This window comes from Diorhabda sublineata, chromosome 6 (assembly GCF_026230105.1).
Source record: "Diorhabda sublineata isolate icDioSubl1.1 chromosome 6, icDioSubl1.1, whole genome shotgun sequence".
In the NCBI taxonomy this organism is placed as follows: domain Eukaryota; kingdom Metazoa; phylum Arthropoda; class Insecta; order Coleoptera; family Chrysomelidae; genus Diorhabda; species Diorhabda sublineata.
This window is the reverse complement of record NC_079479.1, coordinates 502,051-623,946: the sequence shown is the minus strand read 5'-3', so window position 1 is coordinate 623,946 and position 121,896 is coordinate 502,051. Positions and strand designations below refer to the sequence as shown.

Genomic DNA, 121,896 nt, shown 5'->3' with positions numbered 1-121,896 from the left:
TTGTCCAAATTGAAATTTGGAAAGTCGTATTTCGATCAAATTCAATTGGACAAGTTCTGGACATTTTTCTAACTAAATCGAAACCATTTCGAACGAAATTTCATTCGTAGAATCCTCATTTTGTCCAAAATCAAACTAGAAATGTCGTTTTGGACAAATTTCGAGTATAAAAAGGCTTTTTGAGTCCAATTTCAAAACTTCAGAACTGTTTCTATACAAAAATTGATTTGGAAACGTGATTTTTTGTCCAAATTGAAATTTGGAAAGTCGTATTTCGATCAAATTCAATTGGACAAGTTCTGGACATTTTTCTAACTAAATCGAAACCATTTCGAACGAAATTTCATTCGTAGAATCCTCATTTTGTCCAAAATCAAACTAGAAATGTCGTTTTGGACAAATTTCGAGTATAAAAATGCTTTTTGAGTCCAATTTCAAAACTTCAAAATGTTTTCATACAAAATTTCAATTTGAATAGACAATTTCCTCGTACATTTTTTTTGAAAATTCCTTGCATATACGCACAGGAAGGTCGCGTTCGCTGTAACCATGACAACACCCTAGTGCCGCGGCATCCAGACGGTTATGCACCGGCCGTCGACTCCGGTGGGCGGTAGCCCGACCACCCCGACTGAAAAACAGGGGTTGAGAAATTGGAAGAGAACCGGCCGGGATTACCGAAAGCCGTCCTCACAAAAAAGGGCCAAGACGATAAAATTTTTGCATCTCCCAAATGATAATTAACTTCATAGTTTACTGGTAGAATTAGTTACAGCGTTGTCAAGTTTCGAATTTTATTCAAAACGTCTTATCCTTTTGGGAATCATATAAACGCACGTCACTGATTGAAGGACATCGACCCAGACAGGTGAGGGTGGATAATTCGACGCAATTGCGATGTTGAAATGCAAATTTTCATTATCATCTCGTTTTTTTTTGTAAATTTTGGCGGATTATCTACGGTGTTAAAATTTTGGTGAACGCGCTTATTTCCAACAACTACAATTCAATAGTTCGCACTAATTTTTTTTTCCGGCAAATCACACGAACTACAAAATTATAATTAGCAGTTTTTATAGACGCTAATACACATCAAAATCCTTCCAGTTTTCATTTTATTTTCTCCTCGAATTCATTCGTAGTTTCGATTTCAAATTTTGGTGGACGCACTTCACTTGTATTGTATAGTTTAAATTTTGGTGGACACGTAAATATTATATATAATCGATTTAAATCGCGATTATCCACATGCTTCGCCTTACAAACCTATGGAATACAAGAAAAATGTAAAGAAACTACAAATAACATACTAATAAATTGATTATTTCGATTATTTCATTACAATAATCGAGAAATCGTTTGATTTATACGATATAAAAAGTGACGTTTGATTGAAAACAAAATGGCTGACTTAGTTAAGTTTATAGAAAATAAATATATACATTATTATTAATTGATTGAATAATCGATATATTAAAAAACGAATGTTTATTATCCATAATTCTTCTCTAATTAGTTGGTTAAATCGACCTTGAACTAAGTTCATTTACCGAATATATTCTATACGCCATCTAGTAGACAATCTACGAACCGTATATATCGAACGATATCGTGACACATTACGGGCCCATTCCAAAAAAATTAATATTTATCTTAATGATTTTAAATTTAATTCGTACTAATAGTTATATATCAAATGAGTTTGTTATAGAATTTTTCTAGATAAAAAAAATAATTCTATTTTTTTCAATTTTTATTCTGCTAACAATTTGATTTTATTTGAATAAATTTGAATATCTTGATAGAATATTATAATATGAGTAAATTTACGTCTAATTATTCAAATTATTTCGTTTATAACAATTCTTAAATTATATTCTTGTGGCCCGTAACTTTTCCCGATAGCTTCTTTATGCGCATGTCATAAGGTGTCGACGCAAAATCGATGAAGCCTGCACTTGGCCTTCAAATTTCGCGGGATAGAGACACGTGGTGCTGAGGATTTTCACCCCGAATTTCCCGGGCGAATGACTAATGATAATTTCTAACGCGTTTCCGTGTTTTCCTAATTGTAATAATAGTTCCAGTGACAAGTTTACGGTTGAATTGGAGTGAATCATGAAAAAGTTTTATAAGAATATCCGACAATAGATCGTTAATATGCTATCGACGAATCGAACAGGTATTCAGATTTTCTGTTTAGAACATATAAAATTTGTTATGATGTAATTTATTTATTAATTATAATAAAATATGAATAATAAAGCTGTAAGGTATGCAACCAACATTACTATTTATGTCGTAGACATATAGTAACTTCCTCTTTATGTGTTCTGTGATTTAAATAATTGACAACAAAAATATTTTAGTAGGCTGCTGTCATTATATAATATACAAGGTTATTTATAAATAAGATGATCATTTTATATAAAAAATATAGACAAAAACTGTTATTAGATATTAATTTTATTTAAATACAAATAAAAATTACAGTAACGTGACACAAATACGTAATAATTATTTTTATATTGGAAAATAGTAAAGTAAGGTGTTTTGCACATGCGCACTCTATTAAATGGCTGTAAATTATTGAATAATTATTTATCTATAATGAAATTCTTTTTAATTATGTATTTGGAGGTAAAAAGTGTGGCTAAGTAACAATAAAAGTAGTAACACGGTGTTGAAATATCATTTATTATCTACCCGCCACCGAAACGATGTCGTTAACCTCGTTGACTACATCGTAATTTACACTAAGAAAAATGATATTTTTATTTATTTATATTGGGGTTTATATCTTCTCTTATTACTCACACAACGACCGTAAATTATTTATTCGACGTTGACAAGTCTAGTTAATGCTTTTTTACGCTAACTATTACGAAAACTTTCACTAAAGCGGCTAAATCTAGACATTCACGAACTATTTATATCAAATAAACTAAATTATCTTCCAATTTTATTGAATATTCACTGCATTTTTAATAATATTAACTGTGTAAACGTTATTATTAAAAAAGAAGAATTATTACAAGACAATCAAGTTTCTCAGTGTAAAAAATTTCGTTAATTTCACTATCGCTTTTATGAATATTCTATCTTTTACTTACACTTCGTATCGATATTATCGCTATCTTTTTCTCATAACCAAGTTACTAGGTCGTTATCTGTAGTCCAGTTAATGGCGATATATTAATAGAAATTAATTTCGTCAAAGGTTATTTTTGATGAAAATTTTTTCGTAGAAATCAGTCTGATATTTAATAAAACAGACATTTCGATATATTTGAGGTTATGTGTTAAAAAATTATATATAATTATATACCAAAAATTATTATTTTTGAGAATGGAAACGTTGACGTCATCAATACCTTCTTAACGTTTAGTTAATTAGTTGTTGCTATTTGATATATTTCTTCAACTAAAACATGTTTTTGTACATCGTAACGTGTAAAAACACGTTAAATACAATATTATACAAATTTCGGGTCATACTTTTAATTAAGATTGTATGACAAATATGGTGCATAATCTAATGGTTACTTTGATTGTACTAAAAAGAAGAATAACTACGTCAATGACATATAGGGTGGTTCTTTATTCATGAAGTGTTCTAAAAAATTGTTAACGATATTAATTTTGAATAATCTTTTGTCAAATAAACTTACTTCAATAATTTTGAATGATTTAAAAAATCTTTCATCTTTTTTTGTTAGTCCGTCCACTTTTTTTTTCGAAAATTACCAAGTTCATACACAAAATAAACCTTTGAAATATTATTTGATATTCCAAATGTTCCTAATTAAGTACAAGTTGAAATATCTTCTAGAACTGGCCTACAAATTGACCTAGATTTCCAACAGGGTTCAATAAACTCGAATTGGGGCTGAGGTAAGCGAAATTATGACGTGTTACTTTCTCACGGACACAAAACGAGACTATCGTCTTAACGAAATCGAAATTTGTTTACGATTTTGTTATTAATTAATAAATATATTGAATAAATCCAATTTGTTAAAAAAATATATTTTTTTGATCTTTTAAACTACGATTCTGTTACTATTTACAATTTATGCCCTTATTTTAAGTTCGAAATATCCATAAACGAGCTATACAATGTTATACAGTGTGTTTTTTTCATCTGGTACAAATATAAAATACAATTTGATGCTTTTTAAGTTTACACTGAAAAAAAATTTTTTTTCGACTACATTTAATATTCTACTTATTCAACCAAATATTTTTCATAAAAATATGTATGTATCAATATTATTTACATATATATATACAGGGTGTTCCGGTATGACTCGTTAAGTAAACATTTGAAAGTCAATTTCCATATACAGAGTGGACTATAAATATTCATTAAACTCCAAATTAAATAACAAAGAAATTTTAATGTTAAATTTTAGAAATCGAGATTGATAATTTTCTGTATACCATTCTGTATATATATATATATATATATATATATATATATATATATATATGTAACAGAGACCTTGATATGATAAAAATTATCACTAAAAATGATAACATTCATGCATTAATGATTATATCAGATCGGGTGAACGACCCAATGAGTATTATAACCTCAAAATTGAGGTCGCCACACCATTTTTTTAATAAAAGGTTGCTGAATAAGAACCAGTAGCGCCACTACGTCAAATTTTTTTGATACAATCAATTTTTAACTTATCTACGTAAATCACGTGTTCTTTATAACAGACTTGATAAAAATTATGAAAAAACTACTTATATAAACTACAACTCAAAGTTTATATTCAAATATTTGAATTAAAAAAAAAATATTATGTTGATTCAATTTACAGAAAGATATATCGATCAGAATCACCTCCTCGTATATATTTTTCTCAGTGTACTTTATTATGAAGCTTCATCAATTTGTTTTAGTTTTTGTTTTTTCATATTCGTGGTGAATTTATTTAGTTGGATAAAAATGTTCTCGATAGATCTACTTTCCAAACAACCCTCGTATTGCTAAAATTAAAATATTTAATTTCGAATTATCAAAAAATTATATAATAGTTTTATTAAAATTTTCTACCGCGCGCCACTGTAAAACACAGAACGAACAATCAACTGACATAAATGTAGATCACTGAACCGATTTCAAGAACGCCATTTTTATTATATCTCAATTCGTTTTCACTTTATTAACCAGTGGTTTGAATTTAATATCGTATGAAATAGTATTGTTCACGTCACAAAAACTATATTTATATCTAATTAGTTCACTTTTTTTGCGTCATTCTTATCTCGATATAAATTTCACGAATCTGGAACGCTATGGATCAGTTTCTAGATCAGGTGAACGACCTAAACGATGATTCTGTGCATATATTTCGAATTTGTAGGCTTTCAAATTTCTCGTGACGTATATCCGGCATCGTTCGTCCTAGGGTATATTGCGGCGTTGCCGGTTTTAAATAACCTTTGAAAATTATCATTAATTATTTTACGAAATAATTATTTATCTAATTATAATTACATAGTTTCCGAGATATCGAATCACATTTTAAATGTGTTTTCTTCGATTATGTAAAAAATTTCTTTATGCCAAATGTCAGCTCGATTTAAATCGAATTGTGGTAGGTCATCGACATAAACAAGCAGCTGTTACAACATTTATCTATATACATTCACATTAGAAATCAGTGAAAGTTTTCAAATGATTACAGAATCTTCGCCCCTTTCTCTTTATGGCGAAAAAAAAATTCAAAGCCCTTGGGTCGGTAGTCAAGAATAAATATCTACAATCACCATTAAGAGGACACTGACCGAAGTATATGAGTTAGTAGGTCAACATTGAAATGATAAAGCGGTGTTGCCAATAATAAAACCGTAAAGTCTCAATAAAATGATTTCTATAAATTTATTACCCAGTATTAAATATTTAGAATAATATTTTGTTATGATACAAAAATTATCGTCATTTTTCAACGTTAATTAATTACGTAATAAAATTTTCTTATTTCAATTCCTATTTTATTATATATAAAATAAAAATATAAATTAATAAAAAAATTATTAAGATCGATATACAAAAAGTATCGACTTTTGATATTAAATTATATAAATAATTTATTTTCCATAACTAAGTTTTACAATAAGAATAAAATTAATATTTTAATAAACATCTGTAGTATATTGATTTTAAATGAGAGCGGCAACACCGCAATCGTAGCTACTAACTTGAACTGTGTGTAGAGTCGCGTTCCAATGTTCATAATTTGAACGTTCGTCTTGTATCGTTCTCCGGGCTTTACGATTTAAATCAATTCCTTTATTCCTTTTAAATAGCACGAATCGGTATGTGTTTTATAGAAAATTATATAAATTAATTATAGATTTTATCGTTTGTGTTGAAAAATAATCGTTACAAGACATGACAGTTAACGAATATAAAGAAACTGCTTGTGCCACTGTTGGATCGGTGGACGATATGGAAATCGAAGAAGACGTAATCAATTTTTCTTCGCAACAAAATCAGGAAACAGAAAATGAAAATTTATTAGGACAAATTTTAGCGGGTGAGTATTTTTATTACTAAAAGATTCGGTACAAATAATAGTACCTTAACCTAACTTTTTTTAAATCGCGTTAATCGCCATGAAAATTGTGTTTTATTAGGAAGTATTTCATTTCACTTTTTTCTACAATTAAATCAATTTCTCAATCGGATCGTTCTTTTAGAATCTGTTTTCACTTTTTAGTTAGTACCAGACCGTATCTGGGGCAAGAGAGGCTAGTTCATTCACCTCGGCCTTCAATATAATCATCTATCTCTATATTCTCTCTCTTTCATGCACTCACTTTTGTTCATTTACAAATATAGAGATGGGCGAAGCTGTTATTTCACAAATTGTATTCTAAATAATTTCAAAACTCGTATAATTTTAAAATTATTATAAGAAAATTATCAATTTCCCTATTGGTTAAATAATGGTATAATAATTAATTAATAATAAACAAAAATTTTAGTTGAAAACGTATGTTACAAATATTTATAATGAAAAAAACTAATTTTTCAAGTTTTTTTCATATAACGTAAAAAGTACTCGAGCAATCTCAAGGGTGTAAATAGTTAAATCATAGGTAATTAAAATACGAACAAAATGAGGGGTCTATGGAGTTGATACGATGATTAGTATCCGAGAAAATTTGGCAAAACCGGAAAATTAATCGTTTTTTTATAAAAAAATCATATTTTCGTCAATATGTGCTTAGTAGAATTGATATTTTATACAAAGGAAATTCATCGTATGCCCTTTATATACGCGGAGAACAAACGCCAGGTAACGGTTACTTTTATCGCGGTTGCAAATGTTATTTTTTGATGCAATAATTTGCAATGTATCTGTGATGTGTTGTAGATTTTCCGATTTTAAATTTTAAAGCGGTTTTGAAAAGTGTAAATGTAGACAAACAAAACGTATATTTTCGTTTAGAAATAAAATAAACGCAAATCAGTCAAAAATGCCAAATAATATCGTGGAAAATGAAAAATATTGTCGTATAAAAATTATATTACGTAATATCTTTTATATTATGATAATAATAAAAATCATGTCAAAAATATTTACATATTGTTCGGTATTTTATTGACCTTAACCAAATTTCTGATAACAGTATATAAATCATTGTTATATAAATAACTATAGATAAAATTAGGTCCCAACTCTATTCAGTAGATCCGTGTCACTGTGCATAGCCTCCCACCGAGGTACTTCCAATACGTATCTCTCTCTTATACTCTTACTATCTAAATAGCGAGGACGTCGTTACCTCGTCACGAGATTAGAGCGTTCACCTCAGTTCGGCGGCCGCAGAATCTGGGGCAAGATGAAATTAAAACTGGAGGTTGGATGTTGAATGCAAAAACAGCACATGTATGTTTCGTCCGACCAATAAGGAACGTCGTTTTCCCACTACTTAACCTCGAATTACGAGTTCAACAAACTTTACGTGTTAAATAGGTTACCTGAGAGTATCTTTAGGACGCGGATTCGTTTTATGTGCCTAGTATGTTATCGTAATGGGAGATATGAATATAATGCGAAATTATGAAGTGTCTATTGGTACGTCGAGACGATAACTTAATAAAAATTTAAAACAAAAAAAATGCTTATACGTTAAATACGACTAATTGTCATTTTTGTTGGATATTGGGGAGGTGTTTGTGGAAATTTGTCTCAACTTGTGGAGAAATTGTGGAAAATTTTGTAAAATCATGTACCGACACTGTTTTTAAACATCTTAAATGGTTTCTACTTTCTCTTTCATTATATCAGAAGAAGAAAGTTGTTGCTAACTTGAAAATGAAAGTGATTTATACATGCAGTATGTTCATATATTAACGTAATATTTCGATTTGCCTTAATCTCCAGTTATTATTAGTTACTACTCAAGTTTCTAGATATGGCAACACTGGTTTGAATATGTCAAACTGTATTACGATTTCTGGATGGTTATTGGAAGCTTCCAGTGTACGATGGAAGTCAGTTGACTGTTATATTCTCGTTTCGACGTACTAATAGACACTGGAATTTTTGGTTATATTCATAATGTATACATTAATACTTACAATTATACTGTCTGACGCGCGTTTCCATAACCAAGTTATAGTTTTTCAAGGAGTGAAGGTAAACTGACAGTTGACAGATCAAGTGACAGATAACTTGGTTATAGGAACGCGTTTCAGTGTAATTGTGAGTGTTTTGGTGTAGTTTAAGTATTTCGTTTCATATCTATTAACGTTATTTCAATTTTTTAATTATGATATACCAGGAGACTATAAAGTTTATATGAGGATACATCGAAAATCGTAAAAATTTTTAAACATTTTCTTAAAAGCTCTTACATAATCCTTATTTTTTTAGGTTTATAGGTTTATATGACTGGAATTACTTAATTTGAAAGGCCGCATTAAATAATAGTAAACAAATATTAAATAGTTGTCAATCTACGAGTTTTTAACAACCCACTTACCATGTACTATGTCTATATAAGCTATTTATATAAAAACAGAATGGCATTATGACATTGTTGTAACATTGAGAGCGATTACGATATCCGCGAGAGTGAGATCAACATACCTATACCGGGGCTATATCAAAAATAAAACTAGATATCGATGATTTGTTTTAAAACATTTTGTATGGACTAATTTAGTAAAAAACATTTTCGAATCGTTCATTATTTGGTTATTAGATTGTTTTTTCTCTGTATTGGTCGAAATGTACATCAAATTTTATAGTATTTAATTTTTGATACGTAATTTTAAACTGTCGTATCTCCCTCGTTTTTTTTAACACTAGGAGACCAAAAAAATGTTCGATTTCCATGGATTTTTGTTAAATCATTATTTTTACACAAAAAAACGAAAAATTTTGAACTAAAATCATTTTTTTTTTCAATTTATTTCACTAATTTGTTAAGTGATTATAAACTGTCGTATCCCCCCGTTTTTTTGACATTAGGAAATCAAAAAATCATCCAATTTCAATGAATTTCTGTTAAATCTTTGTTTTTACACAAAAAACCGAAAAATTTTGAACTAAAATCATTTTTTTTTTCAATTTATTTCACTAATTTGTTAGGTGATCATAAACTGTCGTACCCCCTCGTTTTTTTTGACACTAAAAAATCAAAAAATCATCCAATTCCAATGAATTTCTGTTAAATCTTTGTTTTCACACAAAAAAAAAACGAAAAATTTTGAACTAAAATCATTTTTTTTTCAATTTATTTCACTAATTTGTTAGGTGATCATAAACTGTCGTACCCCCTCGTTTTTTTTGACACTAAAAAATCAAAAAATCATCCAATTCCAATGAATTTCTGTTAAATCTTTGTTTTCACACAAAAAAAAAACGAAAAATTTTGAACTAAAATCATTTTTTTTTCAATTTATTTCACTAATTTGTTAGGTGATCATAAACTGTCGTACCCCCTCGTTTTTTTTGACACTAAAAAATCAAAAAATCATCCAATTCCAATGAATTTCTGTTAAATCTTTGTTTTCACACAAAAAAAAAACGAAAAATTTTGAACTAAAATCATTTTTTTTTCAATTTATTTCACTAATTTGTTAGGTGATCATAAACTGTCGTACCCCCTCGTTTTTTTTGACACTAAAAAATCAAAAAATCATCCAATTCCAATGAATTTCTGTTAAATCTTTGTTTTCACACAAAAAAAAAACGAAAAATTTTGAACTAAAATCATTTTTTTTTTCAATTTATTTCACTAATTTGTTAGGTGATCATAAACTGTCGTACCCCCTCGTTTTTTTTGACACTAAAAAATCAAAAAATCATCCAATTCCAATGAATTTCTGTTAAATCTTTGTTTTCACACAAAAAAAAAACGAAAAATTTTGAACTAAAATCATTTTTTTTTTCAATTTATTTCACTAATTTGTTAGGTGATCATAAACTGTCGTACCCCCTCGTTTTTTTTGACACTAAAAAATCAAAAAATCATCCAATTCCAATGAATTTCTGTTAAATCTTTGTTTTCACACAAAAAAAAAACGAAAAATTTTGAACTAAAATCATTTTTTTTTTCAATTTATTTCACTAATTTGTTAGGTGATCATAAACTGTCGTACCCCCTCGTTTTTTTTGACACTAAAAAATCAAAAAATCATCCAATTCCAATGAATTTCTGTTAAATCTTTGTTTTCACACAAAAAAAAACGAAAAATTTTGAACTAAAATCATTTTTTTTTCAATTTATTTCACTAATTTGTTAGGTGATCATAAACTGTCGTACCCCCTCGTTTTTTTTGACACTAAAAAATCAAAAAATCATCCAATTCCAATGAATTTCTGTTAAATCTTTGTTTTCACACAAAAAAAAAACGAAAAATTTTGAACTAAAATCATTTTTTTTTTTCAATTTATTTCACTAATTTGTTAGGTGATCATAAACTGTCGTACCCCCTCGTTTTTTTTGACACTAAAAAATCAAAAAATCATCCAATTCCAATGAATTTCTGTTAAATCTTTGTTTTCACACAAAAAAAAACGAAAAATTTTGAACTAAAATCATTTTTTTTTTCAATTTATTTCACTAATTTGTTAGGTGATCATAAACTGTCGTACCCCCTCGTTTTTTTTGACACTAAAAAATCAAAAAATCATCCAATTTCAATGAATTTCTGTTAAATCTTTGTTTTTACACAAAAAAACGAAAAATTTTGAAAATAAAATCAATTTTTTCAAGTATATTTTTACTAATTTGTTTGGTAATTTCAAATTGTCGTACCCCCTCGTTTTTTTTGACACTAAAAAATCAGAAAATCGTCCAATTTCAATGAATTTTTGTTAAATCTTTGTTTTCACACAAAAAAAACGAAAAATGTTGGAGAAAACATGAATTTATTGAAATATATTTTTGACTTTGACTATAAAGATGTATTTTGAACAAACATTTAAAAAAATCATAAAAAAAATACAGTTTTCCATGGATTTTCGCATAGTTTCACTATAAAGTAGTTTTCTTTTAATTATTATATCGAAAAATCCTAAAATCTAAATCAAAAAAAATTTTACATTAACAAATATCCGCTTCTCGCCTTTTACCTCGCTATATATATTATTTATCGAAATATAAACTTATCGTTTTACCCCGGTACACATGGCCATGGATAAGTGAAATGAATAAGTTGGCGTATACACGACCTCAAAAAAGAAAGGCAATGCCCTAATCTCGCGCGAGGTATCACCCGACCTCGATAACTAAGCTTCGTTACACGATACCTCTGTACAAGGCTAAATTATCTATACGTCAGTGTACAGATAATTCAATGTTGTCAGATTGTCAGTTGTAAGAAAATAAATAAAAAAATACTTTAAAAAAAACGAAATTCAATAAAAAATAGTACGCATTATCACAATTAATTATATATATAAATCAAATCTTGTATTGAAAATATACGAAAATTCGAGTTAATGAATTGTATAAAAATGAAAATTATATTGAAAAATCATACTATCAGCGTAAGTTAAATAAATTGTGTTGAAATATTTTAATTTCAATAAATTTCATTAATAAATAAAATACCTCATCACTACTTTGAAATAATTTATTTTCCTATAAGGATTCGTTAATTATTACAACTTGTCAACGTCGCATTCCAACTGAGCTCGCGAGAAGTCATTGAACTAGCCTCGCTCTGGGTTCCAATTGACCTGGATTTCTCCGTAGCTTTTGCGATTCGTACTTCGTGAAAGACAGTGATAGATATACCGAATAAAAATGTCGTCCCACATAATATATTTTTTGCAGTTTCAAGGTGAATGGCCGATACATACCTCGTAATGAGACTATTCTCCACCCTCTTACGTAGCGAATTTATATCCTACCACGCAATACGGGGGTTGATATTTGATCGTAAAATCAAATATAAACAAATTTTTTTTTAAAACAAAACTACTCGAGAATACTAAGTAGAGTGGATAATTTGATTTAAAAGCAAAAGTCAGTTTACTTTCTTGGATTTTCGTAATATTCGTGCTCGAACATTTCACTTTCTCTTACAATGAAAAAATTTTATTTTAATTAAACGCGATGACTAGATTACACAAGTATACGGGGTATTCGGAAAGTATATATGAAGCTTACGTGTTATAAAAACTAAAAACTTATTTCTCAATTTAAGATTTGAAATATTTCGAATATTTCACGAAAAAAACTTTGATTTTGATTAGAAAATTGACCAAAGACTTTTGATTTATGAAGTTGGTGATTGGTTCGCCTGATTGGGATCAGTAAAATCACTATCGCTTCGCGGAAATGACAGTTTCTATGGGATTTGACATTTGACATAACAACCAACTGGTTTGTCAACGTATCTTTGCGTAATGGGGCACGTCAACGGTCTTGGCGACTACAACTGTTTTTCTCAGTGTATAATACCGTGTAAATATTGCAAAAAAAATGAAAGTATTCATTGGATTTGAGTTCGTTGCCTTTTGGAATTGAAAAGTAGGACATTCATTAGGTTTGCAAGCCTCGGTTGGAAATATTTGTAATGTGAGGTTAGGAATTCAGTTCACTATTTCAATTTGATTATAAATTATATAGTCCGTTCACTAAAAATTAAATAAAAGTGTTTTTTATCGATTAGAAGTGAAAACTACCCCTTCTGATATGGTTTATTATTTATTTAAATGTAAATCAACCCCTTATTTTATATAAATAGTTAAAATCAAAAAAAAAAATTATTTAGGAGCGCGAATTAAATAAATAAACATGTTCTTAATTGTATTGTTATGGTTTTTTTTAATTTATTAAGTTTCTCCCTTCAAAAACCACCCCTATTTTGTAAAAATCATACCAAAAACTTTTATCTAAAGTATTAAAAGCCAATTACGAGATTTATGATTCAGAATTTGTTTATATCTCCAATTTTTGTTATTTTTGACTTGAAAGGGTTGGGGATGGGTGGTTAAAACAAAATATTTTCTACAGGAAAAGAAATTTTTTGCATAAATTTGCTAGTTTTCCGATTATTAATAAAGAATTGTTTATGAAAATTCTAAAAAAATCATATTTTTAAGATAAAAACTTATTTTCAGTGTAACTTTATCAATTTTTATACAAAAAACTTTTCTAATAGCTCGTTTAAAAGGTTTTCGTAAGCTCTTTAAGAAAGTTCCAGTGAGTTTTTTTCGAAAAATTTACTGTTTTCTCGATATTTAACCTTGAATTATGACAAATTTTCAAATTCGAATTTTTCTTCAACCCGGTATAACTCCGTATATATTGCACGTATAAGAATAAAATTAAAATCAAATTCTTCGTCAATTTGTCTACTTCAACTTTGTTCTTAATGATTTTTTTCATAAAATGCGTAGTTTTTCAGATATCAATAAAAATTTGAGGTTTAAGTATTTACTCGAAAAAATCGTGTGCCTATAAACTGTTTCCCAGTGTACTTAAAACAAAATGTGGTACAAAAAGTTTATTATTTCAAACGAAACAATAACTGTAATTATGAAAAATGTTTTAATATTTGAAATAAAAATGGATTGAGAATATTGACCCAAATTTGGGTCACGACCTACCATATCTGGGTGAATAGTTACATCACATGGTAAAATTGCACGGTCGACGACGAATACGCAACATTACGTATATATATATATATATATATATATATATATATATATATATATATATATATATACGGGGTAAATCAAAAAGAACAGTCCCGAAATTTGTATCTACACAATCTACTATTAAAACATCTCAAATATTCATTTTTTTTCAACCTCCTTGTTCTCATAATAAACTACGAGGATTATGCGATTAAATATCGTAAAATTTGTGTTAATAACATTTACGAGGGCGGTTCTAAAAGTACTTTAACAAACAAAGAAAACACGTTACTTCTGGAACCACCCTCGTATATTCAGATTTTAGAAACCTGGTAGATTATCGTTTATATACGACAAACATCACGGTATTTATAAAATAGATTATAAAATCACCAATAATTATACAAATTCAAAAATAATCGAATATAAACACATTTTTTTTAAAATTTTTTACAATTTCCCGCGTAAATATTATTTGTATTAAAAAAAGTCAAATAAAAAAGTTGTAGATAATTAAAAAATCCACAACTTTCGTTTGAAACGTTTTTTCATACGACGTCAAAATTTCGAAAAAAGAAACATATAAATAATTTTTTAGGTATATCGATTATTTTATTAGATAACATTGACTGGACTATTAGTGTTAAACAAAAAAAAAAGCGCATACGTCGTAATTATTAATTTATTACCATAACTCGATCTTAATATCAATTTCTTTGAGGTTATAAATGTTCCTGAAGCCGGTACTGTTCTAAGTGAAAAGAAATTAAGTGCGTCATCAAACGTATATTAATATTTACGCGTTTATTTTGGTAGATAATGCTTATAATCACGTTTAAAAGCACATGGTCTTCGAGAAAGTTTTAGGTTTTGATTTGCAACGTGTTCGATATGCATGTGCTTAAATTATTGCTGGAAATACGTCACGATGAATGAAAACTTTTGTTAAATTCAACATTACCTACTATTAATTACTAATAGTTGTTTTTTTTGCGCCTTAAACAATTTTATATACGAATAATACATTATTATTTCACTATTTCTTAATACAAATCTTCTTCTTTTATATATATTCTTCTACCATAGTTGTAAATGTTTAACAATATGGCCGATAACATGATAGAACTTACATTGTTGTCAGATATTTTTTATTTTCTGGAAATATACTCAACGTTAATTCAAATGTGTAATATTTTTTTTTTGTTTATAGAATCTTGAAGAAATACTGAATATTTTTCGTATAATTAGTTAAAATAATAATGAGTACAACATTAAGGAATTTAATAAACTAGTAATAGTGGTGTTAAATGAAAGTTTGATCTGAAAATGAACTAATATGATAAAAAATTTTTTTCTTCTTTTATTTTTAAAAATAATAAAACTAACCGAATAAACATATTTCATTCTAACGAATTCATTCCACAAACTCTAACCTCAATTCATTAGTTTCTTCAAGAATTTCGTTTGGTAAGATTTGGCAACAGTGTCGTCTGGTATATCGACTATACCATTAATAATTTTAAGAATATTCTAAATAAATGAATATTTACAGTAGTTATCGAGTGCCTTTGACATTATTATAGTTTGTTAACCTTATTTTAGATAACGACCAATCAGATTCTTATCTATTTTCGTAATTGGTAATATGTCATTGAATAAATGATCATTATTGACGACGGTCTTCCTCAATATTATTTTTTGTACTAAGTGATGTGTTTAAATTTTTAAATAATGGAAAATACCGTACCAGGTACGTTCTTTCCTGTTATTTATTTTTTTTTAAATAAATATGTTGTAAGATTGTGTCATGAAATGGAAGAATTTCTCGTGTCTTTCCACGTTTCAATGAAAAAATTTTCTTGTAAACGATCTGGCAAATAAATTGTCATTTTCAAGTACACGGTTAAGGGCTCACGTGTCCAATAAAAAAAGAGATCGTCGGTTTCTTGATCCTACAGGTGATCTGTGCGCGCGCACCGACGCCTACGTGCCATCGCGACGCTAACAACCCCGGTGCGTCCACCCTTAAAGCGCCAGTTACGAATAAGTTACCAAGACGAAACTTACGATTCCGTTAGGGAGGTTTTCGAATTTTTCGTGTAGATTTTACGTTGCTTCACAAGATGCCGATACAAAATTTCAATCACAACTATTCTTCACCAGGTGAGAAATCGTTTTTTTTTCTTCTAAATATTTTTTTTATCATCCATGCACACCCAACTGGATCTTATCTATCTTTGAAATATAAAAACGATACAAAAATAATGTTATATTACTTCGTATTAATTCATATTTGAAATATTTTCATTTAACTTCTCTATATAATCAACTATTTTATTACGTCCGGCAACGCCGCTATTAACACGTGTTTTATATATCTCAACTTGGCCATGAAAATTCTATCTTTGTAGTACGCCCCGCCATCTGTCGTTTTAAATACGTACTTCGCGTAGTGAGAGTCGGTAAAGTTTCGTCGTTTCTTCACTAGATAGCGCGGTATGAAACGTTTCTTTAAATAATTTCTATAATTTCAAGGTCTGAGTGAATGAACGAATAAAGTAAATAATTATTTGAAAATATGCCACGAATTTCTTATTATTGCGTCAAATATTTGTGTTGATAGAAAATATTACCTAACAAAGTATTTATTAATATTAAAAACAATAACAGATAAAAAAATTTTATGTAAATATTCCATTCAATTATGATATTTACCGATAAAAAATTATACAGTAGATATAATCGGATATGCTGAAAAACAACAGTTTGAAATAATTTGTTTATTTGAAAATCGAATAAAATCGGTCACGTTCTATTTGATACAGTTATAAACATCTTCGTCTTAGTATAATCCGAAAAGAAGAAATCTAGTTACGACCATGAATACGAGGTGTTTGAGCTTCGCAATCGAGGTTACTCACACTAGATTGTGACCTTATTTGCGGTTACAAACCTTCGTTGACCCCTTTAATAGACTCCATCACAATAAACAACGCGATTCGACGATCACTTCTTCTCTTTCGCTCTATCTCGTTGGACTCATTCATTTACTTATTCAGTTCGAACGACTTCCTACACGCCGACCGAGTTCAATAACTTATTCTTCTTCTTCTTCTTCTTCCGCGGGTGGAAGCTATATGGAAATGTGCCGATTTTAAACAAAATGGACGATTTATTATTACGAAAGAAATTATATTTTTTCCTGATCATTTTATACAGAGCGTGTTGATAATTAATGAAAGTATATCTATATAGTAATACAAAAATATACGATTTTAATTAATTTAATAATGTTTTTTTCTCTTTTTATTGCAAGTAATTTATTTATTATTACTTCACAATGAAACTTGTGAGTACGTTAACGTGATGATGTAAAAATTACTCCAATTATTTATAAATATTTTATTAGTAATAATATGATTTAGACATTAAAAAATTCACACAAATTGTATGTATGTTCCCACAGAATAATTCATAAGATAAATATAAACACACATTTCGCAGTTACTAACAAATTACGTTATTTTGGAACTGTTATTTACCCAATTATTAAATTTCATCTTTTAAAAATCGTTTATTGGATATCAAGAGATTTTTATAGGTACCAGGGGATCAGAAGGGACACAAAAAATTACGTACGTTATACCAGGAAACTAATTTAAATAGTTTAGTTGATTTTTATCGAATTTTCTTATGGTTTAAGAAAAATATTCCCACTTTCTAAGATACCGGGCGTTTCGTTTTAATACGGATTTATTATTTTTTAAATAACTATTCATATTTTCACTAATTCTACTTCAGAATGGCCATCTCTATGTGTTTAAATATGAAAATTTCAGACAACGCTAGTTACAGAAGATTTGGGATAGTTTTCGAAAAAATTCTTTTCGTATTTTTACCAATTTGAAAATTATTTTTACGACTTTAGAGTTGGAAAGCAGTTATTGACAAATTACGTTATTTTGGAACTGTTATTTACCCAATTATGAAATTCCATCTTTTAAAAATCGTTTATTAGATATCAAGAGATTTTTATAGGTACCAGGGGAACAGAAGGGACACAAAAAATTACGTAGTTTATACCAGGAAATTAATTTATATAGTTTAGTTGATTTATATCGAATTTTCTTATGATTTAAGAAAAATATTCCCACTTTCTAAGATACCGGGCGTTTCGTTTTAATACGGATTTATTATTTTTTAAATAACTATTCATATTTTCACTAATTCTACTTCAGAATGGCCATCTCTATGTGTTTAAATATGAAAATTTCAGACAACGCTAGTTACAGAAGATTTGGGATAGTTTTCGAAAGAATTCTTTTCGAATTTTTACCATTTTGAAAGTTATTTTTACGACTTTGGAGTTGGAATGCAGTTACTAACAAATTACGTTATTTTGGAACTGTTATTTAGCCAATTATGAAATTCCATCTTTTAAAAATCGTTTATTAGATATCAAGAGATTTTTATAGGTACCAGGGGAACAGAAGGGACACAAAAAATTACGTAGGTTATACCAGGAAACTAATTTATATACTTTAGTTGATTTTTATCGAATTTTCTTATGATGTAAGAAAAATATTCCCACTTTCTAAGATACCGGGCGTTTCGTTTTAATACGGATTTATTATTTTTTAAATAACTATTCATATTTTCACAAATTCTACTTCAAAATGGCCACCTCTATGTGTTTAAATATGAAAATTTTAAACAACGTTAGTTACAGAAGATTTGGGATAGTTTTCGAAAGAATTCTTTTCGGATTTTTACCAATTTGAAAGTTATTTTTACGACTTTAGAGTTGGAAAGCAGTTATTGACAAATTACGTTATTTTGGAACTGTTATTTACCCAATTATGAAATTCCATCTTTTAAAAATCGTTTATTAGATATCAAGAGATTTTTATAGGTACCAGGGGAACAGAAGGGACACAAAAAATTACGTAGGTTATACCAGGAAACTAATTTAAATAGTTTAGTTGATTTTTATCGAATTTTCTTATGATTTAAGAAAAATATTCCCACTTTCTAAGATACCGGGCGTTTCGTTTTAATACGGATTTATTATTTTTCAAATAACTATTCATATTTTCACTAATTCTACTTCAGAATGGCCATCTCTATGTGTTTAAATATGAAAATTTCAGACAACGCTAGTTACAGAAGATTTGGGATAGTTTTCGAAAGAATTCTTTTCGAATTTTTACCATTTTGAAAGTTATTTTTACGACTTTGGAGTTGGAATGCAGTTACTAACAAATTACGTTATTTTGGAACTGTTATTTAGCCAATTATGAAATTCCATCTTTTAAAAATCGTTTATTAGATATCAAGAGATTTTTATAGGTACCAGGGGAACAGAAGGGACACAAAAAATTACGTAGGTTATACCAGGAAACTAATTTATATACTTTAGTTGATTTTTATCGAATTTTCTTATGATGTAAGAAAAATATTCCCACTTTCTAAGATACCGGGCGTTTCGTTTTAATACGGATTTATTATTTTTTAAATAACTATTCATATTTTCACAAATTCTACTTCAAAATGGCCACCTCTATGTGTTTAAATATGAAAATTTTAAACAACGTTAGTTACAGAAGATTTGGGATAGTTTTCGAAAGAATTCTTTTCGGATTTTTACCAATTTGAAAGTTATTTTTACGACTTTAGAGTTGGAAAGCAGTTATTGACAAATTACGTTATTTTGGAACTGTTATTTACCCAATTATGAAATTCCATCTTTTAAAAATCGTTTATTAGATATCAAGAGATTTTTATAGGTACCAGGGGAACAGAAGGGACACAAAAAATTACGTAGGTTATACCAGGAAACTAATTTAAATAGTTTAGTTGATTTTTATCGAATTTTCTTATGATTTAAGAAAAATATTCCCACTTTCTAAGATACCGGGCGTTTCGTTTTAATACGGATTTATTATTTTTCAAATAACTATTCATATTTTCGCAAATTCTACTTCAAAATGGCCACCTCTACGTGTTTGAATATGAAAATTTTAGAGAACGCTAGTTACAGAAGATTTGGGATAGTTTTCGAAAGAATTCTTTTCGAATTTTTACCATTTTGAAAGTTGTTTTTACGACTTTGGAGTTGGAATGCAGTTACAAACAAATTACGTTATTTTGGAACTGTTATTTACCCAATTATGAAATTTCATCTTTTAAAAATCGTTTATTAGATATCAAGAGATTTTTATAGGTACCAGGGGATCAGAAGGGATACAAAAAATTACGTAGTTTATACCAGGAAATTAATTTATATGGTTTAGTTAATTTTTATCGAATTTTCTTATGATTTAAGAAAAATATTCCCACTTTCTAAGATACCGGGCGTTTCGGTTTAATACGGATTTATTATTTTTCAAATAACTATTCATATTTTCACAAATTCTACTTCAAAATGGCCACCTCTATGTGTTTAAATATGAAAATTTTAGAGAACAGTACTTTTAGAAGATTTGGGATAGTTTTCGAAAGAATTACGAGTCAAATAATAAAAAATATATTTAAAAAAACGTCAAATTTTATTAAAAAAAAACAATAACATACAAATTTTTCAACTTAAACGTATAAATATTCTAAATAAATCGTTTTGAATCGCCATTCCCATCTCTATTATAAATAACTATAACAAAAGAAAGAGATATCAATATATATATATAGAGAGAGAGTGATGACCTTGTCCATATCATTTATTAATTAAATTAATTACAAAATCTCACATTGATTCAAAAGATATTTTCAAACGTATCGCGTTTATACAAAGTATGGTGCGGAGAATTGAATAATTAGTAAAATATGTTCAGCATTTAAATATTTGTTGTGAGCAGTGCCAGTGCCCTCTTTCCAGGTCAATCACCTGTTTAGTTTCAGTAGTAGGAATAGCGTACGCCGTCATCGTCACTGCATATATGTCGCTTAATATTTTACGAGTTCACTCTTCTACTTTTTTATGCTGAAGTCGTTCCTTTCGCTAATTGCGTCGATAGCACGCGACACCGTATTTGAATTCGAATTATGTAAAACGTTATATATGTCGTTTAACGATCAAATTATTACGGTTAAAAAACAATACGAAATAACGTTATGTTTAATAACAATAGTTTGTTTTTTATTTTTCAAAATATAACCATATAAATTGTCATTCACATACTCCATTTTGTTTTACGTCTTCATTCTATTATAATTAATTTATAATCTATCTAATAATACAACTAATTAATCAAAATATATCTAATGCAATCAGTAAACGGTAATATAAAAAAAATCTTTCAAAATATTTATGTTTTTAGTAGAGTTAAACTTGACAACGTAGCATTTGATTATTGATATATTTAATTCAACCAAACGTTTTGTAATTCCCGCCAATATTATCTTGACTTTTAACAAACTTCGTTGTTCAATTTGGATTGTTAATTAATTAATTACTTATGACGTAAATACTTTTACGTATGCATATTCTACGTCATATGAACTAAACTGAAAGACGAAATACAACGTGGCGTCGCATGTCGTAGCGGATGAAGAACATCTGTCGATACCGAAAAATAAAGAGGTAAATGCACTTGACATTGTTGCCACATCTAATACATATTCAATATTTGTGATATATACAATTTATAAATAATATAAACATATATCATTTACTACATCGATTAAAGCGAAAATAGATTGTTGTTTTTTCATTTACATTCTATTTTCTATTACATTTATATGGTTTTCAACATAATTTTTATATAATATTATACGTTATTATACAGTTAAATGTGGCAACGGTGTAATGAAAACGCATGTCGTATACACCTTCGCGTGCGTCGAACTCTGGCAAAGACGTTCAAAGACCGTTAGTTTCACCTTCAACCAATAATCGTTAAGGTATATTATGATAAATGCAACTGCATTCACCAAATTATAATAGGAGGCGCCTAATCGAACCTCCTAACCTACAACTAACCCTAATTTATTTAAGTATTGACAATTATATAACAAAGTTTTACACAGGACAAAGTCCTATTCAATAAAAAAAAGAAGAAGAAACATATGACAGACAATAAATGTTATTGATAACTTCTTTTTATGTAATAAGCGTGTAATAATTTGTTAATATTAAATTCGTATTAGAAGTTTTAAAAAATTACGGTACCGTAAGTACTAACTATTGATTTAATAGTACTATTAAAGTTAATATTGTATGGTGTTATAATCGGATTTATACATTAAAAGATTGTGTGTATACAACAACGTTATGTATAATTGATACAAATTAGAATCATAACCTCACTTTTTTCTCCATAAATATGTTAGTTTGTTCAAAATTTAAACGTTTATTCATATATAGAGTATTTATTTTACATAAATCTCGATATTTCGATATAAAAATAATCATATCTTTTTAAATACATTATATAATTCGATGAAACTTGTTATAACTAGATATAAAGAATAATATACGAGGTGGATATAAATAACAATATATAAAAATGTGTATATTCATATTCTGCAGACAGTAAAAAAAATTTAGATTTTTCAAAGTACAAAAAGCAACAGTCTTTAGTCGGTTAGCGAACCTTTGCTGTCCGCTTGTCTTCTGCATTTTCAACATCGATATAAGGGTTCATCGTTCTCGAGGTCGTTGCATCGCAATAATGGGAGATCGCCATCGCGTCATAACTATACATCATTGCGGTGTTGCCGCACGTCTCAATTATACGCGTAGCTTAAGAAATATTTATTTACTAATAAATCGTCTGGTAAATAGTAAATATTATAACAAAAAAAAACGCTAATTCAGTAATGTCTTGTATTATTTACAATTTACAATTTTTTTTTGGTGTGTATGCAAAAACAATTTACGTCTATAAAATTCTACAAGTGGCTGACACGTGCAGATTTTTTTTTTGTATTTTTTCTATAGACCCATTAATTTTAATCCTGACGAATTACTTCCTGTCTGATGGTGTTTTTCGTACCCTTTCGCTTATACAAAAGGATTAGATTTCGCCTCGCGTAACGGTAAAATAAAATTGGGGAAGTAAAAGGTCGGCTACAAAAAATTTTCAAAAAAAAAAAAACGTGTCGTAGTTGATTTAGTTTAGTTTCCAAATGTTACAATCGATCAAAAAAATGTATAACTTTGATAATTCAATTTATATTAAAGAGGGAGAAATTTCGTTGGGAAATATACGAGGACCGTACCACAAGTACCTGGTCCAATAAATAAAACACAAAAATTTCGGGTTTGTTTTAAATCTACGGACTAGGTAATGGGTAAGGACTCGGAAATTTACGAATTTTTCGAAGTTTTCGGACCGAGACTAATTTTATTACGACCACAAACGGATTTCACGGTATTTATCTGTATAAGATCGTCGAGAAAAAGTACCAAGACTTTTTTTTTCACTTTAAACGAACCCATTTTTGATCTGGTCAATGAACAACAACAAATAAATCACTCAAATCGCGTTACGTTCACTTTGTAACCTACTCGAATCACTTTTACCGAGCAAATAAATATCCTACGAAAAGACAGGACCGGCTTCAACGTTTACAAGCTGTTTATTTTAAGTTTTTTACACTCGAGGATTGTTTAAAACAGCCGATTTAGCTGATTTTGAGTTTATTATTTCTTGTTTTACGTCTTTATTTATTTACAATTGAAAAAATAAAGGTTTTCGATTAAAAAAATCGGGTGATTAACAACCGGATTGGTTTTTGTCGAAATTTGCCGTGGAGCCGACCGACCCTGTGCTTTTTACGCTTAGAATGCGTTCTTAAGGGTGCGATAATTACGTCGTGACCTTCCCTTACAAATTACTTTATTACTTTTAGTAAATTATCGCCCTAAAAGTCTTTTTTTCTTTGTTAAAACCGACCCACCGCAAAATCCTCGGTAATAAACGAATTTTTTTTCGAAAAACGACAGCGGGCGGTAGACTTGCGTATAATTTCGATGATTGACGCGTACCTAGGAGGTCCATTTCCGCAAAAATCACTTTACGATAACCGAGATTCAATGTACCAACTTCGGTGTAACAATTTTTTTTCCCGAGGCTGGAAAAAAATTCGAACCGACGCCGAATTCGACTATTAGATAAAGTTCGATGTCGTTTTTTTCTTTCCGGGGTCTTCGTTTGACCGTGGCCTCGCCATTTTTCAAGGTCTTCCCAACAAAATAAATATACCCGAGCGCATTAGATTCGATACACCGAGAAAAAGTGAATGTAAATTAACTCGACATTCAGTTATACCGCCGGGGATGCTTTCCAACGCCCTACAGACTTAAAACATCCACCGTACAGACCCGATCTGACCCCGTTCGATTTTTTTTCCGTTGGCGAAGCCGAAAGGAACGTCCAGACTTTTTATTTTGGCGTAAAAGCTCTAATGGGACAGTATATTGAGAAATAATCGTGGTTTTTTTCAATTTACCAACTATGGGTGTTGTAGTCCGGGTATTTGGGGTCTTACGAGTGCAAAATCGTCAGGAATCACGACGATTGTTATCGAAGAATCGATTTTAGCTCAGTTGGTAATCAGTTTAGAATCGGATTGTCCGGGAAGACGCACGAAGGGAGTTTCCGGAGTTTTTTCTCGACCGCACCTCGTATACTATTACGCGTGGGTTTGTATATGTACAGATTTGAAATTTTGTTATAAAAAAAAGTATTTTCTCGACCAATTTGCGGTAAAAACAGTCTCGGAATGGTGGAAATGTATCGTAGTTACATCGACGACAATATAAATAACAATAATTCGTTTTTTAGTTTTTACGAACCCTGTATAATCAAATTTGACTTTGTCGATTGCGTAAATGTAAACGAAAAAAAAAAAAAAATAAAATGAAAGAATAGAGTCATAATTTCCGGTATAAGGTCGTTGACTGGTTATTTGTCCATTCTATGGTACGTACGTGGTTTTAGTCCGGGGGCTTAATCTAAATCCGAAATTTCGAAGTTTTAACCGGATCCGATGATTGAAATCGAGGTGGAAATCAGTTAGAAATACGCGGACTGGACTAAATTGTGAAATAGACACTTGGATTTTCGAAACGAAACGCGTCAACGACCTCGGAGGTATCATAAATCGAATACTCGATTTTGCGTACGAATATTTCGAAATTTGGTTAGATAATAAAAGTGGAATCGGTGTTGGGCGTGTTTTTATTTTTTGTTTCGGCGAAAAATGTTTACCACTAGTGTATAAATCGGTTTATATTTGACCGTGAACCAACCGTTCGAACGAGTTTGCCAAAAATTAAATTGAAGGTCGAAAAGCTTTTATGTAATCTGTGTAATAACGTTTACGTCATTACGGCAAGGACAAGGACAACTCGGCTGTTAATAGAAAATATTTATCACCACCACATATATTTGTACAAAAAAACAGTGCCGGAGATATTTTTTTTTACATTAAAAAATTAATAAACTAAATAATTATTAGAGTGTACGAAAAATTGTTAATTCGTAACGAATTTCGAGTTTTTTTTTAAAGGAAACTAACGTGGAAATAAAAATTGTATACGAGGGCGGTTTCGGAAGTATTTAATCCGACGTATTCGACCGAAAAAACAGTGCCGGGGATTTTTTTTCGTTATTAAACGTTCTAGAAACGAAATAATTATTAAATAGAAACGTTTTTACGAAAAATTGTTAATTCGTAACGAATTTCGAGTTTTTTTTCAAAAGAAACTAACGTGGAAATAAAAATTGTATACGAGGGCGGTTTCGGAAGTATTTAATCCGACGTATTCGACCGAAAAAACAGTGCCGGGGATTTTTTTTCGTTATTAAACGTTCTATAAACGAAATAATTATTAAATAGAAACGTTTTTACGAAAAATTGTTAATTCGTAACGAATTTCGAGTTTTTTTTTAAAGGAAACTAACGTGGAAATAAAAATTGTATACGAGGGCGGTTTCGGAAGTATTTAATCCGACGTATTCGACCGAAAAAACAGTGCCGGGGATTTTTTTTCGTTATTAAACGTTCTATAAACGAAATAATTATTAAATAGAAACGTTTTTACGAAAAATTGTTAATTCGTAACGAATTTCGAGTTTTTTTTTAAAGGAAACTAACGTGGAAATAAAAATTGTATACGAGGGCGGTTTCGGAAGTATTTAATCCGACGTATTCGACCGAAAAAACAGTGCCGGGGATTTTTTTTCGTTATTAAACGTTCTATAAACGAAATAATTATTAAATAGAAACGTTTTTTCGAAAAATTGTTAATTCGTAACGAATTTCGAGTTTTTTTTTTAAAGAAACTAACGTGGAAATAAAAATTGTATACGAGGGCGGTTTCGGAAGTATTTAATCCGACGTATTCGACCGAAAAAACAGTGCCGGGGATTTTTTTTTCGTTATTAAACGTTCTATAAACGAAATAATTATTAAATAGAAACGTTTTTTCGAAAAATTGTTAATTCGTAACGAATTTCGAGTTTTTTTTTTAAAGAAACTAACGTGGAAATAAAAATTGTATACGAGGGCGGTTTCGGAAGTATTTAATCCGACGTATTCGACCGAAAAAACAGTGCCGGGGATTTTTTTTTCGTTATTAAACGTTCTAGAAACGAAATAATTATTAAATAGAAACGTTTTTACGAAAAATTGTTAATTCGTAACGAATTTCTAGTTTTTTTTTAAAGGAAACTAACGTGGAAATAAAAATTGTATACGAGGGCGGTTTCGGAAGTATTTAATCCGACGTATTCGACCGAAAAAACAGTGCCGGGGATTTTTTTTCGTTATTAAACGTTCTATAAACGAAATAAGTATTAAATAGAAACGTTTTTACGAAAAATTGTTAATTCGTAACGAATTTCGAGTTTTTTTTTAAAGGAAACTAACGTGGAAATAAAAATTGTATACGAGGGCGGTTTCGGAAGTTTTTAATCCGACGTATTCGACCGAAAAAACAGTGCCGGGGATTTTTTTTCGTTATTAAACGTTCTATAAACGAAATAATTATTAAATAGAAACGTTTTTACGAAAAATTGTTAATTCGTAACGAATTTCGAGTTTTTTTTTTAAAGGAAACTAACGTGGAAATAAAAATTGTATACGAGGGCGGTTTCGGAAGTTTTTAATCCGACGTATTCGACCGAAAAAACAGTGCCGGGGATTTTTTTTCGTTATTAAACGTTCTATAAACGAAATAAGTATTAAATAGAAACGTTTTTACGAAAAATTGTTAATTCGTAACGAATTTCGAGTTTTTTTTTAAAGGAAACTAACGTGGAAATAAAAATTGTATACGAGGGCGGTTTCGGAAGTTTTTAATCCGACGTATTCGACCGAAAAAACAGTGCCGGGGATTTTTTTTCGTTATTAAACGTTCTATAAACGAAATAAGTATTAAATAGAAACGTTTTTACGAAAAATTGTTAAGTCGTAACGAATTTCGAGTTTTTTTTTTAAAGAAAGTAACGTGGAAATAAAAATTGTATACGAGGGAGGTTTCATAAATACCTTGTCTGACCTAGAGATGACGCTAGTTACTTGAAGACGTCACGTTATTTAGTATTTATTCGACAGCTTATCAATAATGGACGTTTTCATTGAATTTGATCATCGTTATGTGATAAAATACAATTTGGAAGGCTTTAGCTCGATCAAATGGGAACAAAAACATCGTCGTGACGATGTTTCATCACTTCAAAGTCAAAAGGAACAAAAAAAATGGACTGAAAAGGATTAATAGGCTCCAAAGAAGGCAAAGATCATTCCATCTGTTGGTGTCTGTTTTTTTTACGATAATTTTCATTATTCATCTCGAAAAAGTAAAAAACTATCAACGGAAAGTGTTTTAGCGAAGAAATCGAGCAAAAACTGACGCATTTGGTTAAGAAAAAATTGTCATTTCATCAAGACAATCCACCGGTTCAAACATCCAAAATTGCAATAACCAAAATCGATTAATTAAAGTTTGATTTACTACCAATTCGCCAAATTTAACCCCCTCGTATCATTTTATGTCCCTAGACTTGGAACTTATCGAACATCGCTGGTAAAACAATTTGCAATCAAAATTTTCGTATTTTCTTCACTGTCCCGGGTATTTCCGGTACATTCCTCGTATATAAGAGCAAAAATAATCAACGACGTATGTAATTTTGATTTTTCGAAAACCAAAATCGAAATAAATACGCGAATCGCTGTACAAGTTTTGAGATGCGGCAACCGTGTAAGGGATACGTCAAATCTGTCATTTTTCGACATTTCTATCGACGAACGTCATACGAGTGGTATTCGAGAAGTTCGCGCTCGAGTTTTAATCGTAAAAAAATTGAGATTTCGTTGCCGATATGACGGACGGTGAAACGCGGCATCGTCGCCGTGGAATTTTTGAAAGGTTTCTTTGGGACAGTGACCCAATGCACAGAGAGACGTTTAGCGAGCGAGAATCTTCGCCGGCGTCGATTTGCGGTGTTTCCGAGGTCACGATAAGTCACTTACCCCGCATTTATGAAACGCGCGAAGGATAAACTTAGACCGGGCAAACGACATCGACAATATCAATTTTAACGATAATATTAAATAATATTTAATCGTTTTTTTTATCATTATCAATAAAACAATTAACAATTTGGTCATTTTCTTTATTTTTTTTTTTTCTATTTCGTGATTCCGTCCCTGGATATTTTTTAATTATTGAAAATTATTGGACGCGACCGCGTATTCACTAGAACTTGACGCTTGTTTAGAAAATTTTTTTACGATTTTTCGATATTTTTTGGATTGACGAGGTTCTAGGGGCGGTTGCGGCTTCGTATGATCAAACTGATGAACGTTGTACAGTGGTGGATTGAGCAGATTTCGATTTCGTTCAAAAATTTCGAAATAGGCGATTGAAAATTATTGTTGAAACGGTGGGGACGGGGAGAAGCGGCGAATCTGTGAATCCGTCACTGATATCGAATTTGTAGAGTTCCCGAACATGTTCTGTCATCAGATTCGTCTGCAGTTTGAAATTATGTGTTTGTAGGGCAGTGATAACTAGTTCCGAACTTATTTTGAATCTAATTTCATTGGATTTGATTAGAATGCATATAAATTTGACTTGAATTCATTAACAACTTGTGAAGATTCTTCAGAATTGACAAAAATTACGATAAAATGATAGTTAGTTGGAGAAAAAATCGACAAAGACAAGAAATTGACCGGAATTCAAGTTGAATTGACTAGAATTTAACAAAAATATATAAAAATTCGACGTGAATTGCTAAAATTTCAATTGAATTGACAGTATTCTCTAAAATTATAGACATAAACGTGAAATTGACCAGAATTTTAGTGAAATTGACTAGAATTCATATAAATTTGACTCGAATTCATCAACAACTTGTAGAAATTCTTTCAAAATTGACAAAAATTACGATAAAATGATAGTTAGTCTTCGAAAAAATTGACAAAGACAAGAAATTGACCGGAATTCAAGTTGAATTGACTAGAATTTAACAAAAATATATAAAAATTCGACGTGAATTGCTAAAATTTCGATTGAATTGACAGTATTCTCTAAAATTATAGACATAAACGTGAAATTGACCAGAATTTTAGTGAAATTGACTAGAATTCATATAAATTTGACTCGAATTCATCAACAACTTGTAGAAATTCTTTCAAAATTGACAAAAATTACGATAAAATGATAGTTAGTCTTCGAAAAAATTGACAAAGACAAGAAATTGACCGGAATTCAAATTAAATTGACTAGAATTTAACAAAAATATATAAAAATTCGACGTGAATTGCTAAAATTTCGATTGAATTGACAGTATTCTCTAAAATTATAGACATAAACGTGAAATTGACCAGAATTTTAGTGAAATTGACTAGAATTCATATAAATTTGACTCGAATTCATCAACAACTTGTAGAAATTCTTTCAAAATTGACAAAAATTACGATAAAATGATAGTTAGTCTTCGAAAAAATTGACAAAGACAAGAAATTGACCGGAATTCAAGTTGAATTGACTAGAATTTAACAAAAATATATAAAAATTCGACGTGAATTGCTAAAATTTCGATTGAATTGACAGTATTCTCTAAAATTATAGACATAAACGTGAAATTGACCAGAATTTTAGTGAAATTGACTAGAATTCATATAAATTTGACTCGAATTCATCAACAACTTGTAGAAATTCTTTCAAAATTGACAAAAATTACGATAAAATGATAGTTAGTCTTCGAAAAAATTGACAAAGACAAGAAATTGACCGGAATTCAAGTTGAATTGACTAGAATTTAACAAAAATATATAAAAATTCGACGTGAATTGCTAAAATTTCGATTGAATTGACAGTATTCTCTAAAATTATAGACATAAACGTGAAATTGACCAGAATTTTAGTGAAATTGACTAGAATTCATATAAATTTGACTCGAATTCATCAACAACTTGTAGAAATTCTTTCAAAATTGACAAAAATTACGATAAAATGATAGTTGGTCTTCGAAAAAATTGACAAAGACAAGAAATTGACCGGAATTCAAATTAAATTGACTAGAATTTATTAAAAATATATAAAAATTCGACATGAATTGCTAAAATTTCGATTGAATTGACAGTATTCTCTAAAATTATAGACATAAACGTGAATTTGACCAGAATTTTAGTGAAATTGACTAGAATTCATATAAATTTGACTCGAATTCATCAACAACTTGTAGAAATTCTTTCAAAATTGACAAAAATTACGATAAAATGATAGTTAGTCTTCGAAAAAATTGACAAAGACAAGAAATTGACCGGAATTCAAATTAAATTGACTAGAATTTAACAAAAATATATAAAAATTCGACGTGAATTGCTAAAATTCCGATCGAATTGACAGTATTCTCTAAAATTATAGATATAAACGTGAAATTGACTAGAATTTTAGTGAAATTGACTAGAATTCATATAAATTTGACTCGAATTCATCAACAACTTGTAGAGATTCTTTCAGAATTGACAAAAATTATGATAAATTGATTGTTAGTCTTCGAAAAAATTGACAAAGACAAGAAATTGACCGGAATTCAAATTAAATTGACTAGAATTTATTAAAAATATATAAAAATTCGACGTGAATTGCTAAAATTTCGATTGAATTGACAGTATTCTCTAAAATTATAGACATAAACGTGAAATTGACCAGAATTTTAGTGAAATTGACTAGAATTCATATAAATTTGACTCGAATTCATCAACAACTTGTAGAGATTCTTTCAGAATTGACAAAAATTATGATAAATTGATTGTTAGTCTTCGAAAAATTGACAAAAACAAGAAATTGACCGGAATTCAAGTTGAATTGACTAGAATTTATCAAAAATATATAAAAATTCAACGTGAATCGCTGAAATTCCGATTGAATTGACAGTATTCTCTAAAAATATAGACATAAACGTGAAATTGACCAGAATTTTAGTGAAATTGACTAGAATTCAAATAAATTTGACTCGAATTCATCAACAACTTGTAGAGATTCTTTCAGAATTGACAAAAATTATGATAAATTGATTGTTAGTCTTCGAAAAAATTGACAAAGACAAGAAATTGACCGGAATTCAAGTTGAATTGACTAGAATTTATCAAAAATATATAAAAATTCAACGTGAATCGCTGAAATTCCGATTGAATTGACAGTATTCTCTAAAATTATAGACATAAACGTGAAATTGACCAGAATTTTAGTGAAATTGACTAGAATTCATATAAATTTGACTCGAATTCATCAACAACTTGTAGAGATTCTTTCAGAATTGACAAAAATTATGATAAATTGATTGTTAGTCTTCGAAAAATTGACAAAAACAAGAAATTGACCGGAATTCAAGTTGAATTGACTAGAATTTATCAAAAATATATAAAAATTCAACGTGAATCGCTGAAATTCCGATTGAATTGACAGTATTCTCTAAAAATATAGACATAAACGTGAAATTGACCAGAATTTTAGTGAAATTGACTAGAATTCATATAAATTTGACTCGAATTCATCAACAACTTGTAGAGATTCTTTCAGAATTGACAAAAATTATGATAAATTGATTGTTAGTCTTCGAAAAAATTGACAAAGACAAGAAATTGACCGGAATTCAAGTTGAATTGACTAGAATTTAACAAAAATATATAAAAATTCGACGTGAATTGCTAAAATTTCGATTGAATTGACAGTATTCTCTAAAATTATAGACATAAACGTGAAATTGACCAGAATTTTAGTGAAATTGACTAGAATTCATATAAATTTGACTCGAATTCATCAACAACTTGTAGAGATTCTTTCAGAATTGACAAAAATTATGATAAATTGATTGTTAGTCTTCGAAAAAATTGACAAAGACAAGAAATTGACCGGAATTCAAATTAAATTGACTAGAATTTATTAAAAATATATAAAAATTCGACGTGAATTGCTAAAATTTCGATTGAATTGACAGTATTCTCTAAAATTATAGACATAAACGTGAATTTGACCAGAATTTTAGTGAAATTGACTAGAATTCATATAAATTTGACTCGAATTCATCAACAACTTGTAGAAATTCTTTCAAAATTGACAAAAATTACGATAAAATGATAGTTAGTCTTCGAAAAAATTGACAAAGACAAGAAATTGACCGGAATTCAAATTAAATTGACTAGAATTTAACAAAAACGTATAAAAATTCGACGTGAATTGCTAAAATTCCTATTAAATTGATAGTTTTCTCCAATAAAAGAGATATAAACGTGAAATTGACCAGAATTTTGGTGAAATTGACTAGAATTCATATAGTTTTTGTCTCGAATTCATCTCGTAGAAATTCATTCAAAATTGACAAACATTCCGATAAATTGACAGTTAGTCGATTGACAAACACGTGAAATTGGCAGGAATTGAAATTAAATCGCCTAGAATTTATCAAAAACACAAACAATTTCGGTCTGCATTGCTGAAATGTTCGAAACTAGTTCCGAACGTATTCCGAATTCGACGTATCATCGGATTGTCAATCCGGCGCGTGCGTACCACGACCCAACCCCCAAAACAGAGCCGTACTTTATCTCGAGTACTTGTCTAGTTGATATCAACATTTTTTTTTTAAACATCCAGTATACAATTATAATTTTTAGAACGATTTTTCGTTATTTTTATTAAACAATAATCTAACAAAACGTGCGATTCGGTTTCCGAACGCGAATTATATAAAAATGTTATTTAAAAAAAAAATCGAAATTCCAACATCTTAATCATTTCCTCCGTTTTTTATTATGTAAATTTTCGAGTATTAACATAATATAACGAACGATACATCAAAAAGGTTATTGTCCAGTGTCAACCTTGAATAATTGATTAAAAATTTGGTCGTTTTTATATCCGAGGCCATGGAAACTACCGAATCAGTGACGTACAAAATATAATTACTGAACTAATTAACTAAAAAATTACTTAATTAAACAAAATCCTGTTGTCCGGTAACTTTTAAACGACCCTCGTATGTTATAGATAATTTTCGTTGTAGATATACAGGGGTGATTCGATGTGAAAAAGTCGTGACATCATTATATTAATTTTTAACGATTACGTCATTGTTGCTAAGGCCAGGGGCGGCTCTAGCCCATTGGTTAATTCGTAATTTTTAAAATAATTCAAAATAATTCGATGGTTTTCATATTTTATGTTTTTTTTACGATAATATCACGGGTTTTCGAAACCGTACGAATATTTCGAATATGAAAAGGCATAATATGAAACTTTGCAATCTGCGTTACGTGGATTTTAGTAATCGAGACACGTGTCTTTCGAAATAACTGTTACATTGTTCGAAACGTGTGCCGGATTTTTTTTTTTATTATTTTTTTACCTCTTATACTTAATACGAGGGTATTCAATAAGGTCTTACGTCTGACATGTGTCGAGGCGTGCCATCGCCGAAACCGAAGGTTATAATTATTATTATGCAACAAAAAACTCGACATATTGGATTTACACGGAAGAGAAAACGGCTTCGGGGTATTGTGTAAAGACAGACATTTTTTTTTTTTTTTTTTCGAAACGATTCGGGCATCAGTTGGACTACCGGAAGAGGGGATTTATTTTTGAATAATTGGACTTCTTTTGTTGGCGAAAAAATAATTATAGTCGAAATTGCTGCTCAATCTTCGTCGTTTTTATAATTAAAAACGAAGGGTTCATACCTAGTAGTACGGGGACGGTTTAAAAAGTACCCGGTTTCGTATACTTGTTTAAAAATGACAATTTTTTTCGAAAAAACGATTCATTGAACGAATTAAAGTTCGAATTTAATACTTTAAGCGCTTTATTCGCCAGATTTAGCCCCCTCGGATGATTTTTATAATTAAAAACGAAAAGTTTATACTTAGTAATACGGGGACGGTTTAAAAAGTACCCGGTTTTATCTAGTTGTTTAAAAATGACAATTTTTTTCGAAAAAACGATTCATTGAACGAATTAAAGTTCGAATTTAATACTTTAAGCGCTTTATTCGCCAGATTTAGCCCCCTCGGATGATTTTTATAATTAAAAACGAAAAGTTTATACTTAGTAATACGGGGACGGTTTAAAAAGTACCCGGTTTCGTATAGTTGTTTAAAAATGACAATTTTTTTCGAAAAAACGATTCATTGGACGAATTAAAGTTCGAATTTAATACTTTGAGCGCCTTATTCGCCAGATTTAGTCCCCTCGGATGATTTTTATAATTAAAAACGAAAAGTTTATACCTAGTAGTACGGGGACGGTTTAAAAAGTACCCGGTTTCGTATACTTGTTTAAAAATGACAATTTTTTTCGAAAAAACGATTCATTGGACGAATTAAAGTTCGAATTTAATACTTTGAGCGCCTTATTCGCCAGATTTAGTCCCCTCGGATGATTTTTATAATTAAAAACGAAAAGTTTATACTTAGTAATACGGGGACGGTTTAAAAAGTACCCGGTTTTATCTAGTTGTTTAAAAATGACAATTTTTTTCGAAAAAACGATTCATTGGACGAATTAAAGTTCGAATTTAATACTTTGAGCGCCTTATTCGCCAGATTTAGTCCCCTCGGATGATTTTTATAATTAAAAACGAAAAGTTTATACTTAGTAATACGGAGACGGTTTAAGAAGTACCCGGTTTTATCTAGTTGTTTAAAAATGACAATTTTTTTCGAAAAAACGATTCATTGGACGAATTAAAGTTCGAATTTAATACTTTAAGCGCTTTATTCGCCAGATTTAGCCCCCTCGGATGATTTTTATAATTAAAAACGAAAAGTTTATACTTAGTAATACGGGGACGGTTTAAAAAGTACCCGGTTTTATCTAGTTGTTTAAAAATGACAATTTTTTTCGAAAAAACGATTCATTGGACGAATTAAAGTTCGAATTTAATACTTTGAGCGCCTTATTCGCCAGATTTAGTCCCCTCGGATGATTTTTATAATTAAAAACGAAAAGTTTATACCTAGTAGTACGGGGACGGTTTAAAAAGTACCCGGTTTCGTATACTTGTTTAAAAATGACAATTTTTTTCGAAAAAACGATTCATTGGACGAATTAAAGTTCGAATTTAATACTTTAAGCGCTTTATTCGCCAGATTTAGCCCCCTCGGATGATTTTTCGTTGTCGAAATATCGTTCGCTAGACCGTGTACATTATTTATTTAATTTCGAGAAAATATTCAGAGATTTTGAAAGTGGTTGTTTTCAAAAATGATTCCGGTGTCGAGGAGTAGGGAAAATAACCGTAAAAAATATTTGGTACCGGCTATATTTTACCACGGTACCATCAAACGAACCCGAAACTGCAATAAAATAATATTTCAGTTACATTTTGTAAGCGCGCCTCGGAATTTCGAGAAATAATAAAAACCCGATTGTAAACAAATTACGTTTTGGAAAAGTGCCCCAATAATTTTGTTTATGTACATTTTGGGGGTTTACGACGCCGACACGTTCTTCGAATTTTGTTTGAATAGCGGCAATAATAATGGAAGACGTGGACCGAAGCGTGCTCGGGAATTTGGGGTCGAAGATGTTGTAAAAAATATCGTAAAGTGAAAGGGGTTTAGGTAAATGTCGTGAAAGTGGGTAGTAAATGACAAGCTCGATATTTTCGCAAAAATTATATTTTGTAGCCTTGAAAAGGAATTCGAAATGGTCCGAAACTAAATTTGCACGAGAAATGACGAAAATTTGATTAAATTAATAATTGGTCTTGGTCGTGAATTTAATAGAGACGTGAAATTGGCCGGAATTTGAGTAAAATTATTGAAAAATACATAAAAAATGGTCAGAATTGCTGAAATTTAGGTCGAATTGACTTTTTACTTTAATAAAATAGATGGGAACGTGAATTTGACCGGAATTTGAGTAAAATTGACTAGAATTCAAATAAATTTGAATCGAATTCATCAACAGCTTGAAGAGATTCTTTCAGAATTGACAAAAATTACAATAAATGGATAGTTAGTCTTCGAAAAAATTGACAAAGACAAGAAATTGACCGGAATTGAAGTCAAATTGACTAGAATTTAACAAAAATATATAAAAATTCGACGTGAATCGCTGAAATTCCGATTGAATTGACAGTATTCTCTAAAAATATAGACATAAACGTGAAATTGATCAGAATTTGAGTGAAATTGACTAGAATTCAAATAAATTTGACTCGAATTCATCAACAACTTATAGAAATTCTTTCAGAATTGACAAAAATTACGATAAATGGATAGTTAGTCTTCGAAAAATTGACAAAAACAAGAAATTGACCGGAATTCAAGTTGAATTGACTAGAATTTATCAAAAATATATAAAAATTCAACGTGAATCGCTGAAATTCCGATTGAATTGACAGTATTCTCTAAAAATATAGACATAAACGTGAAATTGATCAGAATTTGAGTGAAATTGACTAGAATTCAAATAAATTTGACTCGAATTCATCAACAACTTATAGAAATTCTTTCAGAATTGACAAAAATTACGATAAATGGATAGTTAGTCTTCGAAAAATTGACAAAAACAAGAAATTGACCGGAATTCAAGTTGAATTGACTAGAATTTATCAAAAATATATAAAAATTCAACGTGAATCGCTGAAATTCCGATTGAATTGACAGTATTCTCTAAAAATATAGACATAAACGTGAAATTGATCAGAATTTGAGTGAAATTGACTAGAATTCAAATAAATTTGACTCGAATTCATCAACAACTTATAGAAATTCTTTCAGAATTGACAAAAATTACGATAAATGGATAGTTAGTATTCGAAAAATTGACAAAAACAAGAAATTGACCGGAATTCAAGTTGAATTGACTAGAATTTATCAAAAATATATAAAAATTCAACGTGAATCGCTGAAATTCCGATTGAATTGACAGTATTCTCTAAAAATATAGACATAAACGTGAAATTGATCAGAATTTGAGTGAAATTGACTAGAATTCAAATAAATTTGACTCGAATTCATCAACAACTTATAGAAATTCTTTCAGAATTGACAAAAATTACGATAAATGGATAGTTAGTCTTCGAAAAATTGACAAAAACAAGAAATTGACCGGAATTCAAGTTGAATTGACTAGAATTTATCAAAAATATATAAAAATTCAACGTGAATCGCTGAAATTCCGATTGAATTGACAGTATTCTCTAAAAATATAGACATAAACGTGAAATTGATCAGAATTTGAGTGAAATTGACTAGAATTCAAATAAATTTGACTCGAATTCATCAACAACTTATAGAAATTCTTTCAGAATTGACAAAAATTACGATAAATGGATAGTTAGTATTCGAAAAATTGACAAAAACAAGAAATTGACCGGAATTCAAGTTGAATTGACTAGAATTTATCAAAAATATATAAAAATTCAACGTGAATCGCTGAAATTCCGATTGAATTGACAGTATTCTCTAAAAATATAGACATAAACGTGAAATTGATCAGAATTTGAGTGAAATTGACTAGAATTCAAATAAATTTGACTCGAATTCATCAACAACTTGTAGAAATTCTTTCAGAATTGACAAAAATTACGATAAATGGATAGTTAGTCTTCGAAAAATTGACAAAAACAAGAAATTGACCGGAATTCAAGTTGAATTGACTAGAATTTATCAAAAATATATAAAAATTCAACGTGAATCGCTGAAATTCCGATTGAATTGACAGTATTCTCTAAAAATATAGACATAAACGTGAAATTGATCAGAATTTGAGTGAAATTGACTAGAATTCAAATAAATTTGACTCGAATTCATCAACAACTTGTAGAGATTCTTTCAGAATTGACAAAAATTATGATAAATTGATTGTTAGTCTTCGAAAAATTGACAAAAACAAGAAATTGACCGGAATTCAAGTTGAATTGACTAGAATTTATCAAAAATATATAAAAATTCAACGTGAATCGCTGAAATTCCGATTGAATTGACAGTATTCTCTAAAAATATAGACATAAACGTGAAATTGATCAGAATTTGAGTGAAATTGACTAGAATTCAAATAAATTTGACTCGAATTCATCAACAACTTATAGAAATTCTTTCAGAATTGACAAAAATTACGATAAATGGATAGTTAGTCTTCGAAAAATTGACAAAAACAAGAAATTGACCGGAATTCAAGTTGAATTGACTAGAATTTATCAAAAATATATAAAAATTCAACGTGAATCGCTGAAATTCCGATTGAATTGACAGTATTCTCTAAAAATATAGACATAAACGTGAAATTGATCAGAATTTGAGTGAAATTGACTAGAATTCAAATAAATTTGACTCGAATTCATCAACAACTTATAGAAATTCTTTCAGAATTGACAAAAATTACGATAAATGGATAGTTAGTATTCGAAAAATTGACAAAAACAAGAAATTGACCGGAATTCAAGTTGAATTGACTAGAATTTATCAAAAATATATAAAAATTCAACGTGAATCGCTGAAATTCCGATTGAATTGACAGTATTCTCTAAAAATATAGACATAAACGTGAAATTGATCAGAATTTGAGTGAAATTGACTAGAATTCAAATAAATTTGACTCGAATTCATCAACAACTTATAGAAATTCTTTCAGAATTGACAAAAATTACGATAAATGGATAGTTAGTCTTCGAAAAATTGACAAAAACAAGAAATTGACCGGAATTCAAGTTGAATTGACTAGAATTTATCAAAAATATATAAAAATTCAACGTGAATCGCTGAAATTCCGATTGAATTGACAGTATTCTCTAAAAATATAGACATAAACGTGAAATTGATCAGAATTTGAGTGAAATTGACTAGAATTCAAATAAATTTGACTCGAATTCATCAACAACTTATAGAAATTCTTTCAGAATTGACAAAAATTACGATAAATGGATAGTTAGTATTCGAAAAATTGACAAAAACAAGAAATTGACCGGAATTCAAGTTGAATTGACTAGAATTTATCAAAAATATATAAAAATTCAACGTGAATCGCTGAAATTCCGATTGAATTGACAGTATTCTCTAAAAATATAGACATAAACGTGAAATTGATCAGAATTTGAGTGAAATTGACTAGAATTCAAATAAATTTGACTCGAATTCATCAACAACTTGTAGAAATTCTTTCAGAATTGACAAAAATTACGATAAATGGATAGTTAGTCTTCGAAAAATTGACAAAAACAAGAAATTGACCGGAATTCAAGTTGAATTGACTAGAATTTATCAAAAATATATAAAAATTCAACGTGAATCGCTGAAATTCCGATTGAATTGACAGTATTCTCTAAAAATATAGACATAAACGTGAAATTGATCAGAATTTGAGTGAAATTGACTAGAATTCAAATAAATTTGACTCGAATTCATCAACAACTTATAGAAATTCTTTCAGAATTGACAAAAATTACGATAAATGGATAGTTAGTATTCGAAAAATTGACAAAAACAAGAAATTGACCGGAATTCAAGTTGAATTGACTAGAATTTATCAAAAATATATAAAAATTCAACGTGAATCGCTGAAATTCCGATTGAATTGACAGTATTCTCTAAAAATATAGACATAAACGTGAAATTGATCAGAATTTGAGTGAAATTGACTAGAATTCAAATAAATTTGACTCGAATTCATCAACAACTTGTAGAAATTCTTTCAGAATTGACAAAAATTACGATAAATGGATAGTTAGTCTTCGAAAAATTGACAAAAACAAGAAATTGACCGGAATTCAAGTTGAATTGACTAGAATTTATCAAAAATATATAAAAATTCAACGTGAATCGCTGAAATTCCGATTGAATTGACAGTATTCTCTAAAAATATAGACATAAACGTGAAATTGATCAGAATTTGAGTGAAATTGACTAGAATTCAAATAAATTTGACTCGAATTCATCAACAACTTATAGAAATTCTTTCAAAATTGACAAAAATTATGATAAAATGATAATTAGTCTTAGAAAAATTGACAAAGATAAGAAATTGACCGGAATTCAAGTTGAATTGACTAGAATTTATTAAAAATACATAAAAATTCGACGTGAATTGCTAAAATTTCGATTGAACCTATAGTTTTCTCTAATAAAATAAACATAAACATGAATTTGACCAGAATTTGAGTGAAATTGACTAGAATTCATATAAATTTGACTCGAATTCACCAAAAACTTCTTTCATAATTCACGAAAATTTGGCAAAGACGTTAAAATGGTCAGAATTAAATTTAAATTGTATAGAATTTATCAAAAATACATAGAATTCAGTCTGAACAACTGAAATTTGTGTAGAATTAATAGTATATTACTTTAAAATTAATAGAGACATGAAATTGTAGTAAGATTGTCTAGAATTTTAGTAAAATTGTCTGGAACTTGTGAAAAACACATAAAAATTCAGAAATTTGCGTCGAAATTAAACACATAATATCGAATAATTGATATCCTAACCTCCAAAAACTATCAAAATTTTGTTCCTAACGTTACAACGATGTTTTTTGATAAATCAATAATCGAAAAACATTTTTTTTTTTAAATATATAGTTTTAGTGCGTCGATATAAAACACATTTAAAGTGCATTGACCCAGAAATATTTATCGAATTATACATCAACTCGAAATTACGTTACAACTTTTTCCTATTTAGGGAAATTGTAATTGAAAAATCAATAAAAGTCCAGTTCAACAAACTCTCTATACAGGATGTCCCGCGAACAAACAACAAAGAGCGAAAGAAGTGACATAACCTTAAAATTTGACAGTTATATTTCATGAAAATGACAGTTTTACGGAAAATTATGATTCTTTTGAGGTTAGATCACCATCAATTAGAACCTTTAGAATTGTTCAATCGCCTTGTATTTAACAGTCCCACACTGTATACCAAATTTGGTTTTTTTAAGTTTTTAGGTTAATTTTTATCGAAATTTTGAACCTAAACCTAAATTGTCCCTAATATTTTTATTCGTTACTCGCCACACCCTGTATAATCCATAGTTAATAATACGCAATTAACAATTGTAAATAATAAGAATTGACTAATACATTTTTCTCAGCATATTTACTATTACGTAAACGACACCAACCGCCGAAAATATTTGAATCTGCATTAGTACTACCGTGGTTGGATTACAGAGCTTCTTGACATGGAAAAAAAAAAAAAATTTAGTGAAAGGATTCCGTCCGATTTTAGATTTCGATTAGTTACTGCACGAGAGAGTGAGCTCGCGCAATCGTCGCGACCTTGGCCGAAGTTGCGTTGCTCATTTGTCTGGGTAATTCAGTCAAGGTTCGAGTCGTTGAACTCTCTCACTCCCTACTTCGATAGGGCGGAGCTTCGGCCGTTCTCCGACCAACCCAAGACGTCGTGCCGGACGGCGATTGGCCGCTACGAGCATTGTTGTCAGTGACCTCGAAGTTGAAAATGCGATGAACCCAAGTTCGCGGTTATGCTGCTAAAAACTCTCGCCCGCTCACCCCGCTCGTCTATACTTAGATCGGTTTGTTGCCCTTCAGGTAATATTTACTATACAACCGGGCAGCGGAGGCCCAGTATCAACTGGGACTTTCACTATCGTCAGTTCTTCGCTTGCTCTTGTTCAGTGTCAACGCACATGTGTTAGTTCTCTTTACTAAAATACACACAGTGAAAAAAAAAAAAAAAAATGATCGTTTGAGTGACAGTGCTATTAGTGCTTTTAAAATATTATTTTCAAAATGATTATTACACCAGATAGTAGTGTACATAATTTTCCGCAATTACCCGAATCTACTACGACAGGTTTATCGGATTTTGCTCATAGAGAACCAGCTCTTAATCTCGGTACGATTTTTACGTTATTATTTAACTGTTACATTACACGATGAAACTTTCATATTTTGTTACGTAAACGTTTAAAACGATAGAGAAAGTATTTAAACAGCTTTCTTTTTACACATTCGATTCGTGTTTAAATCTACTTTATAAGCGATAATTATTTTTATTTTAAATTCGTAATTAACCTCAAAAAATTTTTTTGCAGAATTTGATGGTACGACTGTACTATGTCGAGTTTGCGGAGATAAAGCGTCGGGATTTCACTACGGCGTACATTCCTGCGAAGGATGCAAAGTAAGTTCATTAAAAATTAATTTTTTTACAAATAACATTATTACAAGACACTGAGGATTCGTGAATTTTTACAAACGATCTTACGTAAAACAAACTAAAACGAATGATATAATTTTTAGATTTAAACGTATATTATTACGATTAAATTTGATTGATTGATAAATTGAACGCGTGTACGAGACCCCCCGCCGCTGCCCTCTTCTTTTATCTGTACCTGGTATGTTGTGCAAATCGAATGAAGGTTGAAGGTCGGTTATTGTTAATGTCAATGTCCGATGTAAGTACGAGCTTTCCGAACGATGTCGGCTGGTGGGGGGAATTAATATCAACGCCAACTAGATCGCTGGAGCTAAATGACAGTAACGGGGATATAGGTAGGACGACAGGCGCGCGCGCATAAAAATTATAATTATAATATAAAACTTTTTAATATTTAATTTTTTTCACTTTAAGTTTGGAATTGTATTATAAAAGGAATCGTTTAGAATTCAAGGTTATGTTAAATGAAATTTCGAAGTTCAAGTTCGACAATTGGAGGTCGTAGAAAGATGACGTAATTTTATGTTCGTTAGACGTAACCACCGTTGCCACGTTTACTTTTATTGTCTCAAATTACGATATTTCAATTTTCAAAAATATTCTTGATAATTTTGATGTTTTGACGCTTGAAGCAGCTGTGTCGAACGATTTCAGTTGTGCCGAAGCAACTTTCGCATAATTTTGGTCCACTAGGTCGTACCTGGTCTTTTTCAGTTCTGCTTTAACATCTTCTACGTAATTGTCGTGAATTTAGGTCCACCAGGTTGTTTCTGCTTGTATTCGAACGTATTTCATCGACATCTTCAGCTATATCAATCATTTTTAGTTATATTGCAACGTCTTCTACGGAATTGTCGTGGAATTTCGTTCACCAGGTTATTTCTGCTTGTATTCGAACGTATTTCATCGACATCTTCAGCTATATCAATCATTTTTAGTTATATTGCAACGTCTTCTACGGAATTGTCATGAATTTTGGTCCACCAGGTTGTTTCTGTTTGAATTCGAACGTAGTTAATCGTCATCTTCGACTATATCAATCATTTTTAGTTATATTGCAACGTCTTCTACGGAATTGTCGTGAAATTTCGTTCACCAGGTTGTTTCTGCTTGTATTCGAACGTATTTCATCGACATCTTCAGCTATATCAATCATTTTTAGTTATATTGCAACGTCTTCTACGGAATTGTCATGAATTTTGGTCCACCAGGTTGTTTCTGCTTGCATTCGAACGTATTTCATCGTCATCTTCGACTATATCAATCATTTTAAGTAATATTGCAACGTCTTCTACGGAATTGTCATGAATTTTGGTCCACCAGGTTGTTTCTGTTTGAATTTGAACGTAGTTAATCGTCATCTTCGACTATATCAATCATTTTTAGTTATATTGCAACGTCTTCTACGGAATTGTCGTGAATTTTGGTCCACCAGGTTGTTTCTGCTTGCATTCGAACGTATTTCATCGTCATCTTCGACTATATCAATCATTTTTAGTTATATTGCAACGTCTTCTACGGAATTGTCGTGAAATTTCGTTCACCAGGTTATTTCTGCTTGTATTCGAACGTATTTCATCGACATCTTCAGCTATATCAATCATTTTAAGTAATAATTCAACGTCTTCTACGGAATTGTCGTGAATTTAGGTCCACCAGGTTGTTTCTGCTTGTATTCGAACGTATTTCATCGTCATCTTCAGCTATATCAATCATTTTTAGTTATATTGCAACGTCTTCTACGGAATTGTCATGAATTTTGGTCCACCAGGTTGTTTCTGTTTGAATTCGAACGTAGTTAATCGTCATCTTCGACTATATCAATCATTTTTAGTTATATTGCAACGTCTTCTACGGAATTGTCATGAATTTTGGTCCACCAGGTTGTTTCTACTCATATTCTAACGAATTTCATCGTCACCTTCGGCTATATCAATCATTTTAAGTAATAATTCAACGTCTTCTACGGAATTGTCATTAATTTTGGTCCACCAGGTTGTTTCTGCTAATATTCCAACCACTATTTACTTTTTCTTTCTCAGTATTTACCTGCAGCTTTTCTTTGCGTCATATTTTTTAAAAAAAAACGTTTATTTTCGACTTGAATATGATGAAATTATATCGAATATCAAGCATACCATAATGAACCTCGTTTAAAATCTATAAAAATATCGTAAAACCCCCGTATAAAGCGTTACATAACCTTAAATTTACGTGAAACAACCTATCATCAATAACAACCGTATTTTGTTTATCAAAACTATAATTAAATCTTATAAACACTAATGTTCATAATCCCGACCATCAATTTTTGTTTATAAAGTCATACCATGAGTGTAAAAAGTGAAAGTGGTCCAACTAAAACCTCAAAAAATAAAATAAGAAACATCTGCAGCTGGCCTCTACCTATTAAATTACACGTTGCCATTTTTTTCCGAATAAATAAACTTATTAATTACTTCGATATAAATAAACATGAAGCGTTACGAAAATATAAATATTTATTATAAACAATTCAATATTATACTAGTTGACATAAATCCGGTTGGAATTTTACTTTTATAAATAAAAAAATAAAGTCGAGATATTGGACGCGGAAGTTGTGGCAACGCCGCGTTTACACATCTCGACAAGCTGCGCGGATTGATGAACTCGATGTGGCATTTCAAGGTCTCCATTGACTTACCTGATTTTTCGTACCCGCCCGCTTCGACACCTGCATTTTACTTTCCTTTTTCTATATATCGCCCTTTTGATAAAGGTACAAATAAATAGCGAACGGTTGGGATGATGAATTATTTGGACCAGGTCAGGACTGAGGTATAAAATCGTATTATTAAAAATATTACGATATGTGTAAGTATCGTAGGAATATTTCGAAAATTGTATTCAATGTGGTTTACTGAATACCGCCCTGGTTACGATACACCCTTCGGCTTAAGAAGGGTTGATTGGGGGCAGATGGCGGACGCAATTTTTGGCGAAAATACCTGGGTATTAATTTCGATTTTTACCTGTTTCATTCCTTTGGAGATGTGTCCGCCGAAATTCGAAAAGGGTTGCGAGGTAAAAGGGCAACATCCGCCCGATTTTTTTCACAAATAATAAGGGCGGTTCTATTATTATTTTTTTTTTTTTTTTTCGGAAAGATAAATTTATTTAGGGCTAACAGAAAAAAACGTAGTATGAAAAATTTTTTTTCAGTTCTTTTATTTAATGTTTAAACGCAGAAATCAACCATTTTAATAATACGACGTCCAATCGAAAAGTTTTGATTTAATAGAATAAAGAATAAAAGGAAGGATAAAAATAAATAAAAAATAAAGGAGCAACCACATAAAAGAAAGTTATGGACAAGAAAAAAATGAAGATTTTTCATAAAAAATTTATCAAAGATCGATAAAAAACAATTTTTTTGACGCATGTCAAAATATACGTATAATAAACTGTTTATAATAACCCTGTATAATATAATAGTCGTGGATAAATTATAGTATTCAATTTGATGTAATAATTTTACGTTATAAATTTTGACATATGACATTAGAAATATGACGTAGATAAATCGGACCGCACCATTTGTAATTCGTACTAAAAAATGTACCATAAACAAAAAAAAAATCCTTTCTTTGTCTGTTTATACCAGAAAACTAGAACAGAACCTCATTAGCCTCTAAGTTCATTCACTTTAAAATTTTTACAAACGTTCAATTATGAATTCCTCGTAAAGATTGTTTACCGGTTCACGGGCGGACTACTCTATGCAGAGGCGTACATCGCCGAACATAAAATTACATTTTTTTTTTTTTTCAATATTTATTCGATAATTTGTTGAAAAGCGGAAGTAGCCATGTTATTTTTGACAGATATTCGTTAATTAGTTCGGAAACGGAAGTAGCCATCTTATTTTTGACAGATGTTTGTTAATTAGTTGAAAAACGGAAGTAGCCATCTTATTTTTGACAATAATTGGTTCAGAAACGGAAGTAGCCATCTTATTTTCGACAGTAATTCGTTAAATAGTTGAAAAACGGAAGTAGCCATCTTATTTTTGACAGATATTCGTTAATTAGTTCAGAAACGGAAGTAGCCATCTTATTTTTGACAGATGTTTGTTAATTAGTTGAAAAACGGAAGTAGCCATCTTATTTTTGACAGATATTCGTTAATTAGGTGAAAAACGGAAGTAGTCATCTTATTTTTGACAGATATTCGTTAATTAGTTCAGAAACGGAAGTAGCCATCTTATTTTTGACAGATGTTTGTTAATTAGTTGAAAAACGGAAGTAGTCATCTTATTTTTGACAGATATTCGTTAATTAGTTCAGAAACGGAAGTAGCCATCTTATTTTTGACAGATGTTTGTTAATTAGTTGAAAAACGGAAGTAGCCATCTTATTTTTGACAGATATTCGTTAATTAGTTCAGAATAGGAAGTAGCTATCTTATTTTCGACAGTAATTCGTTAAATAGTTGAAAAACGGAAGTAGCCATCTTATTTTTGACAATAATTGGTTCAGAAACGGAAGTAGCCATCTTATTTTTGACAGATGTTTGTTAATTAGTTGAAAAACGGAAGTAGCCATCTTGTAGCCATCTTATTTTTGACAATAATTGGTTCAGAAACGGAAGTAGCCATCTTATTTTCGACAGTAATTCGTTAAATAGTTGAAAAACGGAAGTAACCATCTTTTTTTGACAGTAATTTGTTAATTAGTTGAAAAACGGAAGTAGCCATCTTATTTTTGACAGATATTCGTTAATTAGTTCAGAATAGGAAGTAGCCATCTTATTTTCGACAGTAATTCGTTAATTAGTTGAAAAACGGAAGTAGCCATCTTATTTTTGACAATAATTGGTTTAGAAACGGAAGTAGCCATCTTATTTTCGACAGTAATTCGTTAAATAGTTGAAAAACGGAAGTAGCCATCTTTTTTTTGACAGTAATTCGTTAATTAGTTGAAAAACGGAAGTAGCCATCTTATTTTTGACAATAATTGGTTCAGAAACGGAAGTAGCCATCTTATTTTCGACAGTAATTCGTTAAATAGTTGAAAAACGGAAGTAGCCATCTTATTTTTGACAATAATTGGTTTAGAAACGGAAGTAGCCATCTTATTTTTGACGGTTAAACTCAATTTTTTCATCATTTTACTCAACGTAGCCTTACCTGTCGAAAAATTAGTGAAAATGGATGCAATTTCGCTATTTACACATATCTTAAGATATCTCGAGATAGTAAAAAGATATCAACATGCGGTTTTCGCTATTTCAATTTTAATTCAGTTCACTTTTAATAGATACACTCAATTTTTTTGCTTCTATCTAAATTATTCAAGAAAAATCACAATATCTAAAATATATGAAATGACGCCCTCTAGCATTCAAGATCCTAATTAAATTATTTAGAATTAATATATTTTTTATTGGTGCACAAAAGATCTTTCAAACAACGTCTAGTTTATATAAATCGGACCTACAGGCATTTTTCGAAAAACAAGTTTCCCACTCTCCCCCACATCTTATTTAAAAAAGTTTGTCGTATGAAAAATGCGCATAATTCGATATAGTGGTGGATTTATAATTCAAAAAATAATTTCCTCGTGTTTCTCGGAGACAAATTTCATTTTTTTTTTTTTTTATTGTATATATCATAAAACTTAACTTTTCACCATTTTCTCCCACTTCAATTCCACGGCTTCATTTTTAATGAGACATTTCTTTACCAAAACATCGATCGTAGTTTGTACTTAAATATATGTCGACATAATTCCAAATATTTATTTTATTATCTCAATACATAGTTTTTCAATATTATCTTTTACTTCGTTTCCATTTTGTATTATCAGTTTCTAACATAACCTCATTGTCGAATGATTCATATCGTCGTTATAAAATAGGTACCGCTACTGACCGATCCGATCGCCAGGTGGCGCCCCGCGACGCGGCTCCTCCTAGGTGAACGACCGTAATTTTTTCAAGACGTTCGAATGCTCCAAACGCCCGCTCGCCCGCCGGCCGGGGCCGGTGTGTATGTCTTTAGCACGATTTTCGTAACGGTATTAGGGTAAGATCGTTGCACCTATAGAATGAAAATGTTGTTTTACTAGATATTTTTATTAATGAAATTTTCGGACATCACCGTTCACGAATATTAAACATCCAAAAATTTTAACTTTCTTATTTCACTATCGTTTTATCGATAATGTAACATAAGTTGCATAACTTCCCGGGGTAGTAAGAAGAATTGCATACGCTTCCGGGGGCGAGTGGTGATACGCATACATTCCATTTATATTATTTATTTTACGTTTGACGTTTTATTAGTAATATAACACAAGCGTGGGTAGTTATTCTATTGATGATACAGTTAAAACAATAAGGAAGGTTAAGACAAAAAGTTATATACGTCGAAATGTACCGTTGAACGTGTCTATCTTTAATAGTAAAACATATTTTATTTCGTATCGTAAATCTCGAGGCTAGTAATTGAGTGTTAAAAGTCAAGGAATCGTTTAGAAAATCAATCAATCAATCGAAAACCTTTCGATATTGATCAAGCAAAAATAACAGTCGGTTATATGATTGAGTTATATCACTAGTTGAATATTATCCATTGTCAACTGTCTAATTTTGGTGACAGGAGATCAGGAGATTATATCCAGGTCGAAATATACATAACAACATAATAATTGAAGGTTTTTTTGGTTTTCAAGTGTATATTCAAAATAAATATTAAAAAAAATGATAAATTTGTTTGACATTTTAGACGTTTCAGCTGTCAATTAACTTCCAAAGATGACTGAAAATAATTGACGTTAGAAATAGAAATTTAGTAAAGACAAATGACGTAAATGTCATAAAATGCACAACAGATTTTATCGTGATTAATATTTTTAAGTAACGAAATTGTTGAATCGATAAAATATGTTTGTTATTCCCGGTTAGCCCTAATGACCTAAAAATCAATTACGTTATCGTTTGTTAAACAAACAAAACTGCTGGAGTGGCGTAATCGAAAGAGGGGCGATGCAAATTGGGTCGAGCAGTAAAAAAACGACAGCTTTTGTTTTTTTTTTTTTGTTACAAGAATCTAGCTAGTAGCGATTGTTCGGGTCAACGTTCGGCGATGTAGGTTGACGTACTCCGGCTAAGAGACCATTCGCATTGCATCATTGCGATAACGGTGCGGATGGCGCATGCGTTCATTTCGTCGAGTTCATCGGCCCCGACGAGCAATCCCGCATATTATAATATACACAAAGTTCGTTATTTGGGCCAACTCGACCTGGTTACTTTTTATTTTATCTATTTATTCTAGAAATCGGCAATAGATTTTTGATAACGTTCGAGTTGTTATTATTATAGTCCGGGAATAAAATTATAGTTTTCAATTATTCTTAAAAAATAAATTGTAATCGTTTTTCGTGTGCATTACTAGAATCGACAAAATGGCGGTACGTAAACGGTAAAACTAATTAAAAAAAATCGCCTACTATTTCCGGTTTTTCGAATTAGCATTTGTACGTACGTGAAAACATTCCACGGTCCGATCACATTCACAAACCCGAGCCTATCCCAACGTTTTTACGTACGTTCTATTTGGCATTAAAAATATCAACAGAATCAACGAAAGAAATTACTTTTAAATTTAAATATCTACTTGGACGAAATAACAAAATGGAGGGACAAAACAACGACCTAGTTTATTATTTTTATTAAGATTTACGAGGGAAATCTGATAACTTATTAAAAAATTTTGATTTTCAATACATAAAATTTATGTTTATTTATAAATCCGCGGTCTATACGGCGGCCATATTGCGTTACACCTTGGATCGTTTGTATTTGTTCTTTTTGAACGCCCACACTCTTCTTCTTTTTCATCTAACTTGACTTATCAGCTGTTATTCAAAAAATCGATTGCCAATTACAAAATAACTTTCCCGCAAAGTTTTTTATCACGTGATTCAACTAAGAAATATATTTTTTATAATATTCCACATTTTCTATACCTTTTTGCATTAAAATTAGAATTTTCAATAATAAAATTAACATCTTAATGATGTTTCATGATATCCTGTTACTTCTACGCGTCTTCTGATCTCCTGATTATTGTGATTTATATTATTTACCTTTTTGTTCGAAAAGACATATTAATATTACGATTTATTACCTTATAGATTAATATTTGATAACTCTAAATGTTTTTCATTGTATTACTACCCCTACGAAATTTTAAATATGCTTAAAAAACTTATAACCTCAAAATATCTTACAAGTATACAATATTAAACAAATTTGACGTAGATACTTCAATATTTTATCAACAGGGATGCCCGATTAAACCACAGAAAATTCATTGAACCGATGTGAATGACCTGACGTTACCAGGAAGTAACACCCAATATATAATATAAATTTCATTTGAATCATCCAGGTAGTATTAGTAATTCAAGCGACGTTTTGTTGTTTAAATCCATAACAGTTCTTTTTCCTGCTTAATACAACAAACTCTATATAATAACAATGATAGTCGTAGTCATCAAATAATAACGAACGTCGAGAATAAATATTCCGATCGGTTGTGTTGCAGTCGGTGACGTAATACGTTCAGATAATGTACCATGACGTCAAAGAATATTCGAGAAAACATAATAAATGCCGTTAAGTCACTATATATATATATATATATATATATATATATATATATATATATATATATATATATATATATATATATATATATATATATATATATATATATATATATATATATATATATGTATGACCGTTTAAATAATAGGCCGGTTCGTAACGGTTAAAATTATTATTTATTCTGGCTAAATATGTACAGTTAACGTCATAATTTTATCCATAGAAAAATAATAAAAAGTAGAGTAAATTATTGTCGTATTTTTATGAAATTTTTTGTTAAAAAAATATGCCACAGTAAAATACGAGGGTGGTTTAAAGACTTTTTAACTTAACGAAGAAACAATACATTTTTTTTTGTATAAAAACCTAAACCTTTGTAAACATTTCAAATAACAGTGGCAGTATTTTTCCTAAAAATAGACGTATATTTACGTCTGATGAAAAAATCTCTTTTCTTAAGTAAAATTGAAGGTTATGAAACTGGAAAAAATCGCCGAGGACTAAATCTGGTGATTACAGTGGATAGTTAATGAATTCGAAGAGAAATTCGTAAATTTTAGTTATAACTAACATCAAAATGTGTTATTATGATGAAAAAGACATTTTCTTTATTGCTATAATTGGTATTCAAATATACAAAAATCCACGGTCGTAAATAATGGCGCATTGTATATGAGTGCTGATAGTGTTGAAGTCGTAAACTTTTTAGGTAACCCTCGTACAATAACGTGAAATCCCGAAATTAGCCACTCCTTCGAATATAACCACTCCCTCGAATATAACCACTCCCCCTTTTCTCGCCGATATCGAAATCATTCTAGAATCTCGAATATACCCCCCGTAGAATTTTTGATTTGTAAATTGTTATAAAACAACTGATTTTTACGTTTATTTATAATTTATATTTCGATATTAAGAATAAAAAGTTGGATCTAATTATGAATCATCCCTGTATATATATTGTCGATAGTCGAAATTCTCCGAAACGACGAGATAACCTAATTTGGTGTCAGTCACTTTACTACTTCAAGGTTTGTTAATTATATTGGCCTCAATATGTTATTTCAACTACTTATTACCAAAATATTAACCCAGATACTACGATTTTGTTTGCTGTTTAATCATTTTTTTTTATTTTACTTTTTAAATAAACTACCTTACATTTTATTACGATGCATTTTTATATAATTGGTCTAGTTTCGCGCTCGCAGGTCGATGACCCTAACAAAATTTCCAACCTCGTATTAGTTCATTTATTTATTTATTATACAAATATTCGTTTAAAGGTTTTCAGAAGAATTTTATTACAAGGTAGTAACGAATTTTTTTTGCGAAAAATATTCGCGAAATGTCGAAACTCTATTCGTCTCTGTTTAGCTTACATAAATCGCTGCGGGTGGAAACGAGACTACCACTCTCACTTTCACGCTCCGAACTGGCCTCGCGAGTTTTAGCTTTTACGGGTTAACAACCTGGAACTAGGTCAGATGGTAACACTGGCAAACTCGCTCGTTCGCGATTGAAGGCTCAGTGTTCTCTTGTATTTCTCGGCGTTTGGTCGACCATTTTGTTCTAGAATAATCGTTATGTTCAATTAAATTCGAATCAATTATGATGGCGGTTTTAAATTCTACAGAATCTTTAGTGTCGCAACGTAATAGTGTTGTAGATGATAGTAGTAGTTCGGGTTGCGATAGTGACGATTCTCTACAAAATGTGCGTTATTCGCAGGGTTTCTTCAGACGCAGCATCCAACAGAAAATACAATACAGACCTTGTACCAAAAATCAACAGTGCTCCATATTGAGGATCAACAGGAATCGTTGTCAATATTGCAGGCTTAAAAAATGCATCGCAGTCGGAATGAGCAGAGACGGTAAGTTATTTATTATAATTAAAATAATATTGAGGTAGGACGTGCAAATGTTAGGTTATGTATTTATATATACGTATTTGTATATATAATTAAAAGTATTGTAAGCTTTTCCCCTGTAAACGGTGTAAATATAGGTCATCCAGGTCCAGGGGTGAATGACCTCTCTGCAAGATTTTAACATCGGTGCGCATACGAGAAAGTTCAACGTGGTCTTAAGGTGAATGACCTCGTTGACAATACTGGGTCACTAAACTAAACTTACCCTGCTAATCTATTATTGATTTCGTATTTTTTTTTTAATAATAATAATGGTAAGAAAAGTAACAAAAAGTTCGTTGAACCGAAATATACGAGGTACGATCGATATTTTTAGGTTAGGTTTTTTCGATTTATGTACGATTTTAATAAAAAAATTACGCGATATGGCATTTTTTTTTTTAGATTAAACGATTCGGTAGTGTAGTAATTTTATTTTATAGCTGGCGCTAAATCGTGTTGAGGCCATCAACTTCGCGTGAACTCTACAACGAGATCGTTGTGCTACATAGGAAAGTCGTACTTTTACTTAATTTAACCATTATTGTTTACGTAATCAAGATTCGATTATAATAATTACGATTTACCGCTAAAAAATTAAAACATTTATTTAAAAAAAAAAAAATAAAATCAACGTTTCGATAGGTATCACCGCCCAATATACTTTTTTTAAATCATATTTGGGATATAAACGAAAAATACGTCTGCGACTTCGGGAAAATTATAATATTAACATTTTATAAACAATATTTTCATTAATTTTGTTAAAATAAAGTTTTATAACGTCTAATATTTAATAAAAGTTTATCTAAACGTAAATTTCACATTTTGCGATATTAGTTTCTAATCTAGGCTGATAACCCTTCACTTTTACTTAGATTCATAGTGAAAGTGATAATTAAGTGCAACGAAAGCTGTTTCTAAGTTCCGAACGAGTGAAAGTGTTTCGTAATCATTTTTAAATCATTTTATTGTATTTTTTCCACTCTCTCACAACCAATCTTCACCAAACATTGAACTCTGTCATACTTTCTACATTAAAAATATTATTTCACGCCGATTTATTACAAAATTAAACTATTAATAATTAATAAATTATATTTTTAATCAACCTCGTATATCATTTATTTATCCAGTTACGGTTCTGTATTGAGAATTTTTACGTCTAAATAATTACGTATAAGTTAGAAAACAAAAATGAGTCACGTTTAATTCCGAGATGCAAAGTTCACTGGGATATTTCACAGTTTGCTCTAGTTACATTCGATAGATGCTGCGACCTGGCGGCGAAAACCTGTATTAAAACGTTAAGCTTGCGCTCAATCGCCGATAACGATCCTCCCACGTTGCCGGATCGCTAATAATCTAACTAATAATGGAGAATTTGATATTATGACTCATAATACATCGAAATTATTATATTATTTACGTATAATTGAATGAATATTTGATATATTTTCTAATAAATTTCTAATATAAGAGATAATTACGTAATATAATATTTTTAGTAGTAGAATCGGCAACGTAGGGAATAGTAAAATGGTGGTATTAATCCGCCTACACAATGACCACGAAATTCCTCCCATCTCATTGATTTAAGTAGGCCTTGCAATTGATACGCTTCATTTTGTTAAATAAAAGAAAGTCGCTTTCTTTTCTTCTTCTTTTTTTAATATAAACAAATGGCTTTTAACAAGAATAACGAAAAAAATATTGTTTTGATAATATTCGCGTTGACATTGAGAATTTTTGACATTTGTTTTGAGTTCAAGGTAGTCGTATTTTTCGATTTATTCAAATAAATGATAATTTTTGACATCATAACATGTTCGTATTTACATTTATAAAAGGTCACAATCTAAGTACTCGTCAACAATGACTACAATGATTTTTTTTTTTTTTTTTTCAAACACATTATGCAAATCGGGGAGTTGTTTACACGAGTTGCTAAAAATATTTTCGAAAAAAAGCCCAAGTGATGTTTACTGTTTTGGGGTTATGCCAATTATTGTACAGGAACGGACTTGCTCGAATACACAAGGCAAACAATTTTATAAAAAATTCAATATTAAAGTTGAATTAGTAGCCAGTAGGTAATAGAAAATTTCGATGTAGGTATTTATCTTATTTTAATATGTTTTCACTAAAAAAATTATTATTAAATGATTTTTTTTAAAATAAATTTGAAAATTGAATTTTTTTGTTTTATCAATTAAATCCTTGATGGAAATTTGGATAAATTGGAAAAAGATTAAATGAAAAATATTTGGAAAATTGGGGGAATTTTTGAAAATTCTGTAAAATAATTAGAAAATTGGAAAAATCGTTTGAAATTTGCTATATATGGAATATTGTAAAGAAAATTTAAAAATAAATGAGAAATTTGTAAATTATTTCTTTGAAAAGTAGGGAAAATTTTGAAAATGAAAAACTTCCAACATTTGAAAAGTGGAAAAACATGTAAAACTTGTAAAATTCATGGAAATTTGATGAAAATTCGCATAAATTGGACAAAAATTTAATCATACAATACTTGGAATGGGGGGAAATTTCGAAAATCTCTTAAAATAATTGGAAAAATCGTTTGAAATTTTGAAAAATGGATAAAAATTTGAAATATGAAAATAAATCGAAATTATTTCGTCGAAAAATGGAAAAATTTTTGAAAATGAACTCCAATATTGGATAAATGACAAAAAATTCCCAAAACTTGTAAAATTCATGGAAATTTGATGAAAATTCGCATAAATTGGACAAAAATTTAATCATACAATACTTGGAATGGGGGGAAATTTCGAAAATCTCGTAAAATAATTGGAAAAATCGTTTGAAATTTTGAAAAATGGATAAAAATTTGAAATATGAAAATAAATCGAAATTATTTCGTCGAAAAATGGAAAAATTTTTGAAAATGAACTCCAATATTGGATAAATGACAAAAAATTCCCAAAACTTGTAAAATTCATGGAAATTTGATGAAAATTCGTATAAATTGGACAAAAATTTAATCGTACAATACTTGGAATGGGGGAAATTTCGAAAATCTCGTAAAATAATTGGAAAAATCGTTTGAAATTTTGAAATATGAAAATAAATCGAAATTATTTCGTCGAAAAATGGAAAAATTTTTGAAAATGAACTCCAATATTGGATAAATGACAAAAAATTCCCAAAACTTGTAAAATTCATGGAAATTTGATGAAAATTCGTATAAATTGGACAAAAATTTAATCGTACAATACTTGGAATGGGGGGAAATTTCGAAAATCTCGTAAAATAATTGGAAAAATCGTTTGAAATTTTGAAAAATGGATAAAAATTTGAAATATGAAAATAAATCGAAATTATTTCGTCGAAAAATGGAAAAATTTTTGAAAATGAACTCCAATATTGGATAAATGACAAAAAATTCCCAAAACTTGTAAAATTCATGGGAATTTGATGAAAATTCGCATAAATTGGACAAAAATTTAATCATACAATACTTGGAATGGGGGGAAATTTCGAAAATCTCGTAAAATAATTGGAAAAATCGTTTGAAATTTTGAAAAATGGATAAAAATTTGAAATATGAAAATAAATCGAAATTATTTCGTCGAAAAATGGAAAAATTTTTGAAAATGAACTCCAATATTGGATAAATGACAAAAAATTCCCAAAACTTGTAAAATTCATGGAAATTTGATGAAAATTCGTATAAATTGGACAAAAATTTAATCGTACAATACTTGGAATGGGGGAAATTTCGAAAATCTCGTAAAATAATTGGAAAAATCGTTTGAAATTTTGAAATATGAAAATAAATCGAAATTATTTCGTCGAAAAATGGAAAAATTTTTGAAAATGAACTCCAATATTGGATAAATGACAAAAAATTCCCAAAACTTGTAAAATTCATGGGAATTTGATGAAAATTCGCATAAATTGGACAAAAATTTAATCATACAATACTTGGAACATTAAAGGAAATTTCGAAAATCCGGCAATAATCATTACAAATTGAATATAACAAAAAGAACTCAAAATATAAGAATAAATTAGTAGATTTATACGTCGAAAATTAAAAATTCCAACAAAACTATCAAAAAATTCGAAAAAAAACTATTCGGACAATTAAGTGGAACTCGGAAAATCATTAAATATAAGAACGAATTAATGAATGAGTAAATTTTTCGTCGGAAAAGTTTCAAAAATTGATTTGATATATTTGTTTTGTAAAAACCGCCAAGTCCGTACCTGTGCAAGTCCCGGGATGCCCTCTAGGTGGGTGACGGGGGCACCGAGCGTCCTTGTCATTTTCCTCTTCACCCACCACCGTTCGCCTCCCCTCTTTTTACGAATGTTAACGCGCGACGCAGCAGCTCAAGTTCAAGGGTGATGGAGGGGAATCGATCGCGATCGTAAGAGGGGATCCGACATGTTAGAGGGGAATCGTGACCGTGGGCGATACACGCCTGTCGTCGACTGATTCGCGCCATTATTTGCCAAGAACTCATCGCGTTCGGGAATGCCAGGCCGCGCTGTTAGTCGCGTTTGCAGCCCGATTTTTGTTCGACGACCTTTTCGCGCACATGTTGTCGTTTGTGAAAGTGATTTAAAAAAGTGTAAAATGGGCGGTGAAGAATTACCTATACTTAAAGGAATATTAAACGGCGTAGTTAATTATCACAATGCACGTAGGTGTTTATTATATTTATTATTTTAATTAAATTAAAAGATCACATTCTCTAATCGAACGAAAAATACTTTCTCGTCGACCCAGAATGTTTTCGTCACTTTCTCCTCCTCTTAATTCGTTCAAATTATACGAGGGCGCATCGAAAAATCGAAAAATTATCCCTTCAATATATTTTTTTATTTTTTTTTTTTTTTCAATTGCAGCTGTCAGATTCGGTAGGGTGCCCAAAAGAGAAAAAGCCAGAATTTTGGCGGCCATGCAACAGAGTTCGAATTCTCGTTCGATCGAAAAAGCGATCAGCGCCGAACTCGAAGATGAACATAGATTACTCGAAACTGTCGTTAGGGCTCACATCGATACTTGCGATTTTACTAGAGAAAAAGTCGAACCTATGCTACAAAGGGCCAGGGACAATCCTTCTTATACAGCCTGTCCGCCGACTCTGGTAAGTGGATCGTTATTATAATAAAAGCGACAATCTGTATAATTAATTGACGGTTGAACCTAAACGGGGTGGCGTACACCCTATATACGAAACGCGCACGATACAAAAAAAAATATCGAAATACCCAGACCAGTCGACCTTGCGTACGTAGGGGGACAAGCGGAAAAGTTCAAGGTTCTTTTTTTTTTATATAAGGGGGCCACTACAAGTCGAAATAATATTTAATTTAATATTTAATGCGATAAAAAACAAAAAATCGAAAACCCCTCGTAAATTTAATGAAAAAATATTAAAAAAAAAAAAAAATTCCGCGCGGCGATTTTTGTCGAAATTAATCGTTCCGGCTTACCAAAATCGTAATTCGATGTTATTAGATACGTAGGACAAACATCGCGATATTCGGAAAATAGATTAAACGATCATCGATACCGAAAACTTTGTTTTTAAATAAATTTTGGATCGGAACGCGCATTGTATTGTTAAAAATTCAAACGGGTAGCGATATAATCGATTCGAATATTAATTTTTCCGTATGAATTTCGTTCCAAATTGTTCTTGACAATTCTACCGCGCGGAAATTAACTTGGAAGTGGAAATAAACGTAAAAATGGCCACCGATAACCGACATTTATGTCCGATCAGAGTTGTTTCACGTCAATAAAGAAACACTCAAGGTCGAGGACGATTCAGAAAAAACATTGGGTAAAATATTGTGTACCTTACGTATTTTGGAAGCGAGGCAATTGAGTATAAAATATTTTCTCAAAAATCGTTAAAAAAAATCCGTAAAGTTTGATAAAAGTGACAGTAAATTATATCCCGACGGATGTTCGCGTTGGCTGAACACGTTTTTTATGAATGTTATTCTATGGATTATGACGATTTTTTAAAAATTGAAAATAATTACGAAAAAAAAAAAAACGACTGTTTTTAGAGAAAAAAAAAGGAAAAGGCAACTGATTTTTCACTTTGTTTAATAATTATCACGAATTATAATAACCGTTAATTATTTAGAGAGTTAAATGACAAATATCGAACACAAAATGGCGGGTAACGGGGGATTTAGCCGCGAAAATTTGATTTTTGATTTGAAATAACCACTTTCCTCGCAAAAAATAATTGTTTCCAAAAGAATCGTTCGAGTTACAATAAATTTATTTAAATTATTTCGGCGCAGTAGATCGATTCGTTGGTATTTTTTGAAAAAATTTTTCTTTTTTTCAAGATATTCTGTTCGTTTTTTTCGAAATTGCCCTGTATATAGAGGTAATAATTTTGGCTTAAATAATTTTTTAAAATTTTTGTTCGATTTTTATTATTTTTTGGTATTTTTTTTGTACAAATATTTTTGAAATAATTCAAACTTATTTTTCGTAATTTTTTCAAATTTTTCAAGAATTGAAATTGGGCGAAAATGAAAATGTTGAAATAAATTATTAAAATTAAAAATAAGAAAAAAATTGTTTATTTTTCGTAATTTTTTCAAATTTTTCAATAATTGAAATTGGGCGAAAATGAAAATGTTGAAATAAATTATTAAAATTAAAAATAAGAAAAAAATTATTTAGTTTTCGAAATTTTTTCAAATTTTTCAAGAATTGAAATTGGACGAAAATGAAAATGTTGAAATAAATTATTAAAATTAAAAATAAGAAAAAAATTATTTAGTTTTCGAAATTTTTTCAAATTTTTCAAGAATTGAAATTGGACGAAAATGAAAATGTTGAAATAAATTATTAAAATTAAAAATAAGAAAAAAATTATTTAGTTTTCGAAATTTTTTCAAATTTTTCAAGAATTGAAATTGGACGAAAATGAAAATGTTGAAATAAATTATTAAAATTAAAAATAAGAAAAAAGTTATTTATTTTTCGTAATTTTTTTTAAAAAGAATTTTTCAAATAATTTAAGCATACCATACATTTTACGAAATTTTTTTCTAAATTTCGCCTCAACAAAACAATTTTTTTTTTGGAAAAAATGTTTTTTTTTACGATTATTGATTTATTTTTCCGTATATACGTCCTTATGATCACCCTGTATATAGAGGTAATAACTTTTTGTCTAGATAATTATTGAATTTTTTAAAATTTTTGTTCGATTTTTATTATTTTTTGTTTTTTTTTGTACAAATATTTTTGAAATAATTCAAACATTTTTCGTAATTTTTTCAAATTTTTCAAGAATTGAAATTGGGCGAAAATGAAAATGTTGAAATAAATTATTAAAATTAAAAATAAGAAAAAAGTTATTTATTTTTCGTAATTTCTTTTAAATAATTTGAACATAAAATACGTTTTTCTAAATTTTTTTCTAAATTTCGCCTCAACAAAATAATTTTTTTTTCGAAAAAATGTTTTTTTACCGTTATTGATTTATATTTCCGTATATACGTTCTTAAGATTACCCTGTATATAGAGGTAATAACTTTTTGTCTAGATAATTATTGAATTTTTCTCCATATTTTCATTATTTTCTGGTATTTCTTTATATTAATATTTTCCCAAAAATCCTAAGAAAATCCATAGAGTTTGATAAAAGTGACAGCAAATTATATCCCGACGGATGTTCGTTGGCTGAACTCTTCTTTATGAATGTTATTCTATGGATTATGCCGATTTTTTAAAAACTGAAAATAATTACGAAAAAAAAAACGCCTGTTTTTAGTGAAAAAAAAAAAGGAAAAGGCAACTGATTTTTTACTTTTTTTGTTAGTTTTTTCACTTTGTTTAATAATTATCACTAATTACAATAACCGTTAATTATTGATAAAGTTAAATGACAGCAAACAAATATCGAACACAAAATGGCGGGTAACGGGGGATTTAGCCGCGAAAATTTCATTTTTTATTTGAAATAACCACTTTCCTCGCAAAAAATAATTGTTTCCAAAAGAGTCGTTCGAGTTACAATAAATTTATTTAAACTATTTCGGCGCATTCCTCAAATTTCGGAGTCTTCCGTGATAAAGAGACGGAAAACCGGCTTGACGGTCTATGTCGTGGACGAAATGAAATCTCGTATTTACCGACTTTTTTCGTTGTTAAACAAGAACGTATTTATAGTAGTAAGAAATTTCTCGAATGTTTCTAAAAAGTAAATAAACAAAAAAAGGTTTCCGAATATAAGTAGTAGTCAAATTCGGAAGTTTTCGATGATAAAGAGACGGAAAACCGGCTTGACGGTCTATGTCGTGGACGAAATGAAATCTCGTATTTACCGACTTTTTTCGTTGTTAAACAAGAACGTATTTATAGTAGTAAGAAATTTCTCGAATGTTTCTAAAAAGTAAATAACGAAAAAAAGGTTTCCGAGTAGTATTAGTAGTCAAATTCGGAAGTTTTCGATGATAAAGAGACGGAAAACCGGCTTGACGGTCTATGTCGTGGACGAAATGAAATCTCGTATTTCCCGACTTTTTTCGTTGTTAAACAAGAACGTATTTATAGTAGTAAGAAATTTCTCGAATGTTTCTAAAAAGTAAATAACCAAAAAAAGGTTTCCGAGTAGTATTAGTAGTCAAATTCGGAAGTTTTCGATGATAAAGAGACGGAAAACCGGCTTGACGGTCTATGTCGTGGACGAAATGAAATCTCGTATTTCCCGACTTTTTTCGTTGTTAAACAAGAACGTATTTATAGTAGTAAGAAATTTCTCGAATGTTTCTAAAAAGTAAATAAACAAAAAAAGGTTTCCGAGTAGTATTAGTAGTCAAATTCGGAAGTTTTCGATGATAAAGAGACGGAAAACCGGCTTGACGGTCTATGTCGTGGACGAAATGAAATCTCGTATTTCCCGACTTTTTTCGTTGTTAAACAAGAACGTATTTATAGTAGTAAGAAATTTCTCGAATGTTTCTAAAAAGTAAATAACCAAAAAAAGGTTTCCGAATATAAGTAGTAGTCAAATTCGGAAGTTTTCGATGATAAAGAGACGGAAAACCGGCTTGACGGTCTATGTCGTGGACGAAATGAAATCTCGTATTTCCCGACTTTTTTCGTTGTTAAACAAGAACGTATTTATAGTAGTAAGAAATTTCTCGAATGTTTCTAAAAAGTAAATAACCAAAAAAAGGTTTCCGAATATAAGTAGTAGTCAAATTCGGAAGTTTTCGATGATAAAGAGACGGAAAACCGGCTTGACGGTCTATGTCGTGGACGAAATGAAATCTCGTATTTCCCGACTTTTTTCGTTGTTAAACAAGAACGTATTTATAGTAGTAAGAAATTTCTCGAATGTTTCTAAAAAGTAAATAACCAAAAAAAGGTTTCCGAATATAAGTAGTAGTCAAATTCGGAAGTTTTCGATGATAAAGAGACGGAAAACCGGCTTGACGGTCTATGTCGTGGACGAAATGAAATCTCGTATTTCCCGACTTTTTTCGTTGTTAAACAAGAACGTATTTATAGTAGTAAGAAATTTCTCGAATGTTTCTAAAAAGTAAATAACCAAAAAAAGGTTTCCGAATATAAGTAGTAGTCAAATTCGGAAGTTTTCGATGATAAAGAGACGGAAAACCGGCTTGACGGTCTATGTCGTGGACGAAATGAAATCTCGTATTTACCGACTTTTTTCGTTGTTAAACAAGAACGTATTTATAGTAGTAAGAAATTTCTCGAATGTTTCTAAAAAGTAAATAACCAAAAAAAGGTTTCCGAATATAAGTAGTAGTCAAATTCGGAAGTTTTCGATGATAAAGAGACGGAAAACCGGCTTGACGGTCTATGTCGTGGACGAAATGAAATCTCGTATTTACCGACTTTTTTCGTTGTTAAACAAGAACGTATTTATAGTAGTAAGAAATTTCTCGAATGTTTCTAAAAAGTAAATAACCAAAAAAAGGTTTCCGAATATAAGTAGTAGTCAAATTCGGAAGTTTTCGATGATAAAGAGACGGAAAACCGGCTTGACGGTCTATGTCGTGGACGAAATGAAATCTCGTATTTACCGACTTTTTTCGTTGTTAAACAAGAACGTATTTATAGTAGTAAGAAATTTCTCGAATGTTTCTAAAAAGTAAATAACCAAAAAAAGGTTTCCGAATATAAGTAGTAGTCAAATTCGGAAGTTTTCGATGATAAAGAGACGGAAAACCGGCTTGACGGTCTATGTCGTGGACGAAATGAAATCTCGTATTTCCCGACTTTTTTCGTTGTTAAACAAGAACGTATTTATAGTAGTAAGAAATTTCTCGAATGTTTCTAAAAAGTAAATAAACAAAAAAAGGTTTCCGAGTAGTATTAGTAGTCAAATTCGGAAGTTTTCGATGATAAAGAGACGGAAAACCGGCTTGACGGTCTATGTCGTGGACGAAATGAAATCTCGTATTTCCCGACTTTTTTCGTTGTTAAACAAGAACGTATTTATAGTAGTAAGAAATTTCTCGAATGTTTCTAAAAAGTAAATAAACAAAAAAAGGTTTCCGAATATAAGTAGTAGTCAAATTCGGAAGTTTTCGATGATAAAGAGACGGAAAACCGGCTTGACGGTCTATGTCGTGGACGAGTTGTTAACAATAATTGTTAATTTTTGTTCGCAGGCGTGTCCGTTGAACCCGAATCCGCAACCGTTAACGGGACAACAGGAGATGCTGCAGGATTTCTCGAAAAGATTTTCACCGGCGATAAGAGGCGTTGTGGAATTCGCGAAACGTATACCGGGTTTTACTCTATTAGCTCAAGACGATCAAGTTACTTTATTGAAAGCGGGAGTATTCGAAGTGCTTTTAGTGCGACTCGCGTGTATGTTCGATTCCCAAACGGCCAGTATGATATGTTTGAACGGACAAGTGTTGAAACGCGATTCGATTCACAATAGTTCGAACGCCCGATTCCTCATGGACAGTATGTTCGATTTCGCCGATAGAATGAATTCCCTTCGATTATCCGACGCGGAAATCGGACTGTTTTGTTCGGTGGTGGTTATAGCGGCCGATCGACCCGGTCTCAGAAATACCGAATTAATCGAAAAAATGCACAACAAATTAAAATCCTCGTTGCAAATGGTGGTGGCGCAAAACCACCATTCCCAACAACACGTCATGGAGGAATTGATGAAAAAAATACCGGATCTGCGTACGTTGAATACTTTGCATTCGGAAAAATTGCTCGCCTTCAAAATGACCGAACAACAACAGATGATGCAACAACAACAACAACAACAACAACAAAACGCTTGGAACGTTGGACAAATAGAAGAAGAGAATAATAGTAGTAAAAGTCCGGCGGCGTCTTCGTGGTCTTCTTCATCGGATATAACGATGGACGAAGCTAAATCTCCTCTGGGTTCGGTCAGTAGTACCGAATCGATGTGTTCGTCGGAAATCCACGATTACCATCATCTCCAACATCATCACCATCACCATCAACATCTTCAACATCAACATCAACATCAACATCAGAATATAACCAACACTCCTCTATTAGCGGCTACGTTATCGGGAGGCGTCGTTTGCCCGCACAGACATCGCGCCAATTCCGGTTCGACGTCATCGGGAGAAGACGAATTGGCCGCCACCTCCCATTTGATACACAACGGCATAACGATAACTCCGGTATCCCGACCGTCTTCGCACAATCCTCGATTCAGGAAATTGGATTCGCCCAGCGATTCGGGCATCGAATCCGGCACGGAAAAAATGGAAAAACCGACGTCGGTCTGTTCGAGTCCGAGATCTTCGATGGACGATCATCACATCGTGGAAGATATGCCGGTGTTGAAACGAGTCCTGCAAGCGCCTCCTTTGTACGATACGAATTCCCTGATGGACGAAGCCTACAAACCCCATAAGAAATTTCGAGCTTTGAGGAATAAGGATTCCGCCGAAGCGGAACCGGTCGTCGTCGTCGTCCCAACGACGTCCCCCCAAAAGCAATCGACCGCCGTTTCCAACCCGCCATCCAGTCTGTCCAGTTCGCATTCGATGTTGGCCAAATCTTTGATGGAAGGTCCGAGGATGACGGCCGAACAGATAAAAAGAACCGAAGTTATACACAGTTTTATAATGAGAGGCGGCGAGGGGAATTCGCCGATGGTGACGGCGGCGCCGACGGCCTGTCCTTACAAAACTTCCAACGGTTCCTTGTTGTGGGCGGCCTCCACCAGCGTCATAACGACGACGGCGCGGCAGAATCAGATGCAAACGCCGCCGCCGCCGCCGCCGCCTCCGCAGCCGTCTAATACGCAGGATTATAACAGGTTGTATTTGCAATCGCCGCATTCGACTTCGCCGGCGCCGTCGAGGTCTCCGAAGATGGTGGAGCTGCAGGTGGATATAGCGGATCCTCAACAACCGTTGAATCTGTCGAAGAAATCGCCGTCGCCGCGGGAGGTGGTCACTTTGGAGGTGTAAATTGACATTGTCGAAGCTGCCTGCGCGAGATTTAGTACAAAGTGGAGTGCAAAAAATATAAAAAGGGATTGTTGTTGCGTCGGACTTTTTAGATGCCACTTTTGATCTTATTTGGAGATATAAAAAACAAAAAATACAAACCAAATGATTTGTCTGTATATTCATAACCCTACTATGTAAAAAAAAAAAATGTATGTCGACGTACGGTTGAAAAGAAAAACAGTTTTCGGGAAAATTTTCTCTTTCTTTCTTTTTTTTTTTTTTTTTAATTTTTTCGATTTATACACGGGGAATTGGGGGAACAGTAGATCGATTCGGTGGTATTTTTCGAAAATTTTTCTATATATATAGGAGACGGTTTCTTCAAGATATTCTGTTCGTTTTATTCGAAATCGCCCTGTATATAGAGGTAATAATTTTGGTTTAAATAATTTTTTAAAATTTTTGTTCGATTTTTATTATTTTTTGGTATTTTTTTTGCACAAATATTTTTGAAATAATTCAAACATTCAAAAATAAGAAAAAAATTATTTATTTTTCGTAATTTTTTTTTAAATAATTTTTTTAAATAATTTGAACATAAAATACATTTTTCAAAATTTTTTCTAAATTTCGCCTCAACAAAACAATTTTTTTTTCGAAAAAATGTTTTTTTACCCTTATTGATTTATATTTCCGTATATACGTCCTTAAGATCACCCTGTATATAGAGGTAATAACTTTTTGTCTAGCTAATTATTGAATTTTTTAAAATTTCTGTTACATTTTTATTATTTTTTGGTATTTTTTTGTACAAATATTTTTAAAACAATTCAAACATATTTTTCGTAATTTTTTCAAATTTTTCAAGAATTGATATTGGGCGAAAATGAAAATGTTGAAATAGATTATTAAAATTAAAAATAAGAAAAAAATTATTTATTTTTCGTAATTTTTTTTAAATCATTTTTTCAAATAATTTGAACATAAAATACGTTTTCCTAAATTTTTTTTTTGGAAAAAACGTTTTTTTTACGGTTATTGATTTATATTTCCGTATATACGTCCTTAAGATCACCCTGTATATAGAGGTAATAACTTTTTGTCTAGCTAATTATTGAATTTTTTAAAATTTCTGTTACATTTTTATTATTTTTTGGTATTTTTTTGTACAAATATTTTTAAAATAATTCAAACATATTTTTCGTAATTTTTTCAAATTTTTCAAGAATTGAAATTGGGCGAAAATGAAAATGTTGAAATAAATTATTAAAATTAAAAATAAGAAAAAAATTATTTATTCTTCGTAATTTTTTTTAAATCATTTTTTCAAATAATTTGAACATAAAATACGTTTTCCTAAATTTTTTTTTTGGAAAAAACGTTTTTTTTACGGTTATTGATTTATATTTCCGTATATACGTCCTTAAGATCACCCTGTATATAGAGGTAATAACTTTTTGTCTAGATAATTATTGAATTTTTTAAAATTTTTGTTACATTTTTATTATTTTTTGGTATTTTTTTTGTACAAATATTTTTGAAATAATTCAAACATATTTTTCGTAATTTTTTCATATTTTTCAAGAATTGATATTGGGCGAAAATGAAAATGTTGAAATAAATTATTAAAATTAAAAATAAGAAAAAAATTATTTATTTTTCGTAATTTTTTTTTAAATAATTTTTTCAAATAATTTGAACATAAAATACATTTTTCAAAATTTTTTTCTAAATTTCGCCTCAACAAAACAATTTTTTTTTCGAAAAAATGTTTTTTTACCCTTATTGATTTATATTTCCGTATATACGTCCTTAAGATCACCCTGTATATAGAGGTAATAACTTTTTGTCTAGATAATTATTGAATTTTTTAAAATTTTTGTTACATTTTTATTATTTTTTGGTATTTTTTTTGTACAAATATTTTTGAAATAATTCAAACATATTTTTCGTAATTTTTTCATATTTTTCAAGAATTGATATTGGGCGAAAATGAAAATGTTGAAATAAATTATTAAAATTAAAAATAAGAAAAAAATTATTTATTCTTCGTAATTTTTTTTAAATCATTTTTTCAAATAATTTGAACATAAAATACGTTTTCCTAAATTTTTTTTTTGGAAAAAACGTTTTTTTTACGGTTATTGATTTATATTTCCGTATATACGTCCTTAAGATCACCCTGTATATAGAGGTAATAACTTTTTGTCTAGATAATTATTGAATTTTTTAAAATTTTTGTTACATTTTTATTATTTTTTGGTATTTTTTTTGTACAAATATTTTTGAAATAATTCAAACATATTTTTCGTAATTTTTTCATATTTTTCAAGAATTGATATTGGGCGAAAATGAAAATGTTGAAATAAATTATTAAAATTAAAAATAAGAAAAAAATTATTTATTTTTCGTAATTTTTTTTTAAATAATTTTTTCAAATAATTTGAACATAAAATACATTTTTCAAAATTTTTTTCTAAATTTCGCCTCAACAAAACAATTTTTTTTTCGAAAAAATGTTTTTTTACCCTTATTGATTTATATTTCCGTATATACGTCCTTAAGATCACCCTGTATATAGAGGTAATAACTTTTTGTCTAGATAATTATTGAATTTTTCTCCATATTTTCATTTTTTTCTGGTATTTTTTTTATATTAATATTTTTGAAATAATGTCCTTCCGAAAAAATATATAATTTAGTTAAAAACTATATTAAATTAGATTTTTTTTAAAAATAACTTTATTTTAAAAATAATTTTTATTTTTTAATATTTTTTTATATTAAAATTTTTAAAATAAGTAATTGAAACTATAAATATATTTTCTTTTTGAAATCTCATAACAAAAAAAATAATTTTTTCCAAATAAATAATTTTTAAAATGGAGACAAACATTTTCTATTTATTAAATATTAATAATAAGTTATTTTTTATATAATATTTGTCCAAACACTAGATACTCAATATTTTTTCTATTTTTTTTAGATTAAATATTTTCCAAATAATTTGAACAAATTTTCATCAATTTTTTTTTCAATTTCGCAACAATTGAAAATAAATCACTTTCCAAAAAAAATATAAAAAAATTTCGAAAAATACATAAAACTCGTTAAAAAATATAAAATTAATGAAAAAAAGCATCAAAATTTAATCAAAAATGAGAAAAAATCCATTTACAGTATTTTTTATAATTTTTCAAATTTTTAAATTGAAATATGAAGAAAAAATTTTTCGATGAAATACCAAATAATAAAAGAAATGAATAATAGTCCGGGAGATGTGCAAAATAGTAAAATAATAAATAAAAAATTAAAATTTGTATTTCGAAAAATCATAGTCTAAAATATAATTAAATTTAAAAAAAAATAAAAAAAATCTATCTATTGACACGTAAAAAAAATTTAAAACGACCCCTTAAAGTATATATTGATTCAAATTGAATCACACTGTATTAAAAAAAAATTGGGGGACATGTAATATACAGGGTGTTTCTACAATATAATTAGTGTAATTTCGAAATTTTTCAAAAATAATATAAGTGGAAATTCATCAAACCAATTATTACCTCGTATTTTATAAATAAATACAGAAAAAAAAATTTCTAATACCAAAAAAAAAAAATTAAAACGACGATCTACTTTTCTAATTCTAATTCACCCCGTATAATATTTTATTTTCCGGTTGCTGTTCATATATGTATAATGTATGTTGATGTGTGCCCCTCATGTTGTAGTGTTTTAGTAGGGAAATCCCCCCGTTTCGGCGACTCCCGCCGTCATCATCAGTATAGAACGAATATTTTTCTTTGTGTACATAGCGGACCAAAAAATTTAAAAAAATTACAAAATACGCTCTATACTGATTTCCCTGTAGTTAAGGTCACTAATTTGATTAGTTCCGTGAAAATGAAAAAAAAAAAATAATAAAAATAAAGATTAAATTGGCATCAAGCACCCTAAATAAATCCTATTATTAAATAAGTTATTTGTTTAAATTGTTTATGTGATAAATCCGGGGGCGGGCGATCAATCCGGATTGTATTCCGGTTTTTTCGTATAACCCCCCCCCCCTATATTTATGGATATAAGTTTGTGTTTTTGCGTATCTCAGTTTGTATAGTAAAAAAAAAGAGAGACTCTCATAATCGTTAATCATCTCAACCTCTGTTTGTATCACCATCGTTTCATACCATTTTTAAAATTAATTGATGGCGTTTCGGGGGGAATCGTGAGACTGAGGGGGGTATGCGATGCGTCCCATCGTACTATGGCCGATCATTTATTTTTATTGAGGGGCCAACTCACCTGTATTGCACCTCCCATGTTTGTCCCCCCGATCGCCGATAGGATGTGCAATTCTGTCCCCGCCTGATTTTAACCTGAACCTTTTATTGGATTCATATTTGGGAAAAAAAATTTTTTTTCCGATCCCTTTATTTATTTTTTAATTTTTTTATATATTATGTATGTTTAAAAAAAATATTTGTTATTTAAAATGTTTAAAAAAAATTAAATTATTTATTTAGAAATTCGGAGAGGATTTTGGGGGGTTGAAAATATTTTTTTTTTTACAAATACGATTCCGATAATTGTTATTTTATTGTAATTTTACTGTATCAAAAATTTGTATTTTTTTGTTGTAAATCGGGAGCTTGTTGTGGCCGACAGAATAAACATGTCTTGGTGATATTAATATTTGTTTTAGTTCTACACCCTGTATGATCCTTTCCTCGAAAATTCCCAAACAAAAGTTATCGTTAAACAACTGGAATAACGGAATAATAAAAAAATAGAACGATAATTAATTAGGTGAAAAATCAAAATAATATGAATGGTAGCATAAAAAAATTAAAAATTTATATATAATATAAATAAAAAAATATTAATAAATAGTCAGGGAGTTAATTATGAAAATAAATATTCAGTGGGTACCTTTAAGAATTTAAATATACACTTTAACATCTCGTTTTATAAAAAATTTTTAAATTAGAAGAATCTATACAATTTTTTTATATAGTTTTTTTACAAACAAAAAAATAGTTCGGGTGATTTATGCAAAATAACAAAATGTCAAATATAATCGTACAAGTTTCGTTTCAAAAATCACACAGTGGAAAATATCACATATATAAAGCTCCAATTTTGGATAGGTATTTTTAAAGGATGTATCTATATGGAAAAAAATCGGCAATGACGCATGATGACTAGTAAAGAAAATATTGGAGGGGTAAAAAGGGGTATAGAAAAAAGGATTCCAAAAAATACGTACTAATATTACACCCTGTATTTTCTAAGAAATTAGATATACAAAAACGAATGTTGTAAGTAGCTATAGCTCCATCAATTACTTTTTTATACATGATCTATTTACAAAAAAATAATGAATAGTACGGGTGATATATGCAAAATAGCAAAATGCCAAATATAATCGTACAAGTTTCGTTTCAAAAATCACACAGTGGAAAATATCACATATATAAAGCTCCAATTTTGGATAGGTATTTTTAAAGGATGTATCTATATGGAAAAAAATCGGCAATGACGCATGATGACTAGTAAAGAAAATATTGGAGGGGTAAAAAGGGGTATAGAAAAAAGGATTCCAAAAAATACGTACTAATATTACACCCTGTATTTTCTAAGAAATTAGATATACAAAAACGAATGTTGTAAGTAGCTATAGCTCCATCAATTACTTTTTTATAGATAATCTATTTACAAAAAAATAATGAATAGTACGGGTGATATATGCAAAATAGCAAAATGCCAAATATAATCGTACAAGTTTCATTTCAAAAATCACACAGTGGAAAATATCACATATATAAAGCTCCAATTTTGGATAGGTATTTTTAAAGGATGTATCTATATGGAAAAAAATCGGCAATGACGCATGATGACTAGTAAAGAAAATATTGGAGGGGTAAAAAGGGGTATAGAAAAAAGGATTACAAAAAATACGTACTAATATTACACCCTGTATTTTCTAAGAAATTAGATATACAAAAACGAATGTTGTAAGTAGCTATAGCTCCATCAATTACTTTTTTATAGATAATCTATTTACAAAAAAATAATGAATAGTACGGGTGATATATGCAAAATAGCGAAATGCCAAATATAAACGTAAAGTTTCATTTAAAAAATCACACAGTATAAAATATCACATATATAAAGCTCAAATATTGGATAGGTATTTTTAAAGGATGTATCTATATGGAAAAAAATCGGCAATGACGCATGATGACTAGTAAAGAAAATATTGGAGGGGTAAAAAGGGGTATAGAAAAAAGGATTCCAAAAAATACGTACTAATATTACACCCTGTATTTTCTAAGAAATTAGATATACAAAAACGAATGTTGAAAGTAGCTATAGCTCCATCAATTACTTTTTTATAGATAATCTATTTACAAAAAAATAATGAATAGTACGGGTGATATATGCAAAATAGCAAAATGCCAAATATAATCGTACAAGTTTCGTTTCAAAAATCACACAGTGGAAAATATCACATATATAAAGCTCCAATTTTGGATAGGTATTTTTAAAGGATGTATCTATATGGAAAAAAATCGGCAATGACGCATGATGACTAGTAAAGAAAATATTGGAGGGGTAAAAAGGGGTATAGAAAAAAGGATTCCAAAAAATACGTACTAATATTACACCCTGTATTTTCTAAGAAATTAGATATACAAAAACGAATGTTGTAAGTAGCTATAGCTCCATCAATTACTTTTTTATAGATAATCTATTTACAAAAAAATAATGAATAGTACGGGTGATATATGCAAAATAGCGAAATGCCAAATATAAACGTAAAGTTTCATTTAAAAAATCACACAGTATAAAATATCACATATATAAAGCTCAAATATTGGATAGGTATTTTTAAAGGATGTATCTATATGGAAAAAAATCGGCAATGACGCATGATGACTAGTAAAGAAAATATTGGAGGGGTAAAAAGGGGTATAGAAAAAAGGATTCCAAAAAATACGTACTAATATTACACCCTGTATTTTCTAAGAAATTAGATATACAAAAACGAATGTTGTAAGTAGCTATAGCTCCATCAATTACTTTTTTATAGATAATCTATTTACAAAAAAATAATGAATAGTACGGGTGATATATGCAAAATAGCAAAATGCCAAATATAATCGTACAAGTTTCGTTTCAAAAATCACACAGTGGAAAATATCACATATATAAAGCTCCAATTTTGGATAGGTATTTTTAAAGGATGTATCTATATGGAAAAAAATCGGCAATGACGCATGATGACTAGTAAAGAAAATATTGGAGGGGTAAAAAGGGGTATAGAAAAAAGGATTCCAAAAAATACGTACTAATATTACACCCTGTATTTTCTAAGAAATTAGATATACAAAAACGAATGTTGTAAGTAGCTATAGCTCCATCAATTACTTTTTTATAGATAATCTATTTACAAAAAAATAATGAATAGTACGGGTGATATATGCAAAATAGCAAAATGCCAAATATAATCGTACAAGTTTCGTTTCAAAAATCACACAGTGGAAAATATCACATATATAAAGCTCCAATTTTGGATAGGTATTTTTAAAGGATGTATCTATATGGAAAAAAATCGGCAATGACGCATGATGACTAGTAAAGAAAATATTGGAGGGGTAAAAAGGGGTATAGAAAAAAGGATTCCAAAAAATACGTACTAATATTACACCCTGTATTTTCTAAGAAATTAGATATACAAAAACGAATGTTGTAAGTAGCTATAGCTCCATCAATTACTTTTTTATAGATAATCTATTTACAAAAAAATAATGAATAGTACGGGTGATATATGCAAAATAGCAAAATGCCAAATATAATCGTACAAGTTTCGTTTCAAAAATCACACAGTGGAAAATATCACATATATAAAGCTCCAATTTTGGATAGGTATTTTTAAAGGATGTATCTATATGGAAAAAAATCGGCAATGACGCATGATGACTAGTAAAGAAAATATTGGAGGGGTAAAAAGGGGTATAGAAAAAAGGATTCCAAAAAATACGTACTAATATTACACCCTGTATTTTCTAAGAAATTAGATATACAAAAACGAATGTTGTAAGTAGCTATAGCTCCATCAATTACTTTTTTATACATGATCTATTTACAAAAAAATAATGAATAGTACGGGTGATATATGCAAAATAGCGAAATGCCAAATATAAACGTAAAGTTTCATTTAAAAAATCACACAGTATAAAATATCACATATATAAAGCTCCAATTTTGGATAAGTATTTTTAAAGGATGTATCTATATGGAAAAAAATCGGCAATGACGCATGATGACTAGTAAAGAAAATATTGGAGGGGTAAAAAGGGGTATAGAAAAAAGGATTCCAAAAAATACGTACTAATATTACACCCTGTATTTTCTAAGAAATTAGATATACAAAAACGAATGTTGTAAGTAGCTATAGCTCCATCAATTACTTTTTTATAGATAATCTATTTACAAAAAAATAATGAATAGTACGGGTGATATATGCAAAATAGCGAAATGCCAAATATAAACGTAAAGTTTCATTTAAAAAATCACACAGTATAAAATATCACATATATAAAGCTCAAATTTTGGATAGGTATTTTTAAAGGATGTATCTATATGGAAAAAAATCGGCAATGACGCATGATGACTAGTAAAGAAAATATTGGAGGGGTAAAAAGGGGTATAGAAAAAAGGATTCCAAAAAATACGTACTAATATTACACCCTGTATTTTCTAAGAAATTAGATATACAAAAACGAATGTTGTAAGTAGCTATAGCTCCATCAATTACTTTTTTATAGATAATCTATTTACAAAAAAATAATGAATAGTACGGGTGATATATGCAAAATAGCAAAATGCCAAATATAATCGTACAAGTTTCATTTCAAAAATCACACAGTGGAAAATATCACATATATAAAGCTCAAATTTTGGATATGTATTTTTATAGGATGTATCTATATGGAAAAAAATCGGCAATGACGCATGATGACTAGTAAAGAAAATATTGGAGGGGTAAAAAGGGGTATAGAAAAAAGGATTCCAAAAAATACGTACTAATATTACACCCTGTATTTTCTAAGAAATTAGATATACAAAAACGAATGTTGTAAGTAGCTATAGCTCCATCAATTACTTTTTTATACATGATCTATTTACAAAAAAATAATGAATAGTACGGGTGATAAATGCAAAATAGCAAAATGCCAAATATAAACTTAAAGTTTCATTTAAAAAATCACACAGTATAAAATATCACATATATAAAGCTCAAATTTTGGATAGGCATTTATAAAGGGTGTATCTATATGGAAAAAAATCCAAAATGGTGCATGTTATCTATTAAGGGAAATATTGAAGGGGTAATAGGATGTAACGAAAATAGAAAAACAAAGACGTACAATTTTCACACCCTGTATTATTCAAAATACAATTGAGGGGAGCTACAAATTAATTATTCGACTATAAAAAAACGAGGCGTTCGAAAAACTATGAGAAATAGTACGGGTGATACGAGCGAAATAACTTTTAATATATTTTGGCTCGCATTATCATTATAGAAAATGATTCGTCGGTTTCCCTGATTTTTTTCGAATACATCTGGTAAACAAATCCTGGTGTATCATTCAGAAATTGTTCGTGATTCAATTCCATTTTTTAACCAAGATACCAAATACCCCTCGTATGACAACACGTTCCGAGTACGTCCGCCATTAAAAATGTCAAACTATATGATGACATTTGACATATTCACATCAGCGTTGGACCTTTTTCATTAAAATGACTTTAATTGCACTAATTGTTTCAATGTAAAACAAAAATCTAACAAGGAAGTGATTCATGTGTGTCAAGTAGTCGATGGCGAGACTTGTTTTCATTAAATTTGAGGTTAGTTTATCGTGATTAATATTTATTTACGTCCCTTCGCAACTATAGATAAAAATAAAAATTCGTTTCCATGAAACAATTAATTCATTACTTTTTCGACCTTCGTGTTAATGGTGTTATGATTGTTGAAATGGGGCCCGTAACATAATAATTTCGGACGTGTTTAATGAATTATATGCTTATCGTATAAACATTTTTTTTTTTATTAGTTTTACATATTTTTAGTTCACGTCCTTGTGATAGAAAACAATGTTCCAAGATTAACGTAATTAGTACCAAAACGAGGACAAATATAACTGAAAATTTTTGAAAATAGATCATCATCTACAGACGACATTTTATTATCGATAGTTCGGGTGATAAATGTGAAAAATTGGTATTCCAGCAAGAGATTATATCAGAGGGGAACTCCAAAATTCATACAGACTAAAATATGGTAAATAGAAAGCTGAAATTTTATACGAGGTCTCTTAAATGATGTATCTACATGAAAAAAAATCAACAATGTGCTACGGAACGTATTAAGGGAAATATACGAGGTGGAATATATTTAGGTCGAAAAAAAGTTTGACACTCTGTATTTTCTAAAATAATACTTCTATGGAAATGAAATTTTCAGAGATTATAGTTTTATTGTTTGTTTATCTACGGACAACATTTTCAAAAAGTTTTAACTATTAGTTCGGGTGATATGATCGAAAACGTGACATTTTAACGAACGATGTTATTTGCTTTTAAGAAGTACACTTCAAAATTCATACAGACTAAAATATTGTGAATAGAAAGCTCATATTTTATACGAGGTGTCTTAAATAATGTATCTACCTGAAAAAAAATCAACAACGTGCTACGGAACGTATTAAAGGAAATATACGAGGTGGAATATATTTAGGTCGAAAAAAAGTTTGACACCCTGTAATTTCTAAAATAATACTTCTAAGGAAATAAATTTTTCAGAAACTATTGTTTTATTGTTTGTTTATGTACGGATAACATTTTGGAAAAGTTTTAATTATTAGTTCGGATGATATAATCGAAAAAGTGACATCTTCTAACGAAAGATGTTATTTGCTTTTAAGTACCAGACTTCAAAATTCATACAGACTAAAATATGGTAAATAGAAAGCTCAAATTTTATACGAGGTGTCTCAAATGATGTATCTACCTGAAAAAAAATCAACAATGTGCTACGGAACGTATGGAGGGTAATATACGAGGTGGAATATATTTAGGTCGAAAAAAAATTTGACACTCTGTATTTTCTATAATAATACTTATAAGGCAGTGAAATTTTCAGAAACTATTGTTTCATTGTTTGTTTATCTACAAATAACATTTTGAAAAAGTTTTAATCATTAGTTCGGGTGATATAATCGAAAAAGTGACATATTCTAACGAAAGATGTTATTTGCTTTTAAGTACCAGACTTCAAAATTCATACAGACTAAAATATGGTAAATAGAAAGCTGAAATTTTATACAAGGTGTCTTAAATGATGTACCTACCTGAAAAAAAATCAACAATGTGCTACGGAACGTATGGAGGGTAATATACGAGGTGGAATATATTTAGGTCGAAAAAAAATTTGACACTCTGTATTTTCTATAATAATACTTATAAGGCAGTGAAATTTTCAGAAACTATTGTTTCATTGTTTGTTTATCTACAAATAACATTTTGAAAAAGTTTTAATCATTAGTTCGGGTGATATAATCGAAAAAGTGACATATTCTAACAATCGATGTTATTTGCTTTTAAGTACCAGACTTCAAAATTCATACAGACTAATATATGGTAAATAGAAAGCTGAAATTTTATACGAGGTATCTTAAATGATGTATCTACCTGAAAAAAAATCAACAACGTGCTACGGAACGTATTAAAGGAAATATACGAGGTGGAATATATTTAGGTCGAAAAAAAGTTTGACACTCTGTATTTTCTAAAATAATACTTCTATGGAAATGAAATTTTCAGAGATTATAGTTTTATTGTTTGTTTATCTACGGACAACATTTTCAAAAAGTTTTAACTATTAGTTCGGGTGATATGATCGAAAACGTGACATTTTAACGAACGATGTTATTTGCTTTTAAGAAGTACACTTCAAAATTCATACAGACTAAAATATTGTGAATAGAAAGCTCATATTTTATACGAGGTGTCTTAAATAATGTATCTACCTGAAAAAAAATCAACAACGTGCTACGGAACGTATTAAAGGAAATATACGAGGTGGAATATATTTAGGTCGAAAAAAAGTTTGACACCCTGTAATTTCTAAAATAATACTTCTAAGGAAATAAATTTTTCAGAAACTATTGTTTTATTGTTTGTTTATGTACGGATAACATTTTGGAAAAGTTTTAATTATTAGTTCGGATGATATAATCGAAAAAGTGACATCTTCTAACGAAAGATGTTATTTGCTTTTAAGTACCAGACTTCAAAATTCATACAGACTAAAATATGGTAAATAGAAAGCTCAAATTTTATACGAGGTGTCTCAAATGATGTATCTACCTGAAAAAAAATCAACAATGTGCTACGGAACGTATGGAGGGTAATATACGAGGTGGAATATATTTAGGTCGAAAAAAAATTTGACACTCTGTATTTTCTATAATAATACTTATAAGGCAGTGAAATTTTCAGAAACTATTGTTTCATTGTTTGTTTATCTACAAATAACATTTTGAAAAAGTTTTAATCATTAGTTCGGGTGATATAATCGAAAAAGTGACATATTCTAACGAAAGATGTTATTTGCTTTTAAGTACCAGACTTCAAAATTCATACAGACTAAAATATGGTAAATAGAAAGCTGAAATTTTATACAAGGTGTCTTAAATGATGTACCTACCTGAAAAAAAATCAACAATGTGCTACGGAACGTATGGAGGGTAATATACGAGGTGGAATATATTTAGGTCGAAAAAAAATTTGACACTCTGTATTTTCTATAATAATACTTATAAGGCAGTGAAATTTTCAGAAACTATTGTTTCATTGTTTGTTTATCTACAAATAACATTTTGAAAAAGTTTTAATCATTAGTTCGGGTGATATAATCGAAAAAGTGACATATTCTAACAATCGATGTTATTTGCTTTTAAGTACCAGACTTCAAAATTCATACAGACTAATATATGGTAAATAGAAAGCTGAAATTTTATACGAGGTATCTTAAATGATGTATCTACCTGAAAAAAAATCAACAACGTGCTACGGAACGTATTAAAGGAAATATACGAGGTGGAATATATTTAGGTCGAAAAAAAGTTTGATACTCTGTATTTTCTAAAATAATACTTCTATGGAAATGAAATTTTCGGAGATTATAGTTTTATTGTTTGTTTATCTACGGATAACATTTTGAAAAAGTTTTAATTATTAGTTCGGGTGATATGATCGAAAAAACGACATATTCTAACGTCGATGTTATTTGCTTTTAAGAACTAGACTTCAAAATTCATACAGACTAAAATATGGTAAATAGGAAGCTCAAATTTTATACGAGGTGTCTTAAATGATGTACCTACCTGAAAAAAAATCAACAATGTGCTACGGAACGTATGGAGGGTAATATACGAGGTGGAATATATTTAGGTCGAAAAAAAATTTGACACTCTGTATTTTCTATAATAATACTTCTATGGAAATGAAATTTTCAGAGATTATAGTTTTATTGTTTGTTTATCTACGGATAACATTTTGAAAAAGTTTTAATTATTAGTTCGGGTGATATGATCGAAAAAACGACATATTCTAACGTCGATGTTATTTGCTTTTAAGAACTAGACTTCAAAATTCATACAGACTAAAATATGATAAATAGAAAGCTCAAATTTTATACGAGGTGTCTCAAATGATGTATCTACCTGAAAAAAAATCAACAACGTGCTACGGAACGTATTAAGGGAAATATACGAGGTGGAATATAAACTACCACCATCTCTAAATCAAGTCTAGTACTTTTGGAACAATCCTCGTACACTCTTAGAATCTATAAGGTTTTTAGGTTATTTTCTCTTAGGTTTTCAGATCAAGGTCCTCTCTCTTCCAAATCGCTTCATTAATTTTTAGTTATTGTACCGATTGTATGCAAATCGAGGATATTCAGATATATACACACACACACACACATATATTCATATCGTTACAATAAAAAAGTGAAATCTCATTTAAGGAAATTAATTGTAATTTTATTCAATTTGCAAGTCGTGCCACGCGCCTTCGAGATACAACTTTCACTGGCGCTGTTGTAAATTTAACTCGAATCTTCGCTACAACAAATTCCATCAAAGATTTTTTCATTTAGAATAAACTGAAGTTTGAATACGAGGTTAAATAAAAAGATACGTTCCATTAGGAACTAAATACAGGAATAAATGCGCTTGGAAGTCAAAGTCAAGGCCGACTCCAAGACGACAGCCAAAATATTTAGATTCGTCGCCAAAAAATGCCGGCGATTTGTTTTGTTATTTTCGAATCGATATAATTAATAAATTTTCGAATAATAGAGAAAAAATAGTCGTATAATAAGCAAATATATTTTTATTTCCTTCTGCAATACCAATTAATTCTTTATGATTCATTTTGATGTGCGAATTGTTATTAGCACGTGTTATTTGTTAACACAATTTGCGAATGAGTCACAACCTTAAAAAAACGTCGTAAACTAAAGCTAGTTACACACCGTCAGGTCGATATTCGAATTAAATTAATTGATATTATGAAAAATGTTGAATTTTCTCGCTCTATCATTCAAATTTGCTCTATAATTCGAAGTTGTAATGAAAAAAATTTATTGATTAATTTTCGATGACGTTTTCAACCCTTTTTGCGTGATTCTCATTGATAGAAATATGTTTTCTAAAATAATATTTATAAGGAAGTGACATTTTCAAAAACTATTGTTTTATTGTTTGTTTATCTTTGGAGAACATTTTGAAAAAGTTTTAATTATTAGTTCGGGTGATATGATCGAAAAAACGACATATTCTAACGATCGATGTTATTTGCTTTTAAGAACTAGACTTCAAAATTCATACAGACTAAAATATGATAAATAGAAAGCTCAAATTTTATACGAGGTATCTTAAATAATGTATCTACCTGAAAAAAAATCAACAACGTGCTACGGAACGTATTAAGGGAAATATACGAGGTGGAATATATTTAAGTCGAAAAAAAGTTTGACACTCTGTATTTTCTAAAATAATACTTCTATGGAAATGAAATTTTCAGAGATTATAGTTTTATTGTTTGTTTATCTTTGGAGAACATTTTGAAAAAGTTTTAATCATTAGTTCGGGTGATATGATCGAAAAAACGACATATTCTAACGATCGATATTATTTGCTTTTAAGAACTAGATTTCAAAATTCATACAGACTAAAATATGATAAATAGAAAGCTCAAATTTTATACGAGGTCTCTTAAATGATGTATCTATTTGAAAAAAAATCAACAATGTGCTACTGAACGTATTAAGGGAAATATTTGATCTGGAATATATTTAAGTCGAAAAAAAGTTTGACACTCTGTATTTTCTATAATAATACTTCTAAGGAAGTGAATTTTTCAGAAACTACAGTTTTATTGTTTGTTTATCTACGGATAACATTTTGAAAAAGTTTTAATTATTAGTTCGGGTGATATGATCGAAAAAACGACATATTCTAACGATCGATGTTATTTGCTTTTAAATACTAGACTTCAAAATTCATACAGACTAAAATATGGTAAATAGAAAGCTGAAATTTTATACGAGGTCTCTTAAATGATGTATCTACATGAAAAAAAATCAACAATGTGCTACGGAACGTATTAAGGGAAATATACGAGGTGGAATATATTTAGGTCGAAAAAAAGTTTGACACTCTGTATTTTCTAAAATAATACTTCTATGGAAATGAAATTTTCAGAGATTATAGTTTTATTGTTTGTTTATCTTTGGAGAACATTTTGAAAAAGTTTTAATCATTAGTTCGGGTGATATGATCGAAAAAACGACATATTCTAACATCGATGTTATTTGCTTTTAAAAACTAGACTTCAAAATTCATACGGACTAAAGTATGGTAAATAAAAAGCTGAAATTTTATACGAGGTCTCTTAAATGATGTATCTACATGAAAAAAAATCAACAATGTGCTACGGAACGTATTAAAGGAAATATACGAGGTGGAATATATTCAAGTCGAAAAAAAGTTTGACACTCTGTATTTTCTAAAATAATACTTATAAAGAAGTGAAATTTTCAGAAACCATTGTTTTATTGTTTGTTTATCTACGTATAATATTTTGAAAAAGTTACAATTATTAGTTCGGGTGATATAATCGAAAAAACGACATATTCTAACGAAAGATGTTATTTACTTTCAAGTACCAAACTTCAAACTTCTACCATTCAAAGCTGCTCCATAATTCAAAGTTATAAAGGAAAAAACTCATTTATGAATTTCAAATGATGTTTTCACCCCTTTTTGAACGTCTTCCATCAACGCAACAACGTTTTATGAATCATTACATACACCCTGTATCTATTCATCACAGTTTTTTTTTATCCACACCTCGTATCACCTTAAAAACCAAATTTTATCGTTCTTATTCTTATTTTTTTTCTGTAAAAATTTCTCCACGTGATTCCGCATACGTGTGCGACCGCTATCTGGATGTGTGGTTATTCAATATTTAAAATGTCTATTAAAAGTTTCGTACGAGTTTAACCTTGGAGTGGAATAGATTCAATGTCGTTCGTGGTGGCATAATGTTCGGCTTAAATCGGAATGTAAAATGAATAATCGTTTTTTTTTTTATTTTTCGATCACTTACTGGCCAATGTCGAGTCGTTCGTACAGGAAATTTGAATAGTTTTTACTGGATTTACGTTAGAAGCGCCGGACGGTTTTTCGTTTCAAAATTGTAAATAGAAATTAAAGGAAAGTTTCGAAACGAATGAATTAATATTAAATCTAAGTAGAATGGAATTATGATTATAGTTACGAAAGGTAAAAGTGGAAAGAAAAATGAGAGAAAATGAAAAAAAAAAAAAATAGTAAAAAGTAGGGAGGTGGAATAGGTGAAAATAAAAAGGACGAAAGGGAAAAAAGTGATTATAAAAATAATGAATATAAATGGTGATAAAGAAAAATGGGAAAAAATTTGAAACGAAAGGATGAAAAAAAAAACGAGAACGGAGAGTTTAAAGGAGAATTATGAGTAAAATGAAAATATTAGAAGAAAAAAACGTTCTAAACATAAAATTAGAATTAAGAGAAAATCAGAAAGACATTAGAAGGAACAATAATAAAAGAAAAATGATAAATTGAATGACAGGAAAATAGACGGGGAAATATTGACACTGTAACTTTATTATTTTAAATGGAACACCCTGTATATTAATACAGTTTTGAAATCTACTTGAAATTCTAGTATTATTTTGTATGAAAATTTTTTTCGAAAAATGCATACTTTTCGAGTTATTAATTTTTTTGTAAAAAATTTTACTATTACAGACCGTTATAAATTATTTTTTTACAGAAATACCCTTAAAGATATGAAAAAAAGTTTTATTCGTTTGTCTTAAACAAGGTCAGACGTATTTGAATCTATGTTGAAAAATTTCTCATTTTATACGGGGTGTGTATAAAAAGTGTTCAAAGTTTAACTTCATAAATATCAAATTTTATCATTTTTTTAAATAGAACCACCCTGTTTTTTGTATTTTATCGCGTCACGTTAAGAAAAATAAGAAAAAATTGACAAAAAAAGAAAATACAAGAAAGTGAAAAGAAAAATGATACAAAATGGAAATGTAAAAAGTTAAAATGTACGAAAGAATGTTACGACTGTAACTTTGTTATTTTAAATGACACACTATATATTAATACATTTTTGAAATCTACGTGAAATTTTAGTATTATTTTGTATGAAAATTTTTTTCGAAAAATGCATACTTTTCGAGTTATTAATTTTTTTGTAAAAAATTTTACTATTACAGATCGTTATAAATTATTTTTTTACAAAAATACCCTTAAAGATATGAAAATAATTTTAATTCGGTTGTGTTAAACAAGGTCAGACGTATTTGAATCTATGTTGAAAAATTTCTCATTTTATACGGGGTGTGTATAAAAAGTGTTTAAAATTTAACTTCATAAATATCAAATTTGTTTATTTTTTCAAACAGAACCACCCGGTTTTTTCTATTTTATCGCATAAACGTTAAGAAAAATGAGAAAAAATTGACAAAAAAAGAAAATACAAGAAAGTGAAAAGGAAAATGATACAAAATGGAAATGTAAAAAGTTAAAATGTACGAATAAATGTTACGACTGTAACTTTGTTATTTTAGATAAAACACTCTGTATATTAATACATTTTTGAAATCTACGTGAAATTTTAGTATTATTTTGTATGAAAATTTTTTTCGAAAAATGCATACTTTTCGAGTTATTAATTTTTTTGTAAAAAATTTTACTATTACAGATCGTTATAAATTATTTTTTTACAAAAATACCCTTAAAGATATGAAAATAATTTTAATTCGGTTGTGTTAAACAAGGTCAGACGTATTTGAATCTATGTTGAAAAATTTCTCATTTTATACGGGGTGTGTATAAAAAGTGTTTAAAATTTAACTTCATAAATATCAAATTTGTTTATTTTTTCAAACAGAACCACCCGGTTTTTTCTATTTTATCGCATAAACGTTAAGAAAAATGAGAAAAAATTGACAAAAAAAGAAAATACAAGAAAGTGAAAAGGAAAATGATACAAAATGGAAATGTAAAAAGTTAAAATGTACGAATAAATGTTACGACTGTAACTTTGTTATTTTAGATAAAACACTCTGTATATTAATACATTTTTGAAATCTACTTGAAATTCTAGTATTATTTTGTATGAAAATTTTTTTCGAAAAATGCATACTTTTCGAGTTATTAATTTTTTTGTAAAAAATTTTACTATTACAGATCGTTATAAATTATTTTTTTACAAAAATACCCTTAAGGATATGAAAATAATTTTAATTCGGTTGTGTTAAACAAGGTCAGACGTATTTGAATCTATGTTGAAAAATTTCTCATTTTATATAGGGAGTGTATAAAAAGTGTTTAAAATTTAACTTCATAAATATCAAATTTTATCATTTTTTTAATTAGAACCACCCTGTATTTTCTATTTTATCGCATTCAGAGGTAAAAAATTAAGCAAATTCATGTATACTATACCTAAAATTTACTGTTATCCAGGTAATTAAAAGTTTTCTGTACAATTTTAGAGACCGCACCTGCATTTGTAAAAATTTAGAGAAAAAAATTAATAACTGGAAAACGGTAAGATTTAGATATAGGAAAGTATACATAAATTTGCTTTATTTTTTACTTTTGAATGCGATAAAATAGAAAAAACAGGGTGGTTCTATTTTAAAAAATGATAAAATTTGATATTTATGAAGTTAAATTTTAAACACTTTTTATACACACCCCGTATAAAATAAAAAAACAATTCAACATAGATTCAAATACGTCTGACCTTGTTTAACACAACCGAATTAAAACCATTTTCATATCCTTAAGGGTATTTTTGTAAAAAAATAATTTATAAGGGTCTGTAACGGTGAAATTTTTTACAAAAAAATTAATATCTCGAAAAATATGAATTTTTCGAAAAAAGTTTTCAAACAAAAGTATACTAAAATTTCACGCTGATTTCAAAAATGTATTAATATATAGGGTGTTCTATTTAAAATAACACAGTTACAGTCGACAGATAGTTTTAACTCGTTGTGGGACATCCTGTATATATATATAGACACGTATATGTATATCTCATTGTAAATATGTAATTTTATTATCAGTTTCGTCAAGGACATCACAAATGTCACACCGATATAATATTTTTTCAATTCTATTCCGTGCAAAAATATTTATTAACGAGTTTCAAGGTCGAACCGAATAAATTTCCATCGAATAAAATACGTCTAGTATAGGAAACGTTATTTTTATTTCAATGTTAACATGCATTATCCGAAAAATTTACTCGCCACTTGCCAAAATGTAATTCGACGATCTTGACCTTCATAAATATGCGACTCGACTTTACATTTCCATACCCTAATCGGTATTTACGTATCAAAATATTAAATATTTAATACGAATTTCGTTTTTAGTTTTTTAAACGTCGAATTATCGTTAAAATAATTATATTTTCATTAGTAGGAGACTCCTTGTTTGCTTTTAATAATTTTCCACTAAACAAATTTATATCATAGTCCAGTCAAATTAGACTAAACCCAAAAAATAATTAACACGTGAACGGAGCGTGTTTTTTCTTGATTAATACGCCGTAACTTGCCTAAAGGGTCAAAATATAAACTTTTTAACCACCATAAAACCTCCCTAAATTATAACTTCAATCGAAAATTGATTTAGTCAACGGTCAGCAGTATTTCGAATAAAGTGCGATTTCTACAGGAGTAAAAACTGATTCTGTGTTCATTCCTGTAGCCACTATACAGTCCTGATCTAAATCCTATAGAACATTTGTGATTTGAGTTAAAAATAAGGGTTTCTACCCCGAAACTGGATCCAGTATTTTTATTAGAAAGTTTTCAGCTCGATTAACGTACAGTAAATTACTTTAATAAAGTGCAAATGAAGATTTGATTGTCGGAACGAATATTGATTGTCAATGTCATACGAGAACGAGCGGACAAGGTCGGGGTATTGCGTCGGGACGCCGTTTGCGTCACTAGAGGGACGCGAATCGATATATTCTTTAATAAATGTTTTATTTTTTTTTTTGTTTTCAAGGGTATCGTGGAAGATATCGACTACGGTTATTTTTAAATTGACCTTGTAAGAAAACGGTATTAACGCGATTATTTAGATTATTTCGAGAAATGTTGCATAAAGGTCGCGAGGTTATCAAATAGTTTAGTACAAAATGCCGAATATAAATAACTAGAATTAAAAAAAAAAAAAAAAGTGTTTCCGATAAAATATTCTTCGGTATTCGTGAGAAAAAGTTTTTTATTTCGACTGATTTGGTTAGTTTTGAAATGCGCATGCGATTCGTCTCTGAACTGATTCGGAATTCGACCCGCTTACATCGTTTAATAAATCGTGTTACTGACACGCAGATGGCGCTTCCACTGTCAAATCCATATGACGTTTATGAAGTATCAACTTTCAACAAACTATGTTTGAAATTTTAGAACATTTCGATTAGTCAATAAAAAGTTACAGTCATTTAAGTGGGGTTAGTTTTTAACAATTTAGTTTGTAATTTATTTTGGATTCTTAATGAAAAGCGTTAAAAATTCGTACAGATATTTGTGGAACTCAATTCTTTGGTGACATTTACGAAGTACCAACTTTCAAAAAACTATGTTTGAAATTTTAGAACATTTCGATTTGTCAATAAAAAGTTACAGACATTTAAGTGGGGTTAGTTTTTAACAATTTAGTTTGTAATTTATTATGGATTCTTAATGAAAAGCGTTAAAAATTCGTACAGATATTTGTGGAACTCAATTCTTTGGTGACATTTACGAAGTACCAACTTTCAAAAAACTATGTTTGAAATTTTAGAACATTCCGATTTGTCAATAAAAAGTTACAGTCGTTTAAGTGGGGTTAGTTTTTAACAATTTAGTTTGTAATTTATTATGAATTCTAAATGAAAAGCGTTAAAAATTCGTACAGATATTTGTGGAACTCAATTCTTTGGTGACATTTACGAAGTACCAACTTTCAACAAACTATGTTTGAAATTTTAGAACATTTCGATTAGTCAATAAAAAGTTACAGTCGTTTAAGTGGGGTTAGTTTTTAACAATTTAGTTTGTAATTTATTATGAATTCTAAATGAAAAGCGTTAAAAATTCGTACAGTTATTTGTGGAACTCAATTCTTTGGTGACATTTACGAAGTACCAACTTTCAAAAAACTATGTTTGAAATTTTAGAACATTCCGATTTGTCAATAAAAAGTTACAGACATTTAAGTGGGGTTAGTTTTTAACAATTTAGTTTGTAATTTATTTTGGATTCTTGACAAAAAGCGTTGAAATTTCGTACAGATATTTGTGGAACTCAATTCTTTGGTGACATTTACGAAGTACCAACTTTCAAAAAACTATGTTTGAAATTTTAGAACATTCCGATTTGTCAATAAAAAGTTACAGTCATTTAAGTGGGATTAGTTTTTAACAATTTAGTTTGTAATTTATTATGGATTCTTAATGAAAAGCGTTAAAAATTCGTACAGATATTTGTGGAACTCAATTCTTTGGTGACATTTACGAAGTACCAACTTTCAACAAACTATGTTTGAAATTTTAGAACATTTCGATTAGTCAATAAAAAGTTACAGTCGTTTAAGTGGGGTTAGTTTTTAACAATTTAGTTTGTAATTTATTATGAATTCTAAATGAAAAGCGTTAAAAATTCGTACAGATATTTGTGGAACTCAATTCTTTGGTGACATTTACGAAGTACCAACTTTCAAAAAACTATGTTTGAAATTTTAGAACATTCCGATTTGTCAATAAAAAGTTACAGTCATTTAAGTGGGGTTAGTTTTTAATAATTTAGTTTGTAATTTATTATGAATTCTAAATGAAAAGCGTTAAAAATTCGTACAGATATTTGTGGAACTCAATTCTTTGGTGACATTTACGAAGTACCAACTTTCAACAAACTATGTTTGAAATTTTAGAACATTTCGATTAGTCAATAAAAAGTTACAGTCGTTTAAGTGGGGTTAGTTTTTAACAATTTAGTTTGTAATTTATTATGAATTCTAAATGAAAAGCGTTAAAAATTCGTACAGTTATTTGTGGAACTCAATTCTTTGGTGACATTTACGAAGTACCAACTTTCAAAAAACTATGTTTGAAATTTTAGAACATTCCGATTTGTCAATAAAAAGTTACAGACATTTAAGTGGGGTTAGTTTTTAACAATTTAGTTTGTAATTTATTTTGGATTCTTGACAAAAAGCGTTGAAATTTCGTACAGATATTTGTGGAACTCAATTCTTTGGTGACATTTACGAAGTACCAACTTTCAAAAAACTATGTTTGAAATTTTAGAACATTTCGATTAGTCAATAAAAAGTTACAGTCATTTAAGTGGGGTTAGTTTTTAACAATTTAGTTTGTAATTTATTATGGATTCTTAATGAAAGGCGTTAAAAATTCGTACAGATATTTGTGGAACTCAATTCTTTGGTGACATTTACGAAGTACCAACTTTCAAAAAACTATGTTTGAAATTTTAGAACATTTCGATTAGTCAATAAAAAGTTACAGTCATTTAAGTGGGGTTAGTTTTTAACAATTTAGTTTGTAATTTATTATGGATTCTTAATGAAAAGCGTTAAAAATTCGTACAGATATTTGTGGAACTCAATTCTTTGGTGACATTTACGAAGTACCAACTTTCAAAAAACTATGTTTGAAATTTTAGAACATTTCGATTTGTCAATAAAAAGTTACAGACATTTAAGTGGGGTTAGTTTTTAACAATTTAGTTTGTAATTTATTATGGATTCTTAATGAAAAGCGTTAAAAATTCGTACAGATATTTGTGGAACTCAATTCTTTGGTGACATTTACGAAGTACCAACTTTCAAAAAACTATGTTTGAAATTTTAGAACATTCCGATTTGTCAATAAAAAGTTACAGTCGTTTAAGTGGGGTTAGTTTTTAACAATTTAGTTTGTAATTTATTATGAATTCTAAATGAAAAGCGTTAAAAATTCGTACAGATATTTGTGGAACTCAATTCTTTGGTGACATTTACGAAGTACCAACTTTCAACAAACTATGTTTGAAATTTTAGAACATTTCGATTAGTCAATAAAAAGTTACAGTCGTTTAAGTGGGGTTAGTTTTTAACAATTTAGTTTGTAATTTATTATGAATTCTAAATGAAAAGCGTTAAAAATTCGTACAGTTATTTGTGGAACTCAATTCTTTGGTGACATTTACGAAGTACCAACTTTCAAAAAACTATGTTTGAAATTTTAGAACATTCCGATTTGTCAATAAAAAGTTACAGACATTTAAGTGGGGTTAGTTTTTAACAATTTAGTTTGTAATTTATTTTGGATTCTTGACAAAAAGCGTTGAAATTTCGTACAGATATTTGTGGAACTCAATTCTTTGGTGACATTTACGAAGTACCAACTTTCAAAAAACTATGTTTGAAATTTTAGAACATTTCGATTAGTCAATAAAAAGTTACAGTCATTTAAGTGGGGTTAGTTTTTAACAATTTAGTTTGTAATTCATTATGGATTCTTAATGAAAAGCGTTAAAAATTCGTACAGATATTTGTGGAACTCAATTCTTTGATGACGTTTATGAAAAACCAACTTTCAAAAAACCACGTGTCAAATTTTAGAACATTTCGATTAGTCAGAAAAAACTGACAGCGATTTAAGTCAATACAATGTCTTTTTGGTTATATTCCGAGCTGTCATTTAATAAACTCGAGTTATTCGTAATTATTCATAGATAGTTTAATATATAAATATACCGATAACGTCAAAAACATCATGTTTTTTCGAAAATATAACAATTTTCGTTTTTTTCTTTTGGAAAATATTTCGCGATTGATTGACATAGCGACGGAGGACAATCTAATTTCGTCACCGTAATATCAGAATGAATATTCACTTTATACAAGGACTGAAAGGATATTACTTGATAGTCCTTTGATAAAACTCGATTAAAGTTAAAAAACTAAAAAATAAGATCCTAATCTCATAAAGAAAAATATTTTTAAACGTCTAAAATGTATCGCAAATTGTGTATCCAAATCGAAAAATATTCGTATACGAGGGTCATTTCGGAATTACTTTTCGACATTTTTTGATATAACTAGGCTACGACCCTTAATAATAAGGGTTAGGTGGTACATCTCATCGAGGGGGTGTACAAACGACACCAGAAGGTGTAAATTACCCGTAAAGACGTTCATTAATGGACGGAGGGACGCCACTGATGCACCATTTCGATATTTCGAACGTTCTGTTATAAAATATCATCGGAGGTCATTTGACGAAGTTGTTTTCGAGTATAAAATGGAAAATATATTAATAAATCAACAGCGCTTGCCATCTTTATTCTCAAGGTCGAAAAAAATATTATTAAATGTCAACGAACAAGGTCAAAACTATATAATTATCATATAAAAATCTATTGTTGTTTTATCGACTTTGTATTATATTGATTCATACAAAAACCGTAAAGAAACGATTCAAATTTGAAAATAGTTGATTGGATTGCAAACTAAGTTCGTCGAAAACCCCAAGTCAACTGTCAATATTACGCGACAGGGAAATTACACCGTAACGCAGATAACGGGTTGGTAGTACTGATTGACGTTTGACAGTTGACTTTGATTGATTCAAAAATAAACAAATCCAAAGCTAAATTAGATTATATTCTAAGTGAAGCCGCTCAATCAGTATCAACAGTAAAATATCGAGTGATAGAGTTTAATCTACGAAGAACCGGCTTCGTAGTGGTCGATTAAGTGAGGTTAAGCGTCGAAAAATGTTAAATAAAAGGTATGGGACGATTATCGATTGATAGTAATCAAACCGGCGCCATATTTGCTCACAAACAGCATCGAGATCGATGGTTTTGGCGACGTTTCGTTTCATGGATCCCTCACTTCGTATTCGAATCAAAATAACAATAAAAAAAATGGGGTTGGTGGAAGAAAAACGGTTCCAAAGTAGTCAGGTACTTCAGGAAACAGCCTCGAAACTCATTATAATTTATCGTGATGAAATAACCTCAAACATAACCTTTTGACGCATCGTCCCGTCAGCTGTCAAAACAAAACTGTTATTCAGTGGTACCAACTCACTTTAGAAAGTTTTAACACTGAAACAAAGCGACTAAATACGTAGTTGGGAGGAAAAACGATCGAAAAACGGGAAAATTTTGAAAATAATTAGAAGGAACAACCTCGAAATACGATTTTTTCATCACAAATTTCAAAATTTTAGGCCTAGCGTTTTCTGGCGTGCATTTTTGCCAAAAAGCGCCGTTAAGAATGACGCAAACAGTCGATTAATAAAATTTTTAATCATTTTCAACGTACAATTGACATATAGGTCATCCATTATCTTATCTTTATCTATTTTATATATTTAACATTGAACTTGTACCATACACGTGTCGTTATCTAAATAAAAATCGTATTTGACGAAAAATACGAAAAAAAATTGTGTCAACGTCAAATTTTTGGGTACCAGTAAATTACATCTCGACGTCCGTATTTGTCCGAAAGCTATTTACTCGGCATCTAACCACCGTATAACAAATTAAACCGAACTGAATGAATATTTAGAGGCGGGGCGATTGTCGAAAGTAAGAACAAGTTAAAACAGGCTCCGGTCGTACTTTATACAACAAAAAAAACTCGAAAATATGTTAATTTACCCATTTTTTTGGTTCCATACACTTTTACCGGGGATGTTCAATAAGTTCTGTATCATTTTTATGGAAATCTTTGAACACCGAGTCTTTTTTTTTCAAGTTCGGGACAGATAATGACCCGAGGGGGATAAATCTGGCGAATAGGGTGGATGAGTCAGAAATTCAAACGTTGATTAATCAATTTTGACTGATTTCACCTGGCGGTGGATTGTCTTGATGAACCAACACGTTTTTCTTAACCGATCGCGTGAGTTTTTGCTCGATTTTCCGCGGAAATTATCCCATTCGGATTCGGATGCTTCGATACGACGCGTCGTAGAAAAAACGAGGTTAATTAAAGGAAATACGAATATCCGCGCTATTCGCAATTAAAATTCGTTTTTGATTATTTCATTGTCATCGAATGTCGAGGCTATCTCGAGTTCGCGGTCTAAATATTCGCCGATCTAGGGCAAAATTAACCGATTCAAAGTCCGACGAAACCGTTGAACCAACAACAAACCACCACCGAGCGATGCGTGGAGGTCACAAGCCGGAATATTTATGTCTGAAGGGCAGTGGCGCGGTCGATTTCGAAAAATTGACGATGGAATTCTTAAATAATATAGATTTAGTCTCCCCAAACGGGAAAATGTAAATTTCCGAATTTACAATAACTACCTTTTAGATGTTTAACAACGTAATTTTACATACACACTTTCCAAGGCATAAAATTTTCGCTAATAGTATAAATTTATAATAAATGTATTTTTTCAAAAATAAATCGTCATTAAGGACAGATTTTTTCGAAAACAAGTCGTCATTTGGCTCTAGGAAGTTTATTTCGTCAAAATATGGAGTCATTTGGCTCTATGAACTTTCATATTTCGAAAATATGCCGTCATTTGGTTTTAGAAACTGTCTTTTTCCAAAAAAGGCCGTCATTTGGCTCTAGGAAGTTTATTTCGTCAAAATATGGAGTCATTTGGCTCTATGAACTTTCATATTTCGAAAATATGCCGTCATTTGGTTTTAGAAACTGTCTTTTTCCAAAAAAGGCCGTCATTTGGCTCTAGGAAGTTTATTTCGTCAAAATATGGAGTCATTTGGCTCTATGAACTTTCATATTTCGAAAATATGCCGTCATTTGGTTTTAGAAACTGTCTTTTTCCAAAAAAGGCCGTCATTTGGCTCTAGGAAGTTTATTTCGTCAAAATATGGAGTCATTTGGCTCTATGAACTTTCATATTTCGAAAATATGCCGTCATTTGGTTTTAGAAACTGTCTTTTTCCAAAAAAGGCCGTCATTTGGCTTTAGGAAGTTTATTTCGTCAAAATATGGAGTCATTTGGCTCTATGAACTTTCATATTTCGAAAATATGTCGTCATTTGGTTTTAGAAACTGTCTTTTTCCAAAAAAAGGCCGTCATTTGGCTTTAGGCAGTTTATTTCGTCAAAATATGGAGTCATTTGGCTCTATGAACTTTCATATTTCGAAAATATGCCGTCATTTGGTTTTAGAAACTGTCTTTTTCCAAAAAAGGCCGTCATTTGGCTCTAGGAAGTTTATTTCGTCAAAATATGGAGTCATTTGGCTCTATGAACTTTCATATTTCGAAAATATGTCGTCATTTGGTTTTAGAAACTGTCTTTTTTCCAAAAAAGGCCGTCATTTGGCTTTAGGCAGTTTATTTCTTCAAAATATGGAGTCATTTGGCTCTATGAACTTTCATATTTCGAAAATATGTCGTCATTTGGTTTTAGAAACTGTCTTTTTCCAAAAAAGGCCGTCATTTGGCTCTAGGAAGTTTATTTCGTCAAAATATGGAGTCATTTGGCTCTATGAACTTTCATATTTCGAAAATATGTCGTCATTTGGTTTTAGAAACTGTCTTTTTCCAAAAAAGGCCGTCATTTGGCTCTAGGAAGTTTATTTCGTCAAAATATGGAGTCATTTGGCTCTATGAACTTTCATATTTCGAAAATATGTCGTCATTTGGTTTTAGAAACTGTCTTTTTCCAAAAAAGGCCGTCATTTGGCTTTAGGCAGTTTATTTCGTCAAAATATGGAGTCATTTGGCTCTATGAACTTTCATATTTCGAAAATATGTCGTCATTTGGTTTTAGAAACTGTCTTTTTCCAAAAAAGGCCGTCATTTGGCTTTAGGAAGTTTATTTCGTCAAAATATGGAGTCATTTGGCTCTATGAACTTTTCATATTTCGAAAATATGTCGTCATTTGGTTTTAGAAACTGTCTTTTTCCAAAAAAGGCCGTCATTTGGCTTTAGGAAGTTTATTTCGTCAAAATATGGAGTCATTTGGCTCTATGAACTTTCATATTTCGAAAATATGCCGTCATTTGGTTTTAGAAACTGTCTTTTTCCAAAAAAGGCCGTCATTTGGCTTTAGGAAGTTTATTTCGTCAAAATATGGAGTCATTTGGCTCTATGAACTTTCATATTTCGAAAATATGCCGTCATTTGGTTTTAGAAACTGTCTTTTTCCAAAAAAGGCCGTCATTTGGCTTTAGGAAGTTTATTTCGTCAAAATATGGAGTCATTTGGCTCTATGAACTTTCATATTTCGAAAATATGCCGTCATTTGGTTTTAGAAACTGTCTTTTTCCAAAAAAGGCCGTCATTTGGCTCTAGGAAGTTTATTTCGTCAAAATATGGAGTCATTTGGCTCTATGAATTTTCATATTTCGAAAATATGCCGTCATTTGGTTTTAGAAACTGTCTTTTTCCAAAAAAGGCCGTCATTTGGCTCTAGGAAGTTTATTTCGTCAAAATATGGAGTCATTTGGCTCTATGAACTTTCATATTTCGAAAATATGCCGTCATTTGGTTTTAGAAACTGTCTTTTTCCAAAAAAGGCCGTCATTTGGCTTTAGGAAGTTTATTTCGTCAAAATATGGAGTCATTTGGCTCTATGAACTTTCATATTTCGAAAATATGCCGTCATTTGGTTTTAGAAACTGTCTTTTTCCAAAAAAGGCCGTCATTTGGCTCTAGGAAGTCTATTTCGTCAAAATATAACGTCATTTGGCTCTAGGAACTGTCTATTTTGAAAATATGTCGTCATTTGGTTTTAGAAACTGTCTTTTTCCAAAAAAGGCCGTCATTTGGCTCTAGGAAGTTTATTTCGTCAAAATATGGAGTCATTTGGCTCTATGAACTTTCATATTTCGAAAATATGCCGTCATTTGGTTTTAGAAACTGTCTTTTTTCCAAAAAAGGCCGTCATTTGGCTCTAGGAAGTCTATTTCGTCAAAATATAACGTCATTTGGCTCTAGGAACTGTCTATTTTGAAAATATGTCGTCATTTGGTTTTAGAAACTGTCTTTTTCCAAAAAAGGCCGTCATTTGGCTCTAGGAAGTTTATTTCGTCAAAATATGGAGTCATTTGGCTCTATGAACTTTCATATTTCGAAAATATGCCGTCATTTGGTTTTAGAAACTGTCTTTTTCCAAAAAAGGCCGTCATTTGGCTCTAGGAAGTTTATTTCGTCAAAATATGGAGTCATTTGGCTCTATGAACTTTCATATTTCGAAAATATGCCGTCATTTGGTTTTAGAAACTGTCTTTTTCCAAAAAAGGCCGTCATTTGGCTCTAGGAAGTTTATTTCGTCAAAATATGGAGTCATTTGGCTCTATGAACTTTCATATTTCGAAAATATGCCGTCATTTGGTTTTAGAAACTGTCTTTTTCCAAAAAAGGCCGTCATTTGGCTCTAGGAAGTTTATTTCGTCAAAATATGGAGTCATTTGGCTCTATGAACTTTCATATTTCGAAAATATGCCGTCATTTGGTTTTAGAAACTGTCTTTTTCCAAAAAAGGCCGTCATTTGGCTCTAGGAAGTCTATTTCGTCAAAATATAACGTCATTTGGCTCTAGGAACTGTCTATTTTGAAAATATGTCGTCATTTGGTTTTAGAAACTGTCTTTTTCCAAAAAAGGCCGTCATTTGGCTCTAGGAAGTTTATTTCGTCAAAATATGGAGTCATTTGGCTCTATGAACTTTCATATTTCGAAAATATGCCGTCATTTGGTTTTAGAAACTGTCTTTTTCCAAAAAAGGCCGTCATTTGGCTCTAGGAAGTCTATTTCGTCAAAATATAACGTCATTTGGCTCTAGGAACTGTCTATTTTGAAAATATGTCGTCATTTGGTTTTAGAAACTGTCTTTTTCCAAAAAAGGCCGTCATTTGGCTCTAGGAAGTTTATTTCGTCAAAATATGGAGTCATTTGGCTCTATGAACTTTCATATTTCGAAAATATGCCGTCATTTGGTTTTAGAAACTGTCTTTTTCCAAAAAAGGCCGTCATTTGGCTCTAGGAAGTTTATTTCGTCAAAATATGGAGTCATTTGGCTCTATGAACTTTCATATTTCGAAAATATGCCGTCATTTGGTTTTAGAAACTGTCTTTTTCCAAAAAAGGCCGTCATTTGGCTCTAGGAAGTTTATTTCGTCAAAATATGGAGTCATTTGGCTCTATGAACTTTCATATTTCGAAAATATGCCGTCATTTGGTTTTAGAAACTGTCTTTTTCCAAAAAAGGCCGTCATTTGGCTCTAGGAAGTTTATTTCGTCAAAATATGGAGTCATTTGGCTCTATGAACTTTCATATTTCGAAAATATGCCGTCATTTGGTTTTAGAAACTGTCTTTTTCCAAAAAAGGCCGTCATTTGGCTCTAGGAAGTTTATTTCGTCAAAATATGGAGTCATTTGGCTCTATGAACTTTCATATTTCGAAAATATGCCGTCATTTGGTTTTAGAAACTGTCTTTTTCCAAAAAAGGCCGTCATTTGGCTCTAGGAAGTTTATTTCGTCAAAATATGGAGTCATTTGGCTCTATGAACTTTCATATTTCGAAAATATGCCGTCATTTGGTTTTAGAAACTGTCTTTTTCCAAAAAAGGCCGTCATTTGGCTCTAGGAAGTTTATTTCGTCAAAATATGGAGTCATTTGGCTCTATGAACTTTCATATTTCGAAAATATGCCGTCATTTGGTTTTAGAAACTGTCTTTTTCCAAAAAAGGCCGTCATTTGGCTCTAGGAAGTTTATTTCGTCAAAATATGGAGTCATTTGGCTCTATGAACTTTTATATTTCGAAAATATGCCGTCATTTGGTTTTAGAAACTGTCTTTTTCCAAAAAAGGCCGTCATTTGGCTCTAGGAAGTTTATTTCGTCAAAATATGGAGTCATTTGGCTCTATGAACTTTCATATTTCGAAAATATGCCGTCATTTGGTTTTAGAAACTGTCTTTTTCCAAAAAAGGCCGTCATTTGGCTCTAGGAAGTTTATTTCGTCAAAATATGGAGTCATTTGGCTCTATGAACTTTCATATTTCGAAAATATGCCGTCATTTGGTTTTAGAAACTGTCTTTTTCCAAAAAAGGCCGTCATTTGGCTCTAGGAAGTTTATTTCGTCAAAATATGGAGTCATTTGGCTCTATGAACTTTCATATTTCGAAAATATGCCGTCATTTGGTTTTAGAAACTGTCTTTTTCCAAAAAAGGCCGTCATTTGGCTCTAGGAAGTTTATTTCGTCAAAATATGGAGTCATTTGGCTCTATGAACTTTTATATTTCGAAAATATGCCGTCATTTGGTTTTAGAAACTGTCTTTTTCCAAAAAAGGCCGTCATTTGGCTCTAGGAAGTTTATTTCGTCAAAATATGGAGTCATTTGGCTCTATGAACTTTCATATTTCGAAAATATGCCGTCATTTGGTTTTAGAAACTGTCTTTTTCCAAAAAAGGCCGTCATTTGGCTCTAGGAAGTTTATTTCGTCAAAATATGGAGTCATTTGGCTCTATGAACTTTCATATTTCGAAAATATGCCGTCATTTGGTTTTAGAAACTGTCTTTTTCCAAAAAAGGCCGTCATTTGGCTCTAGGAAGTTTATTTCGTCAAAATATGGAGTCATTTGGCTCTATGAACTTTCATATTTCGAAAATATGCCGTCATTTGGTTTTAGAAACTGTCTTTTTCCAAAAAAGGCCGTCATTTGGCTCTAGGAAGTTTATTTCGTCAAAATATGGAGTCATTTGGCTCTATGAACTTTCATATTTCGAAAATATGCCGTCATTTGGTTTTAGAAACTGTCTTTTTCCAAAAAAGGCCGTCATTTGGCTCTAGGAAGTTTATTTCGTCAAAATATGGAGTCATTTGGCTCTATGAACTTTCATATTTCGAAAATATGCCGTCATTTGGTTTTAGAAACTGTCTTTTTCCAAAAAAGGCCGTCATTTGGCTCTAGGAAGTTTATTTCGTCAAAATATGGAGTCATTTGGCTCTATGAACTTTCATATTTCGAAAATATGCCGTCATTTGGTTTTAGAAACTGTCTTTTTCCAAAAAAGGCCGTCATTTGGCTCTAGGAAGTTTATTTCGTCAAAATATGGAGTCATTTGGCTCTATGAACTTTCATATTTCGAAAATATGCCGTCATTTGGTTTTAGAAACTGTCTTTTTCCAAAAAAGGCCGTCATTTGGCTTTAGGAAGTTTATTTCGTCAAAATATGGAGTCATTTGGCTCTATGAACTTTCATATTTCGAAAATATGCCGTCATTTGGTTTTAGAAACTGTCTTTTTCCAAAAAAGGCCGTCATTTGGCTCTAGGAAGTTTATTTCGTCAAAATATGGAGTCATTTGGCTCTATGAACTTTCATATTTCGAAAATATGCCGTCATTTGGTTTTAGAAACTGTCTTTTTCCAAAAAAGGCCGTCATTTGGCTCTAGGAAGTTTATTTCGTCAAAATATGGAGTCATTTGGCTCTATGAACTTTCATATTTCGAAAATATGCCGTCATTTGGTTTTAGAAACTGTCTTTTTCCAAAAAAGGCCGTCATTTGGCTCTAGGAAGTCTATTTCGTCAAAATATAACGTCATTTGGCTCTAGGAACTGTCTATTTTGAAAATATATCGTCATTTAGTTTTAGAAGCTGTCTTTTCCCAAAAAAGGCTGTCATTTGGCTCTAGGAACTGCTTTTTACCAAAATAAGTCGTCATTTGGCTCTAGGAACTGTCTATTTTGAAAATATGTCGTCATTTGGTTTTAGAAACTGTCTTTTTCCAAAAAAGGCCGTCATTTGGCTCTAGGAAGTCTATTTCGTCAAAATATAACGTCATTTGGCTCTAGGAACTGTCTTTTTTGAAAATATATCGTCATTTAGTTTTAGAAGCTGTCTTTTCCCAAAAAAGGCTGTCATTTGGCTCTAGGAACTGCTTTTTACCAAAATAAGTCGTCATTTGGCTCTAGGAACTGTCTATTTTGAAAATATGTCGTCATTTGGTTTTAGAAACTGTCTTTTTCCAAAAAAGGCCGTCATTTGGCTCTAGGAAGTCTATTTCGTCAAAATATGGTGTCATTTGGCTCTATGAACTTTCTATTTTGAAAGATTACGTCTCCCCAATCGAGAAAACTCTCTTTCAAGGTCTCTTATATAAATTCCCGAATTTACAATAACTACCTTTTAGATGTTTAACAACGCAATTTCACATACACACTTTCCAATGCGTAAAATTTTCGCCAGTAGAATAAATTTCGTATGTAACTCGTGCGAAAATACCTTTTTTTTCGACCCTACTACACATAATTACATAAATAAATATTTTATCAACCTCGTCCTTCGCGTAGGTTCAACTTAGTTCATATTCGCTTTTTATAACCTCAATAGTCGAGTATCACCAAAATGTCAACTATTAAAGTGATTAATGACGTTTTCAAACACTAAATATCAAAAAGAAAGTTACTAAATATCGAGGACACTATTTAAAATTTATTGGAACCAGGAATATCTGTCGAATTAACTAAAAACTACACCAATTGCTATCGTGTAAATAAGAAATGAATTAACTAGGATTTGTTATGAGTACGTCAATGGCGTAAGGGAGTTTTCAACGTTCATGTGTGTGGATGTCGTCTACAACAAAGAAAGGTCCATCCGAGAAGGCAGCAACGTCAGGCGGAATGCCCTTGAGGTGTTCGCCCAAGGCCGAGTCTCTGGTTGATTATTGTACAAGCAAAAACATCGACACAGACACCACTAGATTCGAATTTATTTAAAAAAAAATCGTAATAGGATGTAAATTAAACAAAAACAAAACTTTATTAACGATTGAAAACTCAAACTTAATTTAGTACGAGCGATTCAGACCTAGTTTGATTCTCCCCCAAATCGTTAACTTCATAGATTCCGAAGTCCACTTAAAACCACTCCGATAATGCGTAAATACTTTATCCAATTGGAATATCCATTTCCGACCACTGTTGTGGGCGTTGACAGCACACGCCTTTATGTAGAATAGACCCGAAGGTTTCTTCGGCTTGTTTCGGTACCTCCCTCGTAGCAAACTGTGACGACAGTCGTTATTACATCAATTATTTTCAAAAAAATATTAACCGATCGTATTTTGGATTAATTTTATCGGTTATTATGAATTTTTGAATTCAGAATGGATTATTTTATAATGTATGCTATTTTGAATTTATTTGTACTAATATTTTGTGAAATATAGGGCTTCAAAGTTGATAGTTATTAATTTAATTTCAAATTTTTTTATTTTAACTTTAATCTATTATATCTCGAAATTGTGACCAGTTAACAATTTCCCGATTTTTTTAGTCATAGATTGATTTTTTGAGAATGGTCATGTGGAATATGAATTCAATATTCACATTTTTGACGATTGTACGATTTTTTAAATAAAACTGTTTTTCGAAAATTCTATCCTTCTTTTTGAAAATGAATTTCTCATTTTTTTTCAATAGAAACATCAAAAATATATAAAAACTATCACGGATAAATCTCAAAAAAGATAATCTGAAACTAAAATTTATTTTGAAAATTCAAATTTTGAGTTTTAACCTCATTTTGTGACATCGGAAATGACATAACCCTATTTTTTTGGTTATATTTTCCAAAATATTGATTTTAGAGCCTCAATAATACTATTTTTCAATTCAGATTGAATCATTTTATAATCTGTGTTATATTTAGTCCATCGGTTTTAATATTTTTTGAATTATAGGGCTTCAAAGTTGATAGTTATTAATTTAATTTCAAATTTTGATATTTTAACTTTAATCTATTATATCTCGAAATTGTGACCAGTTAACAATCTCCCGATTTTTTTACTCATAGATTGATTTTTTGAGAATGGTCATGTGGAATATGAATTCAATATTCACATTTTTGACGATTGTACGATTTTTTAAATAAAACTGTTTTTCGAAAATTCTATCCTTCTTTTTGAAAATGAATTTCTCATTTTTTTTCAATAGAAACATCAAAAATATATAAAAACTATCACGGATAAATCTCAAAAAAGATAATCTGAAACTAAAATTTATTTTGAAAATTCAAATTTTGAGTTTTAACCTCATTTTGTGACATCGGAAATGACATAACCCTATTTTTTTGGTTATATTTTCCAAAATATTGATTTTAGAGCCTCAATAATACTATTTTTCAATTCAGATTGAATCATTTTATAATCTGTGTTATATTTAGTCCATCGGTTTTAATATTTTTTGAATTATAGGGCTTCAAAGTTGATAGTTATTAATTTAATTTCAAATTTTGATATTTTAACTTTAATCTATTATATCTCGAAATTGTGACCAGTTAACAATCTCCCGATTTTTTTACTCATAGATTGATTTTTTGAGAATGGTCATGTGGAATATGAATTCAATATTCACATTTTTGACGATTGTACGATTTTTTAAATAAAACTGTTTTTCGAAAATTCTATCCTTCTTTTTGAAAATGAATTTCTCATTTTTTTTCAATAGAAACATCAAAAATATATAAAAACTATCACGGATAAATCTCAAAAAAGATAATCTGAAACTAAAATTTATTTTGAAAATTCAAATTTTGAGTTTTAACCTCATTTTGTGACATCGGAAATGACATAACCCTATTTTTTTGGTTATATTTTCCAAAATATTGATTTTAGAGCCTCAATAATACTATTTTTCAATTCAGATTGAATCATTTTATAATCTGTGTTATATTTAGTCCATCGGTTTTAATATTTTTTGAATTATAGGGCTTCAAAGTTGATAGTTATTAATTTAATTTCAAATTTTGATATTTTAACTTTAATCTATTATATCTCGAAATTGTGACCAGTTAACAATCTCCCGATTTTTTTACTCATAGATTGATTTTTTGAGAATGGTCATGTGGAATATGAATTCAATATTCACATTTTTGACGATTGTACGATTTTTTAAATAAAACTGTTTTTCGAAAATTCTATCCTTCTTTTTGAAAATGAATTTCTCATTTTTTTTCAATAGAAACATCAAAAATATATAAAAACTATCACGGATAAATCTCAAAAAAGATAATCTGAAACTAAAATTTATTTTGAAAATTCAAATTTTGAGTTTTAACCTCATTTTGTGACATCGGAAATGACATAACCCTATTTTTTTGGTTATATTTTCCAAAATATTGATTTTAGAGCCTCAATAATACTATTTTTCAATTCAGATTGAATCATTTTATAATCTGTGTTATATTTAGTCCATCGGTTTTAATATTTTTTGAATTATAGGGCTTCAAAGTTGATAGTTATTAATTTAATTTCAAATTTTGATATTTTAACTTTAATCTATTATATCTCGAAATTGTGACCAGTTAACAATCTCCCGATTTTTTTACTCATAGATTGATTTTTTGAGAATGGTCATGTGGAATATGAATTCAATATTCACATTTTTGACGATTGTACGATTTTTTAAATAAAACTGTTTTTCGAAAATTCTATCCTTCTTTTTGAAAATGAATTTCTCATTTTTTTTCAATAGAAACATCAAAAATATATAAAAACTATCACGGATAAATCTCAAAAAAGATAATCTGAAACTAAAATTTATTTTGAAAATTCAAATTTTGAGTTTTAACCTCATTTTGTGACATCGGAAATGACATAACCCTATTTTTTTGGTTATATTTTCCAAAATATTGATTTTAGAGCCTCAATAATACTATTTTTCAATTCAGATTGAATCATTTTATAATCTGTGTTATATTTAGTCCATCGGTTTTAATATTTTTTGAATTATAGGGCTTCAAAGTTGATAGTTATTAATTTAATTTCAAATTTTGATATTTTAACTTTAATCTATTATATCTCGAAATTGTGACCAGTTAACAATCTCCCGATTTTTTTACTCATAGATTGATTTTTTGAGAATGGTCATGTGGAATATGAATTCAATATTCACATTTTTGACGATTGTACGATTTTTTAAATAAAACTGTTTTTCGAAAATTCTAACCTTCTTTTTGAAAATGAATTTCTCATTTTTTTTCAATAGAAACATTAAAAATATATAAAAACTATCACGGATCAATCTCAAAAAAGATAATCTGAAACTAAAATTTATTTTGAAAATTCAAATTTTGAGTTTTAACCTCATTTTGTGACATATTTAATGACATAACCCTATACTTTTGGTTATATTTTCCAAAATATTGATTTTAGAGCCTCAATAATACTATTTTTCAATTCAGATTGAATCATTTTATAATCTGTGTTATATTTAGTCCATCGGTTTTAATATTTTTTGAATTATAGGGCTTCAAAGTTGATAGTTATTAATTTAATTTCAAATTTTGATATTTTAACTTTAATCTATTATATCTCGAAATTGTGACCAGTTAACAATCTCCCGATTTTTTTACTCATAGATTGATTTTTTGAGAATGGTCATGTGGAATATGAATTCAATATTCACATTTTTGACGATTGTACGATTTTTTAAATAAAACTGTTTTTCGAAAATTCTATCCTTCTTTTTGAAAATGAATTTCTCATTTTTTTTCAATAGAAACATCAAAAATATATAAAAACTATCACGGATAAATCTCAAAAAAGATAATCTGAAACTAAAATTTATTTTGAAAATTCAAATTTTGAGTTTTAACCTCATTTTGTGACATCGGAAATGACATAACCCTATTTTTTTGGTTATATTTTCCAAAATATTGATTTTAGAGCCTCAATAATACTATTTTTCAATTCAGATTGAATCATTTTATAATCTGTGTTATATTTAGTCCATCGGTTTTAATATTTTTTGAATTATAGGGCTTCAAAGTTGATAGTTATTAATTTAATTTCAAATTTTGATATTTTAACTTTAATCTATTATATCTCGAAATTGTGACCAGTTAACAATCTCCCGATTTTTTTACTCATAGATTGATTTTTTGAGAATGGTCATGTGGAATATGAATTCAATATTCACATTTTTGACGATTGTACGATTTTTTAAATAAAACTGTTTTTCGAAAATTCTATCCTTCTTTTTGAAAATGAATTTCTCATTTTTTTTCAATAGAAACATCAAAAATATATAAAAACTATCACGGATAAATCTCAAAAAAGATAATCTGAAACTAAAATTTATTTTGAAAATTCAAATTTTGAGTTTTAACCTCATTTTGTGACATCGGAAATGACATAACCCTATTTTTTTGGTTATATTTTCCAAAATATTGATTTTAGAGCCTCAATAATACTATTTTTCAATTCAGATTGAATCATTTTATAATCTGTGTTATATTTAGTCCATCGGTTTTAATATTTTTTGAATTATAGGGCTTCAAAGTTGATAGTTATTAATTTAATTTCAAATTTTGATATTTTAACTTTAATCTATTATATCTCATAATTGTGACCAGTTAACAATCTCCCGATTTTTTTACTCATAGATTGATTTTTTGAGAATGGTCATGTGGAATATGAATTCAATATTCACATTTTTGTCGATTGTACGATTTTTTAAATAAAACTGTTTTTCGAAAATTCTAACCTTCTTTTTGAAAATGAATTTCTCATTTTTTTTCAATAGAAACATTAAAAATATATAAAAACTATCACGGATAAATCTCAAAAAAGATAATCTGAAACTAAAATTTATTTTGAAAATTCAAATTTTGAGTTTTAACCTCATTTTGTGACATCGGAAATGACATAACCCTATTCTTTTGGTTATATTTTCCAAAATATTCATTTTAGTACCTCAATAATACGATTTATCAATAAAGTATAAACTATTTTATCATTTGTGAAATTCTTAGTGTACTAGTATTAATATTTTTTGAGATATAATGCTACAAAGTTGATCATCTTTAATTTGACACCAAATTTAAATCTTTTTTATGATATTGACGTTTATTCAAAAATTCCACAAAATTTATATAATTATTAATACAACAACGAAACATATATTTATATACAGCGTGTCTCTACGAATTCCTCTTACTGAGTAGATTCCACAAATTAGTACAGAGTGGACCAAACAATGCAAGTTGTTTCTCGTACAGAAAATTTGTCAAAAATCAAACTCGTATCCATAAAATTATGAAACTAGGTTTCAATTTTCAAATCTGTTTCGATAGATGTCGCTACCTATGTCGTTCGAGTCTGAAATACCTAGAAAAGTTACGGGTGACGGAAAAGGGGACTCGGAGACAAATCGGCCACCGTATAAACCTCATTTAACACCCGTCTGATTTATTTTTGTGAATTTTCGACTGTTTAGTCACTTTTTTCGAATAGTTTGACTTTAATTTCTACGTAAGTTGAATCTGGAGGGTTTTCAAATTGAAATACGTCTCAAAATTCGAAAAATAGGGTTTTCAAATTGAAATACGTCTCAAAATTCGAAAAATAGGGTTTTCAAATTGAAATCCTCTTCGTATGGCCACCGAAATCCCCAGATCTAATCGGAAATCGAATAAAACACGAATATTCGGTATTTACGTAGGACATACGTCTCAAAATTCGAAAAATAGATTAAGAAATCATCGATATTTTCACCGATTTGATTTCTGGTGGGTTCGACGTGGATTTTATGTAACCGCCGAACTTGCGTACGATTTTTTGAACAATGCACCTGCACTTAACGAAAGCACGCGTCGATGTGCAACGGACAGATGCATTTGTATATTATGTATGTGGAGTTACCCTAATTTTAGCACCTGTAAGCAGGTGTATTTTTGATGCGATTTCTACTTTCTTGCGGCAGCTTCAAAATACGTATCGAGATGTCGATTTATTTATTATTTTTTTTTTTTTGTTATTATTAACCTAAATAAACGAAAAACTACTTTTTAATGATTATTTTTTAATCTCGACACCTGAAAATGTAAAATTAAAAATGTGGATATACGGGGTTCGTTCTGAGAGTAGTAGGATTCGTTTTTTTGGTGTTGATGGTCGAATGGGAGCCCAGATTAATCGTATATTCTCGGAAAAGCTTGTGTATCTATCGAAAACGACAGATTTGAGAAGATGGATACAAAATTTATACGCGACGAGGCTTTTTTTTGAACTAATGATACATTTTCCGAAGTATTTTTATCAAAAAATTGGTTTTTATACGAAAATTAAACGAAATCGAAATGAATTTTTTCAATATTCGAAAGAAATTATGAAATTTTGTTCCATAACTTGCGATTTCATGTTATACGAGGGTCGTACTTAAGTTTTGAAATATGAATATGCCATCATATGATTTGACATTGTTAATTTTCCCAAAACTCGAGAAACACCCCTCGTATTACTAGATTCGTATCTTGTTATATATTTTTTATAATGATATCAACATTTTTTACTAGAAATTACAATTAATTTATATAAAGTTATTAAAAAAAAGTTACTCCAAGTTTCACCCTGTATATTTCTGACAAATGTGAAACTGAAGGACTCCAATATGAACAGTCATTTAGGCACAAGTTTTCTCAATCGATTGATATGAAAAATAAATCGATATCTCGAATGGTTTCGGAAATATCGAATTATTTATACAAGCATGTCAAATCGTTTTGGAATTTCCGAATTTTTTTAAAAATCGTTTCCTACTTTAAAATAATTTAATATTAATGTGTCATATTCACCAAAAATCGTTCTATGTGCGTTTTTTTTCAATATTTGAAAGTAATTATAAAATTTTGAATCATAACTTGCGATTTCATGTTATACGAGGGTCGTACTAAAGTTTTGAAATATGAAAATGCCATCATATGATTTGACATTGTTAATTTTCCCAAAACTCGAGAAACACCCCTCGTATAACTAGATTCGTATCTTGTTATATATTTTTTATAATGATATCAACATTTTTTACTAGAAATTACAATTAATTTATATAAAGTTATTAAAAAAAAGTTACTCCAAGTTTCACCCTGTATATTTCTGACAAATGTGAAAATGAAGAACTCCAATATGAACAGTCATTTAGGCACAAGTTTTCTCAATCGATTGATATGAAAAATAAATCGATATCTCGAATGGTTTCGGAAATATCGAATTTTTTATACAAGCATGTCAAATCGTTTTGGAATTTCCGAATTTTTTTAAAAATCGTTTCCTACTTTAAAATAATTTAATATTAATGTGTCATATTCACCAAAAATTGTTCTTTTTCCTTTTTTTTTTTCAATATTTGAAAGTAATTATAAAATTTTGAATCATAATTTGCGATTTCATGTTATACGAGGGTCGTACTAAAGATTTGAAATATGAAAATGCCATCATATGATTTGACATTGTTAATTTTCCCAAAACTCGAGAAACAGTCCTCGTATAAGTATATTCGTATCCTGGTATATATTTTTTATAATGATATCAACATTTTTTACTAGAAATTACAATTAATTTATATAAAGTTATTAAAAAAAAGTTACTTCAACTTTCACCCTGTATATTTCTGACAAATGTGAAACTGAAGGACTCCAATATGAACAGTCATTTAGGCACAAGTTTTCTCAATCGATTGATATGAAAAATAAATCGATATCTCGAATGGTTTCGGAAATATCGAATTATTTATACAAACTTGTCAAATCGTTTTGGAATTTCTGAATTTTTTTAAAAATCGTTTCCTACTTAAAAATAATTTAATATTAATGTGTCATATTTGACAAAATTTGTGCTTTTTTTCAATATTTAAAAGCAATTATGAAATTTTGTTCCATAACTTGCGATTTCATGTTATACGAGGGTCGTACTTAAGTTTTGAAATATGAATATGCCATCATATGATTTGACGTTGTTAATTTTTCCAAAATTCGAGAAACAACCCTCGTATAACTATATTCGTATACTGTTATATATTTTTTATTATGATATCAACGTTTTTTACTAGAAATTACAATTAAATTACAAAATGTTATACAATAAAAACTTACTTCAACTTACACCCTGTATATTTCTTACAAATATTAAACTGAAGGTGTCTGATATAAACAGTCAGTTAGAGACGAGTTTTCTCAATCGATTCATACGAAAAATAAATCGATATCTCGAATAGTTTCGAAAATATCGAATTTTTTATACAAGCATGTCAAATCGTTTTGGAATTTCCGAATTTTTTTAAAAATCGTTTCCTACTTTAAAATAATTTAATATTAATGTGTCATATTCACCAAAAATCGTTCTATGTGCGTTTTTTTTCAATATTTGAAAGTAATTATAAAATTTTGAATCATAACTTGCGATTTCATGTTATACGAGGGTCGTACTTAAGTTTTGAAATATGAATATGCCATCATATGATTTGACGTTGTTAATTTTCCCAAAACTCGAGAAATACCCCTCGTATAACTAGATTCGTATCCTGTTATATATTTTTTATAATGATATCAACATTTTTTACTAGAAATTACAATTAATTTATATAAAGTTATTAAAAAAAAGTTACTCCAAGTTTCACCCTGTATATTTCTGACAAATGTGAAAATGAAGGACTCCAATATGAACAGTCATTTAGGCACAAGTTTTCTCAATCGATTGATATGAAAAATAAATCGATATCTCGAATGGTTTCGGAAATATCGAATTATTTATACAAGCATGTCAAATCGTTTTGGAATTTCCGAATTTTTTTAAAAATCGTTTCCTACTTAAAAATAATTTAATATTAATGTGTCATATTTGACAAAATTTGTGCTTTTTTTCAATATTTAAAAGCAATTATGAAATTTTGTTCCATAACTTGCGATTTCATGTTATACGAGGGTCGTACTAAAGTTTTGAAATATGAAAATGCCATCATATGATTTGACATTGTTAATTTTCCCAAAACTCGAGAAACACCCCTCGTATTACTAGATTCGTATCTTGTTATATATTTTTTATAATGATATCAACATTTTTTACTAGAAATTACAATTAATTTAAATAAAGTTATTAAAAAAAAGTTACTTCAACTTTCACCCTGTATATTTCTGACAAATGTGAAACTGAAGGACTCCAATATGAACAGTCTTTTAGGCACAAGTTTTCTCAATCGATTGATATGAAAAATAAATCGATATCTCGAATGGTTTCGGAAATATCGAATTTTTTATACAAGCATGTCAAATCGTTTTGGAATTTCCGAATTTTTTTAAAAATCGTTTCCTACTTAAAAATAATTTAATATTAATGTGTCATATTTGACAAAATTTGTGCTTTTTTTCAATATTTAAAAGCAATCATGAAATTTTGTTCCATAACTTGCGATTTTATGTTATACGAGGGTCGTACTAAAGTTTTGAAATATGAAAATGCCATCATATGATTTGACATTGTTAATTTTCCCAAAACTCGAGAAACACCCCTCGTATAACTAGATTCGTATCTTGTTATATATTTTTTATAATGATATCAACATTTTTTACTAGAAATTACAATTAATTTACATAAAGTTATTAAAAAAAGTTACTTCAACTTTCACCCTGTATATTTCTGACAAATGTGAAACTGAAGGACTCCAATATGAACAGTCATTTAGGCACAAGTTTTCTCAATCGATTCATACGAAAAATAAATCGATATCTCGAATCGTTTCGAAAATATCGAATTTTTTATACAAGCATGTCAAATCGTTTTGGAATTTCCGAATTTTTTTAAAAATCGTTTCCTACTTTAAAATAATTTAATATTAATGTGTCATATTCACCAAAAATTGTTCTTTTTCCTTTTTTTTTTTCAATATTTGAAAGTAATTATAAAATTTTGAATCATAATTTGCGATTTCATGTTATACGAGGGTCGTACTTAAGTTTTGAAATATGAATATGTCATTATATGGTTTGACATTGTTAATTTTCCGAAAACTCGAGAAATAACCCTCGTATAACTAGATTCGTATCTTGTTATCTATTTTTTAAAACGATATCAACGTTTTTTATTAGAAATTATAATTAATTTATATAATGTTATTCAAAAAAAATTACTTCAACTTTCACCCTGTATATTTCTGACAAATGTGAAACTGAAGGACTCCAATATGAACAGTCATTTAGGCACAAGTTTTCTCAATCGATTAGTATGAACAATAAATCGATATCTCGAATGGTTTCGGAAATATCGAATTATTTATACAAACTTGTCAAATCGTTTTGGAATTTCCGAATTTTTTTAAAAATCGTTTCCTACTTTAAAATAATTTAATATTAATGTGTCATATTTGACAAAATTTGTGCTTTTTTTCAATATTTAAAAGCAATTATGAAATTTTGTTCCATAACTTGCGATTTTATGTTATACGAGGGTCGTACTAAAGTTTTGAAATATGAAAATGCCATCATATGATTTGACATTGTTAATTTTCCCAAAACTCGAGAAACACCCCTCGTATAACTAGATTCGTATCTTGTTATATATTTTTTATAATGATATCAACATTTTTACTAGAAATTACAATTAATTTATATAAAGTTATTAAAAAAAAGTTACTCCAAGTTTCACCCTGTATATTTCTGACAAATGTGAAAATGAAGAACTCCAATATGAACAGTCATTTAGGCACAAGTTTTCTCAATCGATTGATATGAAAAATAAATCGATATCTCGAATGGTTTCGGAAATATCGAATTTTTTATACAAGCATGTCAAATCGTTTTGGAATTTCCGAATTTTTTTAAAAATCGTTTCCTACTTTAAAATAATTTAATATTAATGTGTCATATTCACCAAAAATTGTTCTTTTTCCTTTTTTTTTTTCAATATTTGAAAGTAATTATAAAATTTTGAATCATAATTTGCGATTTCATGTTATACGAGGGTCGTACTAAAGATTTGAAATATGAAAATGCCATCATATGATTTGACATTGTTAATTTTCCCAAAACTCGAGAAACAGTCCTCGTATAAGTATATTCGTATCCTGGTATATATTTTTTATAATGATATCAACATTTTTTACTAGAAATTACAATTAATTTATATAAAGTTATTAAAAAAAAGTTACTTCAACTTTCACCCTGTATATTTCTGACAAATGTGAAACTGAAGGACTCCAATATGAACAGTCATTTAGGCACAAGTTTTCTCAATCGATTGATATGAAAAATAAATCGATATCTCGAATGGTTTCGGAAATATCGAATTATTTATACAAACTTGTCAAATCGTTTTGGAATTTCTGAATTTTTTTAAAAATCGTTTCCTACTTAAAAATAATTTAATATTAATGTGTCATATTTGACAAAATTTGTGCTTTTTTTCAATATTTAAAAGCAATTATGAAATTTTGTTCCATAACTTGCGATTTCATGTTATACGAGGGTCGTACTTAAGTTTTGAAATATGAATATGCCATCATATGATTTGACGTTGTTAATTTTTCCAAAATTCGAGAAACAACCCTCGTATAACTATATTCGTATACTGTTATATATTTTTTATTATGATATCAACGTTTTTTACTAGAAATTACAATTAAATTACAAAATGTTATACAATAAAAACTTACTTCAACTTACACCCTGTATATTTCTTACAAATATTAAACTGAAGGTGTCTGATATAAACAGTCAGTTAGAGACGAGTTTTCTCAATCGATTCATACGAAAAATAAATCGATATCTCGAATAGTTTCGAAAATATCGAATTTTTTATACAAGCATGTCAAATCGTTTTGGAATTTCCGAATTTTTTTAAAAATCGTTTCCTACTTTAAAATAATTTAATATTAATGTGTCATATTCACCAAAAATCGTTCTATGTGCGTTTTTTTTCAATATTTGAAAGTAATTATAAAATTTTGAATCATAACTTGCGATTTCATGTTATACGAGGGTCGTACTTAAGTTTTGAAATATGAATATGCCATCATATGATTTGACGTTGTTAATTTTCCCAAAACTCGAGAAATACCCCTCGTATAACTAGATTCGTATCCTGTTATATATTTTTTATAATGATATCAACATTTTTTACTAGAAATTACAATTAATTTATATAAAGTTATTAAAAAAAAGTTACTCCAAGTTTCACCCTGTATATTTCTGACAAATGTGAAAATGAAGGACTCCAATATGAACAGTCATTTAGGCACAAGTTTTCTCAATCGATTGATATGAAAAATAAATCGATATCTCGAATGGTTTCGGAAATATCGAATTATTTATACAAGCATGTCAAATCGTTTTGGAATTTCCGAATTTTTTTAAAAATCGTTTCCTACTTAAAAATAATTTAATATTAATGTGTCATATTTGACAAAATTTGTGCTTTTTTTCAATATTTAAAAGCAATTATGAAATTTTGTTCCATAACTTGCGATTTCATGTTATACGAGGGTCGTACTAAAGTTTTGAAATATGAAAATGCCATCATATGATTTGACATTGTTAATTTTCCCAAAACTCGAGAAACACCCCTCGTATAACTAGATTCGTATCTTGTTATATATTTTTTATAATGATATCAACATTTTTTACTAGAAATTACAATTAATTTATATAAAGTTATTAAAAAAAAGTTACTTCAACTTTCACCCTGTATATTTCTGACAAATGTGAAACTGAAGGACTCCAATATGAACAGTCATTTAGGCACAAGTTTTCTCAATCGATTGATATGAAAAATAAATCGATATCTCGAATGGTTTCGGAAATATCGAATTTTTTATACAAGCATGTCAAATCGTTTTGGAATTTCCGAATTTTTTTAAAAATCGTTTCCTACTTAAAAATAATTTAATATTAATGTGTCATATTTAACAAAAATTGTTCTCTTTCCTTTATTTTTCAATATTTGAAAGTAATTATAAAATTTTGAATCATAATTTGCGATTTCATGTTATACGAGGGTCGTACTAAAGATTTGAAATATGAAAATGCCATCATATGATTTGACATTGTTAATTTTCCCAAAACTCGAGAAACAGTCCTCGTATAAGTATATTCGTATCCTGGTATATATTTTTTATAATGATATCAACATTTTTTACTAGAAATTACAATTAATTTATATAAAGTTATTAAAAAAAAGTTACTTCAACTTTCACCCTGTATATTTCTGACAAATGTGAAACTGAAGGACTCCAATATGAACAGTCATTTAGGCACAAGTTTTCTCAATCGATTGATATGAAAAATAAATCGATATCTCGAATGGTTTCGGAAATATCGAATTTTTTATACAAGCATGTCAAATCGTTTTGGAATTTCCGAATTTTTTTAAAAATCGTTTCCTACTTAAAAATAATTTAATATTAATGTGTCATATTTAACAAAAATTGTTCTCTTTCCTTTATTTTTCAATATTTGAAAGTAATTATAAAATTTTGAATCATAATTTGCGATTTCATGTTATACGAGGGTCGTACTAAAGATTTGAAATATGAAAATGCCATCATATGATTTGACATTGTTAATTTTCCCAAAACTCGAGAAACAGTCCTCGTATAAGTATATTCGTATCCTGGTATATATTTTTTATAATGATATCAACATTTTTTACTAGAAATTACAATTAATTTATATAAAGTTATTAAAAAAAAGTTACTTCAACTTTCACCCTGTATATTTCTGACAAATGTGAAACTGAAGGACTCCAATATGAACAGTCATTTAGGCACAAGTTTTCTCAATCGATTGATATGAAAAATAAATCGATATCTCGAATGGTTTCGGAAATATCGAATTATTTATACAAACTTGTCAAATCGTTTTGGAATTTCTGAATTTTTTTAAAAATCGTTTCCTACTTAAAAATAATTTAATATTAATGTGTCATATTTGACAAAATTTGTGCTTTTTTTCAATATTTAAAAGCAATTATGAAATTTTGTTCCATAACTTGCGATTTCATGTTATACGAGGGTCGTACTTAAGTTTTGAAATATGAATATGCCATCATATGATTTGACGTTGTTAATTTTTCCAAAATTCGAGAAACAACCCTCGTATAACTATATTCGTATACTGTTATATATTTTTTATTATGATATCAACGTTTTTTACTAGAAATTACAATTAAATTACAAAATGTTATACAATAAAAACTTACTTCAACTTACACCCTGTATATTTCTTACAAATATTAAACTGAAGGTGTCTGATATAAACAGTCAGTTAGAGACGAGTTTTCTCAATCGATTCATACGAAAAATAAATCGATATCTCGAATAGTTTCGAAAATATCGAATTTTTTATACAAGCATGTCAAATCGTTTTGGAATTTCCGAATTTTTTTAAAAATCGTTTCCTACTTTAAAATAATTTAATATTAATGTGTCATATTCACCAAAAATCGTTCTATGTGCGTTTTTTTTCAATATTTGAAAGTAATTATAAAATTTTGAATCATAACTTGCGATTTCATGTTATACGAGGGTCGTACTTAAGTTTTGAAATATGAAAATGCCATCATATGATTTGACATTGTTAATTTTCCCAAAACTCGAGAAACACCCCTCGTATAACTAGATTCGTATCTTGTTATATATTTTTTATAATGATATCAACATTTTTTACTAGAAATTACAATTAATTTATATAAAGTTATTAAAAAAAAGTTACTTCAACTTTCACCCTGTATATTTCTGACAAATGTGAAACTGAAGGACTCCAATATGAACAGTCATTTAGGCACAAGTTTTCTCAATCGATTGATATGAAAAATAAACCGATATCTCGAATGGTTTCGGAAATATCGAATTATTTATATAAACTTGTCAAATCGTTTTGGAATTTCCGAAATTTCGTAAACACCGTTTCCTACTTTAAAACAATTTGATATTAATGTGTCATATTAAACAAAAAAAATTGTTCATTATTCGTTTTCAAATATAGATTTTGTTTATCAAAACATTACCAGGTCGTAGAAAAAAAAATTCTATCAGCGTATTCGGATTACTTACCACAAATTTTCCGAACGGGACGACGTTAATGACATTTGACGGTTTTTAATTCCGTTTTTAACGTCAACAACAACATTGTTGTTATTGGCCAAGGTGCTAACGGCCAATTCAAATGATTTAATCCATTCTATTTGCGGAAAACGACATTTTTTTCCAAAACGAAAATCTTTTGTTTCCAAAATCATTGACGTGTGTCATTTTTATTTGCCAGGCGATTTTTCCAAATATAAAACGACGGACTTCGACGATGGGCGTCCACTACGTCGACCAGTTCACCGAGTAACAATGTGGAGTGCCCCAAGGCTCAGTACTAGTCCAGTATTTCTTTCGGAGCAATCCCCCTCGATATCTAGTGACCTAATCGTCCTTAAATCGTCCTACGGCTCTAATAATTCAGATTTAGTCAATGGCTCGATACTATACAATCCAAAAAAAATGCACAATCACTTGCTAATTTAAATCAAATTCGCCACAACTCGGGCGTGTTTTTTAACTGAAATTTTTGTAGTTTTCCGTTTTTGAAACGCCCATGTCGATTGTTTTAAAGCGACATCGTATATAATATAGACGTGGCGAGTGGGCGGAAAGATTAAATTTATCTTTTACGAAGAATTTAATAAATCCGAGAATAGAATTTCTTTTTCGGAGCAGAACCAACTGCCGGCGGGGTCAACGATCGAATTCATCGGTCGATTACATTTTTTTTTTTTTTTGGTCGCGTTGAACTTGATTCGCATTTCCCAATTACAAATTTCGCGGGTTCAAGTACTTCAAGTTCACGAGGACGAAACAATTTTTATTAGAATTCATCCCTATTCGATGCAAACCAACAACTGTACGCCGAATGAACCGTCAATCAACCGATCAACTTCTAAATCGAGAGTGCGGATGCCGGTATCGAGGATTTCTAGGAGGCGCCTAGCAAACAAGAGTTTAAATGTATCTGTTGACCTAATTTCGGTTAAAACTCATGGTGTAATCAAAGTTTTTTTTTTAAAAATAGATTCGCGGTGCGGAAAATAAAACCAAAATGCGTCACGAGGTTTTTTTTTCATCCGACAAATAGCGATAACATCTAATACGTTATGAAAACCAATATTATATCGTTGAATTTAACCTTGACGTTAATTTTAAGTAAATATGGTGAAAATACGTTCGGGGAATAAATTAAAACGGAATTACACCAATTTTGGTTTTATTTCTAATAATTTTCGTTAAATTTTGAAACATTCATATATAGAAATAAGGAATTGGAACGTAGTTTTTGCCACAATCCCACAACCAAAACGAAAAATCAATTTTTATACAGCGTAAACGATTTTTTTTGTATTTATTTAGTTTCCCAAATTAATATTTAGTTCTTAGAAACATTACGTCTTCGTTTTTATTACGAGGGTTGGTTTTTACCCTTAAAAAGCATACAACATGCGATGGAGAGGGTAAAACAAGCTTAATACTGAAAAATTGTGCTAGAAAATACTCTGGATGAGGATGTTTCTTCGTTACCAACAGTAAAAGAACCAAAGACCGTTCCAACTGTAGGGGAGGTTTTTTTGGGGATGCTCGTTGGATAATTTTGGATAAAATAGAAAAAACTATCAACTGTGTACATTACGCGAACTTATTGTGACGTTTGAACGAAGAAATCAAACGAAAACTGTCGCATTCGGTTAAGACAATCCACCGGTTGACAGATCCGGTCAAAATTGACGCCCTATTCGCCAGATTTAGCCCTCTAGGATTATTTTCAGTTCCCAAACTTGGAAAAAATGGATATTTGGTAATGGAATCCCTCCGATATTCGATTGAAATCCCTCTTTTCGATGTTTTTCATTCACGGAATCGTCCTTGGGAACGTTCATTGTAAACCAGGGGGCGATGGAAGGAGTAGAGCAGGTCAAGGTTGTAGCGGCGGCACGAGGGTAACTTAGGGTAGATGAAGGTCGGTCGTTTATCATGTTGGAAGCGTTGCCAAGTTTACAACGAAAGTCTAATTGATCCGTATTTGTGTACTTCGACTTGCGAGGTTTTCACTTCGAATTTCCGATACCTAACGACGTTTTCCGGTTACCTCAAGTTCAATCTACCTAATAATAACTAGTTGGGAAAATTGGAGTGGAAATACGACGAGGAGTATCGGAAAATGTGGCAACAACGAAGGTGACAAGTAAAAATTTTAGAGGTGCGCGGGAAAAGCGTTGGAAAATCGATTGTAGTAGCAATTTATGAATTACTAAAACGTTATACTGAATGTTGACTCGTAAAAGACAACTTTCGATGATATATTTGAGGAAAATTCTAAATAATTATATAATAATGATGAGATTTATTCGAACGGAGACGAAATTTGAGATGAGAACACGTTTTATCGAATATCTCGCGAACCGCGTATCGTACGACAAAAATAGTAAGAATCATTTTTATAGATAATCGTTTTTGTCATCTTTTTTATTTGAAACATTTTTCCGTACAACGCACAGATTTTTAATTATAACGCTCTAAACTTTATGATTCTCTAAAACTATACATTATGACTTCAAAATTTATTTAACAACCCTCGTATCATTATATTGATAAAGATAAAGATAAAAATAATAATTCGAGCTAAAACCGAACCCTGAGATTCACCACTGCCATCTATGGTATCAGTTGTTTAGTTTAGATCGAAATCGTTATAAAAGAACGCGCCTGGTACGTTAAACAAAGTTATTTGTAAGAACGTTCGTGGTTGCCACAAATCGTCGTATATGGGACACTCTGTATATTACAAGTTTCGAATTTTTTTTCCTCAGAGACGTGGGATGACGAACGTTAATAAAAATTAATGTTTTATGATGGGGATCGTTTTCCCGAGCGACCTTGTCGTCGATTCTCTTTACGACCACGTTGGCCTTGACCGGCCACGAGCCTGGATTTTCCTGGGAAGGAGCGCACCGGGAAATTGATGCGGAGGAGGAAGTGAAACGCGTGCGCTCTTTCGATTATCCCAATTAATTTCTCGTTTCACTTTTTTTTTTTTTTTGGGAACGTGGGACGATGCAGACAAAAGATTGAACTTTACGGGAAATATTAAATTTAATTTTTCACTTCGGTTGCAGTTAGAGCGTGGAGCTCTATATTCAGGCTCGATTCGAAAATGATTTTTCTATGAATCAGCAAATTTTAACGTTTCAAGTATAATTAGTTTCCAAGATACAAGGCTTCAAAGTTGACTAACAATGTGTTGAAATCATCGTTCTCTAAAAATGCTCATATCTCTTAAAATATAGAGCGTAGAGCTCTGTTTTCGAGCTTAATTGATTCAGAAATAATCGTTCTTTAATATATGTAATTATCATAAACTCATAAATTCGAATTTTAAATATACGGGGTTCAAAAGTTATATTTAAGGTTTACGAAAAATAATTTTTATCTCTTTTATTATTTATATTTCTGGATTCTCAAAAGATATAATTTTGTAAATAAGCTGTGTCGATTCGAAAATGATTTTTCTATGAATCAGCAAATTTTGACATTTCAAGTATAATTAGTTTCCAAGATACAAGGTTTCAAAGTTAACTAACAATGTAGTGTGATAAAGTCATCGTTCTCTAAAAATGCTCTTATCTCTTAAAATATAGAGCGTAGAGCTCTGTTTTCGAGCTTAATTGATTCAGAAATAATCGTTCTTTAATACATGTAATTATCATAAACTCATAAATTCGAATTTTAAATATACGGGGTTCAAAAGTTATATTTAAGGTTTACGAAAAATAATTTTTATCTCTTTTATTATTTATATTTCTGGATTCTCAAAAGATATAATTTTGTAAATAAGCTGTGTCGATTCGAAAATGATTTTTCTATGAATCAGCAAATTTTGACATTTCAAGTATAATTAGTTTCCAAGATACAAGGTTTCAAAGTTAACTAACAATGTAGTGTGATAAAGTCATCGTTCTATAAAAATGCTCATATCTCTAAAAGTATAGAGCGTAGAGCTCTATTTTCGAGCTTAATTAGTTCAAAAATAATCGTTCTTTAATATATGTAATTATCATAAACTCATAAATTCGAATTTTAAATATACGGGGTTCAAAAGTTATATTTAAGGTTTACGAAAAATAATTTTTATCTCTTTTATTATTTATATTTCTGGATTCTCAAAAGATATAATTTTGTAAATAAGCTGTGTCGATTCGAAAATGATTTTTCTATGAATCTTCAAATTTTAACGTTTCAAGTATAATTAGTTTCCAAGATACAAGATTTCAAAGTTAACTAACAATGTAGTGTGATAAAGTCATCGTTCTATAAAAATGCTCATATCTCTAAAAGTATAGAGCGTAGAGCTCTATTTTCGAGCTTAATTAGTTCAAAAATAATCGTTCTTTAATATATGTAATTATCATAAACTCATAAATTCGAATTTTAAATATACGGGGTTCAAAAGTTATATTTAAGGTTTACGAAAAATAATTTTTATCTCTTTTATTATTTATATTTCTGGATTCTCAAAAGATATAATTTTGTAAATAAGCTGTGTCGATTCGAAAATGATTTTTCTATGAATCAGCAAATTTTGACATTTCAAGTATAATTAGTTTCCAAGATACAAGGTTTCAAAGTTAACTAACAATGTAGTGTGATAAAGTCATCGTTCTCTAAAAATGCTCTTATCTCTTAAAATATAGAGCGTAGAGCTCTGTTTTCGAGCTTAATTGATTCAGAAATAATCGTTCTTTAATACATGTAATTATCATAAACTCATAAATTCGAATTTTAAATATACGGGGTTCAAAAGTTATATTTAAGGTTTACGAAAAATAATTTTTATCTCTTTTATTATTTATATTTCTGGATTCTCAAAAGATATAATTTTGTAAATAAGCTGTGTCGATTCGAAAATGATTTTTCTATGAATCAGCAAATTTTGACATTTCAAGTATAATTAGTTTCCAAGATACAAGGTTTCAAAGTTAACTAACAATGTAGTGTGATAAAGTCATCGTTCTATAAAAATGCTCATATCTCTAAAAGTATAGAGCGTAGAGCTCTATTTTCGAGCTTAATTAGTTCAAAAATAATCGTTCTTTAATATATGTAATTATCATAAACTCATAAATTCGAATTTTAAATATACGGGGTTCAAAAGTTATATTTAAGGTTTACGAAAAATAATTTTTATCTCTTTTATTATTTATATTTCTGGATTCTCAAAAGATATAATTTTGTAAATAAGCTGTGTCGATTCGAAAATGATTTTTCTATGAATCTTCAAATTTTAACGTTTCAAGTATAATTAGTTTCCAAGATACAAGATTTCAAAGTTAACTAACAATGTAGTGTGATAAAGTCATCGTTCTATAAAAATGCTCATATCTCTAAAAGTATAGAGCGTAGAGCTCTATTTTCGAGCTTAATTAGTTCAAAAATAATCGTTCTTTAATATATGTAATTATCATAAACTCATAAATTCGAATTTTAAATATACGGGGTTCAAAAGTTATATTTAAGGTTTACGAAAAATAATTTTTATCTCTTTTATTATTTATATTTCTGGATTCTCAAAAGATATAATTTTGTAAATAAGCTGTGTCGATTCGAAAATGATTTTTCTATGAATCAGCAAATTTTGACATTTCAAGTATAATTAGTTTCCAAGATACAAGGTTTCAAAGTTAACTAACAATGTAGTGTGATAAAGTCATCGTTCTCTAAAAATGCTCTTATCTCTTAAAATATAGAGCGTAGAGCTCTGTTTTCGAGCTTAATTGATTCAGAAATAATCGTTCTTTAATACATGTAATTATCATAAACTCATAAATTCGAATTTTAAATATACGGGGTTCAAAAGTTATATTTAAGGTTTACGAAAAATAATTTTTATCTCTTTTATTATTTATATTTCTGGATTCTCAAAAGATATAATTTTGTAAATAAGCTGTGTCGATTCGAAAATGATTTTTCTATGAATCAGCAAATTTTGACATTTCAAGTATAATTAGTTTCCAAGATACAAGGTTTCAAAGTTAACTAACAATGTAGTGTGATAAAGTCATCGTTCTATAAAAATGCTCATATCTCTAAAAGTATAGAGCGTAGAGCTCTATTTTCGAGCTTAATTAGTTCAAAAATAATCGTTCTTTAATATATGTAATTATCATAAACTCATAAATTCGAATTTTAAATATACGGGGTTCAAAAGTTATATTTAAGGTTTACGAAAAATAATTTTTATCTCTTTTATTATTTATATTTCTGGATTCTCAAAAGATATAATTTTGTAAATAAGCTGTGTCGATTCGAAAATGATTTTTCTATGAATCTTCAAATTTTAACGTTTCAAGTATAATTAGTTTCCAAGATACAAGATTTCAAAGTTAACTAACAATGTAGTGTGATAAAGTCATCGTTCTATAAAAATGCTCATATCTCTAAAAGTATAGAGCGTAGAGCTCTATTTTCGAGCTTAATTAGTTCAAAAATAATCGTTCTTTAATATATGTAATTATCATAAACTCATAAATTC

The 121,896-nt window shown here is 29.5% G+C and overlaps 1 protein-coding gene across 3 annotated transcripts; it reads left to right on the top strand.

The window, feature by feature from the left end:
• Positions 1 to 6,245: 6,245 nt before the first annotated feature.
• Positions 6,246 to 67,850, top strand: LOC130445541 (ecdysone-inducible protein E75). Of its 3 annotated transcripts, none has more exons than XM_056781226.1 (5): positions 6,246 to 6,557; positions 42,662 to 42,750; positions 53,179 to 53,323; positions 58,241 to 58,482; positions 64,022 to 67,850. In XM_056781226.1, exons 1-5 carry the CDS (start codon positions 6,413 to 6,415, stop codon positions 65,831 to 65,833), a joined length of 2,433 nt encoding a protein of 810 aa, XP_056637204.1. In that variant the 5' UTR covers positions 6,246 to 6,412; the 3' UTR covers positions 65,834 to 67,850. The 3 variants fall into 3 exon arrangements, with proteins under 3 accessions (XP_056637204.1, XP_056637205.1, XP_056637206.1); XM_056781227.1 differs by lacking the exon at positions 6,246 to 6,557 and adding an exon at positions 42,191 to 42,462; XM_056781228.1 differs by lacking the exons at positions 6,246 to 6,557; positions 42,662 to 42,750; positions 53,179 to 53,323 and adding an exon at positions 57,777 to 58,035.
• The last annotated feature ends 54,046 nt before the right edge of the window (positions 67,851 to 121,896 follow it).

Coding starts and splice junctions, on each gene's coding strand:
- LOC130445541 (XM_056781226.1), top strand. CDS start 6,413: ATGACAGTTAACGAATATAAAGAAACTGCTTGTGCCACTGTTGGATCG. Junction 6,558..42,661: donor ATTAGGACAAATTTTAGCGG/GTGAGTATTTTT, acceptor ATTTTTTTGCAG/AATTTGATGGTACGACTGTA. Junction 53,324..58,240: donor AGTCGGAATGAGCAGAGACG/GTAAGTTATTTA, acceptor TTTCAATTGCAG/CTGTCAGATTCGGTAGGGTG.